General features: G+C 42.4%; 1 protein-coding gene and 1 non-coding gene across 6 annotated transcripts; one reads left to right on the forward strand and one right to left on the reverse strand.

The window, feature by feature from the left end:
* The first annotated feature begins 306 nt into the window (after window positions 1-306).
* PDCD6IP (programmed cell death 6 interacting protein) lies at window positions 307-67,185 on the forward strand. 5 transcript variants are annotated; one of them, XM_081527190.1, is made up of 18 exons: window positions 307-651; window positions 14,768-14,822; window positions 16,203-16,272; window positions 25,236-25,363; window positions 27,639-27,792; window positions 28,964-29,064; window positions 31,251-31,382; window positions 38,865-39,087; window positions 40,367-40,490; window positions 46,297-46,474; window positions 51,572-51,683; window positions 52,527-52,696; window positions 57,141-57,389; window positions 57,756-57,890; window positions 59,015-59,109; window positions 64,137-64,260; window positions 65,391-65,617; window positions 66,544-67,185. In XM_081527190.1, exons 1-18 carry the CDS (start codon window positions 443-445, stop codon window positions 66,716-66,718), a joined length of 2,661 nt encoding a protein of 886 aa, XP_081383316.1. In that variant the 5' UTR covers window positions 307-442; the 3' UTR covers window positions 66,719-67,185. The 5 variants fall into 5 exon arrangements, with proteins under 5 accessions (XP_081383316.1, XP_081383315.1, XP_081383319.1 ...); XM_081527189.1 differs by having other exon boundaries at window positions 31,266-31,382; window positions 64,137-64,292; window positions 65,348-65,617; XM_081527193.1 differs by having other exon boundaries at window positions 31,266-31,382; window positions 65,391-65,643; window positions 66,498-67,185.
* On the reverse strand, window positions 36,421-36,493 carry TRNAE-UUC (transfer RNA glutamic acid (anticodon UUC)). The gene has a single exon. It is a non-coding gene; the product is annotated as a tRNA-Glu (tRNA).
* Window positions 67,186-144,179: the final 76,994 nt, after the last annotated feature.

Genomic DNA, 144,179 nt, shown 5'->3' on the forward strand with positions numbered 1-144,179 from the left:
CTGGCGCAGCCAGGTCTTGGGCAGGGGGCCACAAACTCGAGCCAGTGCCAGTAACAGGAGTACTTCCCTGGGAAATTGTTCGAGTGCAGGAAGTTATTTTTACGCAAGCGCTCGGCCCAACTGCTGAAGCAGTAGAAGGAAGAGAAAATTCCACACGTGGAGCAGGCTGGCACTTCAAGGGTCAGCCCAGGATGAGTGGGGCCCAGGTGAGCAGCGCCCAGGTGAGCAGCGCCGGCTTCCCGAACCTCTCACGTGACCGCGCGCGGCGCGCCGAGTGCGCCTGCGCCGGAGCTCCCGGAAGTGGCCGGACCCGAAGCGCCAGCGGAGCGCACGTCCGTCGGCCCCTCGGTCCGCCCGTGCGCCGGCCCGGTCCTCCGCGCCCCTCGACCCTCGCCGCCGTCCCGTGGTGTCTTTGGCCCGAAGGGCGACCGAGGCGCTCGCCATGGCGGCGTTCATCTCGGTACAGCTGAAGAAGACCTCGGAGGTGGACCTGGCCAAGCCGCTGGTGAAGTTCATCCAGCAGACGTACCCGAGCGGCGGGGAGGAGCAGGCCCAGTACTGCCGCGCGGCGGAGGAGCTCAGCAAGCTGCGGCGCGCCGCGCTCGGCCGCCCGCTGGACAAGCACGAGGGCGCGCTCGAGACGCTGCTGAGGTGGGCCTGGGCCGGGTCGGGGGAGGCTGTCGGCGGCCCGCCGCCCGCCTTGCTTCCTCCGCCCTTCCCGACTCCTTCACACCCATGGCCGGGCCGGCCGCCCCACCCCGGCCTGGCCCGGCGCGTAGGTGTGGTCCGCATTCCTTCCCGCTGCAGGCCCCGGTGACCCTACCCGCCTCCCCTGGCTGCCCGCCGCGGTCCGCGGCCCTCCGGGGGTCGGCCGGCCACCTGGGAGGGACGGTCCACCACGTATTCGATCTCTCTTGCCACATTTACCCAGAACTAGTTTTCTTCACTTTTTTTTGGCCGGGGGGCGGGAGGTTGTCTCTGAGACTCCTCCCTTTCTCCATTTTTGCATTACCGCAAAACTTTGTTGGCCAGGTTGGGATTTCATAATGGTAATTGCTTGAGGGAAGTGTCAGAATTGGGACTCTGGAACTCATGTTTATTACTTCCTCCGTACTGTCCACTTTGAAATGAGCCCTCTTCCCTAAGTTCATCGCAGCCTAACGACAGATGGAGAATTCCATTGGTTAGGAGCTGCCATTATTTAAAATTTAAACTTGGATGACAGAACGTTCCAGATAGGTTCCTTTTAATCTGTTCACAAACAGGTATGCACATAATGGAGTAAATTTGTTATCTTAGTAAATGTTTATTGAACTCTGGGTGTATTTAATGAGAGTTTCTTCTGTAGTACTTTCCAATTAGGATGGCAGGACATTTTTATAGCACTTTATAGTTAAAAAAAATTCTTTCGCCCACCTTTTTAATGATCACATTTCCTGTGTCTAACGTAGTCTCGTTTCACAGGAAAAACACAGTTATATTAGGACGCAAGTAGGAGCCGCTCAGGTTAAACTCCCTTAGTAACTGAAAAGGCAACGAATATTGCTTCCTTAGCTTTAGGCATTCCTGGAGATGATTCTGCCTCCAGGATGTTTCCCTTTTAGGAGAGCTTTGTGATCCGGAGAGATGACCACTGGCTCTCCTGTAATGACAGGGCTTAACAGTCAGGATCTTACACAAGAGTGCTTTTCTCCTGCGCTCTGGCAAAAGTCCATGGAAGCCTCTGATTGGATTGGCTTGTGTCCATGTGCAGTGGTGGGAAATGGCCTAATTGCCCTCCACTGAGTCACACTGCTGGTTTGACTTCTCCGTGCAGCGTGGATTAAAGGCTTATGACACCTTGGTGTAAATTTTAAAGATAAGACTTTGGTTTCAAAGATCATTAGCTTGATACTTAGTATAAGCTTTTAAAAAAGTTAACCTATGAATACTTAGACATTCTTTGTATTAAGGTACTTAAGAATATTTCCAAAGCAATTCTTATCTAGACCTGAGTAGCGTTCAGTGAGGATTTTTCACTAGTAGTAGTAAAAAAGCGTGGGTTATGGTATAATGAAAACAAGAATGCATTAGCTTTGGTCTCAACACTGAAGGAGCAGTGGAGTCTTCAGGGACTTGACAAGAAAGAATAGTGAATGTTGGTAATGTGAGGTTTAAAACTTTTTTCATTTGTTCATTTTTTTAATCTTTTCCCAGGCATAAATGTGAGAACTGTTCCTAGGTTTTAGGGCTTTTGCAGAGATAGTTTCTTTGAAACTGTTTCTTTAGGCGTCTCTGCATTATCCTCATGTTAGCACATTCTTGCTTTTTGAGTGGAGTTAGCGTAAGCTGATAGATATTAGTACAGTGTATTACATTTTGTAATGGAGGTGTGTACAAAAGTATCTTTGGTATGCATCCTGTTATGGGGGGTTCATTCAATTATGCAGAATATTTTACTTTTAATAATTATATTTCTGTAATTGTATAAACTGAACATTAATTTACATATTTTAACTTAATGAACTTTTTGAAAAAGATTTAAGTTAATTCCTAAAGAATAGAAACTAGCTTGGTAAGTACTGGCACACAGCTCTACATATATAGGTCCAGTGATGGACTTGCCTTTTTGTTAGATGAACTCTTAAAATTTCCTAAAATACACGTTTATGTGTTGTAATATTAAAAGTGAATGTTATCCTTTGTAAAGTGACTTTTAAGTACAAATTGGTTGGAGAGCCTCAGTAAATATTGAATCTTACATTAGGTGATCAGATGGAATGGTTTTTTGGGCAGGGAAACTCCAGATAACCAGCTTATACCCGTCTTTTTTGGTGATTAATTTCTTGGTAGAGAAAGCTTACAGTCTCCTTCCATAAGAAAGCCTGGTTGTCAGCTTTCTGAAATTTGATCAAAGAAATGGAGGGTGAGCAGCATTCATGTATGGAGTTTTTTGTATCAGCCTATTTAGTTTTATATCATCTATGTTGCTGTATGATGGTTGATTTCAGCTGTATGTGGGAGATCTCAGATTATCAGTGAGTTAAATTATGATTTTAGTCTTGTGTAAAAAGTTGGTAGAGGGGTAGTTTAGATAGCTTAGGAATGGTATGGGATTCCCAGGTAGCTCACCAATGCAGAAGACCCCGGTTTGATTCCTGGATCAGGAAAATCCCCTGGAGAAGGGATCGGCTACCCACTCCAGTATTCTTGGGCTTTTCTGGTGGCTCAGACTGTACAGAATCCGCCTGCAATGCAGGAAACTTGGTTACCATCCCTGGGTTGGGAAGATCCCGTGGAGGAGGGCATGGCAGCCTACTCCAGTATTCTTGCATGGAGAATCCCCAAGAACAGAAGAGCCTGGAAGGCTACAGTCCATGGGGTCCCAAAGAGTCGGACATGACCGAATGATTACGTACAGCACAGAAAAAGGATGGCGCTGTGGAATGCAACAGGCTCAGGCTCCTTTCAGCTATCCGCTCTGTAAGAGCTATTGTCCTCGTTCCCAGGGTCCAGATAGCAGTTATACCCAACTTTTAGACAAGAGGATGGAGGGAGGGAGAGGGGAGGCAGAAGGCTCAGTCTTTAGGATGTTACCTGAAAACTGCTCCACGACACCCTTCTCATATATTATTAGCTGTTATGTGTGTCCACATCTCAGAAGGGTCGGAGAGGTAAAGGAATTTTTATTAAGGGCATGCAGATACCCTGCTAAAATAAGTGATTTTCTTAGGAAGGAAGGAGAGGTAATGATGTAGGCGATTAGCACCATCAATAAGCTTTCTGGTGGCTTAGCTGGTAAAGAATCTGCCTGCAACATGGGAGACCTGGGTTCAATCTGTGGGTCAGGAAGATCCCCTGGAGAAGGGAATGAATGGCAGCCCACTTCCGTATTCTTGCCTGGAGAATCCCATGGACAGAGAACCTAAGAGTTAGACACATCTGAGAAACGAACACTTTGACTTCTCTTTCAGTAGGCTCTCAGTTCCCTTTGTCCCCACTTAGCTGTGCTCAGTGCCCACCCGAGCTGTGCCTGCTGTCCTGAACATTTTCCTGAGAGTTGAGCCTATCCTCCTGGTGGAGGATCTGGGAGCCTCAAGATTTCTTCCAAAGATCCTCAAATGACCAGGGGTGGAACCCACATCCCCTGCAGTGGAGGCAAAGTCTTAACCACTGGACCACCAGGGAAGTCCCAAGTTTCCTGTCTGGCTTCTTTGCACAATTTGCCTGCTTTCTGTCTAGGCAGTTGGATTTTTCAGCTTTTTCTGCTTCATTTATTCGCTTTTCTTTCACTTTTTAGAAAATTTCATTGGAACTTCTTGTATGCTGTTGTGCCCTTTCCCATTCTTTTTATCCTAGTGCAGTTACATCTTTTTAATTTTATTGCCTTTCCAGTGGAAGTTTGAGAGAGGGAGCAGAGAAGGTTGTTTATTCAGATCTCTTTGTTTAACAAGTAGGGTATTTACATTTTCAGCTTTCTTCTGTGTTTATATCAATTTGCATTCTCCAAGTAATTTTTTTCCCTCCACATCCTCAGGAATACTCACTGATTAATAATTTAAATAAGTTGCCTTTTGCTGAATTGATGGGTGCAAGATGGTACCCAGTTTTAGGTTGCACTCCCTTGATATCTCTGAGGTCCAGCATTTTCTGTTTGCTGGCTGGCTACTTACTTTTTCTGTAAATTGCATGTCCTTTTTTTGGCCCATTTTCTACATTGTGTTTTCCTTACTGATTTTTAAGAGTTCTGTATATTTTCTGGCAATTTATCCTTTTTCTATTATTTATAGTACAAATATCATCTTCAAATCTGTTTTTTGTCTCTTATGTTTATGGTATCTTTTGTCACACAAAAGTCCTTGCAATTTTTTTTTTTTTTTGGTCTTGCCTCCTGTCATGTGGGATCTTAGTTCCCCAAACGGGGATCAACCCTCACCCACTGCAGTGGAAGCTCAGAGTTTTAACGAGTAATGAAATCCTGAAAAGTGTTTTATTCTCCTCAAAATCTGTTGTTACAATTTTTTTCTTATTTCTGATGTTGCGTATGAGATTACCCCCATCCCCCAATCAGATCTCTTGAAAGTTCAGAGCCATCTTTTTTTTTATTAAACCAAGTCTGCTTAATTTTTTGGTTTTCTGTTGTCATTCACTTGTTTCTTTTTCCTCTTGTTGTATAGAATGATTAGCTTCTCATCTTTGTTTTTCTAATACATTTATTTTAGGACTGTATGTTTTTTCTGAATCTGCTTTCAGTTGCATCCAACTGGTTTTGGTATGTAGTATTCTTGTTGACATTTTTAAAATAATTTGTAATTTTAGTTTTCTTTAACGTGAGTCTTTTATATAGATTTTGTAAAATTTCTAAATTTGTCACTTTTTTGTGGGTTGATATGTAGTTTGCTGCGTAATCGTACTGTCTTTTTCTTTGTAAAATAAAGTTGATGGAACTAGTTTCATAATTTCCAGAAATTTTCCTAAGCACTAGTGTTTTATAAATCAAGAAAGACAATGTTGCTGTTCCATTTTACTCGTCAGTTGTTGCTTACATTCTGATTGGTAGTGAAGATATTGAGATCATGTTGGCCCTAATGACATCGCTACAATTTGTTAATCAAATAGAGTATGGTGGATATAAAGATAAACAATTCATACTTGACCTTTGATCTCAAGGAGTACCTGTAGTTGCCAGACCTTAGTTTGGCTGAGTTAATTTTATTTATTCTACATAAATGAATAAACATAAATTTAACAGGAAGAGTTAAAATCTGTTTGATAAATAAAATGGCTTGTCAGGACTGTCTTCATTCTTTGTAATCCTGGAGGGAATTTGCTGTCATACTCTACTGCAGCAGTGCTTCTGTTAGTGATTCTTCATGAGATAGATTGGGCAAAGAAAGAAGGGTGAAAATAAGGTGCAGGAGGCATCTACTGACTCTACTCAATATCTGGCCCAGCTCTCTGGTCTTCTGTCTCTGTTTGGTGGGCTTGGAGTTGCCCAGCCCTCAGAACTGACTGGAACTGGATGGCTTACGTGAGTTTGTGTTGCAGTATCACTTTCCTAACGTGGATTGGTTGTTCTTGATCTCCATACCACCCCCCTAAAAAATTTTTTTAATTAGAATTTCTAATGGAAATTTGTTTTATCTTTGGTATCTTGAAATATATTCGTTTGCTATTTTTTTTTCCCCATGAGATTTAAAAAGTTGAGTTCTTAGATATTTGCTCTAGAGCCATTGAGTTTTTAAAGTACTAGAGAATATAAAAAACACTTCTGCATATTTGCAAAATAAGAATCTGTAGCTCCCACTTTTCCAACATGTGCTGTGTGTCTGAAACCGTTTATCTCAGGTTGGGACTAGAACCCATGTGCTGGGCCTCGAACCCAGCCAAGGCCCACACTACCTGGTTTCAGTGCCTAGTGAAGTTGAGGTTCTTGATGTCTCATTGCAGAAAGAATACAGTGAGAGACAAGTGATAGGTAAGAAGTGGGTTTACTCGGATTCAGAGAGAAGCGCACTCCGCGGACAGAGTGTGGGCCATTGCAGGGAGCGAGTGCTGCAGAGTGTGGCGTGGTTAGTCTTTACAGGCCATTTCATCCACTGACGAGCTGTTTCAGGTCCTGAAAGATGGTGCTGTGACAGTGCTGCACTCAATGCGCCAGCAAATTCAGAGAACTCAGCAGTGGCCACAGGACTGGAAAAGGTCAGTTTTCATTCCAGTCCCAAAGAAAGGCAATGCCAAAGAATGCTCAAACTAACACACATTTGCACTCATCTCACACACTAGCAAAGTAACACTCAGAATTCTCCAAGCGAGGCTCCAACAGTACGTGAACTGAGAACTTCCAGATGTTCAAGTTGGATTTAGAAAAGGAAGAGGAACCAGAGATCGAATTGCCAACATCCGTTCGATCGTAGAAAAAGCAAAGGAATTCCAAAAAAACATGTGCTTCTGTGTTATTGACTACACCAAAGCCTTTGACTGTGTGGATCACAAAAAACTGGAAAATTCTTCAAGAGATGGGAATACCAGACCACCTTACCTGCCTCCTGAGAAGTCTGTATGCAGGTCAAGAAGCAACAATTAGAACCAGACATAGAACAACAGACTGGTTCCAAATCGGGAAAGGAGTATGTCAAGGCTGTATATTGTCACCCTGCTTATTTAACTTATATGCAGAGTACATCATGAGAAATGCTGGGCTGGAGGAAGCACAAGCTGAAATCAAGATTGCTGGGAGAAATCAATAACCTCAGTTATGCACAAGACACCACCCTTATGACAGAAAGTGAAGAAGAACTTAAGAGCCTCTTGATGAAAGTAAAAGAGGAAAGTGAAAAAGTTGGCTTAAAGCTCAACATTCAGAAAACTAAGATCATGGCATCTGGTCCCATCACTTCATGGCAGATAGATGGGGAAACAGTGGAAACAGTGGCTGACTTTATTTTTTTAGGCTCCAAAATCACTGCATATGGTGACTGCAGTCATGAAATGAAAAGACGCTTACTCCTTGAAAGGAAAGTTATGACCAACCTAGACAGCATATTAAAAAGCAGAGACATTACTTTGCCGACAAAGTTTCATCTAGTCAAAGCTATGGTTTTTCCTGTAGTCATGGATGGATGCGAGAGTTGGACTGTAAAGAAATCTGAGCGCTGAAGAATTGATGCTTTTGAACTGTGGTGTTGGAGAAGACTCTTGAGAGTCCCTTGGACTGCAAGGAGATCCAACCAGTCCATCCTAAAAGAAATCAGTCCTGAATATTCATTCGAAGGACTGATGTTGAAGCTGAAACTCCAATACTTTGGCCACCTGATGCGAAGAACTGACTCATTTGAATAGACCCTGATGTTGGGAAAGATTGAAGGCGGGAGGAGAAGGGGATGACAGGATAAGATGGTTGGATGGCATCACTGAGTCAATGGACATGAGTTTGGGTAAACTCCGGGAGTTGGTGATGGACAAGGAAGCCTGGCATGCTGCAGTCCTTGGGGTCCCAAAGAGTCAGACACAACTGAGCGACTGAACTGAACCTGGAGTTAGCAATGTCTCCTTTCTTTTGAAAAGAGTTAGTTTCTTTGTGGAGTTTACTCCATACTATGAAATCAGGTATTAATGATTTCCAGTGACTGCTGTACTTATGTTTCATTTTTTCATACTTATATTTCATGTTACATAACCTATCCTAAAGTGAAAGTTGCTCAGTCATGTCCAACTCTTTGTGAACCCATGGACTATACAGTCCATGGAATTCTCCAGGCCAGAATACTGAAGTGGGTAGATCTCCAGAGGATCTTCCGACCCAAGGATCAAACCCAGGTCTCCTGCATTACAGGCAGATTCTTTACCAGCTGAGCCACCAGGGAAGCCCTTCCTCCCTTGCCAGAGAGTCCAGCCATCTCAACCTGGACAGCTGGCAGGAGATAAGGCAACTTTCTGAGTCACCAATTCCTGGTTCGTGTCAGAGTCATGTTACTCTTTGCAACACTGTGTACTGTATCTTACCAGGCTCCTCTGTCCATGGAATCCTCTAAACAAGAATACTGGAGTGGATTGCCATTTCCTTCTCCAGGGGATTTTCCTGACCCAAGGATTGAACCTGGGTCTCCTGCACTGTGGGCAGATTCTTTACCATCTCAACCACAAAGGAAGCCAACCTATCCTAAGACACTTATTTTACTTTGAGGATTCCATCACGTAGCTTTTAGGCATTTAAATGTAGGATATAAATGTACTGTTAACTCCATACAAGTCAAATTTTGAGAGTTAACCCCAAAAGCTTTGGAGTAAATAGGATAGATATAAAAAAAATTTGGTACGTTCTGTGTAGCCTTTCTTTTTTCCTTGATCCATTTGCAGAGCGAGTATTTTCATCTCTTCCTCCTTCCTGTTTAGAGCTGCTGCTACTGCTGCTAAGTTGCTTCAGTCGTGTCTGATTCTGTGCGACCCCATAGATGGCAGCCCACCAGGCTCCGCCGTCCCTGGGATTCTCCAGGCAAGAATACTGGAGTGGGTTGCCATTTCCTTCTCCAGTGCATGAAAGGGAAAAGTGAAAGTGAAGTTGCTCAGTCGTGTCCGACTCTTAGCGACCCCATGGACTGTAGCCTACCAGGCTCCTCCGTCCATGGGATTTTCCAGGCAAGAGTACTGGAGTGGGGTGCCATTGCCTTCTCCGCCTGTTTAGAGCAGAGGTCAGCAAACGAAGGCGTGCCCAGCTGCCTGATTTTGTATGATCTGGGGCCCTCTCTAGCGAGTTGGCGCTGGGAGCCTTGGAGAGCTGGGTGGGGTGCTCCCCTCTGCCCCGTCTTCCCTTTTATTTTCAGTGTCCGTCTCCCTGGCTGGTAGCCAGGCCTCACTGCTGCCCAGGACTTGCTTAGGTGTCACTACACGTTGGATATTCTGCTGGGCAGTGGCTTGGCAGTGAATGATGTAATCTCGAACCAGGAATTGGTAACTCAGCAAGTTGCCTTATCTCCTGCCAGCTGTCCAGGTTGAGATGGCTGGACTCTGGCAAGGGAGGGAGGTGTGCCGGAGTTTGAGTGTCACTGGGGCAGGGAGCGAAACTGCCTGCATTGACCACTACCCACCTCCGTCTCCTGGGCTTCTCACCGCCTGACTGAATACTCTTCCTTCAAAGAACTTCAGCTGATGGTAGTTAGATAACTGTCCCTAGAGTTCCCATCGTCTGAGGTGGCCCAACCAGGTAAAAAGGGTGCAGGGCAGGGCAGATGTTTCCTCTTTTGTTATGTTGTAACAGGTACCTACCTGCATATTATCCTTGATTTTTGCCTTTTGTCTGGCAAGGCCTGTTCTGTGCCCAGTCATGTCCAACTTTTTGCAACCCTGTGGACTGTAGCTCCCACACTCCTTTGCCTGTGGAGTTCTCCAGGCAAGGATACTGGAGAGGGTTGCCTTTTCCTCCTCCAGGGGATCTTCCCCTCCCAGGGGTCGAACCCATGTCTCCTGCACTGGCAGGTAGATTCTTTACCACTGAGCCACCTGGGAGCCCAGAGACCAAGTGTGGGAATCCCTGCCCTGCAGCACTGTTGCCCCCCTTGCCATGCTGGCACGCCCTTAGGGGCTCTGTGGCCTCAGAGTCTCTGTACTTGTCTCTCTTTGTGGACACATTCTTTAGTAGTTCCTATTTATTCTCAAAACAGAATCTCAGGTTTTACTTTTCAGAGATAAAAAAGTTACTTTTTAAAAACATTGCATTTTGCTGATTGGTTTGTTTGGAGCTAGCGATGAAGCGGTTCCTGCTCTCAGGGAGTTTAGAACCGATTAATATGTAACTGACTGTGGTAAGTTGTGAAGGGAAAATTCAGGGGCCTAAGAGATTGTAAATGGAGAGGCATTTAGAAAAGACATGACATTGCTGCTGTAACTTCCGCCACCACTCTGCATCACCTCCTGACTGGATCAGTGTAGTAGCTTTCTGACTTCTCTGGACTTCTGCCCTTTGCACACCTGTGAGTCAGTTTTCTACAGAGCATCCGGCGTGACTCTGAAAATAGATTAGCTTGTGTTACTCTTGTCCATACCCTTTGGTGGGTCCTCCTCTTACTCAATAGTAGAAGCCAAAAGTCTTACAAATTGCACTCGAGGCATCATTACTTCCTTGATTTCACGTCCTGCTGTTTTCTCCTGTGTTTGCTCTCCAGCCATATCCTCCTTATCGTCGCAGAGGTATATTCAGGCATTCGTTTGTCTCGGATTCTTGGCACCTGTTCTCCCCTTGACTGGTGATGCTTTTCCCCACATCCCATCACGTCCTGCATGCCCTCTCTATCATATATGACATTTAATTTTTTTGTTGTTGTTGTTTTACTTTTATGTAGTTCAATACCCATGTTATTGAAAAAAAACTATAGCCTTCTCATGTCACCCCATACACATGACCTTATCCCTCTCACCTCTTTATTTCTCCCATTGCAATTAGCACTATTTCCTATTCCGCATTTTTACTTAATTTTGTTTTGCCTCCACCTCTAAAAGTAAGCTTTACAAGGGTGCAGATTTTTTAATGTTTGCATACTGCTGAATTCCTATGTTGTAGAACTGTGTTTGGTGCATAGCAGACTGTTAGTATGGGCTTCCCAGGTAGTGCTAGTGGTAAAGAACCCGCCTGCCAATGCAGGTGTTGTAAGAAACCCGGGTTCGATCCCTGGGTCGGGAAGATCCCCTGGAGGAGGGCATGGCAATCCACTCGAGTATTCTTGGCTGGGAAATCCCACGGACAGAGGAGTCTGGCAGGTTAGAGTCTATAGGGTTGCAAAGAGTCGCACACGACTCAAGTGACATAGCACGCATGCAAACCGTCAGTGTGTCTTTGTTGAAAGAGGGAGTGAATGAGGACAAGAAGAATGGGGATTGTGATGGGAGAGTTTCTGGGCGAAGGGAAGAATGGGTGACTGCCCTGAGCCAGGGAAGAGCACACGATCTTAATGCCTACAATGTGTACTGAATATTCTTAGTTGAGGCTGGAAAATAGGGTAATGAAAGATGTCACAGTTTTTGGATGAAATTATAAGTATAGTGGGAATCCAAGAATACTCGCCTACATAACCACAGTACAACTTTCAAAGTCAAGAAGTTGACATTGATTAAATATTACCATTTAATCTGTTGTACTCATTCAAATTTTGCTGACTTTCCCATTAATGTTTACAGGTCCAGTATCTAATCCCAGATCTTGCATTGCATTTAATTGCCTGTTTAGTCTCCTTCGATCGGGAACAGTTCATCAGGTTTTCCTTGTTTCAAGACGTTGGCAGTTTTGAAGAGTAGGTACAGGCTGCTTGCTTACTTTGTAGAATGTCCCTTAGTAAAAGGGCTTGTCTCTTATTTTCTTGGATTTTATGCATCTTGGGGCTGTAGTACCAACCCAGGTGATGCTGTGTTCTTTTTTGTGCACATTAAGAAAAGCATGAGGTTGATTTGTCCCATTGCTGGTAATGTTTATCAGTTTGTTAAGATGGTGTCTGCCAAATTTTTGACCTTACAGTTAATAAGTTATATTAAGTAGTAAGTATTTTGTGGGGAGATACTATGAGATTCTGTAATATCCTGTTTCCATCAAACTTATGTTTTAGCGTCCGTTAATGATTTTACCAGAATCAGATACTAGATTATGAAAGGGGCCATGCCGTGCCTTTGCTCAGTTCATTGTTTCTCCTAGATTCATTAGTCGGCATTGTATGTTAGGGTAGAGTTTTCCCTGTTAACTTGTTTGTTTTGTTTACTTTAGGATGATCTTCTTACTTTCCTCAGTAGATTATGATTTGCTATTTATTTTAATTATTCTGGACTTGGCTAGTGGGAGCTGCTTTCAGGTAGTTCCTGTGTACTTTTGACATTTCCTTCTCGTGTTTTAAGTACTTCCTTAACTTTCTGGCATAGCTAGATGTTTAGGTTTAACTTGAATTTTCTCATTCTCAGCCGTGGGGTCCGTCATTTCTCTAAGGAGCACTGGCTCTGTTTATTTATTATTAGTTAATTCATTTATTTATTGGCTGTACCACATGGCTTATGGGATCTTAGTTCCTGGACCAGGGATGGGACCCGTGCCCCCTGCAGTTTAGTGCCGAGTCCCAAACGCTGGCCCGCCAGGGAGGTGCCAATGCTGGCTCCATTTAATGCAGAGTATTATTTATCTGGATTCCAGGTATGCTTTTTGCTACTTCATATTATTGTTGCTAGAACCTCTCAGCATATACATTTAGGAAATACACACACTCACACCACTTTTTGTGTCAATATTACACTGTGTTGAAAATGAGTTCACACTGATACCTCCAGTTCCAGTGCAAAGCCAGTTTCTTCTAGCTGTCCACCATCCCATATTTGTAACTCTTTTTTTCCAAGATAGTTGGAAACCTGACTCCCATTATCTTCAGTGTATTTATTTAATTGTTCTGTTCTTCCTGTTTGTAACCAAACTTGTAGCCATGGCAGCCATAAACTTGATCTCTGAGTTGTCCTGTCACTCCCAGTCCTCCTGAAAACTAGGCTTCACAAATAACAATTGCAGTCAGCCCTGATGACTCATGGGAGGGGATGGGCAGGGAGGTGATAAGGGGAGGGAGAAAGATTAGAGGCCAGTTAGAAGCCTGGCCTTGGACACCCCTAACCCCCACCTTGCTGGCTCAAAGGTCAGCCTGATAGGGGAGGGCTGCGTCACATTTCATGGTCATTCTGGCTGAAGAGAATGAGAAAGAAGAGACAGGGTGACTGGCTGGGGAACTTGTGGATTAGTCTGCTTTCAGGGGAGAGGGGAAATGTTGACAAACTGTGTACCATTGGTGGAAATGGATGGGGTGGACATACTGAAATCACATTTGAAAAGACCCTGATGCTGGGAAGGATTGAGGGCAGGAGGAGAAGGGGACGACAGGGGATGAGATGGTGGATGGCATCACCGACTCGATGCACATGGGTTTGGGTGGACTCCATGAGTTGGTGATGGACAGGGAGGCCTGGCGTGCTGCAGTCCATGGGGTTGCAAAGAGTCGGACACGACTGAGCGACTGAACTGAAACCTGTTTTTAATCAGTAGTTTACCAGAGGTGTTAATTTGTCCAGTGGATATAAACAATTACCTTAATAAGAAATAGTATTTTAAGAAATGCATTGGTTACCTAGGCAGAGGTTAGTTTGCTTTTAGCCAGTAATAGTAAACAAATATTTTTCTCTGGTGATAAGAGTTTTTTGTTAACAATTTTTTCATTGCATACGTTTTAGCTACAGGTTTACACATTAAAAGACTATGTTAATTTTAAAATGGCTGACTGAAATCTAATTTGTGGGCCACTCAAAGTAAGCATGCATACTTTTAAGTATACTCTTAAACCAGTTGTATTTATATAAATGTGTATAATATTTAGCTTTGGTAATTTTAGATTCTTACTGGTTTTTATATTGATCAATTATTTTTTACATTTCCTTTTTCTTCCTGACTTATGAAGATGTAACTGACACTTAGCTCTGTGTAAGTTTAAGGTGTACAGCGTAAGGATTTGACTTAAGTCATGAACTGGTGACTACTATAAGTTTAGTGAATATCCATCATCTTATATAGATACAAAATTAAAGAAATTGAAAAAAAATCATTTTCCTTGTGGTGAGAACACATAGGATTTACTCTCTTAACAACTTTCATATATAATATAAAGTGATATTAATTATATGTATCATGTGTTGGACAGCCCTGGCATCAGTACTTAGTTACCTTATGACTAGATGTTTGTACCTTTTGACTGCATTCATCCAGGTCTTCCTCCCCTCAAGTGGGGACCTCTGGGAACCGGAACTTGGATCTCTTTTTCTGTGTTTGTTTTTGAAGTAGAATTGACCCACAACACTGTGTTAGTTTCTGTCACACAGCATAGTGATTCAGTATTTCTGTACATTTCAAAGTAATCACAGTAAGTTTAGATGCCATTCATCACCATACAACGATATTACATAACTATTGACCACATTCCCCACACTGTATGTTCCATATCTGTGGCTCATTTATTTTCTATTAGACATTTGTACACCTAATCGCCTATACAATAGGGAAAAGACAGCTTCTAAAGTAAATAGTGTTGGGAAAACTGGACTACTCACACCATGAACAAAAATAAATTCAAAATGGATTACACTTTCAGATGTAAGACCTGAAGCCATAAAACTTCTAGAAGAAAACAAAGTACACTGTTTGATATGAGTCTTAGTAATATCTTTTTATGTCTCCTCAGTCAAGGGAAACAAAAGCAAAAATAAACAAATTTGCTCTCTTTTTCAGATACTATGATCAGATCTGTTCCATTGAACCCAAATTTCCATTTTCTGAAAACCAGGTAAGTCACTAATTTTAATTTGTTTTAAAGTTACAAGTGATAATGGTAAATCACCTATTTCCTCTTACCCATGGTATTTTCTTAAAATAAATGGTGTCTCTTCACTATCTCTAGGTTTGTGTAACACTTCTAAAGTGAGAAACTTTTAAGCCCATCTGTTACGAATCTGCTGCTTTGAAGTGTCTCTTGGAAATTCTGTTCATGCCATTCCTCATCACTTCTGTGATCATGTAGTGCATTGCATTGCATTTTTCTTCCTGCATTTTTTATCTGTAAGAAGTGTTGACCAGGATAATCTGTCATGTCCTTTCCTTTGGTTTTTACAGAATAAAGAAGGAAACTATATGATTCAGGACGTATTTAGTTTCAGTTTATGTGCTTTAAAAGTTATTCGCCCAAGTTACATTTGCATATAAATTTTCAAATACTGTTATGATTAGATGTTACACTGTAAGAATGTCATTCTTTCTCCTAAAAAGATAGATATTGAAATTGCTGATGATTTCTTGCAGTTAATTTAGGAGACTTGTTAAAAGTTTTTAATTTGTGTGACATTTCTAAATTTTAAAATAGTTTGTACAAAATACTTTAAGCATAAAGTTTTTATAAGTCAAGTTATATGGTGAGACTTGCTTTAAAATACTCCAGGAGAAAAAGTAAGTGTGTGTTGGTGGTTGGATTGAAAAGTGTGGGTAGATGAACGGAGAAGGGTAGAAGACTGATGTGTGTATGGGAGTTCCTTGTGTTATTGTCTCTGCATTTAGGTGTACTGAAAATTTCTCTCAGCCATGGTTGAAAAATTTTGTATTGGATTGCAATACATAATCTAAAAGCGGCTAAGTTCTTTTTAACCTTCACACTGTGGAATACTTTAGAGTGAGATGCAGTTTTTAATTAAGTAAACTTTTTATTCATGTATAACACATACAGAACAGTTAACAAACGGTGTATAGCTTGAATCGTCATGAAGTGAATATACATGTCTAGCCATCACCCAAATCAAGAAATAAAATTTTATCTCATCCTGGAAATTCTCCTACTCTCCTATTCTCCTAGAATAGGAGTTGCCTATTCTATTCAGGTCATTGTGTATTTGTAAAGATGAGCAAGATCATGTTTTCTGAAGAAGATAATATGTGTATAATTACTGAGGGAGAATGACATTGGAAATAACCTCGTGCCAGTATTTTACTTTCAGAAAAGAAAATTTTATGGTTCACAAAAAGGAAAAGGATTTGGTTGGTTAGAGAAGATAGTGTTTTAGACAAGATTGGAGCTTTTGTCCTTTTCTTCACTGTGGATTTTTTTTTGAAAGAGACAATAATTAATGAGATTCAGGAAGGTAACATAATTTTCTTTTTTCCCCCTCTTTCTATCAAGATCTGCTTGACATTTACCTGGAAGGATGCTTTTGATAAAGGTTCACTTTTTGGAGGATCTGTAAAATTGGGTATGTAATTTTTAAATAAAAACAACAGGAAATTTGTTCTAACTATTTTGTATTGTTTTAGTCTCCAGAATTGCTCTCCTAATGACTCTTTGTAAATAATGAAAGTTTTTATGTTTCGTTTTCTTTTTAACTTCAACTTTTAATGAAATTTCCAAATACTTATAGAGAGCCTACGTCTTGCCAGGCACTGTCCTAGTTTTACAACTGAACAAGGTAGTTGTATTCAGTCTGGTTGGAAGACAGCTGATCATTTTAAAGTATAGTGGGAAGTATATTAATCTCTGAAGAAACTTAAGAGCGCCTAGACAAGGAAGCAGTTAATTCTGCTCTTGAATGCACGTGATGTTTGAATGAACCCTTGAAGGATGAGTTTGGTTTTTCCAGGTAGAAAATAATGTTACAGGTAGAATATCATAACCAAAAGTCAGAAGAGTGAAGGCTTTTTTTATCCACCAGCTCATCATGTTAACCTTTCTGTGTGTTAATTTTCTCATCTCTGAAGTGGGATTAGTACTATCAAGTTCTGTTTATATCATTGGTTTCTTGTATGGATTAAATGAGTGGAATACATGTAAAGTCCTTAGAACAAGGCTCAATAAATATTAGCTACAATGAATAATATTAATATTACATGTAACTATGATATATATAATTATGCATTGTAGGATATATACTATATAATATTATATAACAGTGTCATACAGTATAAGTTACTATACTAATACATATTAATGTAATTATTGGTAAGAGTTGAAACTGGATGATTTGGGGATTTTGGAGGGTGAAGACATTGGAGAGTAGATTGTGAGGAGTTGCAAATGTGCTGTCAATTTGTGTTCTTCCCTCATAGCTTATTCCACCTGGGCACTGTGAAAGGGCTTTACACATATTCTCTAGCTAAACTCCCTCCCAGCACAGTGAGAAAAGGCACTATTCTGACTAAAACTGGTTTAGAAAGATAAGTGACTTTCTAAGATTTAATGAAATTGGATATGACTCAAAAAGCCTAAATCCAGAGACTAGAGAGAAACAGACCCATTAAACTGGTGAGAGATGAAGAGATTAGACCAAGTATCCTGCCTGTGGGTTGGGGAAAGGATGGTTTTGAGAGAGGGTTCAGAGGTGAAGCTGATGGATCTGCTGGCTCTCTGTCAGGAGGAGGAGTAGGAGTTGATGATTGACTTTTAAGATTTGTAACTTGGTTTGACCTGTGGATAATTATTCCTTTCAATAGACAGGTCAAGTTTGACTTTTCTATGTTATATCTGGGTAGAAATTTCTCTTTGGCATTTAGATGTAATGTATTTAAAGCTCAAAACAGGTGGAGACATAGATTTAGGAACAGTTTCCTTAAAAGATAATAAATGAATTTATCTCTTCTGGTAGACTGTAGGTTGGGAAAAGTATGAAAGCCAAACTAGGGAATATAACTTTCAGGGCAAATAAGAGGAAGAGTTTCCTGGGAATGAGGTTGAGAAAAGGCTTTCAGATCTCGGAAGAACCAGGGGAAAATAGAGAGGGGACTGAATTCCAGAAGAGTTTTAGAGGTGGTGCAGTCCAGTGGTTCCCAAACGTGGCTGCATGTTGCAGTTACCTGGGGAAAATGTTAGAAATACTGATTTTATTTACAGACAAAGATACGGTATGCCAGATGTGAAAGGAGGACATTGCAGGGTGGGCCGCTGGAAATCATCCCTTTGAAAATGCCTGCATGTGACTTTGATGTTGAAACATCGTTGACAGAGTCGTTGTAACGAGGCAGAGGTCAAAGAAGGTTGTAAAACTCACTAGATTCCCGGTGGCTCAGTTGATAATCTACCTGCGATGCTGGAGACCTGGGTTCGATCCCTGGGTTGGGAGGATCCCCTGGAGGAGGGCATGGCAGCCCACTCCAGTATTCCTGCCTGGAGAATCCCCATGGACAGAGGAGCCTGCCGGGCTACAGTCCATGGGGTCACCGAGTCGGACACGACTGAGCAACTAAGCACAACACAACACAGGTGGAGAAGGAAGTTAGCCTAGGGCAGGCTGAAGTCAGGTTGTGTTGGGTTGAGGAGTGGACCGGAAGTTAGGAAATGCAGACAGCACATGTGGGTGCTGAACAGCTCAGTTCAGAAAATATGCAGTGACGATTTGGGTACAAAGGGATCGTTATACTGAGAGGCAAGATCAAGAAAAGGACTTCCTGTGCTGCTGTGACAAGCAGATTCTTTGGCTGAGAATAAGGAGCAGGTATCGATAGAACTAGGAGACACTTACGTGAGATAAGTAAAGTTGATGAACCAAGGTCCTAGAGGAATTGGGACGGAAAAGAATTGAGTGCGTATATAAAACAGGAGGTAGAGATCATCAAGGCATTTCTAGTAGCAGTTAGGGGGGATTAAATGTCCATCCATAATGTTTAGGGTAAATGAAGCATGGGCTGCCCATTCCTTAGAATATTGTGTAATTTAAAGTATTAAGAATGATAATACAAATATATATTTGTTGACATGTAGACCTGTGTCCACTGAATATCCAATAAAAGACATGTTACAGGTGAGAGCTGCTATATAACTCGGGGCCCCAGAGTTGGTCTCCTTGGGACACCTTTTGTATAAAACCCAAGGTGATTGCTACTTCCTGGATGCTGCTGCTGCTGCTGCTGCTAAGTCACTTCAGTCGTGTCCGACTCTGTGTGACCCCATAGTCCAGCCCACCAGGCTCCGCCGTCCCTAGGATTCTCCAGGCAAGAACACTGGAGTGGGTTACCATTTCCTTCTCCAATGCATGAAAGTGAAAAGTGAAAGTGAAGTCACTCAGTTGTGTCTGACTCTTCGTGACTCCATGGACTGCAGCCTACCAGGCTCCTCCGTCCATGGGATTTTCCAGGCAAGAGTACTGGAGTGGGGTGCCATTGCCTTCTCTGACTTCCTGGATGAGAAAATTGTCAAAATAAAATGGCAGACTGCAACCTGGGATGATAATGTTTATGGGAGATATAATAGGCTGGGATATATATTTTGTATGTAAAAAGTTTACTTTTATCTGTTGCTTGGAGTATATTTCATTCTTCTTGAAGTCTACTGACTGTCATATATTGGATGAGCTGTTTTCATATTTGCATGGTCACTTTCTTGTACGGCTCTGTGTGTGCGTTTAGAAGTTTTAATTGCTCCATCAACACATACATCCTGTGCTTTTATCATATTCTCGACATTTTCCAGAGCCTCAGTCTTATTATTTATCTCTCTCGACTCCCCTTTTCCTGAGGGACTCTTCTGTTCCATTTAGCCTCTTCTGTTCTTTCTTGAGTCTGAGCTGTTTGCCGTCTTAAGCTGCTCCATGACTGTTACCCTTTAGGTTAGAATCATTGTTTTCTGAATGTTGTGTCTTCCTCCTTCACTGGAATATATTCTTTTTTTTTTTTTTTTTAACATTTTTAGTTTTGTGCTGGGTCTTGTTGTGTGCAGGCTTTCTGTCGCTGTGGTGAGTGGGGGCTACTCTCCAGCTGCAGTGTGCGGGCTCCTCCTTGCTGTGGCTCTGACGTGTGCAGGCTGTAGCAGCTGTGGCACACGGGCTTACTTGCCCCATGGCATGTGTGATCCTCCCAGACCAGGGATCAAACCTGTGTCCTCTGCATTGGCAGGTGGATTTTTAACCAGTGGACCACCAGGGAAGTCCCTGAAATATATTCTTAGATAACTTTCTTAGAAAAGGTCAAATTTCTGCATCTCTTCTTTGGAGAGAATGTCTGTGGTTTGTTCTCACATGAATTTGGTTTGAAATACTGGCAGCTAGTGCTTAGGTCAGGAATCTTGGCATCATTCTTAATATTGTTTCACTTCCTTCCCCACATTCAGTGAATTCATCAGCAGATCCTGTCAGATTTTCTTTGCAAGCTATTCAAAGTACAGTCACTTCTCAGCACTTTTGCTGTTGCCTTTGTGGTCAGAGCCGCCATCACCCCTTGCACCTACTGCAGCAGCTGACCGTCCTGCTTTCTGGCTTCCACCACTGCTGCTTCCCTACAGCCTGATGTCCCCCGGGTGGGCTGAGTGCCTCTCTCTTCAAAACTGTTTATTTACTTCCCGCCTCGCTCAGGGTAAACGCTAAAGCGTTACAGCAAAAGTTGACCCTCTTACCTCCCTGACAACATGGCCTCCCGTTTTGTCCCTTGTTTCCCCGTTATTCAGCTATACTGGCTTGAATATATATTTATGTTTGTTGAATTAATTAGAATTATGTTTCTTCTTTGATAATTTCTTCATTTTTTCCTCTCTTCTCTTTGGAATACTGAATTAACTGAGCCTGCTTTTCTGAGCAACTCACTCAAAACTTTCACATTATTTTTTTGCATGTTCTACTCATGGTTACTGTAGATTGTTAATACATTTATTTAAGAAAGTAGGTTAGAGTATTCTTCAGTATTCTTGCCTTGAGAACCCCATGAACAGTATGAGAAGGCAAAAAAATACGACACTGAAAGATGAACTCCTCAGGTCAGCAGGTGCCCAGTATGCTACTGGAGAAGAGTGGAGAAGTAACTCCAGAAAGAATGAAGAGACAGAGCCAAAGCGAAAACAACGCCCAGTTGTGGATGTGACTGGTGATGGAAGTAAAGTCCAATGCTGTAAAGAACAATATTGCATAGGAACCTGGAATATTAGGTCCATGAATCAAGGCAAATTGGAAGTGGTCAAATAGGAGATGGCAAGAGTGAATGTCGATATTTTAGGAATCAGTGAACTAAAATGGACTGGAATGGGTGAATTTAATTCAAATGAGCATTATATCTACTACTGTGGGCAAGAATCCCTCAGAAGAAATGGAGTAGCCCTCATAGTCAACAAAAGTCTGAAATGAAGTACTTAGTGCAATCTCAAAAATGACAGAATGATCTCTGTTGATTTCCAAGGCAAGCCATTCAGTATCACAGTAATCTAAGTCTATGCCCCAGCCGCTAATGCCAAAGAAGCTGAAGTTGAGTGGTTCTGTGAAGACCTACAAGACCGTCTAGAACTAACACCCCAAAAAGATGTCCTTTTCATCATGGGGGACTGGAATGCAAAAGTAGGAAGTCAAGAGATAACCTGGAGTAACAGGCAAGTTTGACCTTGGAGTACAAAATGGAACAGGGAAAGGCTAACAGAGTTTTGCCGAGAGAATGCCATTGGTCATGGCAAACACCCTGTTCCAACAACACAAGAGAAGACTCTACACGTGGACATCACCAGATGGTCAATTCTGAAATCAGATTGATTATATTCTTTGCAGCCAAAGATGGAGAAGCTCTATATAGTCGGTAAAAACAAGACTGGGAGTGGACTGTGGCTCAGATCATGAACTCCTTATTGCCAAATTCAGACTTAAATTGAAGAAAGTAGGGAAAATCACCAGACCTTTCAGATATGACCTAGATCAAATCCCTTATAACTATACAGTAGAAGTGACAAATAGATTCAAGGGATTAGATCTGATAGAGTGGCTGAAGAACTATGGATAGAGGTTCGTGACATTGTAGAGGAGGCAGTGATCAAGACCATCCCCATGAAAAAGAAATGCAAAAAGGCAAAATGGTTGTCTAAGGAGGCCTTACAAATAGCTGAGAAAAGAAGAGAAGCGAAAGGCAAAGGAGAAAAGGAAACATATACCTATCTGAATGCAGAGTTCCAGAGAATAGCGAGGAGAGATAAGAAAGCCTTCTTCAGTGAACAGTGCAAAGAAATAGAGCAAAGCAATAGGATGGGAAAGACTAGAGATCTCTTCAAGAAAATTAAGAAATACCAAGGGAACATTTCATGCAGAGATAGGCACAATAAGGATAGAAGTGGTATGGACCTAACAGAAGCAGAAGATATTAAAAAGAGGGGGCAAGAATACACAGAAAAACTATACAAAAAAGATCTTCATGACCCAGATAACCACAGTGGTGTGATCACTCACCTAGAGTCAGACATCCTGGAATGCGAAGTCAAGTGGGCCTTAGGAAGCATCACTACGAACAAAGCTAGTGGAGGTGATGGAATTCCAGTTCAGCTATTTCGAATCCTAAAAGTTGATGCTGTGAAAGTGCTGCACTCAGTATGCCAGCAAATTTGGAAAGCTCACCCATGACCACAGGACTAGAAAAGGTCAGTTTTCATTCCAATCTCAAAGGCAATGCCAAAGAATGTTCAAACTACCGCACAATTGCACTCATCTCACACACTTAGCAAAGTAATGCTCAGAACTCCAAGCCAGGCTTCAACAGAATGTGAACCGAGAACTTCCAGATATTCAAGCTGGATTTAGAAAAGGCAGAAGAACCAGAGATCAAATTGCTAACACCTGTTGAATCATCAAAAAAGTGAGGGAGTTCCAGAAAACATCTTCTGTTTTATTGACTATGCCAAAGCCTTTGAATGTGTGAATCACAACAAACTGTGGAAAATTCTTAAAGAGATGGGAGTGCCAGACCACCTTACCTGCCTCCTGAGAAATTTGTATGCAGGTTAAGACGCTTGCTCCTTGGAAGAAAAGCTATGACCAACCTAGATAGCATATTAAAAAGCAGAGACATTACCTTGCTGACGAAAGTCCGTTTAGTCAAAGGTATGGTTTTTCCAATAGTCATGTATGGATGTGAAAGTGGGACCATAAAGAAAACTGAGTGCCGAAGGATTGATGCTTTTGAACTGTGTTGTTGGAGAAGACTCTTGAGAGTCCCTTTGACTGCAAGGTGATCCAACCAGTCCATCCTAAAGGAAATCAGTCCTGAATATTCATTGGAAGGACTGATGCTGAAGCTGAAACTCCAATGCTTTGGCCACCTGATGGGAAGAACTGACTCATTGGAAAAGACCCTGATGCTGGGAAAGATTGAAGGCAGGAGGAGAAGGGGACGACAGAGGATGAGATGGTTGGATACCATCACTGACTCGATGGACGTGACTTTGAGCAAACTCCGGTGATGGACAGGAAAGTCTGGCGTGCTGCAGTCTATGGGGTCACAAAGAGTCGGCCATGACTGAGTGACTGAACTGAACTGAGTAGCTGGTATGTATGTCTGCTTTATGCTGCAGAGGCTAGAATTAGGTTGGGGGCAAGCTAAAAGCTGGGTATAATTACAGGAGAGACTACTAAAGTGCTACATAACAATGAGTGTTTTACTTTATGACACTTCTGTGTGGCACGAACACACAGCTGTAATGTTCTGATTTTCCTAGGTGGTTTGTTCAGTGGTTTTGTCAGAAGCCTTGTGATTATTTTGCTTGATTTTCAATCTGGCACATTATGTGAGATCTTGGATGTCACTGTGATTGAATTTGTTCTTCTGTGTGTATGTGTTTACAAAAACCCATAACGTAAAATATACTGTCTTAACCAATTAAAAAAAATTTTTTTTCCCCCACTGTGTGGCTTGTGGGATCTTAGTTCCCTAGCTAGGGGCTGAACCTGGGCCCCAGCAGTGCGGGCACTGAGTCATAACCACTGGACTACCAGGGAATTCTCTGTCTTAACCAATGTTAAGTGTATAGTTCAGAGGTGTTAGGTGTATTCACATTGTGAAACATCTCCGGAACGTTCTGATCTTGCAAATCTGATACTCTGTGCCCTTTAAATAACAACTTTCCTGTTCACTGTTTCCCAAGTATTTGGTGATCACCATTCTACCTTCTGTTTCTGTAAGTTTGACTGCTTTAGACACCTTACATGGGTGGGGTCATAGAGTGCTTGTCTTTTTGTGGCTAGCATGTTTTGCTTAGTGTAATGTCCTCAAGGTTCATCCATCTTATGGTACGTGATCGGATTTCCCTACTTTTTAAGCTGAATAATACTCCATTGTAAGTATGTACCATGTTTTGTTTCTGTTCATGAATCAGTGGATGCTTGAGTTGCTTCCACCTTTTGGCTACTGGGAATAATTCTGATATGAACATGGATGTCCAGATATCCCTGAGACTAAACCCTGCTTTGACTTCTTCTGGGTCTAAACTCAGAATTGGACTTGTTGGATTATTTAGTTAATTTTATTCCTGATTTTTTGAGGGATCTTCATATTGTTTTCCACATGGCTGCAACATTTTACATCTCCACCAACAGTACACAATGGTCCTAGTCTCTCCACATGCCTGCCGACAACTGTCACGTTCAGTTTTGTTTCTATTTACTTAATTTTGGTTGTGCTGGGTCTTTGTTGCTGCGCGAGGGTTTTCAGTGGTTCGGGCGAGCAGGGGCTACTCTTCATTGCAGTGAGTGGGCTTCTCCTTGCGGTGGCTTCTGTTTTGGCGCACAGCTCCAGGTCCATGGGCTTCAGTAGTTGGAGCCCTCAGGCCCAGTAGTTGGGGCTCATGGGCTTAGTTGCTCCATGCATGGCGTGTGGAATCTTCCCGGACCAGGGACTGAACCTGTGTCCTCTGCGTTGGCAGGCGGATTCTTATCCACTGCACCACTCGGGAAGGCCTCTACTTTGTTTGATAGTAGCTATCCCAATTGATGTGAGACGTGTAGATTCTTAGTCGGAATTGTATTTTAACCAGATAGCCTTCTAGTCCTCTGAGAGATACATTATTAACGTAAGGAAGTGAGACACGGAAGGCCAGGTGGGAGGTACTTCAAACTGGCATAGGTTTGTAGTGAGCAAGAAACTGGTTTGGGTGTCATGGGAAGGTATCATTTTGAGAGAGCTGATGGAAAAAATGGGAAGAATTTATTTCAATTGAATTTGAGATGACGTGAGAATGACTTTTCATTTTGAATCTAATAGTGTGGATGTAAAGGGAAGGAAAGATGAATTTATTGATCCTTGAGTTTTAGGTGATGAGAATATTGTTGTGGAAATAGATGCCTATATGGGAGCAGATTATGGGTGAGAAAACAGGTCTGGAAACTTGTTTTTGTGAGAACCGGTGGGATAGAGGTCATAATATTTCTCTTTGAAACATTCATTTTCTTTAAAAAAAAAATAATCTGATGAATTTTTCCTTCTCAATCTTTTACAGCTCTTGCAAGCTTAGGATATGAAAAGAGCTGTGTATTGTTCAATTGTGCAGCCTTAGCTAGCCAGATTGCAGCAGAACAGAACCTGGATAATGACGAAGGATTGAAAATCGCTGCTAAACATTATCAGGTACGCAGAACAGTAGTTTCTACCTAACTGTCAACACTGAGTTGGATTGAATTGAAAATCATTTGCGTTTTGGGTTTATAAATGTTTCTTTACATACAGATGCTTCCTTGAAAAATAATATACTTTTTAATGCATTAATACATTTTTTTGAAGTCCTTAGATAAAATCATGTACTTGTAAACCCAGCTCTGTTTTTCTTCACTATTGTACACCCAGCACCTAGCACAGTGCCTGGCACATAATAAAGGCTCAATAAATGTTGGGAGAAAAAATGATTGTTTGAGATAAAATCTTTGGCGAGTCCCTTTTAAATGCATGATCTCATTTAAAATATTTGTACATTATTTTTGCATAATATTTCTTAGCGAGACATAGTTAAAATTTCACCAGTGTCGCAAAAATTAAGACGTCTTGGCAGGAAAATTTTGCCTCTGAGACTTGTGAAGAGGTCATAGTTAAATGTGGTCAGATACGTAATGTTCTTAACTAAATGTAGGTTTTACGTACAGTCAGTTACTAATATGGCATATTATTTGGCAGCAGTGTATTGTTGACTCAGCTTTTTTTGCTTCAGTTTAAGGAAGAATAAGTGATTGTTGTTAAGCGGTAATCTGTAATTATGTTTGCATGTTTATATTGCTTTATCATTTACAGAGTGTGTTCGTGTTCTCTGGAAAACTGTGTGATGCATCCTGCATAGTGTCCTGCTCACTTCCCAGACAAGGAGACTAGAGGGCAGGAGTGTTAAGACAGTGGTCCCCTGGGGTTTCAGGGTCCTTGCACTGTCTCTCATGGTTCTGAAATTTGCTTGTTTCAGAGGTGGAGTTTGGTCTGTTCCATGGTTTAAGTTTAGGGGAGTTAAAGAATGCTCTTCTAAGAAAGTGAGAGGAAAATGTACTTTAAGCAGACAACATGCTCTCAGTTTTGGATGGGCACAGATGACAATCCTGATGCACACACCTTTCCTTTTTGAGGCTATAAGTGGCAAATTTTTTAAAATGTGAAAATGAATTAAAATTTTATTTAGTTTTCTATTCATTGTAAACTCCAGTTGTTGGCATGTGAGATCTTAGAGGGCATCCTGAATTATTGAGGATACATTCCACTCTTACTCACAGCAAGGTCCCTAGTGCAAGGGAAAGAGATTCTAAGTCTCTTTCCAAGCCATTTGCTGCCAAGACACTCTGTGCCCTTGGGTAAGTGCTTTAATCTCTGTAGCTCTCCAGTCCTTATTTGCGAATGGAAGACCAGGTCCCTTGCGTTTGTAGTGTGTGATTCTGTTAGTTTACTGAGCGTGTCAGCTGATCTCTCCTTGGAGACATTCATCTAGTTTTATGGTGCTTTCTGACTGCAGCAAATGTGATGTTTACTTCGGTACAGCTTAACCTTGAGTTGGCTCTGTGTAGCTTAACCACATAACCCACAGCTCCTTTTAATCCCGAATTGATGTCTTGCTTCTTCCCAGGGTCAGTTGTTTCATAAAAGCAAAATTATTTCCATGTTCACCTCAGTGCAGTGCCTAGTTGTGTCTGACCCTCTTGTGACCCCACGGTCTGCAACCCACCAGGCTCCTCTCTTGCTGTGGGATTTCCAGGCAAGATATCCTGGAGCGGGTAGCCATTTCCTTCTCCAGGGGATCTTCTGACCCAGGGATGGAACCCATGTCTCTTGTGCCTCCTACATTGGCAGGTGGATTCTTTACCACTGTGCCACCTGGGAAGCTAAGCAAAATACAATTGAGAAGGAAAATCTGATGGGAAACGTTTTACCAGGGAGCTCTGAAAGCCAAATAAAAAAGTCCTTAGCCATGGATCATCCTGCTGTTCCCCAGAGGACTAGGTATCACTACTCTTCAATTATTTGAGAGATGAATTTGGGACCAAACCAAGAACATTTTAGGACTAAAAACATTTTAATAATATCCCTGCCTCTGTTCACATGTTGGATTTTGAGGAAGTATTTGCAAAAGTTGAATTAAACATTCAACAGCAACAAAGTAAATTGATGCGACAAATTGATTCATTTGTCGCATCAATTTACTTTGTTGCTGTTGAATGTTTAATGCATGTTAAATCTTATTCTGTAGTGTTTTTAGAAAAATATTCTTATTGTTGGTAGGTGAGACGTCTTAGGTCTGTTTTTCATAATGTGAAAATCTAAGTACAGTAACTGTTGAACTGAGTTAACATTTGAAGTGGTTTTGTGTGTAACTGTAGAAAATTGTCTTGCTGAGTTCTTACAGCTTTTAATGAAATTCTCCTTTTCTTCCCTCTAGTTTGCTAGTGGTGCCTTTTTACACATTAAAGAGACCGTTTTATCTGCCTTGAGTAGAGAGCCCACTGTGGACATATCTCCAGACACTGTTGGGACCCTCAGCCTTATCATGCTGGCCCAGGCCCAAGAAGTGTTTTTTTTAAAAGCCACAAGAGGTAATTCCACTTTGTTCTCCATTTTGTTGCATGGGAAAAGAAGTGACAGGCTTTTAAAATAAGGTGATTATAATATGTTCAATGTAGAACTTTCATCTTTGCATCTTTGACCCATGGTTTATCAAAAAATTTCAGCTTTCCTTTTCTGACCTTAAGGTGGTACAAACACACAATTCAGAATGTAGGCTGTTTTTGAAGTCTTTTATGAAATGTGTAGTTATCATCTTAAAACACTGAACCCTGGAGTAGTAGTTACGCAGGTTTGTAACATCTAAAATTCACTCGTTCATCAAATATTGTAATTATTGGGTACAGGTGTATGCCGGTCCCTGTGATAGGCTCTAGATGGAGTCAGCAGACAGAGAAGATTTCTGTTTTTAGGAAGCTTGCAGTTTATCGTGGGGGAGATGATAAACAAGATATTAAGTAACCAAGGTAATTTTAGAGAGAGATAATTGCTATAAACAAATAAGATGTGATGATGACTGGTGGTCTGGCTGTGGGATAAGGATGTAGGGGGAGTTATGCTGTTTTTAGATTCTTCAGTCAAGAAGAATTTCCTTGAGTAGGTCTTGTTTAAACTAGACTTGAACAGGGAGGAGCCATCCCAGCAGAGTCCCTGGCCCTGTGAAGGAGGGAATGAGGACACTTGTTCTAAGGCATGTAATTGGTACGAGAGGACTAACAAGGACTGAATGTACAAATACAGAGGAACTGAACATGAGAGCAGTCCAGCAGGTGGAATCTAAATCAACTGGAAAAGTTTTTCTTTTCAAATAACAGCTTATACTGAGATAGAATTCATACACAGTAACATTTACCTTTTAACATATACAGTTCATTAGCTTTTAGTGTGTTCAGAGTTTTGCAGCCATCCCTAACTATCTTACTTTAGAACATTCCCACCCCCAGAAGAGATCCCATAGCTACTGTCAGTCACTCTCCACTCCTCTTGTACTTTGGCTTCTGACAACTGCTCCTTTATTCTAACTCTCTAGATCTGCCTATGGAATAATTAAGTTGTACACAGGGAAATCAATTTCATCAACAAGGATTTTGTAAGACAAATGTATAAACTTGTGATCTCAGTGTCTTCACTGAGTTACCATGACGTATCAGATTCTTTTATGTTTATTTTCATTAAAATGATCAATTTAATATTTTATTCCAGATAAAATGAAAGATGCCATCATAGCTAAATTGGCTAATCAGGCTGCAGATTATTTTGGTGATGCTTTTAAACAATGTCAATACAAAGATACTCTCCCCAAGGTCAGTTATTGTTTTTTGTAAATACTTGACTGTTTTGCATGTGGAACTATTCAGACATTTTTGTGTCTTAAGCAAGTTGAAAATTATGATTTCTAAAGAAATTTGAAATTTAAGGGGAGGCATTTGAAGAATATGTTTGTAGAAATAGTTTTTAATTTAAGATGCATGACACTTTCTCTTTCATATTTAGTGAATGCCTTTGCTTCTGTTCTTTACTAAATTTATTTTTCAAAGCTAAAACGCTTTCTGGAAAATTTTGAATACCTGTCTCCAGTAATTTTATCAGATCAGGGTATTGTTTTGAATCATTGGTCATTTGGTACAGCATGATACTTGAGCATGTTGATTATTCACCCTTTTAATTATTGTCCTGTTTTCTTAAAGATGAACCTTAAAGCACAAAAACAGACATAAAGACAAAAGGAAAAGGAAACTTAACAAATTCACCCCGTACTTTGATTAGAATTGAGTTTTGCCAACAGGGATAGAAACCTGGGCTGCTGTTGTACAGCTGAGGAAAACAGCCATCTAAAACCACGTGTCACAGGAAGTATTCATTGTTTTAACGGTAACCTTTCTAAAGCAGCATTTGAAGAGACTAGTCAGTGAGGAGCATTTGTAAATGATAAAGCGGATGATTAGACTGAGAAGTAAATTCAGTATGCTTACACACAGAAGCTTACAGATTGAAATGTCCTACAAGTCAACTGCTCTCTTTCGGAAATGTTCAAGGAATTCATTTTGTCTGTATGCTAGCAAATGGTATTTGTTACGTGCTTTCTTTTAGGGAAACTGATTTATAAGTTGTTCAGGAATCTATAAATTATGAAATTGCAGACAGTTTTGTGGCAAAATAAAAAAGCATGAAAGTACATCAACACGTGAGTGTTGAGAATGAGCAGAGTATAGTGTTGCTGTTAAGAGACTTGGGATCTCCTCTCACCTTCTTCTCATCTGAAAGACCTCGTGATCAGCTGCACAGTGTACTGTTAAATCCTGTGGGGCCGTTAGTTCAGTCCTGTCCTGGCGAGAAGACAGTGTCACCTACAAAGACTTGCAAACTACCTCTGTACCGCTCCTGGTATTCCTTGAAAAATCTCCTGTTTAAGTACCCAGTTGCTCCAGACTTAAACTTGAGAACTGGCATGAGTGCAGTTTGAGATTTTAGATGTTTTTTATTTTGGCCTTTTGACTAATAAAGCTCATCAGGTATTTTCATATTCTAGTTATAAAACTGGAATATCTGCAAGTAGTGACCCAGGAAGCTAGGAAATTATTCACTGGGAGACAGGAAAGCAAACAAGGTAGTAATTCAGTGTTCATTTCTCTTATTATTATTTTTTTTGTCTAGACAGTGATTGTCTAGTATATTTCTTGGATATTATATGGCATGTACTTCCTAAAAACATTGAGCTCATAGGGTAGGATTTGATATTTTGGAAGACCCTCTGCTGCTTTTTTGGTTCATGTTTTTGGATCTTCTAAAATCAGTTTTGGCTGGAACTTTTTTCAAAACAAATTAAGGCAAAGTAACACTTTATCATATTAGTTATTAGCTCAGTGCATTTGTCTGTCTGCTGTGTGTTTTTGAGTGTGTGGTATTGAAATGTTAGTCTTTATGGGATGCTGAGTAATTTTTACATGACTAAAAATCATTGTTATTAAAAGTCTCTTAGATTGTGAATTTAAGTGGGAACTTACTTCACTGTCTTTTGTCTTTTAAACGTGATGACACAGTCAGCTATAGAGCAGTTTCCTTAGTGTATGTGAGTAATGGTGTCTTAGTTAACTGAAAGCTGGGTGAGGGCTCACAAGAAAGCTGCTAAAGCCCTGTGCTTGATGTGCCTCTGTGAATGTCCGTTCTGCTTCTCTTCCTAATGCATGCTTTCCTTTTTTCTTTGTAAACAAAATGTTGACTTCATGGCTTAAAAAGAATTGTAAAAATTTAAATTGGCTACATTGAACAGTTAAAAAACCCAATTGTTAATTCTAATTGGAAAAAAAAACCCCCGAATTCGTTGAATCCAGTCCACGCAAAATCATGTGGTCTTCTCTGTTTACACCTAATGACTAACCTATCTCTAAACTATTAATGGGGTGATTCTAATTTCTGTCTCCTTTTCCTTTTTCTTCCTGCATCCCATGTTGTCTGTGGTGGTTTGTGTGGTTGGACTATCCCTGGTCAGTATTTTTATTTCCAGGAGGTGTTCCCTGTCTTGACTGCAAAGCACTGTATCATGCAGGCCTATGCTGAGTACCACCAGTCTATCTTGGCAAAACAGCAAAAGAAATTTGGAGAAGAGATTGCACGGCTACAGGTGAGTTTCTTAGAAATAAATATTTAAGTCACTTGAATACTTGAATTTCCTTTTTCTTCTTTTTTTTAGTGAGATTCCAAAGTTTGCTCATAAAAAGCTTTCCCACTCATTTCACCTGTCCATGAAGATGGGTGATTGTTTTTATTTTTTAGGCTATGAAGGAAATGGCAACTCACTCCAGTGTTCTTGCCTGGGAAATCCCATGGACAGAGGAGCCTGGTGGGCTGCAGTACATTGCATCACAAAGAGTCTAATGTGACAGAGCAGCTGAGCACAGCACAGCATACCTACTGTGTGCTTTTTGAAGTTTCCTATTTTATCTAAAAATTTCATGTTAACTTTGCATTCAGTTCTCTTTTATTTACTCATGTTTATTTTAGTATAAAATACTCTAAATTAATTTTCATGCTCCAGAAAGGATGTCGTGTGCTTAACTTGTGGCATAGCCTTGGTCTATATTGGGTCATACAATTCCATAGTTTGAGAAGGACAGTGGTAATCTGTATAAATAGATCTTGTAATCAGCAGGCTACCTTCTATGCTGTTGTATCTGCCCTAGGTGTGTGAGTAACTTGCTATGACATCTGGGACAGCTTTGCAGCAAGGGCGAGCGCTGTTATACAAATTGTTTGTATTTTGAGAGTTGGTCAGCAGATGGTAGGAAAAGGACTTTTAAGGAAATTTAAGTATGAACTAGTGTTAGAAGATACAATGCAAATCTTACTTAGGAAGTTCAGTGTAACTAGTCTTTTCATAAGAAGAGAAACCCAAGTTTTATAAAAAAATAAAATACATGCTTGTAATATACTCCACCCTGACAAAATCAGAGAAGGGCACGCTCAGATTATCAAACATTTATTTGTCCAGGGATTCACTTTGATTGTAGTAACTTAGCATCATATGAAAGCAGATGAAAACATATGCTTCTGAGAAAGGGGTTTCTAGGGGAAAGTTTTCTTCAGGGTAGCGTATTTAAAATATCAGGAGTATTGACTGAAAGAAAAGCACACAGCACAAGAGTTGGAGTGTAAGTTTTACTCAGGGACCTCACTGAGGACCGTGGCCTGGGAGATGGCCTCTCAGTAGCTCTGAGGAACCTTTCTGAAGAGGTAGGGGAGAAACCAGCTCATATTTGATTTTGATGAGAGAATACCTCCAGTCAAGCATACCTTTCAGTAAAAGATTACTGCTAGTGACCAAGAACAGATGTCCCAGGTTAATGATTTTAGTGCTTCTCTGTGTATGGGAAGATACAGGAATCTGGGTTAGTTAAAATTCTTCCTGAGATATACATCTGTCTAAGGGGCCTGTTTTTCCAGAGCGTGAGGAGTGTCTCATCTTGTTTTTCATCCTGAATTCCTCTCTCAGGGTCCACTGTAGTAAACTAGTCTTTGTTTTACAGAAGTGTAGCTTCTTTATTTGGGGGGAATTCTGGAATTTTTATATTCAAACGAGTGTTCTCTATAAACCAGTTATATAAGATCTCCTTTTGAAATTTTAATCTAATTTTTAAAACCCCTTTGGAAAAAAGGAAGCTATTTCAAATTCACACAGGAGATAAGGACTTCTTTCACTTTTAGACACTTTTTTCAGCTATACACCTGAAGAGTGAATAGCTTCAATTACGCAGCTTTAGTCATAGGTCAGAAGTTAACAACATAAATGCGTACTGATTCATGTCTCCAGGGGCTGTTCCTCTTTCCATTAGTCATGAGATAATTTTTTTTTTACTTGATTTGAGGTCAGACATAGGCAAGCAGGAAAAAACAGACAAAGAAGATGAACCTTAAGTCATAGTCTCTGCAGTCTTTTGCTCAGAATGCCCCGTGTATCTGATGGTCGCACCATTCAGTCAGTTTTGCAGTAATTGTTAACAGTAATGGGGGAAAGCTTATTAGTCATGAGCAAATCAGAAATAAAAAACAAAAGCACAGGACTCAGGAAGATCACAGCAATAGGTAAGATAGCAAAGGGAAAATTGCTGTGGGTGATTCACCTCTGGGGCCAAGAAAAATGGTACCTGGGCTTACACAGCTCATGAAGTGCACTTCTTGGAGAACGTAGTTCATTAGGCTCCAGGAGGTGGGTCTACTTGATCGTCCTGGTGAGTCTCTAAAGCTACCAAGTAGGCTCAATTTTAAAAAAGACATAAAAATACAGTTGACCCTTGAACAACACAGATTTTGAACTGTCCAAGTCAACTTATATGCAGGTGTATTTCAATGAATGAATATTCGGCTCCCCATACTGGCAGCTTCTGAATTTGTGGATTCAACCAACAGCTGGTCGTGTACTGTGTTTAATCTGCAGACAGAGAATCTGTACGTACGGAGGGCCAGCTATAGGACTTGAGCATTCAGATTTTAGTGCCTGTGAGTAGTCCTGGAACCAGTCCCCCCACAGATACTGACGGATGCCTCTATATAGATAAAAAATTGTGAGTCAGATAAAATGGATACATACCAGATATTTATTTAATTCATTAATGAGGAGTCTAATAAGATGATAAAACTGATTTTATGAAATTATTGCTTTTTCTTTGTTAGATACTAGTTTGTAGGTGTTAAGGAGAGTGTCCTCATTAGATATGTGCTGACATAATTTAGGGATGAAGGGTTGTGATGTCTGAACTTCACTTTCAAATAGTTATGTAAAAAGGAAAGGTCTGTGTATATGTGGGGAAGAGAGCAAATATGACAAAATTGGTAACAGTTGTTAAACTTACCAGAGGTGTTTTTTCTCAATTGTTATTTTTTTTAATTTTTCTGTGAACTTGAAAATTTTCAATATAAGAATAGAGGAAAACAGGTATACACTTAGCTGATCTCTACCTTTTCCCTTCTGTTTTATTCCTTACATCCTTTTCCCCCACTGCCTCATAAGTAATTTTCATTTATTTCTTGTTTAATCCTTTCAATGTTTTTTTTTTTTAATTCTCTTTGAAAATATAAGCAGATATGTACAAATGTGCATGCACACTTAATGCACATTCTTAACTTTCCTGTTCTTTATATAAGAGATCATATGCCATGGGTGGCACATTGGTAAAGAATCCACCTGCCATTGCAGGAGACACAAGAATTGCAGGTTTGATCTCTGGGTTGGGAAGATCCCTTGCAGTAGGAAATGCCAACCCACTCCAGTATTCTTGCCTGGGAAATCCCATGGACAGAGGAGCCTGGCAGGCTGCAGTCCTTGGGGTCGTAAAGAGTCAGACATGACTGAGCAGCTATTTTTCTCATACAGCAAATTGAAGCCCTCTCCATTTTATACAGCAGCAAAGAGATCTTTCTTATTTCTCTTTAGAGCTGCATTGTACTTCATTATATAAACCATATGTTATTGGTGGATACTTGTGTGTTTCCAAGATTTGTTACTAACAAACCACACTGCAGTGATTAGTTATGTGAATGTGGCAGTTTGTATTTCAGTAGTTGTCTTAGCTCAGGCTTCCATAACAAAATACCATAGATTGGGTAGTTTAAACAACAGAAATTTATTTTCTCATAGTTCAGGAGGCTGGAATTCTGAAGGTGTCAGGATGGTGGACTTACATACTGCTCGCCTGGCCTCTTGCTGTGTACTTTTGTGGTAGGGAGAGACAGCATGCTTTCTGGTGTCTCTTCTTAGAAGGGCACTTATCCTTTCATGAGGGCCCCACCCTCGTGACTTCTCCATGATCTCCCAAAGGCCCCATGTCCAAGTACCATCTCTTGGGAAGTTAGAGCATCAACATACAAATTTTGAGGGGGGGGGTGGGGACACAGTTCAGTCCATAGCAGCAGGTATATCTTAAATTCCTGGAAATGGGATTGCTGATATCAGAGTACAAGTACATTTGTAATTCACTCTGTATTATATTCAATTCTTGTATCTTTGATCCACTTGGAGTTTATCCTGATAGGTAATGTGAAGGATGGATCCAATTTTTGTTTTTTCAAATGGCTACCCAGTTGTCTTCAGATCATTTACTGCAATGACTTTCTTTACCCCATTGCATTGAGATTTTGACTTTATCACTTAATAAATCCTTCATATGTATTTGGGTCTGTTTTGGAGCTTTTTATTCTGCTACATTGGCCTGTTTTATCTGTTCATGTTCCAGCTATGCCATTTGAATCATTGACACTTTAGAATGTTTTAACACCCAATTGGTATTGATCATCTCTCATCTCCTGAATTTTCTTGATTGTTCCTGCTTATGCATCTGTATGAATTTTATTTAAGTATTTATTATGGAAAGCTTCAAACATATATATAAAAATAAGAATCATCAAATATCTATTACCCAGTTTCGATGATTATCAATATTTTCTGTGTCTCATCTGTTCCCCCTTCCTCTTATTTTTTTGATATATTTACAGCTATGTCACGTATCATTTTGTCCTTAAGTTACTTCAGTGTATGCTTCTAATAGATAAGACTTAAAAAAATTAAAACCACGATGTCATCCTATCTAGTACAGTTAGTACCAGTTTGTAAGCTAGTAACCTAATATTACCCAAACCTAGCTTAGTTTTCTTTGATTTTTTTCTAAAATGTGCTTTTATAGTTTGCTCAAATAAGGATTCATGTACTGTCCTTACATTGCATTTGGTTGATTCGTCTCTTGAATTTTCAGTTTGTAATGGCCTCTGCTCCCCAAATGCCGTGTTGAATTGTCTTTACTTTTTCTTGTTGTGTATGTTTCTTACAGTGGTTTCTGTGATAACCTATTATCCCTTTCATGTTCTTTGCATAAATATTTCAGCCTTTCTCTTAAATGATTTCCTGTTTTTCTTCACTGAGTCCTTCGGGTCTCGTTTCACGTTCTGTTGCTATCAGAATATCACCCACTGTTACCTGGGTATTACCCGCTGTTGTCTTGCCATCTGAAGAGCATCTCTGTTCATACTTTGTGTTCTTTTGGTGCTGTGATTGTATCCTTACGTCTTTTAGCTTATTTTACCTTTTTTTAGTAGGCTGTGTTCTTTCGTTTGTGGCAACATTTCTTTTTCTGTTTTCTTTTGGCTGTGCCGCACGGCTTGCCTGATCTTAGTTCCCTGACCAGGAATTGAACCTGGGGCCACAGCAGTGAAAGTGCAGAGTCCTAACCACTGGACCACCAGCAATTCCCTGTGGCAACATTTTCTTTGGTGAATTTTCGTTATCTATTGAAAAGTTAAACTGCCCATTTTCAGCTTTTTCCTTGTGGTTTCTTTGGGTTGAGGCAGATGGAATGCCTTTTCGGTTACTTGTGTTTGAATGAGCTTGATTTTCGTTGGAGAGGTTCCTGGGTGTGGGAACACCGGTATCTTTCCAGGCCTTCTTGTGTAGGGCCCCTCCCCTCTGGTTCTCAAAGCCTGGTGTAGGAAGGATTCCACTTTTGTGCCTGTATTTCCTCGACTTCCGCACAGCCTTTGCTTTTCCAGGTGGTTTATCTGCTCTAACAGTTTGTATTTTGTGGGCGTTTTCTGAGTGCTCATCCCTTTTCCTCCTCCCCACTTTTCTACCCTCTTTTCTGCTTACCCAGTATCCCTGTTCTTGTCATTATCTGCCTTGTGGGGAGGAGGCCCCTCAGTATTACGTTTTTCCTCTGACCCTTGTGTGGCTCCAGGAGGCCATTTGGCTTTTCCTTTATCATCAGCTGGCAGCTGTCACCTCATTGCATTTCATTGTTTTCAGATTTGCTTAACTAAGCACTTTCCCCTCAGGGTGGGCCCTTAGCCTTCCCGTGTTTCTCCTGCTCTGTTCGACATTTCTTTTGCTCCTAATACCAATTTTCCTCTTCAGGAGACTGTTTGATCACATTTATAAGTCAAATTTGATGTACAGATTTAAAAAGTGGTTTAAATTTGTGTGTTTCCCCATCTCCTAGTTTACACTAAAGATATAGCTTTTGTTCTGGTTATCCTGATTTCTATTTCATATTAATCTTGAACAAATATTTTAAAATTTCTTTTTTTCTTTCCATTGCTACTAACTGGATTATTTTTTTTTTTGGTTATCTTTTCAGATTGGTGGTGGTTTATCTGTATTTTCTATGTTGATTTTGTATCTAAACTACCTCTTACTTAGAATAGTTGGTTCTTTTAGGTTTTTCTCATATGCAAATAAATATATCACTTGTAAATAATAAATTGTTCCACATCTAATTTCATTCTTTTGTCTGGTTATTTTTACATGGTCAATGTTCATGATGATACTGGTGATCTTTGTTTTATTTTAACTCTAGGAATATTTTATTTTTCTGCTAAGCATGATATCAGAGTTGAGGGTTAAGATTTTAACATATTAAGGCACTGGATATTTATTTTTATTTTACTGAGATTTAAGAAATGTCAAGAGTGAATATTTTATCAAATGATTTTGCAACATCTATGAGATAATTTGATTTTTTTAAACTTAAATTTATTATTTGGAGAATTGTATAAATAGGTTTTCTAACATTAAGCCATTCTTATAATCTTGTAATTTTGATGTTTTTACTTTATCTTTCGGTGTTTTTGCTTTTTGTCTTCATGTGGTCACTACAGATGTTCTTTATAAGCCTGAGACTATTATGTATTCTCTAATTGTGGAGTACAGGGCTCTCCATGTTTGGTAAATCAAACTCATTAATTGTGTTGTTCAGAACTTCTGTAATCTTAAACATTTTTGGTTTACTTGGTCCATTTATTGCTGAGACAAAGCGTGTTAAAATCATCTACTCTAATGATAATAAAATGGATAGATTTATCAGTTTTTTATTATAATTGTTTATATAGATAAAGGCTTTCAAATACAACATTTGTGAAGTTTATATCTTTCTGGCAAATTGTCAAATGTTAAACATTATATTACTGAATTCATCTTCAATAGCTTTTGACTTGATTATTTATTTTATTTGGTATTGCTGTACCCAATATCGCCTAAGTAATTTGAACCCTGAATTTATGTAAGGCTTATGTTCACCTTTTGTATCACAAGGGCAACTTTTAAAGAGAAAATTCCGATTGTTGCTGACACTTGCTTCCTTCTTGTTTTCCTGTGTTGCAGAGTTTTTTTCTGACCCACCATTTTCATCCCAGGAGTAGCCCTTTGAGGTTTCTGCCTTCATGTGGGGGTGGGGGTGAAGGGGATGTTGCTTCTTTCTAATTTGCTGTCTTAGGTAGTTTCAAGACCCCTGTCTTAAGTCTCTCTGAGGGCTTTTAATGCATTTTAATTGCTAGTCCTTTGGATACAGAAATACCCAACAGCCAGAGACCGCTTTCCTCAATGTCAGTTTATAGTTTTGATTTCTTTTACTCTGTTGGTAATTCATTCATGTCTTAAAGGGGTGTCTGCTATGTATTCTTCATTTTTGATATTTTGGTATTTTTTGGTAAGAGAATTGCTAGGTTGTTCTGTTGATCACAATGCTAGTAATGCTGGTCTTTAAAGATTTTTTTTTAAAAAACCAAAGCTTGGATATTTGTTGGAAAAAAAACTTTTTTTTTTTCTTTTTTAACATTTTCTTGCTAGCATGCAGCAGAATTGATAAAAACAGTGGCATCTCGCTATGATGAATATGTCAACGTGAAGGAATTTTCTGACAGAATCAACCGTGCCCTTACTGCGGCAAAGAAGGATAATGACTTCATATATCATGATCGAGTTCCAGACCTTAAAGATCTGGACCCTATTGGCAAAGCCACACTTGTGAAATCTACTCCAGTCAATGTACCCATCAGCCAGAAATTCACTGGTATGTCAGCTATTCAGAGGCACTTTAGTGTTATGTATTTTTTCTCCAGTTTCATCAATTTTTTGTAGCTAAAATCACAAAGTTGCAATTGTATGCTTTGAATATAATTTTTTTAATGTTCAAAATGAATTTTATTCATATTAACAGTGAAATTTTAAGATGGACAGTATATGGTAGTAAAGCATAAAGTATACAGCAGAGTCAGAAAGCTTGAAACTTAGTGATTATAAAGACTTAAATGAGCACTTGTCTTTTTGTTAACATTTGTTATTTAAGATTCTGGTATTAAAAATAGACATGTATGACTTTAAACATACAAGCTTTTGGAGTCATGGTTGTATCAGATAAATAAATGTCATAATATCCTTGACTATTGTAGATCTATGCAATATATGGTAGCCTCTAGCTGAGACCCCAGCGATCTAATATTTCTAAGCTATTGGATGGTTATTTTGGAGTTTGCATCTGTATCTGTGGTTCCATAGCCATGAATTCAAAGCGACTGTTGACTGAAAATATTCACAAAAAATTTCCAGAAAGTTGCAAAAAGAGCAAAACTTGAATTTGCAATACTCTGGCAACTGTTCACATAGCATTTACATTGTATTAAGTATTGTTAGAAATGATTTAAAGAATATGAGTAAGTTAGATGCAAACACTAGGCCATTTTATGTAAGAGACTTGAGCATCCTCGGAGTTGGGTATCCACTGAGGGCCCTGGAACCAGTCCCCTGAGGATACCGTGGGACCACTGTACTTATTTCTGTTTAACAAGCTCAAAGTGTTTACCATGTGCCAGAAATTCTTTTAAGCACTTTAAAATATTAGTTGATTTACTTCTCACAGCAGCTACATGAGGCAGGTGTGGTTATTATCCCCATTTGACTGCTGCGTATACTGAGGCAGAGTGGTGAAGTCATTTGCTCAAGGTTACAGAGCCAGGAAGTGGTAGAGCTGGAAACCATGGTGCTATGGTCGATTTTATCAATGAATGAGGGTTGTTTTCTCTTGTGTAGATCTTCTTCACCAGGGGTCCCTTAAACTTAATGATAAACACATCTTTAAGAAAATTAAGTTCAGAGGAAAAGCCTCTATTATCATTGCCCGTGAATGCAGTGATCTAGAAATTCTCTTTATCGTTGCCTTTTCAATAGATTTAGTTTTGTTCTTTAAATGTTTGAAGACTTTTAATGTGAATATTGGAAAGGAGATGTAAATAGTCACTGTACAGTTTGAGTTTTTGTCTTAAGATTTTATTGAAATCGACTCCTCGTTTTAGATCTGTTTGAGAAAATGGTTCCTGTGTCCGTGCAGCAGTCTTTGGCTGCCTATAATCAGAGGAAAGCTGATTTAGTTAACAGATCAATTGCGCAGATGAGAGAAGCTACCACTTTGGCAAATGGGTAAGTAGGGCTTAACTTTCATAAATTTATCTAAATTTCTGATGTTTCCTGATGGGTTATTTATGAACATTGTACTTTTCTGAGCTTAGAACTGAATGTTAAGGATATTTGAAATAGCAAATATAGACACACACACATTTCTTGGGGACCCTATATTTACTGAGCCTCAACAACAAAGCAGATATAATTGGAAGCAATTTTAATTACTGAAACAGTGAACATATGTGGCCACAGATTTGTATTTTGGGGGTATTTGTTTGAGGGAAATGAGAAGTAGCAGTGACCTTTTAAAGTTCAGATACATGTCGTTCAATATGCTGAACAAGTTCTTGTTTTTGGTGGATTGAAGACAAAATAACTTATCGTTTTAAAAAAATATATTAAGTATAATTTGACACAACAAAATAAATCCATTTTAAGTGTGTAGTTGTTTTTGATAAATGTTTGCGGCCATGTGGGTACCCAGCATGATCAAGATAGAGAACATTTCTATCACCCGAGAAAAATTCCCTCATGCCTTTCCATTCAGTGTCGTCTCCTCTACCCTCGAGCCACTGCTGATCTGCTCCCTGTCGCCATAGTTTACTTTTACCTTTTATATAATTTTAATATAAATGTAATCATTATAGTGTGTGCAATATGTAGATTTTATAGTGTATTATATACAGTAAATAGTACATTGCATATATATATAGTATGTTATATACAGTTTATGGTATTATAGTAATGTACAATATATAGTATGTATAGCATGTAACAGTATATATTAAAAATATCTTGGGCTTCTTTCACTTGGCATAATCATAGTTTATGTATCAGTTTGATCCTTTTTATTACTTAGTAATATTCCTTTTTATGGTCAAAACCCGTTGATGGACATTTTGGTTGTTACGAGCATTGATGTACACATCTTTGTGTGGGCGTGTTTTATTTCTCATGAGCAAATAACCTAGGATTACGGAATTGTTGAGTTGCATGGTTAGTGTATGTTTACTTCACATGAAACGGCCAGATGGTTTTCCAGAGTCACTGTTCCTGTGGTGTTTGAGAAGTGCACTTTCTTGGCACCTCGTCAGAACTTAGGATTGTCAGTCTCTTTAATTTTAGCTGTTTTAGTGTGTGTGTAGCAGTGTCTTACTGTGGTTTAGTTTGCATTCCCCCTGCCGGCTAATGATGTTGAGCAGCTCTCCATGTGCTTGTTAGCCCTTCATGTCTTTTGTGAAGTGTTCAAATCTATTGCTCATTTTTCTTCTTAATAATCTTTAAAGAATTATTTAGATATTCTAGAAGTAAATCCTTGGTCAGATATGTTACTGAGTTGTTTTTTTCCCTAGACTTGTTTGCTTTTTCATGTTTTTAATTTTGATGAATGAGTAAGTTTTGACCTCATTATTCTTTTTCCAGCAGGAAGGCAGCATAAGTTTACCCTAATATTCCTCCCATTATGTAAATGAAATAATAGAATAATAGTTATTGTGCCACAAAACAAATGGAAATTCTGTATTAATATGTACATCAACTATGTCCTCTTGATATTATGCCTAGATGATGTGAAATTGGGTGTTAGTTCTAGAATGTCTTGTAGGTCTTCATAGAACTGTTCAACTTCAGCTTCTTCAGCATTAGTGGTTGGGGTATAGACTTGGATTACTGTGATATTGAATGGTTTGCCTTGGAAACAGATCATTCTGTCATTTTTGAGATTGCACCCAAGTACTGCATTTCAGACTCTTTTGTTGACTCTGAGGGCTACTCCATTTCTTCTAAGGGATTCTTGCCCACAGTAGGTAGATGTAATGATCATCTGAATTAAATTCACCCATTCCAGTCCATCTTAGTTCACTGGTTCCTAAACTGTTGATGTTCACTTTTGCCATCTCCTGTTTGACCACTTCCAATTTGCCTTGGTTCATGGACGTAACATTCCAGGTTCCTATGCAACGTTACTCTTTACAGCATCGGACTTTTCTTGCATCACCAGTCACATCCACATCTCAGTGTTGTTTTTGCTTTGGCGCCCTTTCTTTATTGTTTTTGGAGTTATTTCTCTACCAGTGTCCAGTAGCATATTGGGCACCTGCCGACCTGGGAACTTCATCTTTCAGTGTTCTGTCTTTTTGCCTTTTCATACTGTTCATGGGGTTCTCAAGGCAAGAATACTGAAGTGGTTTGCCATTCCCTTCTCCAGTGGACCACATTTTGTCGGAACTCTCCAACATGACCCATCCATCTTGGATGGCCCTACATAGCATGGCTCATAGTTTCACTGAGTTAGACAAGGCTGTGGTCTGTGTTATCAGATAGGTTAGTTTTCTGTGATTGTGGTTTTCATTCTGTCTGCCCTCTGATGGAGAAGGATAAGAGGCTTATGAAAGCTTCCTGATGGGAGAGACTGACTGAGGGGGAATCTGGTCTTGTTCTGGTGGGCAGGGCCATGCTCAGTAAATCTTTAATCCAATTTTCTGTTGATGGGTGGGGCTGTGTTCCCTCCCTGTTGTTTGACCTGAGGCCACACTGTGGTGGAGGTTATGAAAATAATGGCGATCTTCTTCAAAAGTTCCCAAGCACACACTGCCACACTCAGTGACCCTGACCCTGCAGCAGGCCACCAGTGACCCACGCCTCTGCCAGACCGGAGACTCTTAAGACACTCACAGGCAAGTCTGGGTCAGTCTCTTATGAGGTCACTGGTCCTTTCTCCTGGGTCCTGATGTGTACAAGGTTTTGTTTGTACCCTCCAAGAATCTGTTTCCCCAGTCCTGTTTAAGTTCTGGTGCAAGTCTCTGGGTCCTGGTGTGCACAGGTTTGTTTGAGCCCTCCGAGTGTGTCTGGTGGGTATGGGGTTTGATTCTAAACATGCTTTTGCCCCTCCTACCGTCTTGCTGAGGCTTCTCCTTTGCGCTTGGATGTGGGGCATCTTTTTTTGGTGGGATCCAACATTCTCTGTTGACGGTTGTTCAGCAGCGAGTTGTAATTTTGGAGTTCTTGGGGGACTGGAATATAAAAGTAGGAAGTCAAGAGATACCTGGAGTAACAGGAGAATTTGGCTTTGGAGTACAAAACGAAGCAGGTCAAAGGCTAACAGAGTTTTGCTAAGAGAATGCACTGGTCATAGCAAACATCCTCTTCGAACAACACAAGAGAAGACTCTACACGTGGACATCACCAGATGGTCAATACCAAAATCAAATTGATTATATTCTTTGCAGCCAAAGATGGAGAAGCTCTATACAGTCAGGAAAAACAAGACCGGGAGTGGACTGTGGCTCAGATCATGAACTCCTTATCACCAAATTCAGACTTAAATTGAAGAAAGTAGGGAAAACTACCAGACCATTCAGATATGACCTAAATCAAATCCCTTATGACTATACAGTAGAAGTGACAAATAGATTCAAGGGATTAGATCTGATAGAGTGCCTGATGAACTGTGGATGGAGGTTTGTGACATTGTACAGGAGGCAGTGATCAAGACCGTCCCCACGAAAAAGAAATGCAAAAAGGCAAAATGGTAGTCTGAGGAGGCCTTACAAATAGCTGAGGAAAGAAGAGAAGCAAAAGGCAAAGGAGAAAAGGAAAGATATACCCATTTGAATACAGAGTTCCAGAGAATAGCAAGGAGAGATAAGAAAGCCTTCCTCAGTGATTAGTGCAAAGAAATAGAGGAAAACAATAGAATGGGAAAGACTAGAGACCTCTTCAAGAAAATTAAGAGATACCAAGGGAACATTTCATGCAAAGATGGGCATAATAAGGATAGAAGTGGTATGGACCTAACAAAAGCAGAATATATTAAGAAGAGGTGGCAAGAATACACAGAATTATACAAAAAAGATCTTCATGACCCAGATAACCACAGTGGTGTGATCACTCACCTAGAGCCAGACATCCTGGAATGCAAAGTCAAGTGGGCCTTAGGAAACATCACTATGAACAAAGCTAGTGGAGGTGATGGAGTTCCAGTTGAGCTATTTCGAATCCTAAAAGTTGATGCTGTGAAAGTGCTGCACTCTATATGTCAGCAAATTTGGAAAACTCAGCAGTGACCACAGGACTGGAAAAGGTCAGTTTTCATTCCAATCTCAAAGAAAGGCAGTGCCAAAGAATGTTCAAACTATTGCACAATTGCACTCATCTCACATGCTAGCAAAGTAATGCTCAAAATTCTCCAAGCCAGGCTTCCACAGTATGTGAACTGTGAACTTGCAGATGTTCAAGCTGGATTTAGAAAAGGCAGAGGAACCAGAGATCAAATTGCCAACATCTGTTGGATCATCGAAAAAGCAAAAGAGTTCCAGAAAAACATCTACTTCTGTCTTATTGACTATGCCAAAGCCTTTGAATGTGTGAATCTCAACAAACTGGAAAATTCTTAAAGAGATGGGAATGCCAGACCACCTGACCTGCCTCCTGAGAAATCTGTGTGCAGATCAAGAAGCAACAGTTAGAACCGGACATGGAACAACAGACTGGTTCCAAATCAGGAAAGGAGTACGTCAAGGCTGTATATTGTCACCCTGCTTACTTAATTTATGCAGAATGCATCATGCAAAATGCTGGGCTGGATGAAACACAAGCTGGAATCAAGATTGCCGGGAGAAGTAATATCAATAACCTCAGATATGCAGATGACACCCCTTTTATGGCAGAAAGTGAAGAAGATCTAAAGATCCTCTGGATGCAAGTCAAAGAAGAGAGTGAAAAAATTAGCTTCAGTTTTTTCAGTTATCTGAACTCAACATTCCGAAAACTAAGATCATCGCATCCAGTCCCATCACTTCATGGCAAACAGACGGAGAAACAATGGAAACAGTGAGAGACTTTATTCTTTTGGCTCCAAAATCACTGCAGATGGTGACTGCAGCCATGAAATTAAAAGACACTTGCTGCTTGGAAGGAGAGCTATGACCAACCTAGACAGCTTATTTTAAAAAGCAGAGACATTACTAAGCCAACAAAGATCTGTCTAGTCAAGGCTATGGTTTTTCCAGTAGTCATGTATGGATGTGAGAGTTGGACTGTAAGGAAAGCTGAGCACCAGAGAATTGATGCTTTTGAACTGTGGTGTTGGAGTAGACTTTTAAGAGAGTCCCTTGGACTGCAAGGAGATACAACCAGTCCATCCTAAAGGAAATCAGTCCTGAATATTCATTGGAAGGACTGATGCTGAAGCTGAAACTCCAAAACTTTGGCCACCTGATGTGAAGAACTGACTCACTAGAAAAGACCCTGATGCTGGGAAAGATTGAAGGCAGGAGGAGAAGGGGACAACAGAAGATGAGATGGTTGGATGGCATCACTGACTCGATGGACATGAGTTTGAGTAAACTCCGGGAGTTGGTGATGGACAGGGAAGCCTGGTGTGCTGCAGCCCATGGGGTCACAAAGAGTCGGACATGACTGAACGACTGAACTGATGTGAAATTATAGCTATTTTGTGTATTATTTCTCTTTAGTCACTGACAGTAAAACAATCAGGAGTGTGATAAAAGATCGCTTTTTTCAAATAGAATTTTTGACTTTTAATTACTTAGAGTGAAAGAAGTGAAGTTGAGCTGGTGAGCCAAAGGTATCTAGTATATTTTAATGTAACTTTTTTACTTTTTGGCTTTCAGTTCTGAACTGTGAATCTAACTTAATTCTTTAATGATTTTTTGTTTAATTTTATCAATTCCTGATTTTCTCTTTTTGTTTGCTTTATGTTTCCATTTGCAGGGCTTATCCACTTTTTTGGAGTGATAACTCCGCTGCTAGTGTTTGAAAGAAGGATTAGACCTTTAGATGACATAATATCTCATTTTTTCAGGGTATTAGCTTCCCTTAATCTTCCAGCAGCAATTGAAGATATATCTGGAGATACCGTACCTCAGTCTATATTGACCAAGTCCACGTCTGTGATTGAACAGGGAGGCATCCAGACTGTTGATCAGTTGATCAAAGAGCTACCTGAACTTCTACAAAGAAATAGAGAAATCCTCGATGAGGTATGTTTCAAGAGGTTTGCTTTCCAGGTAAATAAAATACCCTTTGGCCCCTTGGTGTCCAGCAGGGATTGGAACAGGAGGCTTCTTCCTGTGGTTTTACAGGGTAGCACTCATCATTCAGGTGAATTTATTGTGGCCCATAGTCTGCCCTTCAGCATCAAGAGGAATTCTGAGTGAAATGGGTTCATACGTCTTAAGGGTATATAAGTGCGCATTAATGAAACTTACATGACCATTGTGTGAAACTAGTATTCTGTGAGAAATGACTATCACACAAACTGTTCAGACTTTTTCTTTATTAAGGACTTTTTTTTCTTGTGAAAGATTCAGTCTCTGGCAAACAAGGAATCAAACTAAGGAAGCTAGGCCATCATATGTTTTCTAAGCCCACCATACTCATCTTTAGGTGGAAAGGGCATTTTATGAATAGGAATGTAGCACTAAAGTTTGTTGGCTAAAGTCAACTATTTGCCAATGTTATTCTGCTTTTAAGGTGCTTTCAGCTCTTTCTACTAATTGATACCTTTGTTTCTTTAACTATAAATGTATTCAGACTGGTTATTTTGGTTTTTGACAGTTTAGGAGTCATGTCTCTTTTAGGTGACTTCTGTTATCAATGCTTTAATCCATGATGTTTCAATCTTTCAGTTAACTATCAGAGGAAGTTGTATTTACACTGTTTCCAAATACTTTGGGGCAAAGACAGAGTACTTATATACTATGACAGTATGAACCTTGGGAATGAGAATATATACCTTCCAGGGTTGCTTAAGGGCTTAACTAAAATAAAACAAATATTAATGCGAAAAAAATCTCATCTCATAATTAAGGAAAAACTGGCTTTATTAGTGTGTATGGCATGTCTGTTGTCTGCCTCTCTTATGAGGTATTTTTATTTATTTTATCTTCCCAACAGCCTTATGAGTTAGACTCATTATTATTCTTTTGGTTGTACTTGTAGTCTCATTTTAAGTAAGTTATTAAGTTGTGAAGCTGATACTGTTTTTGAGTGTTTATGTCTCTGGTAGCAAATTTAATTCTAGTCTTGGTTTTCAAATAATTTGAAGTGTCCACTAGTTTATTTTTTAAATGATAAATTTATCTTGCTTGGGATCTATTGGACCCTTTCCATCTTAGATTCATGGGTTCTATTTCTTCAGTTATTCTTTTTTCTCCATTCTCTCATAATGAATTCCTGTTAGATTGATGGTAGTGCTTCTGAGTCAGTTCTTCACATCTCTTAACATTTCTATTACTTTTTCTCTATGTGGGAGACTGTCTGAGGCTAGCCTTCCAGCTCATTAATTGGCTGTTTAGCTCTGCCTTTTGTGTTCTTCAGCCATTCTATTGAATTTTCCCCCCATATTTTTCATTTCTAGAATAAGGATATTTAATTGGTTCTTTTCATAAATCACCTACATTTATCTTACATGTGTCTTTTTTTCTTTTTTTCGACGTAAAATTCACATAACATAAAATTTCACCATTTTGACCTAAATTTTAAGTGTACCATCCAGTGGTTTTTAGTACATTCACAATATTGTATGAGCACCAACACAGTCTAATTCTGGAACATTTTCATCACCTCCGAAAGAAAGCCTGTGTGCTAATTAACAGTCACTCCTCTTTCTCCCATTCCCCTTGCTCTTGGCAGCTACAAATCTGATTGATTTGTAGAGATTTATTCATTCTGGACATTGCAGATAAATGGAATCATGCCTTTGAAGTTTGCATTTTTCACTTAGCATCTTTTCAGGGTTCATTCATGTCACAGCGTGTGTCAGTACTTCATTTCTTTCTGTGGCTAAATATTCCATTGTGTGGATGTATCATTAAGTATTTCATTTATCCATTCATCAGGGACAGATACTTGGGATGTTTCCACTTTTTGGTTATTCATAATAATGCTGTTATTTGTGAACAGGTTATGTTTGAACACCTGTGTTCAGTTCTCTTGGGTTATATATATAGGAGTGGAATTTACTGAGTTGTACAGTAATATTGTGTCTAACTTTCTGAGGAACTGTGAAACTGGTTTGCAAAAGCAGCTGTGCCCTTTTACATTTTACCAACAGTGTATGAAGTTTCCAAATTTCTCCACATCCTTGCTAACCCTTATAATTGTCTTAAAAAAAAAAAAAGCCATCCTTGTGGCTATGAAGTGGTATCTTACTATGATTTGATTTGACCTTATATGTAGAAAACCCTAAAATTCGGAGTTTAATGAGGATTGTATTGAATGTTTAGATCAATTTGAGGAATATTTTGCTGATCTTTAACAGTATTACAGATTCCAGTCCGTGGACGGAGCCTGTCTTTCCATTTAATTTCTTTCAGCAGTGTTTTATACTTTTCACTGTACAAGTATTTTACTTCCTTGATTAAACTGATTCTTAGTTATTTTCTTTTTGATGCTGTTATAATGGGATTATCTTAATTTCTTATTTGGAGTCTTCATTGCTAGAGTATAGAAATACAGCTGATTTTGTGTGTTGATTTTGCTTTCTGCAACTCTACTAAATTTGTTTCTTATCTCTAATAGTTATTTTATGGATTGCTTAGGATTTTTCATATAAAAAGTCATATCATTTGCAACTAGAGATAGTTCTTCCTTTCCTCTTTTGGATGCCCTTTATTTCTTACTCTAATTGCGCCAGCCCGTTCAATCCTGGTTTGAAGCAGTGGGAGTCCACAGACTTGTCTTGATCGTTATCTTAGGGGAAAACCTTCCAGTTTTTCACTGTTAAGCTGTTAAGTTTTTCATAAATGGCTGTTCTCAGATTGAGGGAGTTCCTTTCTGTTCTTAATTTGTTGAGTGCTTTTATCATAAAAGGGTGTTAGATTTTGTCAAATATTTTTTTTTGTATCTCAAGATAATCACATGGATTTCCTCCCTTCATTCTACTAATACGGAGTGTTACATTAACTGATTCTTCAGTGTGAACCACCCTTGCATTCCTAGGATATCCCACTTTGTCATGGTATAGAATTCTTTTGATGTGCTGCTAGATTTGGTTTGGTGGTATTTTGTTGAGCATTTTGCAGTTATATTCATAAGGGATACTGGTCTGTAGTTTTCTTGTTGTGTGTTTGACTTTCAGCTTGTGTGTTTTTGTGATTGTGTCTTTTGTAAATAGCATATGGTAGTAAGATTTTTCCTTTACTTTTAGCTTGACAATCTTCATCTCTTTGTGGAGGGTTAAATCCATATATATTAGCTGTCATTATTCATATATTTGGAACCATATTTTTCTACAAGACTTGTCTTACTCTTTTGATTTCTCTCTGTTTTCTTTCTTTGGTTCCTCCTCACCCTCACTTTTTATGGTTTTATTGAGTTCCCTCCATTTTTTCTTTTTTTTTTTCCCCCTTTTTAACAGCATGAAAGTTGTATACTTTTCTTTTTTATAGTTTATTATGATGTGTCTGGGTAGGGTTTTTTTTTCATTTAAGTTGCTTGATATTCCATTGGATTCAGTGAATTAGAGAAATTGTGTCTTTCATCCATCCTGGAAAATTCTTAGTTTTCACTTCTTTGAATATTGCTTTTTCCCAATTCTCATTATTACGTCTTTCTCCATCTCTGATGTTGAATCTTCTCAGTTTATTTTCTGGGTCTTCCAACCACTTGCTCTGTGCTCCCTCGTGCCGGATTTCTTCTGGTCTGTCTTCCAGTTCACGAGTTCTCTTCAGTTATATCCCAGCAGTTTGTTAACTATCCATTAGCTTCCTAATTTTATAATTTCTTTAACTTCCAGAGATTTCATTTGGCTCTTTTTCAGTTCTTCTCATTTTCTTTCTCCTGTCATACTTTTACTCTAAAACTTATTAAATATGTTTAGTTTATATTCTTTATCTTATCTCAGGGTCAGTCGTCTTTGTGGTTTGGTGCTGTGATTTGTTGTTTTTTCCTGATTTTTTTCTCATACCGGTTTGTTTCCTCTTATTTCAGTGTTTTTGTTTGTGTGTTTCCTGTATTTTAAAACTTTTTTGGAGGGTTTTTGTGTGTGTGTGTTTGTGTGTATGTGTGGTTAATCTTTTATTCTGAAATGCATTTTAGGAGTTTGTGTCATACGGGGAGTCATTTCCAGTCCTAAGTTTAGGCTTTTGATTAGGAACCTTAAGGTGATACTTCTTTTCTTTTCTGTATAGAGCCAGGGCTCAGATGGGCAAATTCCCTTCAGTTGGTCAGTTTTCCTTTAAATACTCATCCACTGAGTGTCACCCACTGGAAGTCCCTGTTTGAGGGAAGATAGCGCCTTTGATCTGATCTCCTACTCATATTAGCCCCACCTGTGTTTCTTGTCTCCTGTTCAATGCACATTCTGAGCCACTGGAGAATGTGTAGTTGGTGAACTATGGACAGTAGGCTAGCTCCATCTTGTGGCCTGTTTTATATGGTTCACTAGTTAAGAGTGATTTTTACCACTTTTAGAAAATTGTTATTAAAAGAAAAAAGAGTATGTGAGACTGTAGTCCACAAGCCTTAAAATATTTACTCTAACATTTGACACAAAGTTAGCAGATCTCTGCTCTGAACTGTCAGGCATTAACAGGTACCATTGACTCTAGCACTTGAGTCCATTGGTGGGTTAGCACTTTCTTTCTTAGTTTCTGCCTCTGCTATCTTGTCTTCTCAGCTCTGCATTTGAAAGGCTTTTTTTTAAATGTTAATTTTCAGTTTGTTGTATTGGGTTGACGTCTAAATCTTTTATTTGTATGAGTTAATCAGTTTTCTCTTTGTTTTGTTTATGGCTTCAAAGTTCTAAAGGCTTTCTGTTTATTTAATCTTAAAAAAAATATTCATTGAAAAGTAGTTTTGGTATATGGATGTACATAATCTCTTCGTCATGTTAATTTTACTGACTAAGGTAATGGCTAACTTAGCCTTAAATTTTACAAGATGTTTTGTTAAGTATATTATGACTTGTATTTCTGCAATGGAGATTATTGTACTAATTTATATTCTAACCAGTACAGTAGGAATAGCCCCAGCTCACTAATTCTCACCTATATTGAGTGTGATCATTTTAAAAATGTTTTAGTTTTTTACACCAGAAATGATATTTCACTGTTGCTTTGCCTCCTTTTTAAAAGTCATTAAGGTTGTTGGATGAAGAAGAAGCAACTGACAATGATTTAAGGGCAAAATTCAAGGAACGTTGGCAAAGGACGCCATCCAATGAACTTTATAAGCCTTTAAGAACAGGTAAAAATGTCCCTAAATGACTTTCGCTTGAGTAAGTTCTCATTTTATATCCACAATTTTTGCTTGATTGAATTAGGCTCCATATGAAAATTCAGGTGTTTTTCTTCAGTTCCATGTAAGATAAAAATAACAAGGATGTTGATTATGATAAGTTCAGATTCTTAAGAAAGTGAAAATTAAAATGATGCTGTAACTCTTACTTCCTGTTTCAAGCTTTCTGCATATTGTAAAAAAAGATAAATGAGATATTATATATGGTCTTGTGATTTCATTTCATTTAGTAGTGATACTACCAGGTGGTAAAAGATGAGTTTTAAAATTAACCTGAAGCCAAATTATTATTTTTAAGACTTTGATTATAAAGATTTTGTGCTTGTTCAGATAAACGATATCTAGACTTGCTTTATTTCTCTGTAAAAAGTATTTAATACTATTGTGATTTTTCTAAAAATGTATCTGCTTTTCTTATAAGTCAAATGTAAAGAGTGATCCTTTGAGATAGGAACATTTTTTAAATAAGTTGTAACAGTTTTTGGAGTGAATGTTGTCTTTCTATATTCATGAGTTGTAGAAAAAGGTTAATGTCAATTGGCTTTTATTTAGTGGACTGTAACCACGAAGGTGTTTTAAGGTTATAACTGTGTTTTTGCCTTATAGTTGATTCTGTCATTTTTCTAACACTAAAGATGCAAAGACTGACAGCTCAGTTTCTGTCATCTAGTGCTTTGGGGCTGACAGGGAGACAAGTAAAATTGGGGAACAAAATGAAAGTACAACCAGCTTATGTACTTTACTGTTAAAATCATTACTGTGCTCTGGTAACATTTCTTTCTTCTTCCACAGAGGGAAACAACTTCAGAACCGTTTTGGATAAAGCTGTGCAAGCAGATGGACAGGTGAAAGAGCGCTACCAGGCTCACCGAGACACCATTGCGCTTCTGTGTAAGCCGGAGCCCGAGCTGAACGCTGCCATCCCTTCTGCTAACCCGGCGAAGACAATGCAGGGCAGTGAGGTGAGGATGTGCGTTTTGATGTGGGGGTCAGCTGCTTCTGAAAACTATGTCAAGCCATTACATACAATGAATTGCCCAGTTTTTTTCTTACTGGCCTTTTTTTAAAAAAAATGATGATGTACATTGAGGTGGTTGTGTTTAGAGCAACATGCTATATATACACTGTGTAAACGTTATATTACTATCCATTTATTGAATGCTTCCTCTGTGAACTCAGTACTGTACATATTCACAGTGTTTAATTCAAATTTGATAAAAGGCAGCAGCTTGGAAGTAAAGGCACTTCTTTGAGGTGGAAGGACTGGATTGGCCAGATACTCCTCTGACCACAGAGTCTTTGTTTCTTGCGTCTTTCTATGTGCCACCTTCTAGCATATTCCCCCGGGACTACCTCTGAAGGGGGGAGGGTTGTCAAGGTGTGCATGTTAATAAATGGATCACATTGGCATGATATTTCTACGGTTACACGCTCATGGGAGCGTGTTTGGCTGAGACCCTAAGGGGATGGGTGTGACTGATCACTGTGAGGTAAGATAGGGGCCCTGAAGCACACAGGAAAGGAAGCCAAAGGGCAAGAGATACTGCTGAGAACTTCTTGAAAAAGGTGAATTTCCTGTGTCGATAGTTCTCAGCAGTTATCATTGTCATTTCTTATGTGTCTTTGCTCAGAAGCGGTTCATGTATTTATTCAGCCAAGACTGAGTGGATAGGTGTCTGCTGTGTAGGGCACTGTGCTCGGTGCCCATGACGGCCAGCCCTTCCTCTCCATTCTCAGCCAGGCGTAGAAGAGCAGACACACCCAGAGGTGACTGGCGTGCACAGTCGAGACTGCGGCGTGTGAGGGTTTTAGGTGACACAGTACTGAGCGCTCCAGCGTGGGGAGCCCCTTGCCCAGGAGCTTCTGAAGACACTGGTGCGTTGTGAGAGCAGTGGACAGGCAGCAAGGTGAACAGGACTAGATTCCTAGACTGTTGAGTGAGTGTGTGCAGAGCAGCTCCCAGGGGTCGAGTGGGAACCGGCCCCTGACGTGAAGGGAGAGCGGCGTCGGGATACGCGCAGGACCTGCGTCTCTGGCTGGGCCAGAGAGAGCGACCACTTGTCAAGTCAGATGCTTTGAGGACGCTGGGGAGAAAAGGAAGGTGGTGGAAAGATTAATTTGTAAAGAAGAGACTGCACACCCGCAGAACAGCAACATGTTCTGCCCTCTTTTGATTTTAGGAGAACTCTCTTTAGTGTCCCATACATGACTCAGAACTTACATGGCTTTTGTTCTTTGATTCTCCTGCTTTCTATAGAAAAGAAAAAAAAATTTTTTTTTTTTTTTTAATTTGTAATAGCTGCTCTGTTAATCCAGAATGGTATTAACGTAGGGGAAGAAAAGTTTGGCAATCAATATGAAGTTATTTTATTGAAACTAGATTTTCTGCGTGGAGGTAACCAACAATTTTCAGTACTCTATGTATTCATTCATCATGTGTCAGTATTAGAAAAGGCAAGCATCATTTGTTTATTAAAGCTCCTTCAGATAGTTGTCACCATAGTTGATGACACATTAGCCCGAGTTTTTGTGAGAAACACCCAGCTATTTGAATTGCTGATTATTAACGTGATACAAAGTATGTGTTTTATTAAGAGGTCCAAGCATAACGGGTAGGGCTCTTTTTTCTTTCAAGGCTAACTAGTTGTTTATCTTTGCTCTGTTCAGGCATCTGTTTTTAGGTACTGAGAGGATGTTAGTTTCTATACTATATAAGGTAGTCTGTTTTAAGATAGTCCTGACTTTGAGCTTTGTTTACTAGACTATTTCTTAAAAAATTAATTCTGCATATTCCTATTTCTCCCCTAGCTGTATTTCACTTGGCTTCTATAAAATTTTCGAACTTCTGTTAGGCATAACATACATAAAGAAGAAAATTACATTTCTTACTTTCCTAATCGCCAAGCAACCTTCACATAGGGTTAAAGTCAAGGTTGAGGTTCCATTATCAGTTTAAATTTACCAACAGGTAAAGCTATCGAAACCTTTTTGAATTTATATGCTACTGTGTCCTCCAACACAAACTGTGTTACATGATTATAGAAATCCTTATAATTCAGCAGAATAAGATACTTTAATTCTTGGTCTGTTCCTCATTTTTCCTCTGTTCTTGTCTGAGTGCTTACACGCTTAAGCCTCTTTAGTCCACAGTGCATTCAAAGTAGAGAGTTAAACCGTGAGACATAACCAACAGTTAATGATGGCTCCTACTTATGGAGCACTTAGCCTGTGTTAGAAATTACATTGAGCACTTATATAGACTTACTTCAGTCTTTACAACTGTCCTGACATACAGGTACTGTTATTATTCTTGTTTTGCAGATGAGTTTTCCAGGTAAACTGCCCTTGGTTACACAGTAACTAAGCCCATGATATTCACTAAGGGAGTATAATCAGAGTTGAAATATTTTTTTCTTTGTCATCATGTTTCACTTTGCTGGACAGCTAGATTCCTTCGTTTCTGTATTGAAGTTTTGATTTAATTTTGTGTTTTGGATGGGTGGAAGAATGTTCATGGTTCAGAAGGTTCCTGAGAGAACTCTCACCCCTGTTCTTTCCAGCTAGTTCCCATCTGCTCTGTATACGTAACAGTATTCATTAGTGTCTGGTCTGTGCTTAGTGCTTTTATTTTGGTGAAAAATAATACGCACATAGATATACATAATATATTATGTGTGTGTATAGCTTTATATTCTGATCTCCCTTCTCATTCAAAATGCGACATACAATGTATATGCTTTTGTATCTGGTTTCATTTAACAATATGTCCTGGAAGTCATTTGCAAGCCAGACTTTGACCTGCTTTGTCTAACGTCAGATTCTACTAGACCCCTTTAATAGACTTTGCTATGTCCATCCAGCCATGATTCTTTGTCCTCTTCCTTTTAGAGTGTCTGTGGTTTGATGCTTCTTGGACCTCTGGGAGTCACATTAGAACATGTTAAGAGAATCTGCATTTAAGATAGGAGGCCTAGGAGATATGGTGGTTACCAGAGGCTGAAATGTAGAAGAAACTTGAGGCTTTTCCTCAGGTTTTGGTTTTCACATGGGGAGGTCGTTCTGGACCCTCTTGTCAAGGAGCTGATGACTAAGGCCGTGGACTGCAGAGCAGGACAGAGCTTCTTAGGCACGGGCAGTAGGTGAGGAGATCTTTGGAGCTGAAATTGCTGCTGGTAAGAAGCAAGTCAGGAGTGGAGATGGGGTTCTTGGACTGTCCCTTCTTTCCCCACTTTCTTGCTCTGAGCATTCTTGGTCAAGCAGAATGGGGGCTTGGGGTTGCCCAAGTGAAGTGTGAAGAGCTGTGAGTGAAAAGGAGCAGCTCACAAGTGGTCTTAGAGGGTACTTGAACCCTGAAACACTATTACTACATAGGGGTGTTAGGTGTTTATGAATCCTGTGGCTGTGAGGCAGAGACTACCTGGGCTGAATGAGAGGCAGAACTCATGATGTGAAGAGAGATAGGACCTACCCCTTCTTTCCCTCCCAGGATTTAAAATCAGTGTATGACTTAAAGTTTTCTGTCTCTCTCTCCAGAGTGCTGTCTCCATGTATCTCTATCTCTTTTTTTATCATCGTATCTCCCTCTCTCAATCTCACTATGTTGGCAAAATAGGGTGCTGCTGCTGCTGCTAAGTCGCATCAGTCGTGTCCGACTCTGTGCGACCCCAAAGACAGCAGCCTACCAGGCTCTGCCATCCCTGGGATTCTCCAGGCAAGAACACTGGAGTGGGTTGCCATTTCCTTCTCCAATGCATGAAAGTGAAAAGTGAAAGTGAACCCGCTCAGTCATGTCCGACTCTTCGCGACCCCATGGGCTGCAGCCCACCAGGCTCCTCCGTCCATGGGATTTTCCAGGCAAGAATACTGGAGTGGGGTGCCATTGCCTTCTCCGGGCAAAATAGGGTATCTCTTGACAAAACACACCTTCCTCTACATCATCATGAGGATGCAGTAAAGTATAAGTGTGGTTAGAGAGTGGTTTGGAGTCAGGCAGACTTAGGTCTCAGGTTTCACCTCTGCTCCTTTAGTAGCTGTGTAAGCTCAGGCAGGTTACTTAATTTTTCTGAGACTCAGTTTCTCCATCTGTGGAATAGATGTAATAAATACATACTCGATGGGATATTGTAAGGAGTACATTAAATTAAATCTGTGAAGTGTTTAGGACTGTGCCTGGCACATGATAAATGTTCAGTAAATCTGTTTTCATTATTTCTGCTGCCATTGCAGGCTGAATCCACTAAAGGTACAGCAGTGTCTGTATCTAAGTAAACTTAATGTCTGAATTATACGTGGCTCTCTGAGAAATCATCTCTCCCTGACCCTGGGGAACCTTTGTATAATTCCCTTCTGGTAATTGGCTTCTGGTTTTTTGGGCAATTCAGCTCAAAGTTTTTTAAAATTGTATAGGTGGTGAATGTCTTAAAATCCTTATTGACAAATCTTGATGAAGTAAAGAAGGAAAGAGAGGGGCTGGAGAACGACCTGAAATCAGTGAATTTTGACATGACGAGCAAGTTTCTGACTGCTCTGGCTCAAGATGGCGTGATAAACGAAGAAGCTATTTCTGTTACTGAACTGGATCGAATCTATGGGGGTCTCACAACTAAAGTCCAGGAATCGCTAAAGAAACAGGAAGGACTTCTTAAAAATATTCAGGTAAGGTTTATATATTTGAGTAAGATTTTTATTTAAAAAATTACAGAAGGGATAATCTGTATACAGGAGGGATAGTCTGGACTAAATCTGTCCATTTGGGATTGTGTTTTTCGCAAGTATTCCATATTAATAGAAACCTGTAAACTATTGGTTATATTTTCATGCCCACTGAATTTGGGATAATTTTACTAATGGAAAGCTATAAAGTACTGTGCTACTCCAAAGAGACTATATTAGGTAAATATCTAGTAATAACTCAATGTAATCATAAATGATTTTCATAGTTGGGAAAGTATCAATAAAAACGTCATGAGCTATATTCATTTCATAAATATATATAACTGCATAAATCTTTCTTTTCATAAGGTCTCACACCAGGAATTCTCGAAAATGAAACAATCTAACAATGAAGCCAATTTAAGAGAAGAAGTCTTGAAGAATTTAGCTGCTGCGTATGACAACTTTGTTGAACTTGTGGCTAATTTGAAGGAGGGCACAAAGGTATGAAGCACAAAAAAAACAAGAGCTAACTGACCAGTGTGGACGTGAGGATATAGTTTGAGAAGTTAATTGGTATTTCCAATTGGACCAAATCATTCTTCATCTCGAATTCCTTAGCTTTCATGACTTTGGCCCCCGAGAGCTTTGTTATAAGTGGAAAAAGCTTAATGAAGGTGGTGGATTTTATGGGAACTTTGCAGAATGAGTATGCATAGACATTCATTTCAGGTAGCAGGAATTAGCAAAAATCGGCAATACTTTGTTACATGATAGAAAGTTGGCCAATCTGAGTGAATTGTGAGGGAATAGGAGTAGTAGTCAGAGCTGATACGTGATGGGGAAGGAGGTTGGTATGACTTTCATAGTCTCTGCTGATGGTTTAGGTGATGATAGATTTGTGATATGCTTGTGTCTTAGAGTGCTTACTGAATACGTTTCGGTATTTTCTAGCCTTTCCTTTAAATATTTTTGGGGAAATGCTTATACTTGGTTTGACGAATTTTGGGGAACAAGTGATTTTTTAAGTTTTTCAAATACATAATTCCTTTTGGTACTTTAACTCCACAGTGATGACTGAATAAAGTTATCTCGATGTTAATACAGTCGGTATAATGTAAAACCCTCTAAAGAGAGCATAGAAATACTGCCAGAACCTTCCAAAGAGAGAGGATAGTAAAATGCTATTTTAATTTGGTTTAAAATGCTTTGTTGAAATAGGTAAGCTGAGAAAACTCTCCAGAGTGCTTTTGGAAATTCTTCGAAAAGTTTCTGAAATGATGGCTGCATTTCTGAAGTGAACGTGCAACTCTAATGCTTCCACTTAAATAGGTTGTTTTTATTAAGTAGTTGATTTTTATTTAGTAATTGGGAACTTGTTCACGATCATGAAACTTAACTTGTCACTGAATTTTTGGTGACAGCACTTTCTAACGATGATTTTATTTATTTATTTTTTTTTAGAGAATTTTAGGTCATATTTAACAATAAGGTGCTGGACTTAAGTGGTATAACTGTCTCTCATGTTTTAGTTCTTTAACTGTTATTGACAAATGAGTTTTAAGTTGTGTTCCTCTTAGATTAAAAATTGTTCTGGTTTATCACTTATGTTTGTTCTTTGCTTGTAGTTTTACAATGAGCTGACTGAAATACTTGTCAGGTTCCAGAACAAATGCAGTGATATAGTGTTTGCACGGAAGACAGAAAGGGATGAACTCTTAAAGTAAGTTTATTTTCTGTATCAAATTGCACTTTTGAAGTATTTTTCTTCAAAAAAAATCATGTTCTTGCTACCTTTTTTTAGAAAAATCACATGTGGATACTCTTGTGGTGGGTTGGCAGTGTGAGTTAGCAATTTTTCTGTGGTGGTTTACAAAGCAACAAGCAGCCAGCTGCATGATTCAAGAACAGCAGGATGTAAAGGAGCACAAACTCTAGATGAAGGGAGAATAGTGATGTCACAGAAGTGATGACAGCACGGCTCATGGTGACAGATCTCAGGAAATGCCAGTCAACACGAGCAGTTTACCTGGAAGTGCCAGATGGGTTCCTTGAATGAAACTACAGGCACAGAGCATGAGGGAGAGAGGATTTATAGCTCAGAAAATGTCAGCAAAATTGCCTTCTGTAGGGGCCTGCTGGGCAAGCAACGTAGGACTTACTCTGTGTGGCGTAATGGAGAGCTGACTCAGCATTGATATCCATTAAGATGAGAAAGAGAACAGAATTTAACAAAACAAATAGATGAAGAACATTCACCAGAATAAAATTGTCACAGAACAGGTGAAAATTTTACTGTGAATTAAAAAAAAAAAAGGTTAGGAAACAATCACTAAGGATTACCACAAACAAAGCCAGTACCCAAGGAAGATGGTAGGAAAACAAGGGGTCATAAAATGTGAAGTGTCAGGATTTAGGACACAGTGGAAGAGAAATAACCCATCACAGACGTGAGATGAAATGAGAAGGAGCCGAAGCAAGAAAAGACAGGAGCAAAGAGTAGCAAAGAAGAAATCAAAGAAAAAGAAGCCAAAGCAAGGAACAGGATTAAAAAGAAGTAGGGAAGGTGGGCAAAGAAGATCTAACGTATGTAAAACCGAATTCCCTTCAAAGAAGAAAATCCCAAACAGTGAACAGAACAAATACTTAATGATGTTACTCAAGAATATTCTTAGAATAAGTCCTGTTGAAAGGGTTTACAGCATTTGGTCAGGAAAAACAAGCAAGAACTGTTAACACTTATTTGTATTAAGGCATATACATTATTAGCCTTCAAAGATAATGAAAACTTCCCTGGTGGCCCAGTGGTCAGTACTCTGTGCTCCCAACGCAGGGGGAATGGGTTTGATTCCTGGTTGGGGATCTAAGCTCTCAAATGTGCATGGCGTGGCCAATAAATATTCTTTAAAAAGACAAGGGCAGAATCCTGTTAAGGCGGTCAGGCAGACAGGTCAGCTCAGGTTATAAAAGGTGAAAAAAACTTGGGCTGGCAACACTGCATGCTAGAAGAGGATGGAATGATTGCTATTGAAACTCAAGGAAAGCAAATATAAGACAAGGATGTTGTATCCAGCCAGCCTGTTCTTCAGGTATATTCAAAGTCAGGTGGTCATTAGTGAGGAATATGAAGAACCCAGAGACTGTTATACTCAAGAGCCTTTCTTGAGCCCCTCAGATGACCTGACCATTGTTCTCATCTGTCCATGCTTAAACAGTTTCCTGTAGAAGAATGGGGAGAAGTTGAGAGCTACTTCCTTCCAGCCCCAAGATAGAGCAGGGCCATTTGTTACCAGTTTTTCTACCAAACCTTTAAAAAGCAAATAATTAAAATCTTTTAAAAATGGTTTTAGAGGTTAAAAACAAACCCAAATTAGTTTTACTAGTAAGTAAATCTGAAAAGATTAAAACAGAGCAGTCTTCGGACCAGTTTTATTTATGAATATGGATGTGAAAGTTCTAAATAAAATGCTTGCTGTTCATATTCTCCAGTATATTAATAAAGGAACATGACCATGACCAAGGAGAAGTGGGTGGTTATTCCATGAATACAGTGATTGGTTTAGTATTTTTACATCTAAGGAGAAAAAGATGATCTTCATAGATGAGGAGAAGCGTGAGAACGTTAATGTAGAAACTCTATAAACATTCCCCCTAAAGACAAGTGCCAGCTATCAGTGGTGTTATTCAATATTAAATTGGCAATACCAGCCAGCACTATTAGACAAAAGGCAGTTAGAAATAACAAAAATTGTAAACTGCCACTACTTACAGACTTTATGATCGTACATCTTGGAAACCTGAAAGAATCAGCAGCCAAACTCTGCAAATAATAAAAGAATTGGTGATTATAAAAATAATTTGTAGCAATCAATAGCTTTCATACAAATAAAGACATAGAAGATACAGTGGAGGAAAAGACCTCAGGTAAATAGTCATGAGAAAGTCAAATACATAAGAATAGATTTGTCCTACATGAGACCTGTATGAAGAAAGCTGTGAAACACTATTCAGGGACACGGGAGAGGATTTGAGCAAGTTAAAGACATACCATGTCCTTAGGTAGGATGGGACAGCTTCATGAAGATGTCAGTTCTGAATGAATTTATGCATTCAATATAATTTTGATTTAAAAAAAAACAAAACAGATTTTCATTTAAAAGTAGACAAGTTGTTCTAAAGCTCAAGGTGAAAAAAGCTAAGCGAGAATAGCCAGAAAAACTGCATAAAAAGAGCAGTAATGGAAACTAATTTACCAGATTTTAATATATGTAATATTGTCTCTAATTAAAACACAGTCGTACTGGCACATGATTAGACCAAAGACAGAAGACAGGAATAGATTTAAATCTTTATGTGAATTTAGTGTTTAAAGAAAAAAAAATATCCTAAATCAGAGAAGATAAGAGACAAGTGCCTAGACATTTAGGAAACAAAAGTTATTTTTACAACAGAGTAAAGTTCCAAACAGATCGTACTTGAAATGTATAAAATGAAAAGAAAATGAGAGAAATTTTTAGTAAAGCTGAAATAGGAAAGGTCTTCGTAATTCTGACTTAAAATCCAGAAGCCATTAAAGAAAAAAGAGTAAGTTCATCATAACATGATCAGCAGAGTCAAAATGTAATAAGCTGGTGGAAACTGTTTGAAACTTATTCACAGGACAAAATGGCAAATTTACCAGATTTATAAAGAACTCTGAGATACTAATGAAGAGGAAAAAAAACCCAATAGAAAAATTGGCAAAGGATGTGAACAGAAATTCTGCAGATGAAATAAAAGTGACTGTTAAGCATATGAAAAAATACCTCCCCTCATTCAATATAAATACGAGTTAAAATTACTCTGAAATGGCATTTTTCAGATTGTCAAAAATGTGGAAGTTTGATGACGTGCTTTATCGGCACACTTTGGGGAGCAAGTGTCATTCTGCTGTGCGAGTGCACAGTGGGCCGGTCAGTCCTTTTGTGGGATCCAGAAATGTCTGAACTGCAGATCCATACATTATTTAATCCAGCTTTTTTTTTTAAAGGATGTTTTCTGTTTACCAATATACAAACATCTCTAATGAATAATTCATGGTAAAGAAAAGTAGAGTTACAGACTAGTGTAAAGTAAGCTTTTTGTATAAAAAGGGAGAAAATAAAAGTGAACATTTGGGTTGGTTTATTTCTGTTCAGGAAGCTCTGGACAGGTTCAGAAGAAAGAATAGTATAGTGTCTGTGTGTTTGTGGGAGTGAATGGTGGAATGAGAATTTGTAGAGAGTGGTCTGTCAGTTTTTGAATCAAGTGAATATATTTCCATTTTGTAAAATTATATCAAATTTAAGTCATTATGGAGATTTGAGTGTTTTTATAGTCACCACCAAGTAGTCTGTAATTCGCTTTTTCAGATTGTGTTCGCATCCTTGGCCCCCCAGGGATGTTGAACCCTTTGTTCAAATTCAGTCTTGTAGAGAAGCCCAGTTCATGAAACAGATAAAGATGGATCTGTGATTTATAGCTTTGTTTTATATAATGGCTAGGAAATTTATATAGTGGCTAAGAAATGCTCATTTGTCCTATAAATGTGTTATTTACTGCAACTATGTCTGGTTTTTCAAAGGAAAGAAACATGTTTTATATCTATATTCATGTTAAATATTGTATTTATGATTAAATATACTCAACTAAATAGATAATTATAGATGAGTAAAATACTTAAAATATTAAATATATTTACTATATATGGGATACATATACTTGCACACATCTACTAAATGTTTCAGAATCTGACCTTTTTAAATTTTAATATGGGCTAAAAACTTGTAGTTTATATTGTAAGCATTTATTACGGATTTATAAACATCTAAGAAGTATTTTTGATTTCTTGATGAGTATGTGTTCGTTTTCTCTATATATGGAGTGTCTAATTTATCTTTCCACCGGGATGGTTTTTGAGCGTGAAAGTATGGTCTGGGGAAGCTTGCTGGAACCGTCCCGTCAGGACAGCAGGGCCTGCCGCAGGCGCTTGAGGGCGCGTCATGTTTATTGTTCCGTGCGTGTGAACCAGCGCAGTGAGAAGTTGATCAGTACCAAATATTTCATAAGAGTGTATTTTACTTCAGGGTTTTGTTTAGCGGGATTTTGGGATAGATTCCAGTTTACTGTCAGAGGAGTCTTTAAATTGTTTTTTAAAAATTTTAATACTGTATTTTAATGGTGCTTTCAACATCTGTCTTTAATGAGATTACCTTATATGAGGTATCTTTTAACATAAAATATCTCAGTGCCATGTTTTGGATGTCTTCAGAAAATTTTCATCAAATTTGCATTGTTTTCTGTAAACACTGATATACAGTGATTAAAATATTAGGTAGGTGACTATGAACAGTTGTAGTTTTCTGATCATTTTTAGATTTTTATGTTAGGAGTTTCTCATTTAGAGGCTGACCTCTTACTAGAGAGGGGGCAGTTTCATAGGACCACTTGCTCAGTGTAACATGTTGCTTACTCTGGCTATCATTATGATCTCTGGAAAAGTTTACCTTTTCTCCTTGTCTTCAGAAATAGAATAAAAACTAGCTTTATTTTATTCATTAGTAGGAAGAAAGATGATTTCATTTACTTCTTGCCAAGAACAAAAATACTATCACTGTTTTGATTCTATTTTCTGTGTTTCATACATGAAGAAAAGAAAGAAAAATATCTGGTATTTTGCAGGTGTTGGTTTTCAAAATTGGGTTAATTTCTAATGCTTCTGTCTTTAATAAGGGACTTGCAGCAAAGCATTGCCAGAGAACCTAGTGCTCCTTCAATCCCAACACCCACGTATCAGTCCTCTCCAGCTGGGGGGCACGCACCAGCGCCACCAACTCCAGCACCAAGAACCATGCCGGTCAGTAAGCAACCACACCTTTCAAGATTGAAGTTTTACGTGTTTGTGACACTTTGCTAGCGGTAAAGGGTAACACAGACTTGACATTGATGAAGTGACCAACCTTCTGATGTTTTGCAGTATAAAGAATACGCGTTCGTTATTCATAGATCACTTCTGAATTTTTGCTAAAAAATGTTTACCTTGAATCTAATGAAGTCTTTGGAACCAACTTCCAGTTTATAGCAAAGACAGTGATAAAACAATAAATTAAATCGTGCTGTTAGGAAATACTTGGGCAGCCTAGAACTGGAACATTCTTTGAAACACTTGACTTGGTTTTCTAAAGGTGAATGTTATAGAAAGAGAAAAGATAGATGGAGAGGGCATGTTCTAGATTAAAAGAGAGGAGAGACTCATAATAATCAAATGCAGTACATGAACCTCGATCAGATGTTGGTTCATAAAAACACCTATAAGAGTTTTTATGATAAATAAGGACACTTGAATGTAGGGTGGATACTCAGTGATACTAGGGAATAATTATTAATTTTGGAGTAACTAACTTTCTCAGGGTGAAATGGTATTGTGATTATGTAGGAGAATATTAGGACTTGTATACTGAAATCTTTAAGGCCAGTGTCCTGAAGTTTGCAGCTTAACTTTCAAATGGTTCTGCAAATATGTAGAGATAAATATAAGAATATAATTATAGATAAAGCAAAAGTGGCCAAATGTTAATAATTAATGAATTTAATTGGTAAATATGTGATTATTTATGATAGTACTCTTTTCAGTTTTCTGTTGTTTGAAATTCTAATATGAAAAGTCATGGGGCCAGGAGGAGATAAGAGATAAAAACACTATCTGACCTGTTCCTTCCTCCTACCTCAAATGTCTGACCACGGATGGGAGCAGTAAATGATTAAATACTGAGCATCAGGAAAAGAGCAGTGGAATATCCACCAATTGGAGAATTATTTTTCAACTGCTGTACATTCCTGGAGTGGTGAGCCCACATTTAAGAACGGGGATTAGGAATATATTCAGTTGGATTCTGGAGTTTCTCATATGCTCTCATTCATTCTAACTGATAGCAATTTGACAGAAACCTGACATGGGTTGTAGTCAGTGCCGACTTTTTCTTACAGCCTAGTAAGCCCCAGCCCCCAGCCCGGCCGCCACCTCCTGTGCTGCCAGCAAATCGAACTCCTGCTTCAGCTCCGGCTGCGGCTCTAGCTCCAGCTCCGGCCCCAGCTCCAGCTCCGGCCCCGGCAGGCACTGGGACCACTGTACCAGCTCCATCACAGACTCCCGGTTCAGCTCCCCTGCCACAGGCCCAGGGACCCCCGTACCCCACCTATCCAGGGTATCCCGGGTAAGGCTGAAACTCTGTATGTCCCAGTGAATTGGCTAATGTTTCTAACTCTGGTTAGTCTTTTAAAAACAACGTCACCCGTTCTCTGAATGGGGGTGTTATATAGGCTACATTGTCGGCTCACATAGAAATATAGTAAGTTATAGTCACTTTGAGCATTTGGATAGCCATTTCCCAGGTTTATTTAACTTGTTTTTAGTTTTTACATGTTGGGTTCATAGTAACCATACCTTCTGTATGGAATTCAGAATGTGTTTGCTTGGTCATCTTTATTTAGGTGATAAACAGGTAGGGTGCCTTTTCTGAACTTAGCATAGCAAGACTGATAAGGCCTTCTTCACATACCTATACTCTGATGTCTTCACATTCTGATCAACTCTTGAACCAGGAATCTATCTAATTATGGCATATACTTAAAGATCAGCTGTTTTTGTTATTTTTTTAATCTTAAAAATCCAGACATTTAACTACCTTTTAAGATGTCTTCCAAACTTAGTAAGTAAATTTTATCTCCCAGATGTTAAAACTGTGAAAACAGTATAAATCTATGAGCATTACAGTAAACATTGAATCTTGTGAAACAGAAGTATGCTTGGATTGCCACAGTAAAATGAAGAGTCTCTGTTTTTATTCTTGGTAAAGGTTGAATATTTAATCTTACTTCCTTCAAGAATCTTTATTTTCTAGGTAGTAGTGAATACTTTTTTCTTTCATTTCAGTTAATAACAGGATAGAACTCTTTTCTCTAGCAAGTACCTTGGAACAGCTGTTTTTCCTCTCTCCACTGTTCTCTAATAGACTGAGAAATAGAGGAAAATGTGGTTTTCTTGAAAAAAAAAAACTTCATTTTAAGATAATTACTGTATAGTTCATTTTCTAGTATTTGATTTACCAATCTAGCTTTTTTTTGTTCTTCCTCCCATCAGGTATTGCCAAATGCCCATGCCCATGGGCTACAATCCTTATGCGTATGGCCAGTACAATATGCCGTATCCTCCAGTGTATCACCAGAGCCCTGGGCAGGCTCCGTACCCGGGACCCCAGCAGCCTTCATACCCCTTCCCTCAGCCCCCACAGCAGTCTTACTATCCACAGCAGTAATATGTCAGCTCAGAAGCTCAGCTGGTTCAGTCCAAAGGGAAAGAGATACCAACCCTGCAATAAGTGTACTAAACTCCACGCTCTCGTTCCTAGAACGTCCTCTACTGTACTGAACGCAGTGTATAATTTCTGTCTGCGGCTGGAAGCTCTGCCCCACTTCCACATTTGATTGCTGCTGTTGCAGTGTAAACACTAAGTATAATAGAATTTGAAGTAAATTACATTACAGTTCATAAAAGTTGAAAATGAGAAATTAAACCCACCAGTGAAACGTTTGAAATTATTACACTTAAGTCTACATGATTGGAACATCAGATGCTTACAACAATGGTTTAAGTACGGATATACAAGAAAACTAAGTTATCTTTCTCTTTTGGTTTATTGATTTGGTTTGATTTTCCTTATGCTATTTTGCATAATCAAAACATTGTAAATCTTTTAATTTAAAAATAAATTCCTTAAGAACAGTTGTCATTGTTATGTTTTGTCATTGATTCTCATTGCTGTCTAATTTCTTCCTAGTACTAGTCTCTCATTTTATGTGTACATAAGTTAAGCAGATCTGTGTTAAGTGCATGATTAATGCAAGTTAATAGTCAGGTTCAATATATCTTATAGGAAAACCAAAAGAATAATAACCATAATTTATCTTTCATATGCTGATTAGTAAATTAATTTGACATTTATTTTGAAAAATCTTATAATGTGGAAGAAACACAATTGCTACCAAAGATTCTTCAAATATTCAAGTGAATATGTATATTTAATGTTTTATTACTAACTTCTCCAAGAAATCAGTACAAATTCTGATAATAATTTTTTTCTTTTTTTCATAATCTGGTTAAAATAAATACATGTCATGAACAGTACTGTCTAATGTAATGGAATTGTTTAAAGAAAATTTACTGTACCCTTCTGTTCCTTTTTTTCACCTTACTGTCTTAACCTAGTAACATTTAATGCACAATGTGTATGAATAGATATGATAAGCCCTTTCATTTTTATGCTCCTAAAAGATTGGACTATTTTATAATTCAGGGAGTGCACAAAACAATTGTTGGGAGCATATGCCAATTCTGGAATAGGCTGTGTATTTAATACTAGCCTGTGCTGTTCGGATAACTGAGCGCTATCTAAGCCTCAGTGAGACTTGCCTGGTGGAATGCATAGATGTGCATTGTGGAATGAGAAAGTGAGAACGGAATGAGCTGTCCGATATCCCAGTGGGGTCTGTTCTGTGTGAGGCTCATATCTGAACATACCAGACATCCGAGCAGAATTCCAGTGAATCTGTTTATGCGTATTTTCAAAGTTTTCATGCGAACCTTTTCTTGAATTGTCGTTTCATTTAAATGATACTGTCAGTTGGTCCATTGTTGTTTTCATTTGACAGTTTGGGTTTATATTTTTAAATGTGGGGCTGAAGGTGTGATTGTAAAGGGAGCTGATTGGTTTAAAATATATGTATATTTTAAAAAATCTTACTTTGTTGTTGTATGTAGAAAACATGAAGGCATGTTACTTCAGTATAAATGACTTTTACATGCAATACTGAAATTGCTTTAAAGTTCAGTAGTTGAAACCTTGGCAAAAATAGTTTTTTACGTATCATAGCTGACTTCTATTAATATGGAATCATCACAATATGACATGGACTTGTTTGACTCTTGTGTAAATGGCACTGAAGTTCCTCCTCATTATTATTCAAGGTACCATCACCAACAGAAGATACTCAGTGAGATTAGGGGTATCCCAAATTGCTAGTTTATAATTCTCACTAATCTGGAAAAAAAACAAAAACAAAATTGGCCTGAATATTCTCTTGGGGAAAGAAGGCACTATTAGAAAAGAGTAAGTGTGTCAGAGGGCCAAAAGAGAAGTTGGAAGGCCGTTTAGCTCCTTTCCTGTGCTAGGCTAGGCTTGTTCTCAGCCACAGGAAGACGGTTCAGAAACTTTAGGAAAGGAGCCTCCGTAAACCCTTGTGGCAGCCTCCGCAGCCTCCCTGGCTCACTCAGCCCTGTTAGCAAACCCAAGGCTGTTCCCTCTTGTCTGTTCCCTCATCCTTTAGAGGACGTGGGATGCTTTCTTTAGGTCACCTGTGTCCACAGATGACCAAGTTTTCACAGTCCTTCGTTGCTGGATGTGTCTTCATGGGGCTGTCTAGTTGGAAAGTTTTTCTTTCATCTGTTTTGCATCCTAACAAGAAGGAAGCCCTCACTGGAATTATTTTTGTTGCCAAACTTTTTTGTCCTTTGCTTTCATGTGTTCCAGAAAATACCTTACAAAGTTACGGATAATGCTTTTTATTTAGAGGAAGGAGAGTGTCACTCTGGTTCAGGTATGTTGTACCTATGTTTATAGTTAGGCTATTTGATTTCCTAAAGCACACTATTCCTGTTTTATTTCTTTATGTTGGGCTTTGGAATGCTATTTTAAAATGGACTGTAAGTAATGATCTGAAAAGCTGGTCTGAAGTGGGGGAAAAAAGTAACTTATTTCTTACTCTTAGTTTGAGACAGATGGCTTGATTTCTGAGTCCGGTGTCAAGCAGTGGTGTACTCCTGTGCCCCTCCATCTTTATTCTCATCTGAGAATAATAGTTATATGCCATTGCAAGCCAGCCAGTCTTGTGAGATCTGTGTACCCGACTTCTTTGCAATTTCTAGTCTCCCTCTCCCCAAATCTAATTAATTAGAGAAAAAGAGACGATTTCACAGAGCCTCTCTGTCACTGATTTTCTATGCCAGTCAGCAACCTTTCTAGTCAGATTTAAAAAATGTTTTCCATTAGAGCATTACAGTTTGCAAAAGTGCATTGTATACAATTTCTAGTTTCATAAACATGGCAAAATGCACTTTGTTAAGTAGGTTTCAGTTTGTTAATGGGGAGCTTTTTTTTTTTTATCAGAATATCTTAGAAGAATCTGGCTAGCACCTAGTGCCATCTCTCTTTTTTTGACACTTCTGCAATTATTAGTTGCTTCACAGTACAGAACAGGATACAAAGTAGGAGAAAAACTGTATTTTAATTACAAGTTTAAAAATAGACTTTAGAACTAAATGGTTGATTATAAGATTTACATGGAAAGGCAAAGAAGGAAAAATTATATTTTTAAAGAAAAAGAGAATATTCAGGCTTTATTTCTGGTATGAAGTTTATATTTTTTAAAAAAAAAATCCTATATTATCACGCCAGAGACTTTAGATTCTTTTCTGGTTACAAACATTGCTGGTAGTTGGATTATATTTTTTATTGTATTCATTTCTCTTAGGGGGAAAATTGTAAAGAAAAGGGTCCAGATGAAATGTATCCTAGAAATAAAAGTTGAAAGATTTTTACTTCCTTGTAGTATGAATTCTTATTTAAAATATTTATCCTTCAGCTTTTATATTTCTCTTAATTTCTTCATTGAACAGTGGGTTGGGAAATTAAAAAATAACCCACTTGAACTAACTGCATGAAACTTATAAAAAAGACGACAGTGTTTAAGTGTTTTCTTACGGCTGTCAGCCTTGTAGATGATCATGGTTTTCGTCCCTTATGATTGAACCCAGATCTTTCAGATGAGTAATCTCTTCTTTGGGCTTCCCTGGTAGCTTAGCTGGTAAAGAATCCTCCCGCAATGCGAGAGACCTGGCTTCGATCCCGGGGTTGGGAAGATCCCCTGGAGGAGGGCATGGCAGCCCACTCCAGTATTCTTGCCTGGAGAATCCCCATGGACAGGAACCTGGTGGGCTACAGTCCATGGGGTCGGAAAGAGTCAGACACTACTGAGCGACTAAGCATAGCACAATCTCTTCCTCAGGTGTCATTTTGGGGGTTAATTTTTGGAATTGTTTGGCAAGATTACCACGGTCAATTGGTCAGGGAAAAGGGGATGGTGAAATGTGTTCATCTTTTAAAACATTTGTATTTTCTTCTTTTCTTCCTGCTTCTCCCGTTTCAAGATCAGATGCAGCTGTATTACCGTGTAGCTCAGAATACACAATTTGTCAGAGGATGTGTTGATTTTGTATGTCTCTCAAGTATGTTGGAGTTGAACAAACTAGCTCCAGGAATGAGTTGAGAGTCTGAATCCCTAATACATTTAAAATCTTTGTTGGTTGGTTTTCACTTACCTGGCATCTAGGTTGGAGACTACGGAGTTCTCACTGAGGGGCTTGGGAACCTAGATGTGTGGGGTGGGAGGACCATGAGGGTCTAGTGGACCCTCCCTGGAACTGGGGTTCACCTGCAGCTGAATGACAGCAGCTCTGCGCTGGGGCTGTTTATGACTGCAGGGCGGGTGGGCTTGGCCTGAGCACTGCCTGTGCGCAGACATGAACTTGCCTGGAGCCAGTGCCCCAGAGAGCTCCTGGCCGCTGCTAATGAGGGTCCCCATCCACTGATCTTGCCTTTGTAGTTAATTATTCATCTGGGTCACATCCAAGTTGTCTGCCTTAGCACTCTGCCCACAAGGGACCCTGGCTTGTGTCAGCTCTGTGGCTTCTGAAAGCCTTCCTTTTTGCTTAAAAGTTGCTTATGTCCTTTTTAACTAATGACACCAAGTGAAGCAGGTAAACAGGTCAAGTCAATTACCTTTGTGTTTCTTTTTTTAAGTTTTCCTGTATTTATAACTGTTTTAGTCTCTACACATTTTTAAGCCATGTGATTCATATGTAATGACCGTCTTCCATTTTCACTTTTTAATATATTTTACTATTAATACCACTGGTTTTTTCTTTCTGGATGTATTATGTGGTTTTTTTTTTGTTTGTTTGTTTTTGTAATCCAAGAGGAAAATTTAAACTAATTTACGACTTGGTTAAAGTTATTAATATAGTTATGTGATCTTCTGACATTTTGTGTGTTTGGAGTAAGTATTTTGTCTTTTCTGTTCCTTTTCCTATCTTTCATTGCTTGGATTATGTTTTCTTTTTTCTAGTTATTTGGAACAATACTACTATTATTCCGTCCCATCCCCACCCAGATTTTGTTTTTGTTTTTTTTGTATATACGTTTGTTAACAGTGTTTGGACTTAGTGTTAATGTAGTGTTATTCTTACATTATGGTCTTTGGATTGTCAGCTTTGTTGCTTCTGGTTTTTGATGATGACGAATAAAGCTGTTTTGTGCTTGTTTGTTTTCCTCCCAGATTTTGGCTCCAGTGGCTTCTTCTCCCAGTAACCTGTCATGCTGTGTCTTCACCTGTGTCTCCAGTTTGGGGCATTTTGTCCCGTGATTTCAAATCTCATCTCTTCTTTCTGATGCACTCTTTAGTAATTCACCTTTCTGTCTCTAGTCCACTGCTGCTGTGTTCCATTGATGTCATGGTTGCCTCCTCTTATTTCATATATCAACTTGCTTGGCATCAGCTATGTGCTTACTGGTTCTAAGGACCGTACTGAGTCTTTACGAATTCATTTGTTGCAGAAGAACCCCATGAAATTGTATTTTTATTCATACTCACTCTACACAGAGAAGTCAACTTGGAGAAGTTGGGCAACTTGTCTGTGGTGACACGGCTGCCAAGTAGCTGAGCTGGGGCTCTTTCAGCAGCCGCCTGTGATCTGAACAGCTGATGACAGCCTCTTCTCGTGTGCTGTCACTACTGCTAGAAAGAGCTCGTATCTACTGAGTGCTCGCCACGTTCCAGGTCCTCTTCTAAGCATCTCAAATCCATCGACTTATTCTAGTTGAGCAGTCAATATTGAGGTGGCCACTAATTTCATTTTATTTTGCAGGACAGGAGACAACAGGACACAGAAGGATTGAATTTCTGGGGCTGGCTGGTGATGGGGCTGGGATCTCACTGAGATGAAAAGATAAAGGCAAAAAAAAAAAAACCCCAAACAACCCACAAAAACGGAAGGGGTCATATTTCATTTTATATATGTGCTGCATTTTTATCCATTCCTCTGTTGATGGCTGTTTAGGTTGCTACCATGTCCTGGCTATTGTAAATAGTGCTGCTCTGAACATTGGGGTGCACGTATCTCTTTGAATTATGGTTTTCTCTAGGTATATGCCCAGGAGTGGGTTTACTGGGTCATACAGTAGAAACCAGTACAACATTGTAAAGCAACTATATACTTCAATAAAAATTAATTTAAAAAACCCCGAAAAGTTAAAGGCTTTCTAGAGTTTCTCCTGTTCCTTGGAGTATTTTTACTTTTAAATTTCTTCATTTGACGGCACTGGGTCTTAGTTGCGGCACTCAGGATCTTCATTCTTTGTTGCGGGATCTAGTTCCCTGACCAGGGATGGAACCTGGGTCCCCTGCATTGGAGGAGCTCAGAGTCTCAGCCACACGACCATCAGGGAAGTCTGGCATCTTTGTTTTATAGGGCATTTGCTCTCATTTCTTACATCCATCTATCCTTTCACCTATTCAGTTTTTTTCTCCTCAATAATTAAAAAATAAATATCAAGAGGCTATTGACTATTCTAGGTGCTGGGAATACAGCTGTGCCCTCAAGGAATTTATATTCCAGGAAAGAGTGAAATTGAACTGGAAATGATAGGTTTAAGTGTAAATTTGTGGGAATTCTCCCGTTTCCTTCTTCGTCTCAGTGCCAACAAGGTAGCTTAAATGATTTGCATGTTTCTGACCCAGGGGTTGTTTGCTGGGTGGGGAGCAGAGGCTGGAGTCTCTGGGGCTGGGAGTTAAATGAAGCAGCAACATTCCCGAGGGGATAGGTTTTCGGACAGCATTTTTAGAAGGGCCACAGTGGGCCCAGAGGGTGTCATGCTCTAGATGAGGCGGAGCTTCCGTATTTGAATGGACCATGAGGCTGGACAGCATGGAATGGTAACCCAGGACCTGCCAATGCCTTGGGTGTTAGTGTGGGAAGTCAGTAACGACTGAGACTGAGTTTCTCATCACCCTGTGGGATGGGCCTCAGAGTTGGAAAGGAATGACTTCAATCAATAAATAGGTATCTCTTCTGTACCTGTGCTGCTCAGCTTCAGTTCATGGCTGCCTACTGCATTCGGTCCATCTCTGAGAGAGCAAAGGATGTTGATGCCACTCATACTTGCACCCATGGTCTGAGTGTCCAGGTTTGTCTATGAAGTCTAGAACTCTAGGAAAGGCCCTTCTGATAACAACACTGCATTTGTTTGGCTGGATTGGCTGAGGCCCCACTGGAGAACTGGTGAGCAGAAATAGCAGGGCTCTTGGAAGCTTCTTGTTCAGTTGTGTCTGACTCTTTGAGACCCCCTGGACTGTAGCCCACCAGGTTCCTCTGTCCCTGGGGTTCTCCAGGCAAGAATACTGGAGTGTGTTTTCCATTTCCTCCTCCAGGGGATCTTCCCAACCCAGGGATGGAACACACATCTCCTGCATTGGCAGGCAGATGGTTTACCTCTGAGTCACCAGGCAAGTCCCTGGAAGCCTCTATTGGTGTTCAAAAGAGTGATCTGAATGCTTTCACCTGCTGGTCAGATATGCGGTTGGCAGGATGGAGAGAAGGTAAAGCACCCATGAGACAGTGCTGAGGAGACTCATGTTTCTCTGCTTGAATCCTAAAGTGGCCCCAGCCCAGTCATGCCAAGTAAGGCCCAGGCCAAGGGGTTGCCCCAGTTGTGGGGAAGCCTGTCATGCTACGGTAGAAATGAGCCCTCTAGAAGCTGTGGATGTTGAAGGATGAAGCTCCAACTTGGTCCCAGGAGAAGAGTCTGCATCTCCTTGTGGCTCATTCCTGTGAGGCAGCAGGTTGGTGGCTGAGAAACTATAGGCTTGAATGAAATCCCAGGGCCCCCAGGGCTGTGTTCTCAGAACAAAGGAGGCTCCGTGGGTGAGGTGGACTCTCCATCGGTGTCCAGGGGCTGCATCCTTGTAAACACACAGCGGGCTACTGGAAAGTGTCCACACCCACCCGTCAGGAGAGGTCGGAAGGGCCTTCCTCAGAGAGTGGGCTTCACAGACAAACCTGGACACTCAGAACAGGTGCTGACAGACGTGAGCAGCACCTCCCTCCCAAGCTCTGTGCGACCCACCCTCACCCTCACACCTTCTCCAAGCACCCATGCTGTAAAAGCTGGTATTAGTGAGTGAGGGGAACCAGGCTCTGCCACTGAGGCCAACACACGGGGATGTGTCTCAGACCCTCGGGAAATGGGATGGAGCCTGCATCCCAAGTGTAAGGGTGACCATCGGTCCATCCTCATGGGGTGGCCTGGGCACCCTGGGGTGAGAGCTGCTTAGGAAGGACAGTGACATGAGGCAGGTAAGGGACACTCTTGCTTCAGAAAGAGTGTCCTGACGGGTCCACTGCATTCTGGGGTTTGATCCTGTGCCTTTGTCAGGAACATATTTCTGTGTGGTGTTCTGCTTCACTTCCTGTGTTGTGGTCCTTGTTGGGCAGGTTGCAGGATGGCAGCGCCTCTGGCTCTGGGGACTACCCGGGGTGGATGGGCGTGGCCCCGGGGCTCCCGCAGACTTCCTGGTGGGCGGGGCTGGTCTCAGCCCCCTGGTGGGCCGGGCCGGGACCTCAGACATGTTTGTTCAGAGAGGGCTGCGGGGTCAGGACTTCAGGCAGGCTGTCTGCTGATGGAAGGAGCGGCGTTCCCGTCCTGTTGGTTGTCGGGCCTGAGGGGTCCCGCACCGGAGCTTAAGTAAGGGCTGTGGGTGCCCGCCAGGTCGCAGCGCCAAAACGGCGGCCTGCGGAGAGCTCACGCTGAGGAGCCTTCCCTGTGGCTCTCCACTGGTGTCTGCTTGCGCCTGCCCAGGATACCCTCCAAGACCTGAGGTAGGCGCGGCCCAGGCTCCTGTGGAGCCACTGCTTTTTCCCTGAGTCCCAGCGCACAAGACACCTCTTATGCCCTCCAAGTGTGGAGTCTCTGGGGACTTCCCTCGCGGTCCAGTCATTAGGGCTTCTTGCTTACACTGTAGGGGTTGTGGGTTCAGTCCCTTCGTTGCCCTGGTCGTCGGGGAACTAAAATCTCACAAGCCAGGCAGTGTGGCAAAAAACAAACCAAAAAACCCCGGTAAAAGCAAAACCAAAAAACTCCACAAAAAACCAATGAAGTCTCTCAACCTGCTTCCCCTAGCCCTGTGTGGCACCCAAGCCGCACTGGCCTTCAAAGTCAGATGCTCTCAGGGTTCCTCCTCCCGATGCCGGACCCCCAGGTCCCTGGAGCGTGACATAGGGCTCAGAACTCTCACTCCTGTGGGAGAACCTCAGCGACAGAATTCTTTTCCAGCTTGCAGGCCACCCATCCGGTGGGTATGGGATTTGATTGTATTGTGAAAGCACCCCCTCTACTGTCTCACTGTGGCTTTGCGTTTGGAGTTAGGGGATCTTTTTTGGTAGGTTCCAGTCTTTTTTTGTCTGTGATTGTTCAGCAGTTAGTTGTGACTTGGGGGTTTTCCTGAGAGGAGATGAGGTTAAGACTTGCTATCAGCCATTTTGTCTCCTCCACCCCTTCCCGCTGTGTCTACATGGCCAAGGGAGACCCCTCTTCACCTGTGTGTGTCTGTGTGTGTGTGTAGCAGGGAGGCAGTGGCGGGGCCATTTGGGCAGTGAAGTGTTTATTTATCATTTTTTTGGTCACTGTGTGGCATGCAGGATCTTAGTTCTCCCACCAGGGATTGAACCCATGACCTCTGCAGTGAAAGCCCGGATTCTTTTTTTTTTTTTTAACATGTTCTTTATTTCCTTCTGAATTATATTATTCCTCACAATTCTTTTGTTTTCTTTTCTTTTTGTTTTCGGCTGTGCTGAGTCTTCACTGCTGCACACAGGCTTTCTCTAGTTGCAGCGAGAGCGGACAGCTGTTTGTTGTGGTGTGCAGGCTTCTCACTGTGGTGGCTTCTCTTATTGCAGACCACTGGCTCTAGGCACTCTGGATCCCTAGGTATGGCTTGCAGGCTCTAGAGCATGGGCTCAGCAGTTGTGCACGGAAAGCCAGGATTCTTAACCACCCGACCACCAGAGAAATCCCAGCAGTGAAGTGTTTAGACAAAGGCCACATGTGGGGAGCCCAGGGGTGTGAAAGGTGGCAGTGAGAGAGCCCCGCTGGCAGCAGAGGTCCCAAGAGGGTTTGGGTAGGAGAGGTGCAGCCATGTGAGGTTTGGGGAGCCCAGCAGGGAGAAGGGACACATCTGGCATGCTGTGGAACTGCTTGGTAGATGAGAGGCTTGTGGAAATTGGGTCGGACACTTTGGACTAGGGTCCTTTGTTGTCATGCTCTTGGGTCATTTTCCACGACTTGGCGGGGGGGGGGGCGCGCGTCCTTGGCTAACCCCTGAGTCCTGCTCACAGCTGCCCTTCCCAGAGGACACGCTTCTCCTCCAACTTTTCATTTCAAGTTGGGGGTTCACTGGGGTCTCCTGGGGTCAGGGGCCCTCCCACAGTGGCTGTTGATTTCACCCCAAAAGTCCTGGATTTACAAACCACCAGCACCTCTGAGCGGAGGTTGAAGACTGGTTGGTGGAAGCAGCCTGACCTGGGCGGGGTCCTGTGTGATTCTGGGTGGGACCCTGGGCAGTAAACCTCTGCCTCCCTGATGGCAGGAAAGGAGCAGTGTCCCCAACACCTGCTTGGGTAGGTGCTCAGGACTGCTGGCTGCTGTAATGGTTTCGAGCACAAACTCTCCATCACTTGGGGAGAATTTGGTGAAAGTGTTGGCACTTCTGTGGCTTCAGGCTTATTTCTATTCAGCTGTAATTCACTTCCATTTCTGGCATGTTTAGCCAGGATGAACAGGAAGCTGGGGTCCTACTTCTCAGAGTAGTGTTGTTTCAGTTTTGGACTGGCCATTTCATCCAGATTCCTCAGTTCTCACACCCTGGAGGTAACACTAGCATTTCCCCCCGAAATACTACAAAACTGGTAAACTCCATGCCTCCTGAGGGTAAACCGCTCCATGAGTAAATTAAGGTAGATAAACTGGTTGGGCCCCATAACCCTAAAGGGTCCTCAAGGGGATGGAATTCAGGAAGTCGAATCCTCTACTAGAATGAGAACAATTTGGAGCTTTGTATTTACTAGGCTCTCACTAAAATATGGCTTCCTAGGTGGCTCTATAGTCAAGAACCCACCTGCCCATGCAGGAGATGCAAGAGATGGGGTTCGATCCCAGGGTCGGCAAGTTCCCCTGGAGAAGGGAATGGCAACCCATTCCAGTATTCTTGCTTGGAGAACCCTGTGGACAGCGGAGCCTGGCGGCTACAGTCCATAAGATAGCAAAGAGCTGGACGCGACTGAGTGACATGCACACAACTGAAATACAGAGTTTCCTTCAATTATAAATGAGAATAAAAGGTCAAATCCTGACCGGTGTGATGTTACTGGTACCTGTGATATATCTCTTCTCGAAATCCTAGGTATTTGTATATCATATTACAGTTGCCACTGACTTTTCAAAATGTCATTTATACTCATCACTACTTTGCATTTATGGTAAATAGACCTGCCATGAGGTCTTGTTATTTACTGTCAAAAAAGCACATATATTAGTATAGACCCCACTTGTTTATAATAATTGGAAAATAAATCTAAATATAATTGGTTCCCTTTGTAATTCTATATATTTTACTTTGTGAATTTAGGAAGAGGTCCATAGGCTTTACCTGACTGCCCATTTGGTTCACAGCAGCACAAAAAAATGTATTGACCTCTAGACACTGGAAAACTTTCTGGGTAAGAGCGGCAATTTCCACTTAGACCACAGGAGGGAACTATTTCCCAACTAATGCTTTAAAAGATCACAGCAGGGATTTTTCTTATTCCTCTTTTTAACTCTTGTTCTAAAATTGGTTCCAAGTTTTTTCGCTACTGTTAACAATGTAATTGAGGCCCCGTGATGAGGCTCTGAAGCTGCTATCCCGCCATGAGCTGAGGCATCTGCACGTTGTGAGTCTAGGAAGATGTGATAAGAAAAACCGAGTCTCTTAGACACTGGATGAGAGCTTGTTTAGTGCCCACAGCTCATTTGCTGTCTCTCCCCATTCCCAACCCAGCAAGCAAAACAAAACAAAACACGCAACCAAATTTATGAAGCAGAGAGTATACGTGTCTTGTTCTGGTAGGAACAGACCCTCCATTAGGATAGAAACAGAGCTGAAGGGTTTTCATTAAGTCAGCGGCTGTTGGAAGTGGCTGCACTTGTGTGAGGGAGGGCAGAGGCAGGAGATGGAGTAGGAGGGAGGGACTGTATTACTTATTTTTTTAAACTTTTTATTTTATATTGGAGTATAGCTGATTAACAATGTTGTGATAGGTTCAGGTGCACAGCAGAGTAACTCAGCCACACATATACGTGTATCCATGGACATGGGTTTGGGTGGACTCCGGGAGCTGGTGATGGACAGAGAGGCCTGGCGTGCTGTGGTTCATGGGGTCGCAAAGAATCGGACAAGACTGAGTGACTGAACTGAACTGATTTTCCCCCAGACTCTGGGAGGGTCTTTATAAAACTGGAACTTTATAGGCACAGAGAGACTGTGATTCTATAACAAACCCGAGGACCCAGCCAGGCCTGCAACTTGGTGACATGGTGGTTACCTCAGGGCGGATTTTAATGGGAACAATCTTACACTACGTCCTTTGACCACACACATCAGCACATAGGTCACTGTATGTATTTAAGGGCTCAGAATGGAGGTCTGAGAGTGTCTCATTGCAACGGGCAGCAGCCACTTTTTCAAATGAGCCTGGGTCAGAGGAACAGCTATGCGAACCCTCACTTGCCCCTACATAGAAGTAGGGCAGGACTGGAGGAAAATGATGTGGTGGGTGGGGTCCCTACCCCAGAGGCTGGCTCTGGGTTCCAACCACCTGCCACAGTGACGCTAAAATTAACATGTGTTTACTCTCCTGCTCTTCTGACCTTTAAGGATTGTTGGCTGTTATTACATTTTTTAATTATAAAATATCGCTGTTCTGTGCTAAGTTGCTTCAGTCATGTCAGACTCCTTGCAACCCCTCATGGACTGTAGCCCACCAGGCTCCTCTGTCCATGGAATTCTCCAGGCCAGAATACTGGAATGGGTGGCCTTTCCCCTCTCCAGGGCATCTTCCCAACCCAGGGATCGAACCCAGATCTCCCACATTGCAGGCGGATTCTTTACCATCTGAGCCACCAGGGAAGCCCTATAAAATATTAGCTTTATTTAATATCACAATATTGAATAATCTCTAGGCATATGGGTACTCCATCCTTTTTGGTTCAATATCAGCACGATTTTTAAAAACATTTTTTCGGAGTATAGTTGATTTACAATGTTGTGTTAGTTTCAGGTGTACAGCAAAGTGAATTAGTTATACATATACACATAACCACCCTTAAGATTCTTTTTCCATAAGTGTCATTACAGAGTATTAAGTGGAGTGCTATACAGTAGGTCCGTATTAGTTATCTGTTTTATTTATAGCAGTGTGTATATGTCAATCCCAATCTCTCAGTTTATCCATCACCATCGTTTCCTCCCTGGTAACCATAAGACTGTTTTCTATACCTGTAACTATTTCTGTTTTGTAAACAAGTTCATTTGTACCATTTTTTTGGGTTTTGCATATGTGATACCATACGATATTTGGCTTTCTCTGACTTCACTCAGCGTGACAATCTCTAGATTCATCCATGTCATTGCAAATGGCATTATTATTATTTTTTTTATAGCTGTGTGTGGATCACAATAAACTGTGGAAAATTCTGAAAGAGATGGGAATACCAGACCATCTGACCTGTCTCTTGAGAAACCTGTATGCAGGTCAGGAAGCAACAGTTAGAACTGGACGTGGAACAACAGACTGGTTCCAAATAGGAAAAGGAGTACGTCAAGGCTGTATATTGTCACCCTGCTTATTTAACTTATCTGCAGAGTACATCATGAGAAACACTGGGCTGGAAGAAACACAAGCTGGAATCAAGTTTGCTGGGAGAAATATCAATAACCTCAGATATGCAGATGACACCACCCTTGTGGAAGAAAGCGAAGAAGAACTAAAGAGCCTCTTGATGAAAGTGAAAGAAGAGAGTGAAAAAGTTGGCTTAAAGCTCAACATTCAGAAAACTAAGATCATGGCATCTGGTCCCATCACTTCATGGGAAATAGATGGGGAAACAGTGGAAACTGTCAGACTTTGTTTTTTTGGGCTCCAAAATGACTGCCGATGGTGATTGCAGCCATGAAATTAAAAGACGCTTACTCCTTGGAAGGAAGGTTATGACCAACCTAGATAGCATATTTAAAAGCAGAGATATTACTTTGCCAACAAAGGTCCATCTAGTCAAGGCTATGGTTTTCCCAGTAGTCATGTATGGATGTGAGAGTTGGATTGTGAAGAAAGCTGAGCACCGAACAATTGATGCTTTTGAACTGTGGTGTTGGAGAAGACTCTTGAGAGTCCCTTGGACTGCAAGGAGATCCAACCAGTCCATCCTAAAGGAGATCAGTCCTGGGTGTTCATTGGAAGGACTGATGTTGAAGCTGAAACTCTAGTACTTTGGTCACCTCATGCAAAGAGCTGACTCATTGGAAAAGACCCTGATGCTGGGAAGGATTGGGGGCAGGAGGAGAAGGGGATGACAGAGGATGAGATGGCTGGATGGCATCACTGACTCGATGGACATAGGTTTGGGTAGACTCTGGGAGTTGGTGATGGATAGGGAGGCCTGGTGTGCTGTGGATCATGGGGTCGCAAAGAGTCGGACACGACTGAGCGACTGAACTGACTGAACTGAATCTTCTATTGTCTATACATACCACACCTTCTTTATCCAATCCTCTGTCTGTGGACACTTAGGTTGCTTCCATGTCCTGGTTCCTGTGAATAGTGCTGCAGTGAACACGGGGGCGTATGTGTCTTTTCAAATTATGGTTTTCTCTGGGTATATTTGGCTGTTATTTTAGTTACGAGAACCGCTGTTCCTTTCAGTCATTCATTCCTTTAGGCACACCTGGGTGTCTTCATCTACCATAGCTGACCTTTCAGGCTCCATCCTGGGTGCTGAGGCCACAGCAGAGACCCAAGGGCTGTGGCTTCTGGTTTCTTATAGAACTCTGCACACTAGGTCCAGGTGACCACTCTGAACATGGTTCTTTCAGATGTATCACCGCATGCCAGTCAGACAGGTTGTAGATTTGCTCCGAGCCTCAGTTTCCCCTTGCATAAAATGAGAAAGATATCATACCTACCTCAGGAGATTCTTGTGAGAATGAAGAAAACCAGGGGTGTACATGGCTAGCACTGTGCCTGGCTGTTATCACTGAGGACCATAGCTTTGTCCTCGAGTGTGTGGTATACTTGGGGTGAGCAAATGGCCCAGAGTATGAATGGCTGCAGCTTCAGCTTGGCTTTCTGGCACGGGTACCCCAGTATCCCAGGGTGCTAAACCAGTGCTCTTCACTAATGTGCCCTGGACTTATTTTGTGAGATAACAGTGTGACATGGTGGTCATGGGCTCTGGGTGGGTCTGACACTTACTAGCTGTAGGATTTGAGGCAAATCACTTGGCCTCTGTGATTCAGCTCCCCCAGATGGAAAATAGGTCCAGTAACACTTCCTGCATGAAGTGATTATGAGCTGACACACGAAAAGCTCTTAGAATGGTCTCTGGTACGCAGTGAGCACTCAGAATTATGAGCTATTATGATTATTACTGTTATTGTCCTAGACGACTTGCTAAATGTTCTCTGATGACAAATATAAAGGTTTGTGTAGATCATTTGGACAGTCTAGACCAGTAGTCTCAGCTCCGTGGGCCCTGTCTCCTTGCAGGTTGACCTGAGAACTGCCACCCTCTCCTGTCTTCCCCTGTCCTTGGGATGTACCTTCCGCCCACGGCCCCACAGTGGAGCCAGTTTCAAGGACACAGCCTTGAGAGAGAGTAAGGTATTGGGATCATCTGGACAGTGTATGGGACTGAACCCAGTTAAGGCCTCTGTTTAAACTTGGAAGGTTCTGTCAGGTGGGCGGGGAGATGCCCTCGACGTGCGGTGCCCCAGAGCAGCCTCATGGGTAAGTTCCCTGGCTTGGCACACCTGCCTCCTCCCTATCTGGAGTGGCTGCCTCTTTCCTTGGTCTTTGTCTGCCCTCTGTGTATGGGGTTAGCTTTCGAAACAGGGACACAGGCCTGGGACCCTTTGCTCCAGTGCTTGCACCTGGTCGGGCTTCCCAGGGGGTGCCAATGGTAAAGAATCTGCCTACCAATGCAGGAGACGCGGGTTTGGTCCCTGGATCAGGAAGATCACCCGGAGGAGAAAGTGGCAACTCACTGCAGTATTCTTGCCTGGGATAGCCCATGGCCAGAGCAGCCTGGAGGGCTACAGTCCATGGGGTTGGAAAGAGCTGGACATGACTGAGCTCACGTGCACATTTGCACCTGGTCAGACCTCTCCTCCAGCATCAAAATACAAAGAAACCATATGGGGCTAAAAATAACTGTGTTGCACGTGCAGTTAGGGCAAATTCTGGATAAAAGAAACAAAGAGACTAAAAAACCCAACCGCCACTTTTGAAGAGCCGGGAGCAAAAGCAGGTACTGTGCATGCCCCCTGCACACACCACCTAAAGCGTGGGCAGACCATCTAAGCACCCCTCTGGTCTGACCCCTGGACACACCCCTACCCTCACCCCATGTAAGGGATGAGCTCGCTTCCCCCCGCTACCCTGCCGCCTCACCAAAGGAGTGAGAGAGCAAGGGACTGCTGCTTGTCCATGCTTCGCCTCTTCTGCCGCAAGGGCCCCAGTAGAATCTTCCCTGGATTTCTTGTCTGGCCTCCAATCAATTTCTATTGATTGGGGAAGGCCAAGAACCCTGGTTGGTAACACTAGCATGTGCTCGTGGGGGTGGGAGGGTGATGGTGGTCTGGTGGGTGGTGATGGGCATGAGTTGAGTGATAGAGGTCTAGGCAGGGAATGGTGATGAGTAGATGGTGATGATGGTGGAGCGATGGGTTGGCAGTGATGGTGCTTGGGCTCTAGGAGGACTGCATGGTGGGGTGGGAGGACCGACCCTTCCCTCTGACTCCCTGGAGGCCCTCCACGCTGTGAGATAAAACGGGACCAAGTTCAGAAACCAGGTGTGTCCCTGATTCCATGCAGGTCAGGTGCAGAGAACCGCACGACACTCCACTTGGGAGCCCAGGCGTCCCCCCTGCCACCATCAGTCCTGGCCGGGCTGGCATTCTGAGCAGCAAGGCAAGTTGTGGTTTGAGGGCTAAGACTTGTTTCATTTACTTTTGGGCATGCCTACACTGTATGACAGTCTCACCTCATATTCAGTTTTTTTCCTCTGAGAAATCACAGGGACTTTAAAAGATATTGTATGAATGTTTCTTATAACATCCCTTTGATGTTAAGGTCAGATAAGAGAACCCTACTTTCCAGGTGACAAAATTGAGGTGATTCTGCAGGTCACATGTCTCTTAAGCTATTGAGAGGTGGCGTCGGGTTTACAACCCTTCCTGTGGCTGCAGAATTAATTTTTGTTGGAAAAAAAAAGAAAGGGGCCATTTTGTTCTATTTCAACCTCCCCTCAACTATGGCAAAAGAGACGACAAGAAAAAGTCTCTTCTCTTCCAGAGAGTCCTGCTGGGCCCCTTCTCTCCTGTGTGTGTCTGTGACCCTATTTCCTTTCTGATGAGAGCGAGGTACTGGGGTGTGGGGTCTGATACTGTAGGAGGGAGTGGGGAAATGAGAGCAGAGAAGACATTTTTTTTTTTTAATTTTATTGAGGTGTAGTCAATTTACAAGGTTGTGTTAATTTCAGGCATACAGCAAGGTGATTCAGTACATGTATATATACATATTCTTTTTCATACTCTTTTCCACTATAGGTTATTAGGAGATCTTGAGTAGAGTTCTCTGTGCTATATAGTAGGTCTTTGTTGATTATCAATTTTATATATATTAGTGTGTATCTGTTAATCCTAACCTCGTAATTTGTCTCTCCCCTACTCCCTTTCACCTTTGGTAACCACAGTCCATTTTCTATGTCTGTGAGTCTCTTTCTGTTTTGTAAATAAGCTCGTTTGTATTACCCTTTTAAGATCCCACGTATATGCGATGTCATAGGATATCTGTCTCTCTGTCTGACTTAAGTTTTCATTTTGAATTTTGGTGAGTGAGTGGTGTTTGTACTACCCTTGTCATCTAGGGAACCATTTCAGAGAGGGGAAAAAACCCCCACCTAAGCTGTGTTTGAAAAAAATATTTGCTCCACATTCCATAAGGCTGAGCAAAATCACATTTTCCTTGTGAAAGCAGTTGCAGTTTTGTGCAAAGAACCTTGGAAGATGGACTGTGGCTGCCTTTCCTGGTGGTGTCCTGTTGTGCCAGGGCCAGGAGAAGTGAAGCTGGCCTTCACGTCCATGTGTTTAAACCGAAAAAGAAGTAGAAAGGTGCACTTCAGCAACTGCTGCCCTCCAAAAGCCTGCTTCCTAGAACTGCTACTTGTGCATGTTAAACCTCAACCCTAGGCTGCCAGCGGCCCCTCTGACGCCTCTTTGCAGACATTTTATGGATGTGATTTAATCCTCAGGACTCTTCCTTTCTTTCCTCGGTTAAAGGAGCTTGGTGCTCTCAGCTCATTAACTTGTGCTCCTGTTATTTGCCTGCCTGTGCTGTCTTCTTCTTGCAATAACGTGGCGTCTCGCTGTCAGGGGAGGTTCCAGTCACAGAGGTGGACTCGACGGGCCACCGGTAGTGATGGCAACGTTGCAAGTTTAAGAACAGCGCACATGGCAAAAATGAGAAGCAGCGGGGCAAGTGCTGATGAAGAAAGATTTTCTAATATTCCCGTCCTGTGGTTCCACGTGATGTGTGAGCCGGGAAGGGGGACGAGCTGGGAACATTTTGGTGCTTACGGTTGAGATTCTCAGAGGCCTAGCCATGCTGCTTTGTGATATTCTTTTAAAAGAATATTTATTAAGAAAACTTTTTTGCCCATGCCGGGATGCTTGTAGGGTGTTAGTTCCCCGACCAGGGATTGAACCCGGGCCACTGCATTGAAAGTGCCAAGTCCTAGCCACTGGGCTGCCAGGGAAATCCCCGTGGTGGTTGGTCTTGGGGCATTTGTTCCAGAGACACCCAAGGGACCTGTTCAGTGCAGAGGAAGATGTGGACCCCATCACGAAGGTATGAGCAGCCTTGTGGGAGAGAGGTAGCAAGACGGTGGAACCAAGGAGAAGTGTTACAGCAGAATGTTCCAGATAGTAGATGTCCATGGGAGGGGAGATTAGCTCTGCTGGATTGGAGCAGATCAAAGAGGAAGAGATTGTCACCAACCATTTGCCAAGGGGACTAGGCATGCACATGGAGTTGGATGTGGGTTCGTAAGCTGCTACATGAAGAGAGAACGGGCACCCCAGGGAACCATGGAGTGCTGGGTAAGAACGGTTCGGAGGGTCTTCAGGTGGCTTCGGGCCTGTGTTTGGCGATTTGAGTACGAGGGAGTGGGGTCTGTCCTGGGATAGTGTTGTTAGAAAGAGGGGCCGTTTGATGACTGGGCATCTTAATACCTTTCATCTAGGAGGTGGGAGGAATGGAGTGGGGATAGTTTTTACTTTTCTCAAAATACTTGATCTGGGCCCTGAAGGATGGGTAGGAGTTTTCCAGGTCAAAAAGGGAAGCCATCTCCTACAGGGAGAGGGTGGAACTGGATGAAAGACAGGCAAGTGTGGAGTATCACAAGAGGCTGAGGACACTGTGGGTGGCTTGGGAACCAGACATGAGGATGTGTGTGGGAAACGGGAGGAAAGGCCCCGAGTCTAAGCCGGCCAGCTGGGAAGGGCTTTGGGCCCAGCTACAGAGCTTCGACTTATCTTTTGGCCATCTTCATCAGAGTGCTCAACAGAGAGTGGCTGGTGGACAGATGTGCATGACTTAGGATGACCTTCATTCTTTCTGCACATGGTCTTTCCTTCACATCCTGTACAGCCATCAAAGCCAAAAAGGAACGCTACCCAAAGCAGGGTTATCCTTCTAGGAGTCCAGGTATTCTCTCTTGCAGTAACTCTTGGGCTGCTATAGACATTGAGCTGAAAGGCTTCTCCCTGCACCTTTGGTCTGCTCCCCTCTTTCACCAAGGGGAGCCTGAAGCCACACATAGCAGCGTACTGGCTTGAGATTCCATGGTGAATCGTGAAAGGATGAAGATGTGACCTCACATCTCCTGCTGCCTTGTCTCTGCTCTTTCAGAATGTGCCTGAATTGATGCTTATTCACCAGAGTAAATATTGGGGCTCCACCTGGCTGGGTCACTGCAGAGACACTCTTCCCCCGACTATCCACAAAGATAAAATGCAGCAGCCAGAGGTAATTGAGAAGGAATTCCATTGTGACAGGACCCTGCTGGCGACCTTTCAGGGGCTGTGATTCCTAAGCTCTAATAACACTTCCAAAGGCCTTTTCTTCTCACGTGGTCTCTGTGCCAACACCTACCTGGCTCCCTCATCACTGTCTGGGGCTGGGTCTTCTCCCGCTCCTTCCTTCCTCCCATCTACTTCTTTCTGAAATGGACTGGCCTGGCCTTTCTGTCCAAACCCCCCGTCCCATCCTCCTGTTTCTCAGCGCCGTCCCACCTTTGTATCAGTCATGATTGTGTCTGGTTACATGTTGCAGAAACCTCACTACAGTGGCTAAAACGAATACAAGGTTTCCTTTTCTCCCTCCAGAAAAGTCCATTGCAAGGTGTTGCGCAGCTGGAGCAGCAGCTCCTTCTGCTTTTCTGCTCTGCCATTGAGGCCAGGTAGCTTTCTTCATTCTCACAGGTGGATGCTGCACCTTTAGGCATCGTATTTTGCATTCCAGGCCAGAAGAGGGGAAATGGCTGAAGGCAGAAGACATATGGCTGATGAATGATTTCTTTTTTTTTTTTGAATGATTTCTTTATTAATTTTTTTTAATTGAAGTATAGTTGGTTGCAGAGTTGCATTAGTTTCTAGTGTATAGCAAACTGATTCAGATACACACACACACACACACACACACACACACACACACACACACACACACACACAGCGTCCCAGGTGGCTCAGTGGTAAAGAATCCGCCTGCCAGCATAGGAGATGCAGGAGACCTGGGTTCGATCCCTGGGTTGGGAAGATGTCCTGGAGGAGGAAATGGAAACCCACTCCAATATTCTTGCCTGGAGAATCCCATGGACGGAGGAGCCTGGGAGGCTACAGTCCATAGGGTCGCAGAGTTGGACACGACTGAGCAACTAAACATGCTTATATATAAATATAAATACATAAACATATAAATATATATATACATGTAAGAATAAGTATATATTTTTATTTATATATACACACACACACCCACACACACATACACTCTTCCATTATGGTTTATTGCAGGCTATTGAATAAAGTTCTGTGCTATACAATAGAACCTTATCGTTTATGTATTTTATATATAGTAGTTTGTACCTACTAACTCCAAATTCCTCCTAATTTATTGCCGTCCAACCTCCTTTCTTCTCTGGTAACCATAAGTTTTTTTTCTACCTCAGTGAATCTGTTTCTGTTTTGTTCCCAGGTGGCACTAGTGGTAAAGAACCTACTGCCAATGCAGGAGACATAAGAGGTGTGGGTTCTATCCCTGGGTCAGAAAGATCCCCCTGGAGAAGGGCACAGCAGCCCACTCTAGTTTCCTTGCCTGGATAATCCCATGGACAGAGGAGCCTGGTGGGCTACAGTCTATAGTGTTGCAGAGTCAGACTCAACTGAAGTGACTTAGCTCGTAGCATTGTATTTTAGATTTGAATTATATGATATTTGTCTTTCTCTGTCTGACTTCCTCACTTAGTATGATCAGCTCTAGGTCCATCCATGTCGATGCAGATGGCATTATTTTGTTCTTTTTGATGGCTGAGTAATGTTTCATTATATATATGTACTACATCTTCTTTATTTGGATTGTTTCTTTATATTAGGAAAACAATTACTTTCCCAGAAGCCCCATGCGTTAGATTGCTACTTGCATCTTATTAGCCAGAAATGGTCACATGGCCATCACTAGTAGCAAGGGATCCTGGGGAAGTAAGTTGTCACCTTGCAACCCTGAAAAAAAAAATCAGGTCATGTTAATAAAGACAGAAAGAATAGATATTGTATAAGAATTTGACAATGTCTCATATACACGTCCTCTAAATTTTGTATCACAAGAATTTTGGCGTCTAGTTTGGCAGAAACAGGGCTCTTGTCCATGTTGGGTTGGGGGAGAGAAGATGATGGAGCAAAGTTGACCCACATGTGAATTAGTATTTACTTAAATAAGCATGATTCAGTCTAGAACACATTGGTTTGTTCTTATTTTGTAACTTCTTAACCTTTTAAAAAATCACTTAATTTTGTATTTTTTAAAGAGAGCTTGGGGATAGGCTATTTAGTTAATTAATTAATTACAGCCGTGCCCTGCAACATGTGGGGTCTTATGCCCCCACCAAGGATTGAACCTGTACTCCCTGCTTTGGAAGCAGGAAGTCTTAACCACTGGACTGCTAGGGAAGTGCCCTTTAAAAATAAGTTAGAAATCTAAATAGACGTTTAGGATATGTTACCTATAAGAGATGAAATATTTATTCTAAATGCATTCTACCCAACATCAGGGCTTTGCTCTGAGATAATTCAGTTCCAAGAAGACAAGTTGCCAAATGTATTCTACTTAGAGTTGCTTTTCTCTTATTAGCCACTAAAATAAAATAATTACAGAGAACAAAACACCAAGCTCTTGGTACTGTATTATCGATTCTCTTTTCTGTCATTGTGCACATAGGCATTTGATGTTACTACAGTGGGTGCATACCAGTTGGTAGTGATCTGTTCTTTTCCATTTAATATTATTTTATTGACAGGGCTTTATGGAGTGACAGTTCATATGATTATTTTTAGTGACAGTGTAATATTCTAATATGCTCATTTAGCATTTAGCCATTTAGCCATTCCCCTTTGATCAGATGTTATTTGAAAAATATGTAACAACTGCTGTTGCTGCTAAGTTGCTTCAGTCGTGTCCGACTCTGTGCGACCCCATAGATGGCAGCCCACCAGGCTCCCCCGTCCCTGGGATTCTCCAAGCAAGAATACTGGAGTGGGTTGCCATGCTGCCATGCCCTCCTCTGGGGCACCTTCCCAACCCAGGGATCGAACCCAGGTCTCCTGCATTGCAGGCGTATTGTTTACTGTCTGAGCCACCAGGAAAGCCCACAAATTCAATAACCAGTTGTAAATGGGCTTTTTTTTTTTTTGTGGCTACACTAGGTCTTCGTTGGAGTCTGCTTCTCTTGTTATGGTGAGAGGGCTTCTCTTATTGCAGCCCTAGAGTGCGCAGGCTCAGACTGTGGCTCTCAGCCTCTCTAGTTGCGGTGCATGAGATTAGCTGCCCCACGGCAGGTGGGATCTTAGTTCCCTGACCAGGGATAGTGGTTAAGAGTCTGCCTTGCAATGCAGGGGACCAGAGAAGTCCCCTGTAAATTAGCTTTAAGTGTGTAGTAAGCCATTCCAAAGCATAGTGACTTCAAAAAAAATACACACCAACACATTAAGCTCATGATTCTGTGGTTCTGCAATTTGTGCTGGGATTTGAGCGGTTCTACTGGTCTTGACTAGGGTCAGTCATGTGCTTGTGGTTTGCTTGCCGGTCAGTTAGACTGTCTGCTTCTGAGTGTTACAGGTCCCCTTGGGTGATAGAGGTGACTTGACCATATGTATTTCATCTTCCAGAAGGCTAGATGGAACTTTCCGTATGGCTGGATGAGCATTCCATAAAAAAGGAGCAAACACCCAAGGACTCCTGAGGCCCAGGCTTGGAATGGGAACAGTGTCAGTTCTGCCACATTTAATTGGCCAAAGCATTTCCCAAGTTCAGCCTCAAGGACAAAGAAATACTCTCCACCCCTGGAAGGAAGATGCTGCACAATCACACCGAAAAGAGGTATGGAGACAGGGAGGAGCATACTTGGGCCATTTTTGCGAAAACCAATAGGCTGTTATGTAGCAGGATGTCAGACCAAGTGTCAGTCTGTTAGAAACGAAGCATTTATAGTGTGTATCATTCTGGACATTACATACATTGCTGCTGTGAACATCACATTCTTCCTGATGATTTTATCATTCTTGACATTAGAGGAATGCTTATAAAGGGGAGCAGGGCTGGAAGACCTTTACTCATTCTGGAATCATTCATTCGGCATCTCTGTGCACAAGGTTGGGGGCATGGCGGAAGCATTGGGCACATTTGTCTGGAGTCCAGCAGGGAAGATACACAGCAGAGGACAGCCCAATGTGGACTGTGGTTTCTGCTCTGGCAGTAATATGTGTGGAGGGGTCTGGGGTACCTGCATGTGGCCCAGAGGGAAGGATGTGGGTGGAGCGTGTGCGTGTGTGTGCATCTTGTGTAAGGCAAGGCATCCCAGGGGTAGGTAATGACTGACTTTATTTTATTTATTTCTTTATATTTCTGACTGATTGACTGTGACTGATTGATTGGCCGAGTCATGAGCCTGGTGGGATCTCAGTTCCCCGACCAGGGATCGAACCTGTGCCCACTGTAACGACAGCGCAGAGTCCTCACTGCAGAACCACCAGGGAATTCCCTGTAATGACTGGCTTTAGATTTGAAAAATGAGTCAGCCAGATGAGGAATGTGGTGAAGAGTGAATTCCAGTACGCACAAGGCGTTTATTTCATCTGGATAATCAGTGAGGGCACTCTAGGACAGGGAGTGAGCCCAGAGGGGGATTGCACAGAAAAGCCAGGCCAGGTCCTAAGTGCCTTCAGCCTGCCTTTGACCTTTATCTTGGAGGCGGTGCAGGGCCGCTGGTGACTGCACGTTTTATTGTCAGGGTTCTCAGGACTGGAGCTGAAGAAGTGACTTTGACCAGCGCGAGCTATTTGATTCCCTGCGGTTGGGAGCAAGCTCTTGTCCTAGAAGCAAAGGAAGAATCATTTTTTTTTTTCTTTTGCTTTTTTTGTGGCCACACCTCGAGGCATGAAGGATCTTAGTTATCCTTCCAGGGACTGCACCCATGTCTGCTGCAGGTCTGGAAACATGGAGTTCTAACCTCTAGACCGCCAAGGAATTCCCTAGACTCACTTTTCTTCTCTGAACACACCTTAGTTCTCTGAGAAGTCACACTAGGAGGAATAAACTTGGCCTCACTCTCACATCTTCCATCAAGATAAGATCTGGATGGAACAGTGATTTAAGTACTAAAAAAATAAGGTCATAAAGTATTAGTAGAAAATGTGAAAGTGGTTTTAATCTCAAAGTGGACAAGACTTTCCCAGAAGTCATAATAAAAGAGATGGATGTATTTAACTACATAAAGCAAAAATAGAAATAAAAACCACCTGCATTGCAAAAAAACACCATATGCAAAGTAAAAAAAAAACAAACCCAGCAAATTAGGAAAAAATATTTGCAATGTGGCAGCCCTGCTATCTGGTAATTTAGTTTTTCCTCCCTGGGTCACGAAGATCCCTGGAGTAGGAAATGGCAACCCACTCCAGTATTCTTGCCTGGAGAATCTCATGGACAGAGGAGCCTGGCGTGCTACAGTCCATGGGGTCGCAAAGAGTTGGATACGACTGAGCGACTAACATGCAACATTATTTTGTTGAAAAGATATTTTTCTTACTGATTCAAAATATCATCTTTATTGTACGTTAAATGTTTATTTCTTTGTGAATCTTTGGGGGAGGGGCTTTAAATTCTGTTACTTTAATCTATCTGTCTATCCTTTCATGTGCCAGCACCATATTAACTTAGTCACTGTAGTAGTGTGTGTGTGTGTGTGTGTGCACGTGCGTGTGCACGCTCAGTCATGTCCAGCTCCTTGTGGCTCCGTGGACTATAGCCCAACAAGCTCCTTTGTCCATTTGGAATTTTCCAGGTTAGAATCTTGGAATGGATTGCCATTTCCTACTCCAGGGTATCTTTCTGACCCAGGGATCGAACCCAGGTTTCTTGCAACTCCTGCATTGGCAGCCAGATTCTTTACCACTAGGACCACCTGGGAAGCCCCACAGTATTATAATGTATCTTAATATCTGGCAGTCCTCTCACATTACTTTTATTTTTTATTGAAGTAGAGTTGATTTACAGTGTTGTGTTAATTTTAGGTGTACAGTGCAGTGATTGAGTTAAACATACATACATATATGTGTATGTGTGTTTCTGATAGGTTACTACAAAATATTGAATTTAGTTCCATGTGCTATACAGTAAGTCCTTGTTGGTTATCTGTTTTATATATAGCGGTGAGTGTATATTAATCCCCAAATCCCAATTTATCCCTCGCCCCTCTTTCCCCTTTGATGACCATAAGTTCGTTTTCTGTGTCTGTGCATCTATTTCTCTTTTCACATGCTTTTTAAAAATTTTAGATTGTTTTTGGCTGCGCTGGGTCTTCATTGCTGCACACGTGCTTTCTCTGGTTGTGGTGAGCGAGGGCTACGCTTTGTTGTGGGGCATGGGCTTCTCCTTGCAGTGGCTTCTCCTGTTGCAGAGCCTGGGCCCTAGCACGTGGGCTCAATAGTCGTGGCGCACCAGCTTAGTTACTCCGAGGCATGTGGGATCCTCCTGAATCAGGGATCGAACCCATGGCCCCTGCATTGCAAGGCAGACTCTTAACCACTGGACTACCAGGGAAGTCTTTTCAAATGCTTTTAAAAGTAGAACTTTTCTTAAAAAATTTGCTTGGATTTTGTTTTTGTTTTTTTGCCTATGAGGGATTTCCTGTTTGAGAATATGGTACATCTTCTCATTAGTGCAAGTCCTTTTTTGGTGTGCATCCCTCAGGGATAATTTAAATTTTTTTCACATCAACTTTGCACATTTAGGTTATTTCTGTATATTTTATCCTTTTTGGTTATTGCAAATGAGATTTTATTCCTTAATACTCTAACTGGCTATTAAATTCTTTATATTAATTTTGTAGTCATCCAACCTACAAAAAATTTGTATTGTTTTGGGCTTTTATTAGTTGGTAATCATACCAACTACAAAGACAAATAACTTTGCTTCCACTTTTAAATTCTTTGTACTTTATATTTCTGCTTATTATTGATTGCATTGGTTAGTATTTTTAGAACCATTGTAAATAATGGGCTTCCCAGGTAGTGTTAGTGGTAAAGAACCTGCCTGCCAATGCAGGAGATGTAAGAGACTCAGGTTCGATCCCTGGATTGGGAAGATCCCCTGGAGGAGGGCACGGCAACCCACTCCAGTATTCTAGACTGGAGAATCTCATGGACAGAGGAGCCTGGAGGGTTACAGTCCAAGGACCACAAAGAGTCGGAAACTACTAATCGACTTAGCACGCATGTACTGTGGTGGACATTCTTGTTTTGTTCCTGGCTTTCATGGAGTGCTTCTTGTGTTTTCCCATTAAATATGAGGCTGGTTTAAAAATTGAAATAGATATATATCTATTATAATACATTAGGGAAGCATCCATCATTAGTAGCCTTTGGTATAGCCAATTCCTTCAGCTAGTCAAATATCTGTAGACCTTTTCCCTATATGGAGCCTCCCCACCCCTTAACTAGGGGCAGAGTCCCGTTTGGTTCTGCTTCTTTGTGAAAGGCCAGGATCTCTGGGTGAGGCATGGTCCTGTCCATCATATCAAGACAAGTCTTCCTTTGGGACTTCCCTCGTGGTCCAATGGCTAAGACTCCCGTTTTCAACCCCTGGTCAGGGAACTAGATCCTGCATGCTGCAACTAAAGACTCTGTGTGCCACAAGTAAGCCCTGGAGCAACCAAATAAATAAATATTAAAAAAGAGAAGATAGTCTTCTCTTGATTTGTTTTCAGAAATTGTCAGATGGTCTGATCTTCATTTTATAAGAGATTGTTTTTTCAATCCACAATATAAGATCAAGTTTAGAATCATAATTTATTTTGTCAAACTTCTGTTTTATTTTTTTAAATAAAATTATTATTGAGGTTAGTTGTGTAAGAGAGGTAACAATATACACTAGGAGTGAAAATAATGAAGAATTTAAAACTTTTTACAAATAAAATATTCAGCTCTTTATCGAAGCGCTTTGGCTCTGAATGCCACAGCACGAATCATACAGACTCACTTGGTGGAGATATCTTAGGACCAACAGAGAACAGGCTGTTTCTTCAGAGCATCTCCCCCCACCCCAGCAAAAAATGATAGTCTTCCTTGATCTGGTGGTCTTTAAACTAAAAGGGAAGTGATCTAATTACAGCATGGCCAATATGTAGTAAGTCAGTGGGCACAAGTTAATCACAGCATGAACCCCATGTTGGAAAGGGAAAATGGGCAATATGAGAGACATTGGTCCATGGCAGAGATTACACTGGACTTCAGGCTGCCCAGGTGGCTCAGGGATAAAGAACCTGTTTGTCAGTGCAGGCGATGTAAGAGACTTGAGTTCCATCCCTGGGTCAGGAAGATCCCCTGGAGAAGGGAATGGCTACACACTCCAGGATTCTTGCTGGAGAATCCCCATGGACAGAGGAGCCTGGTGGGCTCCAGTCCATAGGGTCACAGACAGTCGGACATGACTAAGTGACTTAGCATGGCAAATGTTCTCTTTTCTGTCTGTAGAACACATTTCATTGTTAAGTCCATTTGGACCACCTTTTTCTGCTCTCTGGAAAAATTCATTGTCCTCTGAAATTCCCACTTCTGCCTAGGGAAACTTTCTTTCTTGTCTTTTATTCTTCAAGGTCATAAAGGTACTGACTTCCAGTCAACTTAGATTGCTGGCCACAGACAAAAAGTCCCTCTCCTAGCAGAATTATATCCCCTTCCATCTGTGTTTGTGACTTGCTGGCTCTCTATTGAGTTAATCACTCTTGTAACGTTGGGTGGAAGGAAAGAAAAAGACAGCATGTTTTTTTCCCCCATAGTTTGTATATTAACACATACATATGGAGTCTGCAAAGATAGTTCTGATGATTCTATGTGCAGGGCAGCAAAGGAAACACAGACAAGAAGAACAGACTTTTGGACACAGTAAAGGAAGGAGAGGGTGGGATGATTTGAGAGAATAGCATTGAAACATACACATTACCATCTGTGAAACAGATAGCCAGTGGGAGTTTGCAGTGTGATGCAAGGAGCCCACAACCAGTGCTCTATGACAACCTAGAAGGGTGGAGGGTGAGGGAGGTGGGAAGGGGTACAAGAGAGAGGGGACATATGTATACCTATGGCCGATTCATGGCAAAAACCATCACACTATTATAAAGTATTACAAATTAAAGATAAAATATAAATTTTATACAAAGGTAATAAATACTCAAAATACAAAAAAAAAAAAAAAAATTGGAATTTTCCCCAGTGCTTTACCTTCACTGGCAGGTTATCTGTCTTCCAAGAAACCACCAGTGATGGTTTAATGAAGAGCTTTGCGTGGAATAGCAAGGCATCAGATGACCAGCTTGTGAGGCCATATTTTATGCGAGATGTTCATCATTGCTGGGTACCTCTTTTACTCAACAGTGTTAAAATGTAAAATATGACACATGGCGATTGTAATGCGCCCTTGTTGTAAGATGAAAATCAATTTCAGAGATGTTAAAATGGGCAAAAAATGTGCACCTTAGATGTGATAAGCTACCACGTCTGCACCTTTTAAAAAAAATCCTTTATTAAAAAACATCCATTTATTTATCTGGCTGTGTCAGGCCTTGGTTGTAGCACGTGGACCTTTGCTGGATCATGAGGACCTCGCTGGTGCACATACTCTCCAGTTGTGCTGTGCAGGCTTCATAGTTGTGATGTGAGGGCTTAGTTACCCCTGTGGCACATGGAATCTTCCCAGACCAGGAATCGAACCTGTGGCCCTGCCCTGCACGGCAGATTCTTAACTACTAGCCCACCAGGGAAGTCCCTCAGATCTGCACCTTTGCCGTGGGCTGTCCCACCAGCTCCTCCTGGACGACATCTTATTTATGCTCTGCTACCTGAGGCTCCTCACCTGCGGGTACCAATTTTTGTTTCAGTTAGGGTGAATTATTATTCTTCTGTCATCTTCTAAGTTCCTTTTCCACTTGTGTCCCAGATGGCTGCTCCAGCACCAGGAGCCATAACCTCTGTTCTAGTAGCAGAAAGGAGGGAAGGGAATATACATGGACATTCTCCTTCCCTGTAAGTGTATGTCCAGGAAGTTGCTCAGACCATTTCTGCTTTATATCCCACTGTATGCAACTTAGTTACACACTCACCTGGGAGAAAGTAATTTTTTTCTAGGTTGCTAAGTCCCCTGCTAATATTCAGGTATTTGATTACTGTAGAAGGAAAGGATGACACTGAGGGGCAGCTATTTTTTATGGAGTTTTTATCACTGACTTTGTTTATATTTTTACTTTTTGACTGGGAGGCACACCTTGTGTGTTCTTCCCGCAGTGAGAGCACCTAATTCCAACCAGTGGATGCCAGGGAAGTCTCTCAACTAACTGTTTCCAAAGGTTTATAAGACAGTCTGTGAAGAAGTTCCTCTATTAAGAATGAAATCATCCTAAGAATGTATGCGTGTATGTATGCTTAGTCGCTCAGGCGTTTCCCACTCTTTGTGATCCTTTGGACTCTAGCCTTCAGTGTTCCTCTATCCATGGAATTTTTCAGGCAAGGATACTGGAGTGGGTTGCCATTTCCTCCTCCAGGGGGTCTTCCCAACCCTGGGATCGAACCTGCGCCTCCTATGCCTCCTGCATTGTAGGCAGATTCACCTGCGCCTCCTATGCCTCCTGCATTGTAGGCAGATTCTTTACCTGCTGAGCCATCATTGAATGCCTTTTAAGCACCTCTGGAGATCATTAACCCCCAGCCCCCAACTCAGTCTGAGCCCCTTCTCCACAGGACATGGGCTGTCACTCTGAAGTCTGTAGCAGCTTAGCACAGCAGAATCAAGCATTCGTTTCTGTGATTCCTTAATTCACATCTGGCCTCAGTAGCAGCGGATCCCGCCAGAGCGACCCCCAGGAGTCTAGCACCTAACTCGGAACCTGATACATAGTGCGCACTCAGTAAATTTCCAAATAATACCTGAGTGAACGAGCAGTTTGTGTTTTGTGTGAGGTTTTTCAAGAAAATAGCGAATCTTTCTCTGCCCTCTTCCACCCATCCCCTGGCTCCCTCCCATATGCGGCAGCTTGGATGAAACAGTTAACAGGATGGGTGGGCAGCTTCTGGTGTGAAGCCGGCAACTTCTCGGCCCACCTCCTGGAGTCTGTGTGGACGCGAGGAGCTTTGCATTAACGATGGGCTCTGCAGACGGCTCTGGGTGGGGGAGCCCGCAGAGCTGCCGGCGGGGCCAGGCTGGGGGCCGTTGACACCGGGGACAGGGCCAGCTCGAGAGCTCTCGCCAGTTATGGGCAGTGCAGGTGGTGGGCGGGTGCGCCCAGGTTCACACGAGTCCCAGGTGGCTGGCGTGTTAGCTCACATGGCAGACCCGGCATGACCCTCCTGCCTGGTGGGGCAGAGAGAGGCTGTTTGGCATTTTTTGATGCTGGCAGGAGCAGCAACCCGAGCTGAGACATCTTTTCTTGCCAACTCATTAAGGATTGGGCTGGAGCCGCAGGAGACCTGCAAACTCAGGCCAGTTAGCAGGAGAGAGGCCCTGAGGCATGTCCTCACCTGCTGGCACTCTCACTTCTTCATGGCTTCCTTCTTGTTCTCTGGGGATTGGGGTGGTGATGCCAGGGGTTACTGGAGGAAAGAGGGTGGGTGGCAGGGAGAAGGCAGCACCCAGGCTGCCTGCCTCCTTGAAGCCTCAGTGACTCCCTGCCTTTCTCAGAGGCCCTCAGGTCCGAGGGGCTGCAGATCTGCAGCTGTAGACCTCCTATCAATCCAGAATGTTCTCTGGCCAAATTGGTTCGGTGTCACCAGCATTTTTTTTTTAGATCTTTTAAAAACATTTAAAATGTTATGTGTGGCTGCATGGGGTCTTCGTCACTGATGCGGGTTTTCTCTAGTTGCGGCAAGCAGGAGCCACTCTTCATCCTGTGCGCGGGCTTCTCACTGCAGTGGCTTCTCCTGTTGTGGAGCACAGGCTCCAGAGGGTGGGCTCAGTCATTACGGGACACAGGCCTAGCTGCCCTGCAGCATGTGGGATCTTCCTGGACTGAGGATGGAACCCATTCTTAACCTCTGGACCACTTGGGAAATTCACCAGCATTTATGGAACTTCTGCTCCACGCTAGGACCTGCGTGGAGATCAGAGGTGTAAGCAGGTGCCCTGGTTGTGAAGAGACCCGGGCAGTGATAGAAGCATATCCTTGACAGCAGGTGTGCCCAGCAGAGGGTGCTTGGGCTGAGTATCTGGGAAACTTCTAGGGGGAACAGGGGCTTGCGCAGTCTTCACAGATGAGTGATGCTTGACAAATGGACAAGGGTTTCTGAACAGAAAAGTCACAGGGGAGCCAAGTAGCATGGCACAGTTTGAGAGCTTCCATCCCTCACGCTACTCCTGGTTAAAGCGTGCCGCTCACTTATCAAGCTCCAGGGAAGGTTCTCGGTGTTTTCAATGGTCCATCTTAGTCCTCAGAGAATCTCTGAGAATAAAGAACCAGTGTCCCATCTCACTGTTCAGGGCCCGGGGCACTGGGAGGTCAAATGACATATCCAGGGTTCACCTAAGTAGGTGAAGATGTAATTAAGGGACTTACCTATCTAAGTAGTTAATAAGTGGTTTAGAGACTTCCCCAGCAGTCCAGTGGTTAAAGCTCTGTCCTTCCAATGCAGGGAGTGTGGATATGGTACCTGGTCAGCAAACTAAGATCCCACATGTCACACAGTACAGCCAAAAAAAAAAGAAATTGCAAAAATATTAAATAAATTAAATAGCTTGAAATGGATATGAATATTCTAAAAAAGTAGTTAATAAGCAGTGGACCAGGCTTGTTGAATCTAAAGCCCACAGTGATGATAATGATGATAGCAAGAATTATCATCCCACTCACTGCTTTCCTCACTAAGTGCCAGATACTGTGCTAAGCATTATTTCAGTTAGTTTTCAACAGAGGCAAGTCTGCCCTGTTTTATCCCCAGCTCATGGATGAGGACACTGGGAAATGGTTAAGTGACTTGTCCTGAAAGAGATGCCCTTGACCAGTGGGTGAAGGTTTGCTCCCAGGCAGCCTTAAGGCGAAGCCCATGCTCCTAATCATTGTCCTTTTTTGATGTCTTTTCCTGGAAGGGTGGAGTGAGGGAAGGCGAGTGGAGCAGCAGGCAGAGAGGCCCCAGACCCTGGAGCACCCAGGCCCACGGCCACGAAGTGGGGCAGTAACAGAGCTGGGCTGCCCACTGCAAGGGCCCACGGCTGCAGGGGAGCCTGCTTTGGAAGGGTGGCCCCAGGGTCTCCTCCATGAGTCCAGCTGGAATCCATTCTCCTTGAGTTCCATTTTTCTCCTCTAACTGAACTGTCCCAATCTCTCGAGGTGGGGGCTGTGCCATCCGCCTCTCCATGGTCTCTTCAGGGTCACATCACGATCCAATGGTAGAATGATGGGAAGGGCGGGAGGAACAAGTCTCCTTGCTCAGGCGTCCCTGGGTGACCTTGGTCCCACCCAGAGCATCCTCTGTCCAATGAACTTCGTGCTTCCTGAGTTCGGCACCTCAGCCCACAAGCCTGCCCCTCTCAACCTCCCTGTCTCAGTAGCTGGTAGTACCAGTGCGATGGTTAATTTTAAGTTCCAATTTGACCTGACCACAGGGCATCCAGATATTTGGCCAGTCATTTTTCTAGATGTTTCTGCAAGGGTGTTTTTGGATGAGACGAACATTTTAATTGGTAAAGCCGATTGCCCTCCATAATGTGGATGGGCCCCATCCAACCCATTGAAGGTCTAGGGAATAAAAAGGATGGGCGTGTACCTGAGTAAAAAAAATTCTCCAGCAGATGGCTTTGGACTTCATCGCATTGTCAGCTCTCCTGGGTCTCAGGTCTGCCCGACCACACCGCAAATCTGTACTGCAGTCCTCATAATTTCATGCTCCAGTTCCTTATAGTAAATTTCTTTCTCTCTCTCTATATATACACATTCTATTAATTCTGTTTCTCTGGAGAAGCCTGACTAATACAGTTGCCTTCCTAGGTGCTTAAGTAGAGATGGAGGTGTCATCTCCTCTCATTACCCCCGTTACTGAATCAACCACCAAATCCTTGGATATCACTTCCTGAAGCACTCTTGTGCCCATCCTCTTCTCATCACATCACCAGCACCTCCTAGGTCAGGGGGTCATCCCCATGCCCCGGGTGGCAGCAGCATCCACTAACTGGTCTCTGAGCTGGTCCTGCCCCTTCTCTATCCATTGTTCACACAGCAGCCAGAGGAGCTCCTACAAAGGCACGTCTCACCCTGGCACTCAGCTATTAAGTCTCTTCAGAGGTGTTCTGTGGTTCTCAGGAGAAAGCTGTGATATCACTTAGATTTTGCTGCCTAACAAATGATGCCAAACATAGTGGCTGTAACTAACAGGCATTTATGGCCTATGATTGGTAACTTGGTTTGGACTCACTTGAGTGGTTCTTCTGGACTTGTCTGGGCTCACTCATAATTCTGGGGTCAGCTGGTGGGTCAGCTGGGAAGGGGCTGGTCTAGGAGGGAGTCAGCTTGGATGGCTGGACTTTGCTCTACATAAGATCTCATGCTGCAGGAGCTGGGAAGGGTTCCGGGGGGGGGGGGTGGCAGGGAGAGAGAGAGAGAAAGAGAGAGAGAGAGAAAGAGAGAGAAAGAGAGAGAGAAGAAGCTCAAGGCACCCAGAAGCCTGGGCTCAGATCTGGCATATGGCTTCCTCTGCATTCTTTAGACTCGAGCGAGAGACAAGTCCAGGTCAGAGTCAAGGGCTGGGGGAGTGGATTCTACTTCTTGATGGGAGGAACGACAAAACCACATTGTGGAGGGGCTAGATCCATGTAGGGGAATAACTGAGACCACTTAAATTTTTGTTTGTTTGGTTGGTTGTGGCAGGTCTTAATTACAGCATGTGAACTCTTTAGTTTTGGCATGTGGGATATATTAATAGTTCTCCCACCAGGGATCGAACCTGGGCCTCCTGTAGTGGGAGCACGGAGTCTTAGCTACTGGACCACCATGGAAGTTCTTTCGCCACTTTTGCAACCAACCACAGCCCCAAACCCTTACCCTGGCCTGTGCAATTCTTTGTAATTTGGTCCTGTCCTCTCCTTCTTGTCATTCCAGCCCCAAAGGCCTCCTTTCCATCCCTGAATCGGCCCAGCTCTTCCTGCTCCAGAGACTACCCACATGCCGATCTTTTTGCCTAAAATGCTGTTCCTTCATTCAGCTGAACATTTGGTCCTCATCTTTCAAGTCTCAGCTCAAATGTTGCTTTTTGGGGAAAATCTTCACTGACTAATCTGGACTGACCAGATCAGACTCTTCAGTTATACATTCACAATGCACATCATTCCTTACTCAGTACCTCTTACAACAACTGGAATTAAATAATTATTATTTTGAATGTTTGCGTCATAACTGTTTTCTCCTAGACTGTAGACTCCATGGACTTTAGTTAACTCATCTACCTACCAAATGTTTATTGAATGCCAGTTCTGTGCTAGGCATTGTGCTGGGGATATAGGTAGTGATAAACGGACCCAGTTCCTTTCTCAGGGAGCTTATGATCAGATGGGGACACCAACATTAAGAAATAACTACTGGTTTTTCCCTGACAGTCCAGTGGTTAGGACTTTGTGCTTCCACTGCAGGGGGTGCTGGTTCGGTCCCTGGATGGGGAGCTAAGAGCCAACACCCTGCATGGTACAACAACAACAACAACAAAACTACAAAGCAAAAGTATAATTGCTGTAGAGGTAGTTCTAAAAGGAGGGTTATATGATGCCATGGGGGATTTGATAGGTAGGAGGGCAGGGAAGGCTTTGCTGAGGGCTGAGATGTGAAGACTAAATGTCAACTAGGCAGAGGCTGGGGGTGCAGGGTGGACCCTCTGTGACCAGACTTCTGGTGGCAGGAAGAAGGTGGGGTACAAATGACTGACAAGGAAGGCTGGAGGGCAGAGAGAGAGCGGCTAGACTCTGTTACAGCACAAGCTCGGGGAGTTAACACTGGGGGTTCTCTGCTGAGTGGGGGGCTGCCTTGAAAAAAAAATCAATTGATTTATTTTTGGCTTTTCTGGGTCTTTGTTGTGGTTTGAGGGCTTCTCATTTTGGTGGCTTCTCTTGTTGAGAAACACAGTCTCTAGAGAACTTGTTCAGTAGTAGTTGTGGCTCCTGAGCTCTAGAGCACAGCCTCAGTAGTTGTGGCACATGGGCTTAGTTGCTCTGCAGCATGGGGAATCTTCCTGAATCAGGGATCAAAACCGTGTTCCCTGAATTGGCAGGCCGATTCTTAGCCACTGTGCCACCAGGGAAGTCCTGGGGGCCACTGGAACTTGGCATTGAACATGATGAGTGTAGGGTAACTTGGAGATATTCAAAGTTTCTCTTGAGCAGGTATTTTTTCAGGTTTGGCATTCAGAGGAGAGGTCTGAGCTAAAGACCTGTATAAGACGGTGGTAACTAAATCCTAGGTCATACATCCCCCAAGGGTGGCAGCTCTTCATTTTCTGTGTGCCTTGGATTCCTTTGGCAGTCTGGGTATGCCTGTGATTTTAAATGTGTGACATAACATGTAGAAGGTAACAATGGAAACCAATTATGTTGAAACACAGCTATCAAAATAACTAAAAATAAGTTTGTGATATAGAAGTATAGATGCTTCTTTATTAATTCATTAAATAATGATACCCAGTGGCAGTTCTAATAATTGCTCTAGTTGCAGAGTAGTGATGGATACAGATTTTGAGACAACCGCAACAACTGTTGTGTGTGATGAAGATCCCTGGGATTTTTCTTGGGGATGAGGTGACAGGTCCTGCTAATTTGCATTCAGAATTGAAAGCATTGCTAACTTTGAGTAAGAGGAGAGTGAAAAGGAAGATGCAGTTTTTTTCACATTCAGGTTCACTGACCCCACTGCAAGGGGCTTGGGGACCCCAGGGTAAGACCCTTGGTCTAGAGCTAGAGGAAGAGGGGACATAGGATGTTAGGGTAGCGTCTTGGGCTAAGCAAAGGAGGAAAAGGCTGAAGAGGCCTAGAAGGGAGTCCTGGGAGGTAAGAAAAATGAGTTTTGTCTGTAAAAATCTATGGGAAACCAGTGATCCATGAAAGGGCTGGTCAATTGCATCAAATGCTGAGAAGCTCTGTGACATGAGGACTGATAAGTGTCTGTTGGATTTGGTGGCTTTGCAAAGAATATTTGTCTTGTTTGTGGCTTAATTCCTGGCACATGTCAGGGCGCGTGGTGGGCATTCAGCCTCTATTGAAGGAGGGGCGGAGTCTCTCCTCCTCGTATCCCGTGGAAACTTGTCTGCCTGGTGGAATAGTAGTGGAGCTTGCAGACACTTGCTGCAATTGGTTTCCTGACCAAGGGCTCCGTAAACTTCAGGGGCTCTGTAAACTTCAGAGGCTCTGTAGGGATCAATGGACCCCCAGAGTTGTGGAGGCCTTCACTGGTGCCCTGTACCCTTGGGATGAAAAGTACAGTGGCCCCGCCCCCTCCAAAAGAGTTGGCTTTGAGGCTCTGGACCTCAGGATGGTACTCACCTTGCCCACCTCCAGTCACTGGGTCCTCCCATCAGTACCTGATACTCAGAGCTGAGTGCGTCCCACTGGAGGTGACTTCCTCTGGGAACTCACCTTAGTCTCTGTGTTCCCCGCTAGTGCCTGGCAGCAGTGGAGTGAACCCCTGTATTTGAGAGGTGCTCTGGGTTTGTGGGGAGGTCTAGATTAGCACTGGAGATCTCAAGTCACTTGCCCAAGTCTCCCCACTCGACAGCAGCTTCCTGTGAAGTGCGTCACTTCTGCTCCAGCGCCGTGGGCTGACGGACCATCATGGAGTCGTGCAGGGTCATCTAAAGTGAAGTGGTCATTATGAATTTTTGTCAGGAAGGTCTCACGACTGTATGTCTGACCTGTTTAAAACAGTAAAACAGCCTGTGATGGTGGCTGAGCTGATGGAAGCAAGAACTTGGCAATGACAACAACATAGCTTGGGATTCAGTGAGGATTTAATACTCTCAGTTCAAGGGGTTTCAGTCTATGTTCCAGCGATCCCAAAGGGCTCCAGAATGGAGAAAATAGAGGCCCAGCAGGTGGGACTCAGGACCTGCACAACCCACTGGAGCATCTCCCTTATATATTGGAGCATCTCCTCTGTGCACTGAGCCCCTCTCCGATATCATTGGTCTTAAGAAGGAATTCTGCTGCTCGAAATTTTGAAAGTCACTGATTTAGCCCAACTCTGTTATTCAATACAAATAAACTCAAAGAGGTAGAAACCTGAGCCCAAGGGAGTGTAGATAGTTGGTAGCATAACTAAAATCAGAACTCAGATCACACAGATAGTCTTTTTTTGTGATTTGATTACAGAAATACTTATGAAATCATGCATATTACTGTTTATTTTTGTATGTAGTCACCATACTTATACTTGATGCGTGCATTGTTTCTCCTAATTGCACATCCGCATGGTGAGTTTGTTTGCTCTGAAAGGTGTTTGGGGAAGGGTGTGCTTAGGATTCTTAAAATTCGGTAGGTGTTTTTTTTTTTTTTTTAAATTATTTTATTTGGCTGCACCAAGTCTGAGTTGCAGCATGTGGGATCTTTAGTTGCAGCATGTGCAATCTTTATTTGCAGCATGTGAACACTTAATTGTGGCATGTGGGATCTAGTTCCCCAAACCCAGGCCTCCTGCATTGAGAGCTCGGAGTCTTAGCCCCTGGACCACCAGGTAGGTCCCTGGAAGCTCTTTTTGACCCTTCTGGCTGAAGAAGCGCAGGTAAATTGAGCAGATCTAAGAAGATGTCAAGTGTTTTCCACATACACAGAAAAGAACCCGCAAAGAAAATAGTCTGAGTTAATAAAGGTCCAGCATTCCTTGGGGACCTTGGAAATTAATCTGACACCTAAAACCTCAGAGAAATGAATGAAAATTGTGAAGCAACAGCTCTGAATATTGAAAAGTCTATGAACAGTTCCTGAGCCACCTCCTGAAGCTGTGATAGTCTCCATGCTAACTTCAGCTGCTTTGTGCCAGGCTGGCCTAAGCTAGATTTCTTCCAGCTTACATCCAGAAAAGCCCTGCAGTGCCTTCAGCCATGACCAAGAGTGGGGGATGGGGGCAGGCACTAAAGGGAAGGTGCCTGGTTGTGAATTACGCATCAAATCCCCTCCCACAGCGAGGGGTGTGTGTCTGTGAGAGAGAGAGAGAAAGAGAGAGAGAATGTTTCAATGTGTGCGACATCTCAGTTGTACTGGAGCATACAGGCATCCTCAGTCTTAGAACGTTTTTCTTTTGTAATGGGATTTGGAGTAATAGAACATAGTAGGCTCATTTACAAGCCTAGGGTTTGTCTTGTTCAAGTCCCTCACTTTTCACACCAGGCCCGCTATGGACCAGAGAGAGCTTACAGAGTTGGCCCCTTCCTGTCCTGCTCCAACAAAGCCCCATCTCAGCTGATACTTGTCTATTTTCCCACGATCTTGATAGCAGGGACTCCTCATTCAGAGTTGTTTTTTTTTTTTTTTTAAGTTATTTTTTATTGGAATATAGTTGATTTGGAAAAAGTGGAAAGTGTTAGTCTCTCAGTCATGTCCAACTCTTTGCGACCCCATGGGCTGTAGCCCACCAGGCTCCTCTGTCCATGGAATTCTCCAGGCAAGAATATTGGAGTGGGTAGCCATTCCCACCTCCAGGGAATCTTCCAGACTCAGGGATTGAACCTGTGTCTCCTGCATCGAAGGCAGATTCTTTACTGTCTGAGCCACCAGGGCAGCCCAATGGGTTAATTTCTGCTGTACAGAAAAATGATTCAGTTATATATATCTAGTTTTATATATACTTATACATATATATATTTAGTTTTATATGTCTATATATATGTATCTTCATTCTTTTTCAGATTCTGTTCCCATATAGGTCATTATAGAATATTATTGAGTAGAGTTCCCTGTGCTATACAGTAGGATCTTATTAGTTATCTATTTTATATATAGTAATGTCTCCCATGGCAACCCACTCCAATACTCTTGCCTGGAAAATCCTATGGACAGAGGAGCCTGGTAGGCTGCAGTCCGTGGGTTCGCTAAGGGTCGGACACGACTGGGCGACTTCACTTTCACTTTTCACTTTCATGCATTGGAGAAGGAAATGGCAACCCACTCCAGTGTTCTTGCCTGGAGAATCCCAGGGACGGGGGAGCCTGGTGGGCTGCCGTCTGTGGGATCGCACAGAGTCGGACACGACTGAAGCGACTTAGCAGGAATGTCTCCCAATTTATCCTCTCCTCCCTTCCCCCTTGGTAATCATAAATTTATTTTCTACATCTGACTCTATTTCTGCTTTGTAAATAGGTTCATTTGTACCAATTTTTTAGATTCCGCATGTAAGTGATACCATATGATATTTGTTTTTCTTTGACTTACTTCACTCAGTGTGACAATCTCTAGATCCATCCATGCTACTGCAAATGGCATTATTTTGTTCTTTTTTTTACAGCTGAGTAGTATTCCATTGTCTATATATGTTACATCTTCTTCATCGATTCATCTGTTGATGGACATTTAGGTTGCTTCCATGTCCTGGCTATTGTATATAGTGTTGCAATGAACATTGAGGTACATGAATGTTTTTGATTTATGGTTTTCTCTGGGTATATGCCCAGGAGTGGGATTGCTAAGTCATATGGCACTTCTATTTTTACTCTTTTAAGGAATCTTCATACTCTTCTCCATAGTGACTGTTACCGATTTACATTTCTACCAACAGGATAGGAGGGTTCCCTTTTCTCCACACCCTCTCCAGCTTTTATTGTTTGTAGTTTTTTTGATGATGGCCATTCTCATTGGTGTGAGATGGTGCCGCATTGTAGTTTTGATTTGTATTTCTCTAATAATTAGTGATGTGGGGCATTTTTTCATTGCTTATTGGTCATCTGTATGTCTTCTTTGGAGAAATGTCTATTAAGATCTTCTGCCCATTTTTTGATTGGATTGTGTCTCATTCAGCTTTGATGCCCAGTGCCTGGCAGAGGGTCTTGGTACACTGCAGGTGTTCAGGAAATTTTTGTTGATGGATTGATTGAATGAGTGAATGAATGAATGAGATTTCTTAGGAGAAATCTTCTGAGTCAGATTTTCCATAAGGAGAGGCAAGAGGTCATGGGAAAAAATTCTGAGCAGAAGTCAAGCACTGTTTCCCCTTTCCAAATTAAGAAATAATAAGGCTTTTCATGTTATGATTTCAAAAAATGTTCATTGATCCTTATGATAACTTGCGAGAAATATTGGGAGGTGTTTGTTATTCATACTTTCCGATGAGGAAACTGAGGTCCTGGGAGGCTCAACACTTGCTCAAAGCCACACACCTACTGAGAGGCCAGGGTCAAGTCCTCTAGGCATCAGTTGGAGCCATCTTCCGAATTCTAGAAGCGGGTGTCCTGTTGGACTGTCTTAGGAAGACCTTGCAGGAAACCTCTGAGTGAGAGAAATGATGGCCAGGTGTTTGGTAAAAGAAGACCAGAGTCAACGTCTGTTTAGTGCTTTCCAGACCCTTGGGTGTGCTTTTCTCACCAGTCATGTCGTTGGTCCCCACTGCACCCCTGAGATGTGTCACTCCCATTGCGTGGACAAGGTGACGGGATCAAAGCCGTTGATTTGCTTCTGTCCTCTTGTTGATAAATGATGGAGTTGGAGCTGTGCCCAGGTCCAGTCACTTGAGCCCTGACTCCAACAACTGTAGGCCAGGCATCAGTCCAGAGGCTGACAGGGCAGGTCTGAGAGCAAGAAGACCTCCTATCTATGCAACTTGGAGCCCATTTACAAGGTGGTGGACACTCCTGGACTAACAACTTGATGCTGGGAGACTGAGGGGCAGGTTTAGAAGCTGAAGATAGAAGTTGAGAGAAGACAAACCCTGCAGACGATGGGAAAGCAAGCAAAACTTGAGGGACAGGAAAGAAATCAGTGATTTTTTTCAGCAGGGCATGGGTGGGAAAAGATGATGTAAGCTAAGCATATGTAGAGAAACAGGACATATAGTTCTCCCTGTGAAATGCCTTTAAGTGGCAGAATGTAAAGAGATGTTATTTTTGTATTTGTGACATTTTAGGCTTCAGCTACTTGCAATTGAAAATGAAAAGAGAAAATCCCGAAGCAGCCTAACTTATTTGTTCTCAAGTTAAGGAAAATGACAGAGGAAGGACACAATACTTAGCTGCTAATTACCATTCTTTGACAACCCATGGAGACCATCCTTAGCTTATTTCAAATAAGCATTCTCAGCTAGTCATTTATATCACTGACATTACTGCTGAGGAAAGGTGGTGAGAAAAGACCATGAAAACATATCAGGAACCATGAATCACAGCAAGTTGAAGAAAATTGGCAGTATCTCAGAGTGCCAGCCCTGGACCTAACGCACAGCTCAGAGCATCGATTCGGAGCCAGGGCTGGGGCCTCGGTGGGGCTTCCTGGCCGTGGAGTCCCCTCCATCCCCAGATGGGAAGCAGGGCTCCCTCCAGGCCTCAACCGTGCAATTTAGTTCTTCTCCTTGTTTGAGTTTCTGACTGATCTCAGGTTTAATTTTGTCTTCTAGAACTTCTGATAAATCTCTGAGCAGGAAATAATACATTTTTTTTTCCTTTTTCCTCTGTGAGAAGAGAGCAGGACCTTACAATAAATTTTTTTGTGTGAAAGAGGGTAGAACCAGATGTTTGGAGGGTGGGAAGGAATTAAAAAGTGAAGTTACTCAGTCGTGTCCGACTGTTTGCAACCCCATGGACTGTAGCCTACCAGGCTCCTCCACCCACAGGATTTTCCAGGCAAGAGTACTGGAGTGGGCTGCCATTTCCTTCTCCAGCGGATCTTCCCGACCCAGGGATCGAACCCAGGTCTCCCGCATTGTAGGCAGACGCTTTACCATCTGAGCCACCAGGGAAGGAAGTAAAGGATGATGGTGAATAAAATGAGCTTGGTAGCACCTAATGAGTGAATCTCAAACTATCTTGAAGAGCTGCTATGGTTAATTACTCTCCCCCCATCCCCCAGTCGTGCATTTCAGCTGCATCCCCACCAACTCCTCCTCCACCAAGAAATATTCCTGGATCCTTGGACTTCCCTGGCGGGCCGGTGGTTAAGACTCCACACTTCAAACGCAGGTTTGATCCATAGTCAAGGAACTAAGATCCCGAATACTATGTGGCACGGCCAAAATAAGAAAAAAAACAAAAGCAATATTCTCAGACCTTCACGTGAATGGGTTCAAATGCAGACTGGAATGTAAATGCTGTCTAATGCTATTGAATTTGTCAAATATATAATCTTCAAAATGCTAAAAATGCCAGTCATACCAATATAGAAGGAATATATGTCAAAGATTGATTGAACTCATTAATTAATAAGGGAATTGAAGGTTGATAAGGATGTTCCCAAGAGAGGCTGATGATCTCGAGGTCTACAACTTCCCAAGGAAGGACCCTCCTTGGTGACAAGGCTCTGCAGTGTGGTCACAGCTTCTGTCTTTTGCTGTCTTGATCCCCGAGGAGGGGGCAGCTGGGTGGAGGCAGGATTTCTCCATCCCCTCCCCCAGGGTGCAGAGAGCTGCAGGCACCCAGCTTTACCGTTGTTAGATTTGAAAGGAGCCCTGGCTTCCCCTCATAGCTCTGTGCAGTTGTTACATACAAGATGTAACAGATTTTTACAAGAGGCAGATGAGGCTGTTCTCTTGGGAAACTGAGTTGAATGGGATTGATTTTTAGGTGGCAGCTCTTTCTCAGGTGGGTTGCAGATGAAAACAGTCAAGAGATGAGATTGTGACTAAGCATTTTGAAGTGCCTTGCAAAGACTTTTAGACACTCACTTGATTCATCTGCACATGTAGTAGGCGTTCAGAACGTGCTGAATGAATCATTTCAAGACTGTCCCTCAGGGCAGCAAAGATCCCTTTGTTGGGAGGGTGTGCAGAAGGGCAGGGAGGAAATGGGGGAGGCGTCTTGCTCATTGTTTGAGCAATTTCTTGTCCTCTCACCCCCATTTCATATTCCACCTCTTTTAAGAAGATGGATTTCAGAGTATTTCCTCCTATTTTCCTCTCTTTATGATGACATCACTGTCACGATCCCCATGGCTGGCAGTTCTTGGTGACTCACCGCTTTGCTATTTCCGTAGCTGTACATTTCGGGGGATAATTGCCTCCCCCTCCTCTTGAGCACCACACCTGCTCACATTTGGAAGCTTCCGTAACGGCAGTGGCAGTGCCGTGCCCGGCAGCAGCCCCTGGAGCCTGGTGGTGAAGGTGAGAGTAATTATGAATGAAGGAGGGAAGTGACAGAGTGGGTGGCAAGACAGGTCTGCTCCCCCAGCCAGGACCTGTCTCTCAGTCCGTCCCAACATCACCCCAAGCCTCAGCTCTTCTTAGACACGAGGACAAGAGGGAAACTGTCTGGGAGTGAAGGCTGCTCCCCCGAAACCAAGCTTGGCATGGGTGCTCCAAGTGTGGAAATTCTCACGGTGCTCCTGCGAGAGAGAGGGGACCTCTGAGGGAAACTTCCAGAGCATGGTGTTTTGGAGTTTGGTGATGTCCTTAGTGGGAGAGAGGTTTCCTTCCATTTCTGGGAAATCCCCCCACTTTCAAGGGAGCCCAGGTCTCTTGGTAGGCTGTGTTCAAGTTGGCTCGGTGACCTGAGATTGGCTCAAGTGTGTTTCCTTTCTGACCTACTGCTTCCAACTCTCTTGTAATAACCTTCTCTAGAGGCCACAGAAGTAGATGTTTTTCTGGAATTCCCTTGCTTTTTATATGATCCAACTAATTAACCACAAAGAGGGCACAGGGTAACTTTAAACATACCTGCTCATGGTATATCTTTTGTTGTTGTTGTTCAGTTGCTCAGCCGTGTCTGACTGTTTGCGATCTCGTGGACTGAAGCACGCCAGGCTTCCCTGTCCTTTACTATCTCCTAGACTTGGTTAAAACTCATGTCCATTGAGTTGGTGATGCCATCTAACCATCTCATCCTCTGTCGTCCCCTTTTCCTCCTGCCCTCAACATTTTCCAGCATCAAGGTCTTTTCCCATGAGTCAGTTTAGGTGGCCAAAGTATTGGTGTTTCAACTTTAGCATCACTCCTTCCAATGAATATACAGGGTTGATTTCCTTTAGGATTGACTGGTTTGATCTCTTTGCTGTCCAAGGGACTCTCAAGAGCCTTCTCCAGCACCACAGTTCAAAAGCATCAATTCTTTGGTGCTTAGCCTTCTTTATGGTCCAACTCTCACATCCATATATCTTTTATAATGATTTAAAATTCTCGTTTAATTTATTTTCTTTTCCTGATTTAGAATATTGTGTTAGTTTTACATGTACAGCAAAGTGATTCAGTTACACATATGTATCTATTCTTTCTCAGACACTTTTCCATTATAGGTTACTACAAGATATTGGATACAGTTCCCTGTGCTGTACAGTAGTCATTTAACTCAATACACTGAACTTTTGTGTATCTTCCTTGTGCTGTTTCGGCAGCTGGACTGATGCACCAGTCCTGTCATATCTGTAAGCCGTCCCCAGTCACGTATTAAGAGGATTGTGTCATTTGGTGAGGGTGGAGAACTCTTCAGTGAGTAGGGATCGCTAATTCCATAACACAGGGATTTTGTCTTAGAGACTGAAAAATCTCCCTAGGTCACAAAGGGTGACATCCTCTGTTATCAACTTTCCTGACATTTGTGACTTGTCTTCCAGGGAAAGCTGTGTGAGTTTTGAAGCAGGGACAGTGCATTCTTGCTCACTGACTTCCTCGTGGCACGGGGCACCAGACTTTACCCACAGGGAGCACTCTGTGACTCCTCAATGTGATTTGAGGGTTTAGGCTTGATCCTGAACCAACCTCGCTGATTCATTCATTCATTCATTCCACACAAATTAATTCAGCATCTACTAAGTACTTCATGGCAAATAGATGGGGAAACAGTGGAAACAGTGGCCGACTTTATTTTTTGGGGCTCCAGAATCACTGCAGATGGTGATTGCAGCCATGAAATTAAAAGATGCTTACTCCTTGGAAGGAAAGTTATGACCAACCTAGACAGCATATTAAAAAGCAGAGACATTACTTTGTCAACAGAGGTCTGTCTAGTCAAGCCTATGGTTTTTCCAGTGTATGGATGTGAGAGTTGGACTATAATGAAAGCTGAGCACAGAAGAATTGATTCTTTTGAACTGTGGTGTTGGAGAAGACGCTTGAGAGTCCCTTGGACTGCAAGGAGATCCAACCAGTCCATCCTAAAGGAGATCAGTCTTGGGTGTTCATTGGAAGGACTGATGTTGAAGCTGAAACTCCAATACTTTGGCCACCTGATGTGAAGAGCTGACTCATTGGAAAAGACCCTGATGCTGGGAAAGATTGAGGGTGGGAGGAGAAGGGGATGATAGAGAATGAGATGGTTGGATGACATCACCAAGTCAATGGACATTAGTTTGGATAAACTCTGGGAGTTGGTGATGGACAGGGAGGCTTGGCGTGCTGCAGTTTGTGAAGTTGCAAAGAGTCGGACACGACTGAGTGACTGAACTGAACTGAACTAAGTACTGAGCATTTTTTTTTTTTTTTTGTATGGGCATCAGGTTTAATATGGAGCTGTCCTGTCTGAGGGCTAAGAGAGTCCACTTTGTTTTCTAGTTGGGAGCGGAATCTCAGGGAGATTGTCTAATTCCAAAATGAATTGTGAACTAGGGAGTCATTTCCATTCTTCCCAGTCCCTGCTTGGCTCCTGAAGCTCAGGGAGCTCTTGCTGGACCTGCAGGCCATCCTGGAAGGTCCGTTCTAGCAGGATTGGGCCTTGGTGTAAGGCCCCAGAGAGAGGGGGCGGGCAGGGCTCTGAGAGTCATCAACCCAGCAGGCACATGCCCCTCCTGATCCACCACCCCCAAACGCTGACCCAGAAGCAGAGAGGTCTTCACCCCCACATCTACTTGGAAAGTGGGCATGTCAGGGAGACAGACCAAGGCAAGGACCCCTTAACCAAAGCCCCTGTGAGCTAGTGAGAGCAGCAGGAAGGAGGGAAAGGGCGGGGCGGAGAGGTCTGAGGTGCCTTCCACAGAAGACAGTGCTGTGGAGACATGGCCTGCAGAGCCTCATGACCCGGGATGGGCGGTGTGACCAGCACCAGGATCGGTGGGCCTGGCCACGGCCTGTGGGAAGCACAGCTTCCAAAGCGGCATTTGGCTGGAGGATTTGAATGTTGCCATTTAAATCGGCAATGAGAGCAGGACAGCAGTGCCAGGGCAACACTCCGCAGAGTCAACCTGATCGGAGCCCTGTGTGTGCTGAGCCACTCTATTAGCACCCAGCCCGCCTGGCCCAGCGCCCGCCTCCTAGGAGCCCAGTCAGGGCTGGCCACGCACCCAAACTGCAGGCTCCAGTCTTCCGAAGTCCTCATGAGTCCCACGCAAGAGGGCCACGTTACGAGGCTGCCAGCAGTAATATTCCTTTGTTTCACCACCACTTTCTTATCCATTCGTCTGCCGATGGACATCTGGGTTGCTTCCATGTCCTAGCTATTGTAAACAGCGTGGCAGCCTGTTTTAAAAAAATTATTTTATCTAGGATTGCCATTCAAATATAAAAAAATAGAGTCGAAAAGCCCTTGGGAAGAATCAAAGCAATGCAAATGTGTTACCTCTCTGCTTCTAATGCTTTGACTTGTGGCTCTTTCTCATGGCCGAGTATGGCTTCCAATAACAAAGGGATGTACTAGACAGGAAACACTGTCAAGCCACCAGATGAAGAAGCTGGAATTAGGGATATTCTTGGTTTAACAAAGTTTGTGGTTTATATTCCTTTATGTGGGAATTGTGAGGCAGGTTAGTCTGGTCAAAACAACCATCTTTTTTTTAAAAAGCTTTTTTTGATGTGAACCATTTTTATCTTTTTTTTCCTTTTGGCCACTTGGCATTCAGGATCTTCCCTGAACAGGGATTGAGCCCATGCCCCCTGCACTGGGAGTACGAAGTGTTAACCACTGGACCACCAGTGGTCCCTGATTTGGACCATTTTTAAAGTCTTTATTGAATTTGTTACAGTATTGTTTCTGTCTTACGTTTTTTATTTGGATTACCACACGTGTTGTATCTTAGCTCCCTGACCAAGGATTAAACCCGCACCCCCGGCACTGGAAGAAGTCTCAACCACTGGACCCTACCAGGGAAGTCTCTAAAGGACCGTCTTGAATAAGCACAGTCCCTAACTCTTCACACTCTCAGTCCCTTGGGGCCTCAGCCTGGGGACTGAGCAGATTGTCTACTGCCCACCTCTGTCCTGGCACACCCACTCCCCCCTTGCTGCTGTCCCCTCTCCACCCCGTGGCATGAAGCCCCCAGGGCTGGGGGCTGGGTACCTGCCTTTCTGGGCCCTGCATGCCTACAGGGTGGGAACAAGGCTGGCTGTGCAGAAATAAAAGCCATCAGCACCAAGTAGCAAGGTGGGGAGGGGGTGCATGTGCGTGGCCTGCTGACAGCCCCTGAGCTGGGCCATCAGTTGTCGCCTTCCCTGGAGAGTCATTCACAACTGACAGCAGCTTCCAGAGGCTTTAGCAGAAATCAAAAGGCGGCAGCAGTTATTACCTCTCCTGCCTCTCACACCCCTTCTCCCACCTCCCAGCTTTTTTTAATATCAGGGTATTCTTGTTTGGTCTCTGGAAGCCTGCACCTATTCGAATACTCATCATCTCTTAGAGCACAAATAACAGTCCAGGGACAGCAGGAGAGGGAACTTGAGCCTTCCTGACAATGAACTTGCATAATATTGAGCCACTCATCACCCACCTTGGGACGAGCGATTGGTTTCTGCGTGTTCTGTCTGAGGAGTAGCACTGTCTTCATTTAATAGAGGAGATAGAGGAGAAAACTGAGGATGAGAGAGGGTCAGTGTCTTTCCCCAAGGCCACACTGTAAGCGGTAAAGTCCGATTTAAACTTCAAGGTCAAGTATAGAACCACCCCCCATATGGCCCTGGAGCAGGGGTTTCCATGGACCCACGAGGGTGGGAGTGTATGTGCAGCAGGCCTGGGCAATTCGGAAACAGAGCTGAGGAACAACTTAGCTGCTAGTTATTAATATTGATAATATTGATGAGTCCCTCTGGCCCGTCTAGCTCCTTGATATTCAGCCTGGTCTCTGGACCAACCACGTCTGCATCACCTACAAGCTTGTTAGCAGTGCAGAGTCTCAGGCCCCATTCCAGACCTGCTATGTTAGAATCTGCATTTTCACAAGACCCTCCTGTGATTGGAATGCATGTGAAAATCTGAGAAGTCCTGCTCCAGCGATGTCCAGGGGGCTTCTTCCAGAACGAAGCCTCAGACAGCAGTGACACCAACAAGCCCCATGCTGTGTGTCCCCACTGACAGAAACTCCCCTGCGAGTGGTGGACAAAGCCAAACCTACTCCTAATATTTCTTATCAAGGGAATGAGCAAAATTGCTCAAGGAAATGCAGTCAACGACTGCCTGAGAGTCGGGCGGATCCGGACACTAGGTGGCACTGGATGGACAGACTTTAGCCATCTGTCACCGCCGAGGGTCAAGACGAAATGATAAAGGCGTGGGTGGGGGTGGCTGAGCACAGTTGGGTCGTGAAAGGAGATTGTTGGGATGATATTAAAGAAACGGAAACTTCACCAGCAAGTCTGGGAAAGGCTGTTTTGTGGAAGGAGAGATTTGGGCAAGAGTAATTGCTTCTTTTTTTTGCCTCGAGCTATGTTAAACACACAATCTTCCCACAGGGGAGAGATGTCAGCAGCTGGGTACCGTGAAGCTGAAGGGAATTAAGAGTGGGAAAAAGTTCCCAATCCGCTTCGTTCTGCTCACTGAGGTCAGGGAGGCAGTGGTTAGCCAGGCTGCAGCATGGGCTAGTCAGAGCCCGCTGGTGGGGAATGAGAGCATCCTTTTCCACCATGCACTGGGCTCGCAGGACAGGCCTGCCCGCTGCCCAGATGTTCTAACACCATCTGAAGGCAACAGAGCACAGATCTGCTTCTTTCCTGTGTCTAGCTGTTTGGCTGAATCCAGACCGGAGAAAAGAATATGCAGGGTTATCTTGGCTTCTAAGGTTCTTCATCCTCCATAGATCCTCTGGAACTAAAGTCTAGGGTGGAGGCCTGTGACACCCATGTTCAACGACTGGAGCCCATCTTTGGTTTCTAAGCAAACAAGGACAAAAGAAAGTTTCCTGAAATTCCCCAGATTGTGAGAACACTGTATAGACCCTACCTTTTTTTTCATCCTGTAGTGATTGGTTCCAGTAGAACTCTCATTTATTTGGTCTATAGATCCCAAAGGTTGGAGCACTTTGTTGGGAATCCATTCAAGAGAGTCATGTTTTCCTGACTGTTTGGTGGGAGTGCCATCTGCAAATATCTTGAAGTTCTATCAGGTGGGTGGAAACATGTTATTCTAAGAGATTTCAGGGTTTAAGTTCAGGGTCTGGGCTTTTCCTAATTATCCTCTATCTCTAACCAAAATGTAGGCTTAGCTGGAAAACTGACCCCTGCAGAAGTCTGCAAGCCTACTGGTAATAGGATTGTGGAATTACAGAATGGATGTTAGAGATCATTCTGTCCCTGTCCTATCCTGTTCAGATGGGAAAACTGAGACCCAGAGAGTTCTATTTGGTTTCTTCTGCCAAACTTTAAATGAGGGCCCACTCTGTGCTGGAGACTGAGGCCAAACAAAGAACCTGACTCACGGTCTCTACCAGTTAATGGATCAACTTATGGGCCAGGTGCCGTGATGGTGAGCGGTGGATATAGGTAGGGAAGAATGGCTTCCTGTCTCCCTCCTCTCCTTCTTTTTTTTCCCCCTTCATTATATTAGTTTTCCTTTCTCTTTCTCTCTTCCTCTTTTTTTGAATTGTGATGATTTTTTCAGCCCTCAGGGGCTTTGTATTTACCAGGCAGAACTGAGCAGGCAGCAGTATTAGCAATTCCAAGGACATGTTTGATCATTTCTGTCCTTTCCAAAGGCCTGGATACAAGACGTAGTGCTTTCAGACCCGAGGAAGAAAATTTTATTTTATTTTTTTATTTGTAGGAACTCGTCTTGAATTCTGAGGGGAATGTGTGGAAATAAACCAAGCTAGTAAACTTAAAGACTTTTTCTTTTGCCTGAGGAAATACATCTTCTGTAATAGATAAACTGAAAAATATCGTCCGAGTGATACTGTCCCAACTATAATCCAATCGCAGTTTATTATGATAGGCTTCTCGAATTCTAAAAAAGATGAGAACCTCTCTTTTTTTAGGGTTTATTTCTTGAATAGGTTTTGTGGATAGAAAGAAGTGGTGAATTAAAAAATAAAGATGTTACCAACCATAGCTGGAAAAATGGCTAGGGAAAGTCTGTTCTATTATACAGTGATATTCAGTGACATGAAAATTGCATGCAAATAGACTCCTAGGCTTCCTCACTGTGGCCAAATCTGGTAAAGGCCACTGTCTGGACATCTTATGTCCTGGCTGGCCAAGAGGAAGATTTAGAAGTTTGCATATAATTGAGCTTCCAGGTCTTTGAAAATCTTACATTTGATTCATAAACTTAGGCATCTGCTACTAATTAAAGTATCAGGGTATAATTATACCCTTTCTTATTAGTAGATATGGAATCTGACAGTTGCTTAGATACAAAATAAGCAAGTGCAGATTGTGTTTCTGTGCCCCTCACGGGCTGGGGAGACAGAACAACAGAATTTTCAAAAGCTTGGCATAAAAGGGTCTCCTTGCCCAGAAAATGTAAAATTCTGAATTATTGTTGGTAGATTTGCCTGTAAACATGTTAATCCCATTGCAGATCTGTGGTTGGAGTTGTAATATCATTTAGTGATTTCCCTGGCTTGGTCCCCTCACCTCTGTCCTGCACTCCCAACTCCCCAACAAAAAGCATCCAACTCTCCCAGGGACAAAGCAGTTGCAGCTTCCTCAGGGAGTTCTGGGGCCAGAAGATCTAACTGGAATGGCAGGGCTGTGTCATGGTCAATTTTGACTCCATGTTGGAAACTGTTTCTTTGAGTTGCTTTTCTTTTTTTTTAGTTCTACCAGTTTATTGCTACCAATCCATCTCCTTCCACGCTCCTCATGCATATGTGCTCAGTCATGTAACTCCATGGACTGCAGCCCGCCAGGCTCCTCTGTCCATAGACTTTTCCAGGCAAGAATACTGGAATGGGCTGCCATTTCCTTCTCCCTTTGACTTGCTTTTCTTTGCTTTTGTTATTATAATCATACATAATAGCCTGCCTCAGAGGACTCTGCCCCTGTGACTGTAAACTGAAGTGCCTTTGTTTAGCTTGTAGAGAGAGAATCTGACCCCGTCCACCTGTGAATAGAAGAGATTAAAACACCACTTCTAAAGACTGACTCTTCCTGGAGATGTTTTGCAAGACTGAAAACATCTTTTTCTATTTTCTTCCTCACTGCCTTTCCTTCTCTATTCTGCCTTTTGACTTCAGTTCCTCATTGCTTCTCTCTCTCTCTGACTCTATAAAAGAAACTGGCATCCAGACCCCGACAAGATGGTTACTTTGAGACATTAGTCTGCTATCTTCTCCGTCAGCCAGCTTTCCGAATAAAGTCATATTCCTTGCTTCAACATCTTGTCTCTCAGATTCACTGGCCTGTCCTGTGGCGGGCAGAGTGAGCTCTGACTTGGTAACAAGTTGACTTTGGCTTCAAGGATTTGGCATCTGGGGGAGTCTTCTGGTCATTTTAAGATATCCTCTCATCCTGCTCAGATATGTCTTCGCAAAATACAGTTAGAGAAATTCCCTGCTGACCTGTCAGCTGCAGGAATTCAAGGATCAGGACTTGTTTGGAACACCCCTGTATCTCCAGGGTCCAGCATGGCTCTTGGCACTTAGAAGATGTTCAATACCTAGTTATTGGAAAGATAGATTCTGTTGCCTCTTTTGTATGCAAGTCCCCACTGGGGAGGTGTTAGTTTCAACTTGTGCAGTCATTTACTTCCCAGTGTGTATGACTCCATTGGTTCAGGACTACTGCCGCCCCAGGGCTAAATGCTGCCTGCCAACCTGTTTCTGTGTGGCAAGTGAATTGAGAATGGTTTTGACATTTTTTAAATGGTTGGTGAAAAATTAAAATAAGAATATTTCATGACACTTGAAAATGATATGAAATGCAAATTTCAGGTCCATAAATAAAAGTGTTGTTGGAACACAATTATGCCGTATTGTCCTCGGCTACTTTTGATGTAGTGCAGTGGCAGAGCTGGGTTGTTGCAACAGAGGCTCACGGTCTGGAAGGTTTAAAATATTCTGGAAAAAGTGAGTTGGTCCCTGGATTTGATCATTCTGGGAGTTAGTGTTTGATGTTGAGGGAGTGGGATGTAGGAAAGAGAATCTGTAGGGGTGAGTGAGGGAGGCAGTTTAGCTGGGAGGAGAGAACAGCCTGGAAGTCTGGAATAGTACTTCTCCAGCTCCGGCCTTTCCACAGTGGAAGTTTCCAGTTCCTCATTGTAATTCTGATGAATGCCCTCAAGGAACACAGTGATAATCATTTCTCAGACTGCTGCACTGTTCGGATGGATGCAAAGGACTGTATCTTTCTGTTGTTTCTTGGTCATTGTAAATCCTTAGTTCAGAAATGCCCCTCCTTTGTCAAAGACATGAAATTTTGCTTCTCAGACAGTGTTTGGGTCATAAATCTGTATGTGTGAGCAAGTGTGAGCTGGAACTTGCCTTTCAAGGCAATTGTCTTCAGTTTTCAGCCACCCAGCAGGCACCCCATGCAACTGCACCACATTTTAGCTTCCTGGAAGCCTTGATTCCACCACTTCTGTTTCTAAACTCCTAGCAAGGGTGGCGGAGAAGGCAATGGCACCCCACTCCAGTACTCTTGCCTGGAAAATCCCATGGACGGAGGAGCCTGGTAGGCTACAGTCCATGGGGTCGCTAAGAGTCGGACACGACTGAGCGACTTCACTTTCACTTTTCCCTTTCATGCACTGGAGAAGGAAATGGCACCCCACTCCAGTACTCTTGCCTGGAAAATCCCATGGACGGAGGACCCTGGTAGGCTACAGTCCATGGGGTCGCTAAGAGTCGGACACGACTGAGCGACTTCACTTTCACTTCTCTCTTTCATGCACTGGAGAAGGAAATGGCAACCCACTCCAGTATTCTTGCCTGGAGAATCCTAGGGACGGCAGAGCCTGGTGAACTGCTGTCTATGGGGTCGCACAGAGTCGGACACGACTGAAGTGACTTAGCATAGCATAGCATAGCAAGGGTGGAGCCCTTCCCTTCCAGAGAAGTGCCTTTGTGATTAAGCTGGCAAGGATGCAATCAGCCTAGTTAAAGCCTTGATAATCCACTTGATCCATCTCAGTTATCCTTGCAAATCCCAGAAGGCATCTTGTGGAACCGAGTCTCGTTTCTCTGGGGTTTATAAGAGCATCTCCTGCAGCAGATGGCATCAGACCATTCTCTTAGTAGCCATCTAAATTCTGAATTACAGTCTAATTTTTCCAAACCCTATGGTTTATTCGAAAAGAGGTTTCTTTTCTCTGGGCTAGTTCCAACCTCTGGCTTCCTAGAGGCCTGACTCATCTAGCTCTGGGTTTAATGCCCCATGTCTTCTGATGGTATATTTATGGATTGGAGGATAGATTTGGTTTCTGATTGACAGTGATTAACACTGGCATTGTTTACCATAAGTAAATCTGGGTTTTGAAAATCATAACCAATAAGAGGATTGCCATGTCTTTTTAAAGGAGTGACTACCAGGGCTTCCTGTAGGAAACCTTATCTGATCTAAAAGTATTTATTTATTAATTTAACTGAAGTATAGTTGATGTATAATGTGTCAATTTCTGCTATACAACAAATTGATTCAGTTATATATTTATATAACCTTCCCAGGTGGCAGGAGGAGAAAGGGATGACAGAGGATGAGATGGCTCGATGGCATCACTGACTCAATGGACATGAGTTTGGGTAAACTCTGGGAGTTGGTGATGGACAGGGAAGCCTGGCGTGCTGATTCACGGGGTCACAAAGAGTCGGACACGACTGAGTGACTGAACTTGAACTTGCCCATGTGGCACTAGTGGTAAAGAACCTGCCTGCCAATGCAGGTTAGACATAAGATACATGGGTTTGATCCCTGGATCGGGAAGGTCCCCTGGAAGAAGAAATGGCAACCCACTCCAGTTTTCTTGCCTGGAGAATCCCATGAACAGAGGAGCCTGGCAGGCTGCAGTCCATAGGGTTGCACAGAGTTAGATGCAACTGAAGCAACTTAGCACACAGCATATATATATGTATATATATTCTTTCTAAAAATATTATTTTCCATTATAGTTTATTACAGCATATTGAATATAGTTCTCTGTGCTATATAGTAAGAACTTGTTGTTTATTCATTGTATTGAAAAGGTTTATTTTTTTTTACCTTTTATTTGGCTGAGCTGTGTGGCTTGTGAAATCTTAGTTCCTCAACTAGGAATTGAACCTGGGCCAACAGCAATAAAAGTGTTGAGTCCTAACCATTGGACCACCAGGGAAATTCCCCAAAAGTTTTATTTTTAAAGTAACATAGGAAATGGTTTGTGAAAAGAAAAATCAAGTTTTAACTTTCTAAATAGTGCCATTTGTTTCATCTATAATGTGCCAGACATTTCTCTAGGTATTCTGTATTTATTTCCTCTAATTCTTACCCAAATCCTACAGAATAGATGATACTATCTGCATTTTACAGAGGAAACCGAAGCTTAAATAAGATGAATGAGTTGCCTGAAATTCCAGACAGGAAATGTTACAACTAGGATTCAAACCCACGAAGGGGTGACCTCAGAGCACACTGCATAACATCACGTGACACCAGCCCTCTAAAATGACACTTCAACCACTTTGTTCTATAAGGACAGAATTTATTTCTAATCTCATAGCATTGTGATCAGAAAAGATGCTTGATATGATATCAATTTTCTTAAATTTACCAAGGCTTGCCTTGTGGCCCAGCATGTGGTCAATCCCGGAGAATGTTCCGTGTGTACTTGAGAAGAATGTGTACTCTGTTGCTTTTGGATGGACTGCTCCATAAATATCAATTAAGTCCAGCTAGTCTAAAGTATCATTTAAAACCTGTGTTTCCTTATTAATTTTATGTCAGGAGGATCTGTCCATTGATGACAGTGGGGTGTTAAAGTCTCCCACTATTATTGTGTTACTGTTGGGATTTCTCCTGTTACGGTTCTTAGTATTTGCCTTACCTATTGAGGTGCTCCTATGTTGGGTGCATATACATTTATAATTGTTGCATCTTCTTCTTGGACGGAACGCTTGATCATTATATAATAGGACACGCAGACTTATAGAAAGAATCAAAATACAAAGAAGTTAGCAAGCTGGACTGCTAGAAATGCAGACTCAGCAAGCGTGTGGTTATTTATCTTAACTTGTGCAGGTATCATGAAGCCCCATATTTTCTTTAGCTAAATGTTTCCATCTCCTTCCTTACTGGACATTTAAAACAGAGCTTAAAAAAGACTTGGTTGAAATTATTTATTTATTGTTTGAATAGATTTAAAATCCAAAAGGCATAAGAAGGCATATTAAGAAAAGTCCATCCCTCAGCCCTAGGAGATTTCTCCCAGGCCTGATCCATATAGGAAAGCGATGGTAATATGGTGGATTGAAAAATGGCTGTGGTTCCTCTCCCTCTCTCTATTCACATCTTTTTGCTTTGTGATCTTGAAGCTACTCCCAGCAAGAGGTGGAGAGTATTTCCCCATGCCTTGAACCTGGGCTTGCCCTGTGACCTGCTGTGGCACATGTGACCAAGTGTCAGGCCCCGGCCTGGGCCTTGAGGGGCTTCTGTGCTTCCTTCGTTTCCCCAGAAACTTGCTGAGTTACCATGTAAGCAAGCTGTGGGTCAGCCTGCTGGAAGGTGAGGGATCCCTGGAATGATGAGTCATGCAGGAAGTGCAAAGGCAATGAGCACCAAGGATGTTTGACATATATGGAGAGGGGTCAGGAGGCCAGGCTGAGGGATGAGTGTTAAGAAATGAGGTTGGAGTCTTGTCAGCTGTGATGAGGACTTTGAGTTTTATTCTTAGTGTGTGATAGTGTTACTGACCAGGGTTCTTGGCCTCCTAAATCAATAGAAATTGACTAGAGGCCAGACAAGAAATTCAGGCAAGGCTCTGTTGGGGTCCCTGCTATAGCAGTGGGGAGCGAGACATACAGGTCCCCTTGCTTTCTTGATCCCGGTGGATGAGCTTGTTCTTTGTATGGAGTGGGGATAGGGGTGTGTCCAGGGGTCGGGCTGGAGAGGTGGCTTAGGTGGTGTGCCCACCCCTCTGGTGGTGTTGGGTACAGGGCGCATGCTGAGTACACTCTTTTACTCCAGGCTCCTCAAAAATGGCAGTTGGGTTTTTTGGTCTCTTTGTATCTTTTGTCTAGAATTTTCCCTAACTGTGCAGGCAGTTATTTTTAGTCCCATACAGTTTCTTTGTATTTTGTTGCTGAAGGAGAGATGTGTCCAAGTGCAAGCACTGCAGTACTGCAGCAAAGGATCCCAGGTCCCAGCATGTCTCAAAAGCAAGGAATGAGCAACTCAGTAAACAAACAAAAGAATGCGGGAGTGAATAGTCAACCAGGGAACAAGAAAGTGCACGGTCCCTAACAGGTACAATGAGCAGCATTGCCGTGGACCTGAGGTCCAGGATTTGCAACTCAAAGAGCAGACCCTGAATTGTTCTGTTACAGGCTCAGCTGCCAGTGAGCAGGGCCGGGGCTCTGTTCCTTCTGGTGCTCAAGTGCAGGGTGGCTCCTCTGGGCTTCCTGGAGCCTGACATCTGCCTGGGGAAGGGTCATTACCTCCTCCAGGGCCACCCCAGAATAGGTGTGCTCCATCGGCGCTTCTGGGTAATTTGGATTTTTAAAAAGAGCTTCCAACATAAGAAGTCACATTGAGCACCATTCTCTGGAAGGGCAGGAGATGGAAATGCCAGGGTCTTGTTGGCCAGGAGGAACCCCACTGAGGATGAGGAGTACTTGACTTTGGCCTTCTGCCCCGAGAGGGCAGTAGCGTCTCCTCTGGAGAGAACTTGCGAGGATGCTCAGCTGCAGCCCAAGCCCTCCAGCTGCCCTTTCACCCAGGACTGCTCTACTCTTGGAGAGAAGGCACAGGCCGGAAGAGGGTCCATGAAGGAGACTGCAGCCATCCACATGATGGCCTCCGAGGGCTGCCTCCATCTAGCCTGTTCATGCACTGGTAGCCAGGGAGGCTGAGCACCAGCTGGCCCCAGAGCGTGGCCCTCAGCTAGGTGATGGTTCTGACCCCTGTCTTCCCTCTTCCTGGCCGTGGGAGCTCGAGACCCAGCCTGCCTCTCACCTGTCTGCTTCCAGGACTCTTGGCTTCCCCTTCTAGTTTAGTGGTCTGTGAACACTTGATGGATTCTGGGCTTACCTCCCTGCCTGGATTTGGTGAAAAGTCCTGGGGCAGCTCCGAGCTCCCTTCTTCTCCAGAGATGCTGGGTTGGGGAGAGAAGTGTCACATACCTTACAATGGACTCTTCTGAGCCTTTCTGTTATCATTTATGCTCATATTTTGAGGGTGAAGCAATGAAATGCCTTGAGCGTTCAGAAGGTGATAGAAATACGTGAACTAGGGCAGCTGTCATAGTGTCAGGTGTGGTGGGACCTGGGCTGAAATGGAGACGGCATATTCTAGCTAAAGGCCTTTAAGTCCAATATTAAACATCTCGAGCAAAACCTGCTCTTGGTCATGTCAACAGGCTGCCTCTTAGAGTCCCTCAAGAATTAGAATGAGTTTCACATGAAACCAGCCTGACTGGCTGAAAGAGACAATCATCAACTTCTTTTTTTTTGTATTTTTGGCTGTGGTGTGTGGCATATGGGATCTTGATTCCTCGACCAGGGCTCAAATCCAAGCCCCCTGCATTGGAAGGTTGGAGTCTTAACCATGGGACTACCAGGGAATTGCCACAACCATCAAGTTTTTATTTTAATAACCCCATGTGAAATTCTTCAGTGGGTCCCTGAACTCCTTTCTCATTCTCCTTGGGATAGGGCTTTTGATTTTCTGCTCCCTGCTGGGAGTGGTTTTCAGGGACAACCCCTCAAGCAAATGCCGCTCATGGATGTTGGTCTGATTGGCTCCATATTTGGTGGTGGGTTGAGACAGATGTTGAGACGCAGGGAGAATTTGATATTCTACAATACCGTTTTCCCTCCAGGGATGGCACAGCTTTCTTCTTGGGGTTCAGAAGTGTATCCTCCATTCCTTGGCCTCATTTTGAACTTTCTTACAGATATCAATAAGCTCAAGGAAATTAGAGTGGATGAAGGCATTGGAAGTGGGAATGGAGAGCTGGGTGGATCTGAGAGATATTTAGGAATGAAAATGAACTTCGTTGTATTGGATATGGTGGAGAGTGAACGTTCTGGGCTGGTGCCCAGGTTTGTTTTGAGTCAGAAGATGGGTGGTGGTACCATTTTGTGAGAGGGAGGCTTCTTAAAAATAGTGAATGACCACAACTGCCTTGAGTGACTTTCTGTTCCTAAGTCATTAACTATCTGAATACACTGTTTCCTCAAGAATAATCACATCAAATGGTCCTTGACAGGAACATACAGAGAAGGCTGGAAGCTCTAAATATTCACAAACAGGAAATAATTTGGAACCTCCGAAGAAAGGCCCCTGGAATGCCAGGGCTGGCTGCTGTCCCCTACCCTGGACTCTTGAGCTCAAGCCATGGAGACATCATTGATGTGAACAAACAAAGAATAAATTAACTTGCTTTGGAATGAGCGATTGGATCCCCCTCAAACTCGAGTGCTTGTGTTTACTGAAAATTCAATTTAATTTTGGTCTGAGAGAGTGCCTTGCTCTGCAGCACTGATCTTCTCTAATGGCTGATGCCCAGGGGGTGAAGTGAAACCCTTCTGGCTCCAGGAAGAGGACAGGGGTGACACATGTTTGCCTGGGTCCGAATCTTAGAGCCTGAATCCAGTTCAGCCCTCCCCAGGCTGCGCCAGCAGCCAGCAGCACCTAGAGTTCCCGTTTCCAGGTACCTGTGGACACCTGTGAAGACACCTCTCTTTGGGCAGGGTGTGGGAGAAGGCCCACCATCTTCACCTCCTATGGGGATGGCTACCTGTGCCTTGGGCTGAACATTTCAGGGCTCTTTGCTGGTCTATGTGGAGAGAGAAGTTATCAGTGCAGAAAGAATTGATTTGGGCCCTAGCAGAGAACTAGTCTTCAGCAGTACGTGAACTGTGAACTTCCAGATGTTCAAGCTGGTTTTAGAAAAGGCAGAGGAACCAGAGATCAAATTGCCAATGTCCGTTGGATCATCAAAAAAGCAAGAGAGTTCCAGAAAAGCATCTACTTCTGCTTTATTGACTATGTCAAAAACTTTGACTGTGTGGATCACAACAAACTGTGGAAAATTCTTAAAGAGATGGGAATACCAGACCACCTGACCTGCCTCCTGAGAAATCTGTATGCAGATCAAGAAGCAACAGTTAGAACTGGACATGGATCAACAGACTGAGGGGTATGTCAAGGCTGTCTATTGTCACCCTGCTTATTTAACTTATGTGCAGAATACATCATGCAAAATGCCAGGCTAAATGAAGCAAAGGCTGGAATCAAGATTGCCAGGAGAAATATCAATAACCTCAGATATGCAGATGACACCACCCTTATGGCAGAAAGCGAAGAAGAACTAAAGAGCCTCTTGATGAAAGTGAAAGAGGAGAGTGAAAAAGTTGGCTTAAAATTCAACATTCAGAAAACTAAGATCATGGCATCTGGTTCCATCACTTCATGGCAAATAGATGGGGAAACAATGGAAACAGTGACAGACTTTATTTTCTTAGGCTCCAAAATCACTGCAGATGGTGACTACAGCTGTGAAATTAAAAGACACTTGCTCCTTGGAAGGAAAGTTATGACCAACCTAGACAAGCATATTAAAATGCAGAGACATTACTTTGCCAACAAAGGTCCATCTAGTCAAAGCTCTGGTTTTTCCAGTAGTCAGGTATGTATGCTAGAGTTGGATTATAAAGAAAGCTGAGCGCCGAAGAATTGATGCTTTTGAACCATGGTGTTGGAGAAGACTGTTGAGAGTCCCTTGGACTGCAAGGAGATCAACCAGTCAATCCTAAAGGAAATCAGTCCTGAATATTCATTGGAAGGACTGATGCTAAAGCTGAAACTTCAATATTTTGGCCACCTGATGCAAAGAACTGACTCATTGTGTAGGCTTTCTCTAGTTTCGGCGAGTGGGGGCTATTCTCTAGCTGCGGTGCACGGGCTTCTCATTGTGGTGGTTTCTCTTGCTGTGGCTCCCCGGCTCTAGGGCACATGAGCTTCAGTAGTTGGGGTGCATGGGCTTAGTTGCTCCATGGCATGTGCCCAGGCATAGAACCCAGGTCCCCTGCATTGGCAGGTTGGATTCTATCCGGTGTACCAACAGAGAAGTCCTTTTCTTTCTTTTTTTTAAGTATTTAGATTTTATTGAATACAAAGCGCATCTTACTTCCTTAGTTTGCAGCTCAGGAATCAAGACATTTACAAGTTATGTACATTGTCCAGTATCATGCAACTACAAGCACTAGGGCGTATTAGACTTCTGAGTAGTCATCATGTGCTGGGCTCACGTGATGCTCCGGGCCTTACACACATGACCCATTTAGTTCTCCGAACAAGCCTGTGCTGAGGACTGTAATAACCTCCACTTTGTTGTTGTTCAGTTGCCAAGTCATGTCCTACTCTTACCAACCCCGTGGACTGCAGCACCCCAGGCTTCCCTGTCCTTCACTACCTCGCGGAGTTTGCTCAAACTCATGTCCATTGAGTTGGTGATGCTATCTAACCATCTCATTCTCTGCTGCCCCCTTCGCCTTTTGCCTTCAGTCTTTCCCAGCCTCAGGGTCTTTCCCAGTGAGTTGGCTTTTTACTCCAGGTGGCCAAAGTATTGGAGCTTCAGCTTCAGTATTAGTCCTTCTAATGAATATTCAGGTTGATTTTCTTTAGGATTGACAGGTTTGATTTCCTTGGAGTCCAAGGGACTCTCAAGAGTCTTCTCCAACACCACAATTTGAAAGCATCAGTTCTTTGATACTCAGCCTTCTTTATGATCCAGTTCTCACCTCTGTACATGACTATTGGAAAAACCACAGCTTTGACTATATGGACCTTTGTCGGCAAAGTGATGTCTCTGCTTTTTAATATACATCCTAAGTTTGTCAGGGCTTTCCTTTCAAGGAGCTAGGGTCTTTTAATTTCATGGCTGAGGTCACTGTCTGCAGTGATTTTGGAGACCAAGAAAATAAAATCTGTCACTGCTCCCACTTTTCCCCCTTCTATTTAAGACGGGTAAACCCAGGCCTGGAACTGCACCATTTCGTGTTACCCAAGTGCTGAGTGCCAGAGCTGAGATCTGGAGCAGCTCTCACCGCAGTCCCACTTCTGAAGCCAGGGCTGGGCCTAGGGCAGGCAGGAATCTGGGTTTAAGGCTCAGAGTCAAGATCAACAATGCCATGGGGGCCTGTGTGTTTTCTTTTTTTCTTTCCTGTTGCCCCTGCTCTGTGGTCCCCTGATCCCTCAGTTCATTTCAGAGTCATTTCAGTTTCATCCGTTCTCAGACCAGATTGGCTGTCCCCAAATTTCAGTTTGGTTCTGCTTCTTCATAGCGCAAGCTTGTGAGGCACAATTGCGGTTGTGTCAGCCATGGTTGTGGGTCATGTCCTTGTATCCGTGTGGATTCGTCCCCAGCCTACCATCTCCTTAGTTTAGCTTACTTCCTGCCTATTATAACCTTTTAGCAAGTACGACAATTTTGAACTAAACAATTAGGTAGCAATAACAATTTTTGAGACACAAGTCATTTTTGGGCCAAGTTTGGATTATCCAAGTTAGTGCTTCTCCTCCATCACAGTTTGTAGACTTGGTTTCTAGTAGCTCCGAGGAATGGGATGTTATTGTTTCACTGACATGTGGACCCATTAACTTAAGTCCATTGTCTGATCACATAGCCTCATGCTGACTGGTCATCTCCCACCACCTACCCATTCATCCATCCATCTATCCGTGCATCCATTCCTCCATCCACTTATACATCCATCCATCCATCCAGCAACCATCTGAGGGCCCCATAAAGAGCTGTGAGTTCATGGTCTGGTGCCAACAGTCCCCGAGTGTTGAGAAGTTAATTTTCAGCAAACTACTGGGAGGTTGGGACAATTTGGTAGGTTGGAAGATATTAATTCAAGTTAAATGACACCATGAATCAATTTCTGAAGTTTTTAAAATTTGAGGTTTAATTTCCATACAGTAAAATGAACAGATCTTAAGTGTCCAGCTTGATGACTTTTTACAAGGTGTGTGACCACTAGAACATTTCTATCACCTCAGAGAACACACTTCCAGTCAATACCCCCCTCCAGAGATCACCACTCTCGTGATATGTGACCAAAATCAATTTTGACTGATCTTGTACTTCATAGAAACGGTATCAGACAGTCTGTACTCTTTTGGATCTGGCTTCTTTCTCTCCCCATGATGTCTATGAGGATCATCCACATTGTTGCATGTGTCAGCAGCTTGTCGTGTCTCACTGAAGAGCGGTATTCCATTGTAGGAATACACCATAGCCTGTGTATCCCATCTCTTGTTGACGTACACTTGGGTTGTTTCTAGTTCAGGGCTGTTTTGAATAAAAGATGCAATGAGCATCCCTGTACAAGTCTTTCTGGGGACATGTGCACTCATTTTCAAGTGAATAAAGCATAGGATGATAAAGAGAGTCAGCAGATTTTCAGTTATTTAATGTGCTGAAACCCTTTATAACAGAGAGAGACATCCAGGGCTGATTGCATTTCAGGACAGGCTAAGTATGTCATCTCAGAGATACATGAACTTACTTGATTGTGTTCCTTCAGCTTGTGTGAAGAAATGGCCTAATCAGGGTGCCTTCAGCCTAGTGACAGAGTTCCCTGCAACAATGGGGGCCTCCAGTGGACCCCACCTTCAACTTATTGGGGAATCAGAGACCCTTGGGAGTAAGGCTAAGAGATCTCATACTGTGTTCTGCAGAGGGGACCACCTCCCCTCTCATTGTGTCCTGAATCTTCCTGTTGGTCCGGATTCCAGTTTCCTAGTAATCGTTAGCTTCGAGGAAGAGATGGTGGGTCCTGCTGCTCATGGCTGTTGTGGCTCCAAGTCAGCAGATCCACCAGGGATCAGGGGCCGGCATCTCCCCGGCTATTTGTCTGCAGCAACACGGGAAGGCCGGCACCCCGTGACAGACAGTTTAATCTCACCTGCCTGCTGTGAGATATACTCACCATCCCAGAGAACTGCAAAGTATAAATTGTCTTTTAACACTGATAAACAGTCAGGAGGAGGACAAGCCTTGACAAAATATTACAACTTAATTGTATTTCTCAGCTGGGCTCAGGAAATCTGCTTCCTCCTTAGGCTAATGCTATTTACCAAGCCTCCTGGCCCCACAATAATGATTTTTTTTTTTTTTAACCCTTGGTGGGAAGCACGGTCATGTGGGAAGGGTCCACTCTGCTGAGGCTTTCTGCCCAGCTGCTCAGGTGTGTGGGGGGCTGTGCCTTCCTTAAGTGCATGAATCATTGAGCCTTCTGGCTTCCGGCTGGCCTCCAAGGGGCGCGTGGGAGGACAGGCCACCCCTGAGAAAAGAGGCTGCTGGGGTCGGGGGTGGCGCCAAAGAGGCTAGACTTTCTGCTGGCCTGGTTTTCTAGTGCACAGGTGTTTGCAATTCTAAATAAATGTGCAGTGTCAGGGCTCAGCAGTTCCTCAGCTGAGACTTGTAATGAGGGCTGAGCAGGGAAATAAGATGGGCCCTCTCTGGGCACCTGTCATTGTGTTGGATGAACCCCAATTCAGGCCTAATTAAGAAAAATGATAATCTGGGAGAACTGAGTTTGGGGGTGTGTGACAGACCAGGAGGGTGGGCCACCTGTCAGAAACGTTGTGGCTCCTAAGATTCCCCTCCACGGAGCCTGGAGGCTCCTTACTGGGAGTACCATTGCCTTTTCATTTTGAGAGGCATCTTTGTGCTTTCTGGAAAGTTTTGAAAAACGCTCTATTTTGAACGTTCATCCCCAGAGAGAGGCTAGGGGCTCAAGGTATTAATAGCAAAGCCTTTTCCCTTCACAGAGCGATGTTCACCAGGGACTTGTAAAGGCCCATCTGGTGGCTTTGGCACACGATGGTGGCTGGTTTCCCCTGGCTGACCATCCACTCTCACATTTGTCTGTTCGTTTGCTCATTCCTTCATTAGCTGCTGCCTCATGCTTAGTGCTAATTGTACTGTTGGGTTGAACAGTGTCTTCCCCAAATTGATGTCCTTTCCTGAAGGGGACCTGGTAATGGACTGTTAGGTTGTGAGGAGGAGGAGGGGATGTTAAGGAAGGATCTGGTATTCACAAACGAATGGATCATGGTACCATTGACAGAACCAAGGAACATTGGAGGGGTGTGTGTGCCTGTGTGGTAGTTTAGTCGCTAAGTCATGTCTAACTCTGCGACCCCATGGGCTGTAGCCTGTCAGGCTCCTCTGTCCATGGGATTTCTCAGGCAAGAATACTGGAGTGGGTTGCCATTCCCTTCTCCAGGGGAATCTTCCTGACCCAGGGATTGAACCGGCATCTCCTGAGTCATAGATAGTCTTCCGCATTGCAGGTGGGTGCTTTACCCCTGAGCCACCAGAGAAGCCCACGTGTGTGTGAGCAAACCTCAAACCCATGGCAGTTCCTGCAACCCTGCTGTGTTGCCTGCGTTCCAGCAGCCTCAGGGGAATGGAGGTGAAGTCTCAGAAACGGCTTGGATTCTGAGATGGCTTGTGCCCTTGTGGGAGACTGGTATTCTCCAGTGAACCATGGCTCTTGGAACACACACTCTTGGGTGGCCCCTCCCACGATGACACAGGACTTGGTCACGTGAGTTACTCTGGCCAATGGGACGACAGAAAGCAGACAGAGGCTAGATAAGTGCTAGCATTCTGAGGGCTGGTTCTCTTGGGAGGCTCTCTTGGCTGTCGGCCACCTGGCTGTGAAGAGGCCCCAGTAGATCATCCAGTGATGAGATACCACATGTACTGACAGCCTTTGTGCTCAGAGACCATCTTGCAGGGACTTCCTTGGTGGTCCAGTGGCTAAGACTCTGTGCTCCCAGTGCAGGGGCCTGAGTTCGATCCCTGGTTAGAGAACTAGATCCCCCATGCTGCAACTAAAGACCTTCCATGCTGTAGCTAAAGACCCCTCATGCCTCAATGAAGATCAATGATCCTGAGTGCTGTGATTAAGACCCAGCACAGCCAAATAAAAAAATAAAGAATTTAAAAAGAGAGAGACCATCTTGGAAGTCCCAACGCAGCCGAGCACCCACATGAATGCAGCAGAGGAGTGACCACAGCTATATCCCCTGGAGCTAAACTCAAAACACCCAAAGAACCATGAAGAATAGATGGTTTGGGGTGGCTTGTGATACAGCCATGGATAATGGAAGAGACCTCTTCAGCCAGATGATGTGTGGAGTTGGGCTGGGCTCATCCAGGTGGAGAGCCTTGGAAACAGCCGCTTCTGGGCAGCTCTGCCTACCGGGTTTCTCCCAGTACCTCTTCCTTGACTTTGACTCCGGTCGTAGCCCATAGAGGGCAGTCTGTCTCGAGGATGCTGGTGGCCTCAGGGGCAGTGATGCATGGGATGACCTCTCTCTCCCTGTCTCTCTACTCTCGGGTTTTCTCCTTTACCATCCCTTCCCTGGTGCCTGCCTGGTTTTCCTCACTTCCTTCCAGCCTCCTCCTTTCCTACAGCTGTGGGGAGCCCCCAAGCTCCAGAACATTCTGACACCTGGTTCAGGGTATGCCTCAGTGCCCAACTCCCTATTCTTTTTGTCCCCTGTCCCAGCACTGGAGCAAAATTAGATCTCCTTTGTCTTTTTTTTTTGTTGTTGTTAATGAACAGGTTTAACCACTGTAAGCTGGCTATTATATTGGACTGAAGATACTGTTTGTAAGCCATAGTCAACCGAGACCTGGGACCAACTCTGACACCTCCTTAATTTCATGCCGTTAACGAGTACATGCCGCAGTGAGGGGAGTACTGCAGAGTCGCTCCCGCTTCAATTCTGTGCCGTGTTATATGAAACGCTAATGAGTCCAGAATTCTCAAAGGTCATAATCTGAATACATTTCCTTTTCTTCTTTTGAGGGGAATGGGAATAGGATTCTAAACAATTAAAATGAGAGTTACTTCATCATTTGGCTAACAACAACCTCGACTGTACTAATTATGCTGAGATCGGTATTCATTTGCTGGTCACTTGGATGGATCTGAGTGTGTCTGATTTCTTGGAAGTCCCCATCTCTGATTTCTACACAGCATGTTTTTTTGGTTTTGTTTTGTTTTTTAAGCTGCTCACCCTATTGATTATGAGAAATAACTGGGAAAAAAACCCCACCAAAACCCTTACAATATGGAAAGTGCAAATTTAGCAGAACCAGCATTGAATTTTCCAGGGAGTCATTTATCATCCTTACAAAGTTTTGGTTCTTTGCAAATAAAAAAGAGAAAGGAATGGTAATTGCTCTGCCCAACTAATTGACAGAATTGTGTCAGAAAAAGGAGGCATTTCAACAGTGCCTCGGATGATGACATTTGAAGGTTGTTTCCATTCTCTCTTTGCTGCTAAATTAGGGAATCATTATTTCCCTGTGAATCTTATTAATCTAATGCTGGCTTCTCACCACCCGCCCCTCCTCCCCACCCCCAAGAGTTGGGATTCAGATAGAAATGCGAACACGAAATGCCGAAGGTCACATGATAGTGTGGCCAGCTCAGGTTGCGTTCCCCAGTTTTGGAGTTCAGGGCCTGAGTGGGAGAGGGCAAGGGGGGGATCCATCTGTTAGAAAAGACCTTTTTGTTATGTACGTGGGACCCAGGTTGAAGTCCCCACTGGTGGATTAGGAGAGCAGGTTAGTTCGCTGAGCATGCTAGGATAGAGGCAGTTGGGACAGCGCTTCTCCAGCTTTTTAATCTGGTTAGGGGGTGGCTTCAGTGGGGGCAGAGGCACCTCTGTGTTCTTAGGGACAATGGCAATCTCCAATTTTTCACTGAAAAAAGGGTGCTCATCAGGTACAGGGCTTACAGTATGGCTTTTGAGGAGACAGAGATAATATTAATAACTGGCTTAGAATATCAACGCTTGGCTTTCACTAGCTGTTATAACCAAAATGCCAATGTCTGATGGAAACAGACAGAGGAGTACAGTCTGGTAGCAAAACCAGCAATTCCTCAGGAAGACAGATCAATTGTAGTCCTGGATGATGCTTGAAAATCCTCTGTGATGATAAAGGCAAAACGTGAAGGTTATCTCAGTGATGGTGACATGTTGGTCGAAAATCCTACCCTCTGTAGAAGAGGGAAGAAGAGTTTCTTTCTTTCTCTTTTCAAATTGGAGTGTAATTGCTGTGCAATGCTGTATTAGTTTCTGCTGTACAATGAAGTGAGTCAGCTCTGTACACATATATCGCCTCCCTCTTGGACCTCCCTGCTCCATCCCACTCTTCTAGGACACAGAAGAGTGTGCAGAAGAGTGTGCTTCCCACTAGCTGTCTCTTTTATACAGAATTGTGTATATATGTCAGTGCTACTTTCCCAATTTGTCCCACCCTTCCCGGTCCCCTGTGTCATCTGTACCATTTTTCTAGGTTTCAAATATATACGTTAATATACGATGTTTGTTTTTTCCTTTCAATTTACTTCACTCTGTAATGATGGACTCCTTCTGTAGTTTCTGACTAGTTTGGGGTTATACTTCCTCATCCTCCCTGGCTGATCTTCCTGTCCCTGGGAACATTCTTTTGCCATCCCCACCATATGACCTCTCGTCCTTCCCTCCCTCTATAGTTGGGGCTCCTCAGGGCAGCCACTGGAAAGAGCAACACCGCACCTCCCCAGATGATAGAGCTGAATATATGGGACCTTCGGGACATGTTCTCACCTCCTCCTTCTAGCTTCCCAAGGAAGAACAGAGTTGATGGCCGGTGGATCCCTGTAGAATCAAAACAAATTTGGAAGACTAATAAATTACCTGTATTGACCTTTCCGATATTTCACATGTCTTGAACCAGCAGTTCTGAAAACTCTAAATCTTTATTTTAATAATCCTCTTAATTTGGTTGTTAATATTTACTGTTTTATTTGTTTTCTGTTTTTTGGTTTTAAAATTTAAAAAAAAAATCATTTTATTTTATTTGGCTGCGATAGGTCTTAATTGCGGTAAGAAGGATCTTTAGTTGCAGCATGTGAGATTTAGTTCCCTGAGCAGGGATTGAACCTGGGCCCCCTCCCTTGGGAGAGTGGAGTCTTAGGCATTGGATCACTAGGGAAGTCCCAATACTTAATGTTTTATACAAAAGTCTTTATGAAAAGAGAGCCTAGTATTTTTCTTGTGGGCCCAAGAGAGATAAAAATGTCATGTTTTCCTCTGGTGAGTCAGTCAGCATCTGATCTTGCAACAATGAGCACATTTCTAAGCCTCTGATTCCCACTTCTAGAGGAAGTGGTCTCTGACCATGTCCTTATTCAGAAACAAGGTAAAAAAGCCTGTTTTTGTGAAATGATGTAGTAAGTGGTAGGGATGCTTCTTTCATTCGATTTTATGATGGGAATAAGTCATTTTCTCCTCTTTGTAAGACATTTTCCTTTGTAACTTCAGTCTTCATAGTGAAGTTCAATAAGCGATATCAAAAATGATAGGAAAAAAAATCTTCGCTTGAAAATGTTCACTAGTCAATCTATTGTTCCAAGAAGGCGCATGGAACTGTTTTTTTTTTTTTTTCTCTTCCTTTTTCCTACCCACCTTCCCTGCAACTGCCTTTGTATTTCTTGGTGTAGTTTCCAAATTTGGTGAAAACCCATCAACCCTCTTAAGTTGTCAAGGATTAAAAAAAAAGAGTGATGTGCAAGGTTGAGCAGTTAAATGGTGGCATCCAATTCACTTTTCTTGGCCAAGAGTTATTCCATCTTTTACCCTCCCTGTGTCCAGGGAAACCTCACTTGGGGATGTTCATGGCTTAGCATCGGGAAGGTAGAGAAAAAGTTCTCAATTTCTATTTTTATTCCCACAGGCTTCATTTCAGTATAACTTTCACATTTATGGACTTGCCCACCAGCGACCTTATATACATTAATCACAGGGCAAGTCTCTCAGTGGATGCATCTGTATGTGTGGCTGCCGTAAAAGGAGTGAATCAAACTTCACGCCTGGTTTTGGTAGCATATGACTCATTTTCATGGCCCTAAAACTAAAACGTGGTAGTTAAAACAGCAAAGTGATATTTATAGGGTAATTTTGATCAAGCCTGTCATAATTTTCTTTCCTGGGTAGGTCTATATGTCCTTTGTTATAGCTCTAATTACACTGACAGCTTTCCAGAGGGAATCTTAGGGTAGAGGTTATTTAAATATGAAACCAAAAATTTGAAATCAGTTAAGAGTGAATGGTTTTTATTTCCTAACATATGTTTTAAGGTAACGTAAGCTTATGGGCTGATTTTCCTCTCTGAATACTATTATTTTTATTTTATTTCATATTTTATTTTTAAAGGTTAAGCTCATGAAGCAGTGCTGTCATTTCTATTATTGTTTATTTGGCTGCATCACACAGCATGTGGGATCTTAGTTCCTGACCAGGCATGGAACTTCAGCCCTGGCAGCGAAATTGTTGAATCCTAACCATTGGACTGCCAGGGGATTCCCTTATTTTATTTTTAAAAAGTTTATACATATATATACATTCTTTTTTATATTCTTTTCCATTATGGTTTATCACAGGATATTGAATATAGTTCCTTGTGCTATAGAGTAGACCTTGTTTATCTATTCTATTTATATATACTAGTTTGGGCTTCCCAAGTGGTGCTAGTGGTAAAGAATCTGCCTGTCAGTGTAGAAGATGTTAAGAGACGGGTTTGATCCCTGGTTTGGGAAGATCCCTTGGAGAAGGAAATGGCAACCCACTCCAGTATTCTTGCCTGGAGAATTGCATGGACAGAGGAACCTGGCGGGCTACAGTCCATGGGGTTGTAAACAGCCAGCCACGACTGAAGCAACTTATATAGCACACATATACTAGTTTGCATCTGCCTTCCCAAACTCCCAATCTACCCCTTCCCCACATCATTTATTTTATTACTTTATCCCTGAGGCAGAAGGAGGATCGTGCTGGTCTCTCCTCCCCCTGCCCCTCCCGGGGGGGCAGCCTGAACCAGAATCCCTTGGCTGCGACCTGCACTGATCAGTGGTGGGCTGTTCACCTCGTCCCCGCATCATCTCCCTCCTGCAGCTCCAGCTGAGAGCTCTGTTGGGTTACAAATTTAGCAGCACTTCTCCAGTGCCTTTCCCCCTTCCACATCACCCCAGGGATCTCTATTAACTTCACACACTAAAAATAGCACTGCAGAACTGCTGAGTGGATGAAGGCGACCAGCAGGGCCCCGGGAAGGCTAAATATTGCTCCCATTGATCAGAAGCCTGGGCCCTGCTCCCATGATGCCTGTGGTTTGACACCAAGCTCATTAAAAGCGTTTGTGCATCTGTGGGCTTGAGAGGCAAGCACAGGGAGTGCATCAGGCCCGGGGGGCTAAAAGTGAAGGTACTCCTGCTGAGGTCTTTTCTTACCAACCTGGGGCTCCCTTTTCTTCTGAATTAACGCACTTACGTGAGTCTGGACACGACCTGTCTTTCCTCTTGGCAAGGATTCTTGACTAAGAATAAAGCCAACTCTTACCTGGACTTTAATCCTGGGCACGGTGTAAAGTTTTTCTACTGCAGAGTGTAAAGATCCCATCAAATAGTAGATGGCCATGTGTTGTGCTTGCTTCAGGCTGAGAAGCTGGTGGGAAAAACTTAGAATTTAAAGTGTTCTCTGTGTCTTAGTTCTACAGCATCTTAACTGTGCTCTCCTGGACTAGTTATTGAACCTCTCCAGCCTCAGTTTCCTTATTTATAAAATGAGACTGTTAATTAAAATGAACACTTCTCTCACAGGTGGTTGCAAATTCAGATGGGATAGAATTGAGTGTTTGGAGAACTATAAATAGCCAAGTACTTCCTATTACTTAAATACCTGTAGTATTAGTGTGGTGGTTAATTTTATGTGTCACCTAGACTGAGCTAAGGGATGACCAGATAGCTGGTAGAACATTATTTCTGGGTGTGTCTGTGAGGGGCATCTCTAGAAGAGATTAGTATGTGAATTAGTGAGCATAGTAGAGAAGATCACCTTCTCCAATGTGGGTGGGCATCAGCCAACCTGTTAGAGGCTTGAGGAGAACAGAATAGTGGAGGAAGTGCAGATTCTCTCTTTCTGCTGGAACTTGGACATTGATCTTCTCCTGCCCTTCGGCACTAATGCTCCTGGTCCTCACGTCTCCAGACCAGGACTGGGACTTACACCATTGGCTCCCCTGGTTCTCAGGGCTTTGGACTTGGACTAGAACTACATCCCCAGCTTTCTTGGGCCTTTAACTTGCAGGTGGTAGATTGTGGAGCTTCTTGGCTTCCATAACTGCACAAGCCAGTCCCTCATAATAAATTTCTTTCTCTGTATCTCGATGCATCCTACTGGATCTGTTTCTCTGGAGAACCCTCATTAACCTAATGAAGTTGAACCAAAAGAAAATGCTAATAGTCAACCAATTTTGTCTTATGAGAACGGCCATTTCATACGGTTCAACCTTCTGTATTAAAAAGTGGTTGTGGAAAGTCTTTCCTCGCTTCTCTGAATTGTCCCCATGAGACGGAAAGATTATAAGCAGCCTTATTTTAGTGCTTGGGGAAATCTAGGTTTCAAAGCTTACTTGTACCAAGTTGAATAAAAGTCCGTGCGTGGAACCTGTCCTCCCATGACTCAGTCTGTGGTTTCTTGACCTCATCCTGCTCTTTACGGTCTTGAGCTGAAAATGAGAAACTGGAGAAAGAATGTGATAAAAAGCCATTTTCCCCAGGAGTTTAGCAGAGTGTAATATGAGAGGTCATGACCTTTATAACAAATACTGTCAGAAGGAGTGATCCTCATGTAAAGGCCTGGTTCTTAAGCTTATGCTAGATCTCCTAAAATGATAACTCTTTTCCATCCTCTGCTGGGCTCCTGCATACTGTTACTTGTGTTTCTTATTTCTCAGAATCAACCAAGATGCATGGCTCAGGGCTGACCTGGGGATCTGAGGATCTGGCTCCTCAGTGAAAGGGCTTTGCTGGTCTGGGTCAGAGGATAGTCCTCTTTGAGTTTGCCTTTGGCTCAGCATCCGAACTGCTGACATTTTGCATCAGAGAACCTGACCCAAATGAAGTGGGGGCTGTCCTGTGCATTATAGGAACATTCAGCAGTATTCTTGGTCTCTACCCACTGGATACCAGCAGCAACCTCTCCAGTAGTAACAACCCAAACTATCTCTGGGTGCTGTCAGATGTCCCCCAGTGGGAGAGGATGAGCCCCAGCTGAGAAGCACTGCGCCCAGGGGACTTTGAAAGTGTGAGGGAGGAGCTCAGTCCACGGTTCCCTATTGATACTTCACTTTGTCTGATGAGCTTCAGCACCTTTGAAGGAATGGCCTTTCCTTTCCTTCCACCTCCCCAGGAAAGGTAGTGATGATTAGATAAGAGATGAGTCATGCTGAGGATACTCACTTGCATAATAGAAGAGAGGGGTACAGAGCCAGGGTCCTCAGGTGGGAAGAAAACCAATCTGATAGAAGACCAGGCTCTCAATTTCCTGGCAGAAATATCTGTCTTCTTGTTTTTCTAGTTAATTGTGGATTTTCATGAGCTCACTCAGCTAATCAAGTTTAATGACACTAGACCTAAATCATATTATTGTTATTTTTTGAGGCACTGTTGGCACCTCGCCACATTAACCCGCCAACAGCCTGGAGACAAGCACAGTCACTGAAACCCCGAGCGGCGAGGCTTTTATTAGCTGCGCACCCAGCCCTTTCATAACATGTCACCACTGAGATTATGAAGACAAAAGAAAAGCAACAGAAAAAGGACAGTTTCCATAAAGAACACTTTAGGAACTTTATTACAAAGCAGAAACTTTATTGCAAGATGGGCCATGAGACGTGTGTCCTACATTTGTGATATTTATGACTGTTTTCAATGTAACTTTGGGTTTGGAGAGATACAGAAAAGGAGAGGTCGGAAGTGGATATTCCCCTTTATTTCCAGGTCCCCGATGACAGCTGGATGCAAGGATTTCCTGGCTGGCCGATAGTGACCTACCTTTGATCTTGATGCTGTTTGCGGCTCTGTCAGGCTCCTCTTTTCTTGTCCTCAGGAATTCCTGGTGGAGAATGGATCCGACTGCTAGTCTTGCCGCTGCCTCCCGACCCCACACTAGCCTGACCTCAGATGGATAAAAAATACTCTGCATTCAGCAAAAAAGTAGGGTTCTTTTGCCTTAGGACTTTACATTGCCTGGAGAAAAATTCGTAATACTTGTCATTTAGCATTTCATTTGGTCTGGGTTACAAACCAACTGTTTTTTTTTTTTTTTTTTGAGATGGGGAGGGAGAAGGGGTATTTAAAATGAAATGAAAAGAATTTTCTGGATTCTGCAGCCAGAATGTCCTCTGTCAGGCCTTTGCATTACTTTTTATTTTATTATAGTTTTGGGCAAAAATATACTTTTATTTTCACTAATCTCTAAAATTTAGCATTTCCTTATATTTCAGATGTTGGAAACAAACCACAGTAGTGTTCACAGAACCTGTGTGACATCACCAATAGAAATCATTGATATGTTCCTGTTTGATTACAGGCAGATCTTTGCATTACTTTAAGAAAATTTATTTCATTGAAGTCAGTTTATAATGCTATGTTAAGTTCTGCCGTACAACAAAGTGATTCATTTACATACATATACACAACGTATTCTTTTTCATTATGGTCTATCACAGGATGTTGACTGTAGCTCACTGCGCTATACTGTAGGACTTTGTTGTTCATCCGTTTTGAACATACTAGTTTGCATCTACTAATCCCAAACTCCCAGTTCATCCCTCCTCTCTTCCTTGGCAACCACAAGTCTGTTCTCTGTGTCTGTGAGTCTGTTTCTGTTTGGAAGATAAGTTCGTTTGTGCAATATTTTAGATTCCATATATAACTGATGTCATATGGTATTTGTCTTTCTCTTTCTGACTTACTTCACCCAGTAGGATAATCTGTGGGTCCATCCTATCAACAGAGGAACCTGGCAGGCTACCGTCCACGGGGTCACAAAGAGTCAGACATGACTTAGAGACTAAGCAACAACAACCATCCATGTTGCTACTAATGGCATAACTTCATTCTTTTTATGGCTGAATAGTATTCCACTGTATATATATATCTTTATCTATCTTCTTTGTCTATTCATCTGTAGATGGACATTTAAGTTGTTTCCAAGTCTTGGCTGTTTTACATAGTGCTTCTGTGACCATAGGGGTGCATGAATCTTTTTGAATTATGGTTTTCTCTGGATATATGCCCAGGGGTGGGATTGCTGGATCATATGTTAATTCTATTTTTAGTTTTCTGAGGAACCTCCATACTGTTCTCCATAGTGGGTACACCAACTTGCATTGTAGGAGAGTCCCCTTTTCTTCACAGCCTCTGGCATTTGTTATTTGTAGACTTTTTGATGATGGCCATTTGGAGAAGTGTGAGAAAGTAACTCATTGTAGTTTTGATTTTTCATGTGCCTATTGGCCATCTGTATATCTTCTTTGGTGAAATGTCTGTTTAGGTCTTCTGACGATTTTTTTGACTGGGTCATTTGTTTTTTGTGGAGTGCTCACTTTTCATAATGCAATCTCTCTCTTCTGAGGGCAGTCTGTAATTCGTTTCTGAGCTCCTAGAGTTGTATCATAGACTCTTGCATCTAATAAACTAAAGAGGAATTACTCTTTTTCTCTACAGGTCAGTTATTGGCATACAATGCCCAATAGATTTCCATGAGATTCCTGAATATCATTATGAAGTGATCTGGATTTTTTTCAGATATGTTAGAGCATTGGGCTTGAAGGCTTGAGTTTTAGAGCCAGATCTGGATTTGAATCCTGGGTGTGTTGCTGCTACCTGTGTGATACTGGGCAAGTTATTGATATTTTGCCTTTTTTTTTTTTTTTACTGTACCAGCTCTTAGTTATGACATGTGGAATCTCTTCCCTGATCATGGATTGAATCCAGGCCCCCTGCATTGAGAGCGCAGAGTGTTAACCACCGGATCACCAGGGAAGTCCCAATATTTTGCCTTTTAAAGCTTTAGTTTCCTTACCTGTAAACATCTTCTAGTACTAATCATTAGATCATAAAGTTTCTCTAAGGATAGAATGAGATAGTGCATGTAAAATACAAAGCAGGCTGCCCAGACATAGTGAAGAGTCATTTGACAGAGGATGATGATATATTTCTTTCTAAGCTGAGATGAGTCTGGTAACATCTGCCTAACTTAGTAAACTTAGTTGCCCTCTTCAATTAATTCTTCACTGTAGCTATCATGATCTCATCTTGAAATCATAGTTCTCAGGACCCTGTGACTATATTTTAAGATGTTTCTTGGCCAGAAGATCTTCCATAGTGATTTTGTTACTCATCAACTAGGGAAGCAGATGAGGATTATAAATAATAAGCACTAAAGACAGCAAGTATATGTTCCAGAGTGAGAAGAACCAGTCCTCGGGGAAATCATCTGAACTTTAGAGCAAAAAGATAAAGAGTTAATTGGAAGTGTGGGAATAATCATGGAGCTTAAAAAACCCCCACTATCTCTGCAGCACTATGGGCATTAATTATGGTAAAAATGGGTTCCTGGTTGTATTTGCTCAAAGATGGAGAATGGAGTCAAAAAGGAAGCAAGAACTTTTTTCCAACAAGGAATCAAGGCTTGGAATTTTCTTGAAAAAACAAAATAGAACAAAGACAAATAGGATTCTCTCATGCAAGGCAATTTGACAATGATGACTCAAGGCCCAAACAGATTGATTAGGGCACTAAAGAATTGAGAGGACAGAACAAGGGCCTTTTTAAATACATTTTTTTGTTTTCTTTTTTTCTATTGATGTTATTTTATTTTTAACTTTTTATTTTGTATTGGGGTATAACCACCTGACGCAAAGAGCCAGCTTATTGGAAAAGACCCTGATGCTGGGAAAGACTGAGGGCAGGAGGAGAAGGGGGTGGCAGAGGATGAGATGGTTGGATGACATCACCAACTCAATGGACATGAGTTTGAGCAAACTCAGGGGGATAGTGAAGGACAGGGAAGCCTAGCGTGCTGCAGTCCATGGGGTTGTAGAGTCAGACACGACTTGGTGACTTAATAACAAGAACATAGC

Source organism: Giraffa tippelskirchi, chromosome 9, assembly GCF_054371585.1.
Source record: "Giraffa tippelskirchi isolate mGirTip1 chromosome 9, T2T-mGirTip1v1.2.pri, whole genome shotgun sequence".
Taxonomy (NCBI): Eukaryota; Metazoa; Chordata; class Mammalia; order Artiodactyla; family Giraffidae; genus Giraffa; species Giraffa tippelskirchi.

What these genes read in the sequence shown, in the direction of transcription:
- PDCD6IP (XM_081527189.1), top strand. Translation starts at nt 443, where the DNA reads ATGGCGGCGTTCATCTCGGTACAGCTGAAGAAGACCTCGGAGGTGGAC. An exon ending in TTCCATTTTCTGAAAACCAG is followed by an intron (nt 14,823 to 16,202) that starts GTAAGTCACTAA and finishes CTTTCTATCAAG; the next exon opens with ATCTGCTTGACATTTACCTG. An exon ending in ATAGAGAAATCCTCGATGAG is followed by an intron (nt 46,475 to 51,571) that starts GTATGTTTCAAG and finishes CCTTTTTAAAAG; the next exon opens with TCATTAAGGTTGTTGGATGA.